Consider the following 144,179-nt stretch of genomic DNA (forward strand, 5'->3'; position numbering starts at 1 on the left):
CCCGGCACTTTGGGAGGCCGAGGCGGGCAGATCACGAGGTCAGGAGATCGAGACCATCCCGGCTAACACGGTGAAACTCCGTCTCTGAAAAAAGTACAAAAAATTAGCCGGGCGTGGTGGCGGGCGCCTGTAGTCCTAGCTACTGATGAGGCTGAGGCAGGAGAATGGCGTGAACCCAGGAGGCGGAGCTTGCAGTGAGCCGATATCGCGCCGCTGCACTCCAGCCTGGGCAACAGTGCAAGACTCTGTCTAAAAAAAATAAAAAAATTAAAAAAATTAAAAATTAAAATTAAAATATCAATAAATTTTTTTTCACTGCCACTCCAGACTCAACTAGCATGTAAGCTACATGCGTCCAAGGACTTTGTTTTGTTCCTTCTGTATACACAGCATGTAAAATAGTGCCTAACACATAGGCACTTGAAAATAAAGTAAGCACTGCATATTTATATATTAATGTTTTCAACAATAATGTAACTATTGACATGTCCCAAAGCAGGGGACACATCTTTACCTCTGTTCTGTCCAACCTTCCCTCTCTACAGTTCTTTCTTTGACTTCGCTCCCTAGAAGCATGAACTGCGGTGAGCACTTTCTCCCTGCCTTTGCTCGTACTGTCTTCTACCCCTGAAATTGCACCCCCAACCCTTTGGCCTTAGGATACCGGTACAATTCCTTTTTCCAGACGTTCATGAGTCACTTCCAAATGCTTTCTCTGTCAATCTGATGATTATGTGTCTTGGGGTTGATCTTGTCATGGAGTGTCTTACTGGGGTTGTCTGGATTTCCTGAATTTAAATGTTGCCCTGTCTCGTTAGGTTGGTGAACTTCTCCTGGATGATGTCCTGAAGTATGTTTTCTCCAAAGGCATAAGCTCCTTGAAATTCAGGTAGCAAGTCCAAGACTTCACCCTGGTCTTATTCCACAGCCCTATAGGGTGAATAGAAGCAGGCATGAGATACCCGGCTCACACGTGGAGAAAATGAAGTACACTCCATCATTTCTGAGCAGGAGCAATAGCTCAGAGCCCCCCAGAACTCCTCTTCAGACCTCCTATTTAATAGTACCTTGGGGAGGGGGCTGCTTCTCTGTGGCTTCAGCAAATCTTACTATAAAGCCTTGTGCCCCTCCGAAGGTAACCATGGATACTATTGAGCTGGCACAAAAGCCTTCAGTTAATGGAGACTACAAGTGGTTTTCAGGGGCTGAAGGAATTTTCAGGGGAGGGCCAAAACCTGGAAACACTTGCAAAGGGAAGACTTTTGCCTCAGGCCCCTTGACTGGGTGTGTTTCAGTTAAGGTGGGCACTTATGTTCAGAGGAGCCCTGGAGCAGTGACAGGGCTCTAATCTGGGACTAGGATAGTAACTATTTGTGAGGTGAGAATCAAAGGGAATCCCAGGCGCTTTTTTTCTTGGGAACCAGGGACCCTGCTGTGAAATCTGGAGCGGGGTTGTTGGGGGGTTGAGGGACCGACCAAAGCGATGCCAGCAGCAACCCAGTCTCCTGAGTGACCCAGGCCAGGGTCTGCAAACAACCGGGTGTCCTGGCCCCAGTCAGGGGTAGCTTCCAGCAGCGCCAAGTCCCTATCCTCATCTCTGCCTTCAGGGGTGTTTTTCTCCTTTCAGCCCAGGGCTACAGGCAGGCAGGAGAAATTCACGCCCGGAATATATCGAGAAGGCGCCTTATTTCCTCTGAGCCCTTGCTGAGTGTCGAGAGGGTGCTCACGTCGCTCCTCCGACCCCAAGAGTCCACAGTGTTCCCTCACACCCCTCTATTTTGAGACGAGGCCCATGCGGTGAGCGGGAACCCCTCTGTTCCCCGGACCCGCGCGGAGCTGGGCCCTAACTTTGCAGTTCCCGCCGCAGCGGCACGCCCCCACGAGGTGGGAGCGGGAAGCCCAGCCGCACCGAGGCTCAACTCCGCCAGGTGCAGAGTGGGTGCGGGTCAGGGCCGATGAGAGAGTGTGTGGCCAAGCCTGCTGCTTTCCTGAACCGAAATTCTCCGGGGAGGGAGAGAAGAGGAGGGTGCGGGAGATGGACTTGGAGGCGAGAGGTGGCGGCAGTTTCCAGGAGCTTTGACGTAGACTTGGAGAGGCGCCGAGCACTCCCACTGCTTAAGTAGAGGCACGGTAGCCTCCAGGACGCGGAAGCTGGGGACAGCCGCTCGCTCGGGAGCAGCCTGAGCGTTTTCTCTCCGCGCACTCGAGGGAACTCTCTCCACGCGTTCGAGGAAACCTGGAAGGGGCCAGGCGGGTGAGTGCGGAGGGAAGCCCTTGTGCCATCTGGGAGTAGAGCCGCCGAGTCAGGAGGTGAGTGGGGCCCAAAGGACAGAGCGGGTCCCAGGCAGCTCCGCCCTGCGGAGGGTGAGGCTGTGGAATCAAGTGCGGGGCCGAGACTCAGCGCGGGGCTCGTAGCGGAGTGCACGGAGGACTCCAGGTTCAAGGAACTCAGAGAAACATCTTTTCAGGGTCTGGGAAGCCTCTCCTAAAATTTAGAAGGGGACCTAAAGGAGCCAATTTGAGCGCCGTGGCGCCAGCAGACAGGGAGTCCTGGATAACGCCAACTTCAGTACGTTGGACAGAGTCCTGCCCTCTGAAAACTTAGACTTGTCCTTTAGGAAAACCACCCTTCAAGGTACCTCGATATTTTAGTTTGGAAAGGGACACAACAAATATGATTTCAAGTAGAGATAATGCATATATGATGTGAAAGATAGAGGAAATAGTTTTTGAATACTCTTGTATCTCTAACATGCTTCTTCAATATAGGAACATGCATGTTCAAAGACACTTTCTGAAATATTTATTGAACAGTACCTACACATGTCCTACTGCTGTTCAGAAGAGACAGACTATCCATCTTATGGTGTTATCATTAAATGTTCCAATATAAGAGTATTCCCATAAGCTGTATTTTGCTTGCTTTCATGATACTAATGTCTAAAGGTTTGGAAATATAGTACAAACCTGAAAGTAAGCAGCATGTGCCCTTCTTATTTTTTCTTTATGTTAGAGCTGTTTAAACGTGATATACATTTTGTATAGTCTGTGAGGGAATGGATACACTTTTTCTGGCAAAACGTGAACTTTTAGATTACTATTATTTTAAGAGCATCATTTATCATTGCACTTGTCTGAAGTGGTAGCAAAAGAAAAATTTCAAAGTGGTCTGTGGATGCCCCAATTTTATGGCAAGACATTGGAAGCCAGAAAAGTTGAATGAGAGTCACATTTTTAAAAAAATCCTTGGGATTCATACCAATAATAGAGAAATTATAAAACATAAAACATTATCTTTATGAAGGTTATATCAGAATTGCAGAACATTTTAGGTATTTGTAAAATGCTTATTGATTCTACTCTAATTGGTTGAATATGTGTCTCTTTGTTTCCACATATATTCATCCATACTTTTAGCACATTGTCTTGTGTTAATTTCACTATAACATTTGACAATTCTAATGTATTTTTAAAAAAATTAAAAGTCACTGTGAACAGGAATGCATCTAAAGATTAAATATATATAAATTCTTAATTATATGTAAGTCCTAGATTAGGAGAGCCAGGCTTCACTAAGATATTATGGAATAGTTAAAGCCATGCAGCAAAATTTTAAATGTTCACTTAGTATTCTTTTAGATTACATTCTTCTGTACTAGGGAAAAACAGATTAGCAGATTAATTTATTCATCTTGTAAAGGAACACATCTTAGGAGTGAATATTTCTTGGCCTATCTTGGATTTATGCTCACTCCCTGGCCTGGCACTGAGTCATTTTAGATAGAATGGAGCTTGTGATATGGGAGCCTGGCTAAGATTTCCCTACTTTGCGACAATGATGTGTTTCCTTTGCCGGAATTAAGGTTCTTAAGGGCATACTTATTTTCTTTACTGAGTGGAGCATAAGCGGGGACTGATATGAAATATTTCCATCCTGTGCGGTTTTAGGGCCATGGCTGATCCTGGGAACAGAGGAGGGATCCACCACCCCTTGAGCTTCACCTGCTCCCTGCTCATTGTGGGAATGTGCTGTGTATCTCCTTTCTTCTGCCATAGCCAGACAGACCTGCTGGCTCTTAACCAAGCTGATCCTCAGTGCTGGGAATCCTCCTCAGTGCTTCTCCTGGAAATGCGGAAGCCTCGCATTTCCAACACTGTTTCGGGCTTCTGGGATTTTATGATCTACCTGAAGTCATCTGAGAACTTGAAGCATGGAGCACTGTTTTGGGATCTGGCTCAACTCTTCTGGGACATCTATGTGGACTGTGTGCTCTCTAGGAACCACGGCTTAGGAAGGAGGCAATTGGCTGGAGAGGAAGAGAAAATCTCAGCAGCACAGCCACAGCACACAAGGAGTAAACAAGGTGGTCAACCCCAGCTCCCGTGTCTTTTGAAAGGGTCAATCAAGTATGAATGTGCTGAATTGTGAGGAAGAGGGAAATGGCATTAGGGGAATCCAATGTCATATATATTCCTCTCAAGAGGTGAACCCCAAGAGCACACAACTGATAGGAAGATAGATAGTACTTCTTTTTGCACTGCATAGTAGCTGTTTATATCAACATATTGTCCTTTTCCTCATACTTCCTGTGAACAGCAGCAAGGAAGAGTCAGAAAGAAAAGACAAAAAGCACGATTCCCAAAATACAACAAAAAAGTATAAACAGATCCCCCAAGATCAACATTATTTTTTACTATTAGCCTGAACACTAGCAGTCATAACCTGGTGTTTACTTGCTGTGGAATTGAGAAGACTTGAATATAAGCTTAGGAAACATTTGCAGCACATAAACTCTTGCCCTTCTTAAACTGAAAATAAACATTGCTTTCATGTAAATAGAGAGGCTCTTTGAGAGGCATTCGGTTGAAGAAATAAAGAGTAAAAAAGTCAGCTGGCATGTAGATTCACTTCATGTTGCTTTTTGAATGACTCTCAAATAAGTAATTAACTTGCAGCAATCTGAGTAATTAATTTTTAGTAAGTTGGAACTTGCTACAAATTTAGAGTTTTTCATTGAAGTAAATACTATATTCAAATAGTCTCGTCTGAGGGCACAGAAAAAAAGGTCCCTTATAGAATTAGAATGAGGTTGAGTAAGCGTCTTTGAGTAAGCAGAGAGATGCCTGAACCCTATACATATTATTTTTATCCTTTTTTGATGTCATTTCAACCAATGAGCATTGAAACCTTGTATCAAGGGCTGTTTGAGTGGCCATAACTCTTTAGAATTATATAAACAACTAGAAAATAGGGGCAAAACTAATTTTTACATTTGTACATTTTAGTGTTAGAATTGTTACATATTCCTGTAATCTCCATATTAAAATAGCAATTAACAATGGTAGTTCTAGTGCTACCATTTCCCAAGGTGTTTTAGAGCTTTTATATATCTAGTTTGTTTTAACCTTAGTAATTAAAAATCCTCATGATTTGCTGATCCAAAAAACCCAGATAACTCACGGCTATTATTGACAGATAAGTTTATTATTTTGGTGTTATTGTAACTCAAACCAATTTCATTTTTAGAGGAAATATTATTTCAGCAGCCTTGCTACTAAAGTAGAAATACCAAATGAATATTTTTAAATGTTGATCACCCATATTTTAAAAATATTTTGAACAGAGGCTGCCCAGGCATCAGCACCAGTAAGGACTGTATATTTTTAAATTCTGTACTGCTGAGGATGATCTGTAGGGCCTTTTCTTCCATATTTTAAAAATCATATTAACTGTCTTACTCAAATCACCAGCAATATTTTTTCTATCTTGCACTCACTTTGAATAACTCAAAGAAATGTCTACTACATAAATGAAAATATTATTGGTATTTGGCTGAACATGAAAATGTAACATATATATGTGTGTGTGTATGTATATATATACACACATATATATACACACGAAAAAATAAGTGTATATATATACACTTATTTTATAAAGCTGTTCTCCAAAATGTTATATATGTGTGTGTGTGTGTGTGTGTATACACACACACACAGTAAGTATATATATATATATACACACACACACATTTATTTTATAAAGATTTTCTCCAAGACAGCTTCAGATTTGGAAGCCACTTCCTTCGTCTTGCTACAGAGTTGTTAGTGATTCAGCTGGTCTGCAAACTTTAGGGAGTTGGTATGCAAGTAGCCAAATAGTAGGAGTGAGCGTTTCACTTTATTGAGGTTATTTTAACGTTTGACACAAACAATTTTTTGCAGACCAAGAAACAAGACTTTCCATTTGGTTTGTATAATCACAGTCAAAGAGGGTCTTGGGTCAAGGAAATACCACGTCCAAAAGTTAAATAGTTACAGGAACATTGAGATTTCATCTCAAGAGGTTTGCTTAAATCTCTAGTGGTTCAACTGGGCTCTGAATGTACCTGCATGGATCCTCCAGTATGTTTTTCTTTTGTCCCTGGGGGATAATATGTTGTTAGGTTGGGACAGGAGAGAAGGTGAAGCAGTGCTTGTCTCTGTAGTTCTCAAGGAAATCACATCATCAGGGCAGAAGACAAGAAGAACTAAAATAAGTGTCTACGTAATATGCAAAAAGGTTCTTGTTATTTTGATATCTTCAAATCAAATAGTTTAAATGCACTTGATAAATCTTACTATGAATCACACTTTGTTAAAAACATAAAACTCCTATATAATTTTGCATGTTAATATATCATATTTGTTAATACTGAGTCAACAAATATGAAAACAAAAAATATCAAATAACTGTGTAACCATGAGCAAGTTAACTAATTTAGCCCTCAGTTCTTTCAACTGAAAAAGAAGTGTATGGAAAGTAGATGACACACAAAGTCCCATCTTTTCTGTTCCAATGTACTGTGATTATATAAAAAAGAAACATACGAAAGGCACTTATTTAACTGTGAGAAGAACCTGGAAGAGCTTCACCCCAAGGACAGTTGATGGAGCTGGATGATGACCTGAACACTATGGCTGTTTGTAACAGTGATGAGCAGGAACAGACGAGGTTCAGAAATAAAAGGGCTAGAGATGTCATTATGAGAAAAACCTCTAAAGATCATTGTTATTTAGTCTAGAAAGACATGGGCTAATAGCTGAAGGTTGAGGTATCCAAGAGAAGGTATGAAGAGGATGTACCCAGAGTTAAGTTAACCACTAAATTTTGATGGGTTATGTCATGGGAGAAAGAGAGAAAGGGTGAGTGAGAGAGAGAGAGAGAGAGAGAGAGAGAGAGAGAGAGTTAGGGAAAGAGCATATTGATGACTCCTAAATAGAACATAACAGAATTGAGGGTAACTCGTGGGTTAGTAAAGGCTTCAATGCAAATGAAGAAATTTTGTGTCAAAAATGGTGGCTCCTCCTTCAACAAACCTTGCTATGCCACTGGGAGGCACAAAAAGCCCCTTTCCTGAGCCTGGCAGTTTGTATGTTCTAGAAAAATAGTGAGTTTGTTTTCCTCTGTGATCAGAAAATTAAAATTTAGATTTGTAATCTGTTGGTGTTTGCAGCTGGTGTCTCACTAGCTGGCAAATGCTCATAGTGCTTATATTTTAAACACTAACTACAAGAGAAAACAATTGTTCAGAAACATAAATAGACTCTCAAATGCTTGATTTTCTACTTCACCCACTCCAAGAAATTTTCTAAGCCACATACTCAGCAATTACCCACCTAGAAATCTACTGTGAAGAAACATTTAGAGCTGCAGCCAATGATGCAATCCAAGGCTATTCATTGCAATATTATTTATAGTAACAGGAAACCTGGAAATAATCTAAATGTCCCAAGATAGAGTAGTGGTTAAATAAGTTATAGTATAAAGTGTGCACACACAAAACTATGGTTATCTCTAGGAGGTTATACTATGGGTGGTTTATATTTTTTTCTTCATATTTATATTTAAAAATATATAATGACTTCACTTTTTTCAAATCAGGCAAATATTTTAATGCCTATTAATTGACAAAAATGTATTTATTATAATGTATTTGTTTTAGATTATATACCTAAACTACATAGGACACAAGACTTTGCACAAACACACATTGACATATATTCCTCTGAAATCAGTTTATAGAGAAGTTTTATATTGGAGTGGCAGAAACATCAAACCTGCCTTTTAAAAATAATTTATTGATATTTAATTAACCTGAAACTATTTTGGTGATCTTATGAAGTTCCACTTTTCTACTTTCAGGTACATATTCTCAGCAACTAAGGACCTCCTTACTAAAGAAGAAAGAGTTGATTGAAGATTTGATAAGCATGCATGTGCGTAGAAGTGGGTCTAGTGTTATTGGAAAAGTGAACCTGGAAATAAAGAGGAAATAAATTGAACTCGGAGCTAATTCATGCTTTGGAATTAAATATACAAATATATAACATTTTCCTTAACTATTGATTATTTATTTATTTTAAATGGTGGGAATGCCCAGAGATAAATATGAACCCAAATTCTCTCAGTATGCTTATTTAAAGCTGCTTTCTATTATTTATTTCTTTATTTATTTTAGGCTGCAAGCATGTTTCTTCAAATGGTGACATTACTGCCAGTCTATCCCACAGTCTAAAGGAGTTAAATGACTTCCAGAGATGACTTGGGGATTCTTTGTATCCATTTAATAGTTCAGTTTGGGATGCTTGACATGTTAATAAACTAGTGTGCCATACATTTAACTTGAATACACTGCATGGCTCCCAATACTTTAACCACTGGATTGCTTATGCATAGGCACATAAGGGTTGATATTTATTAATTACTAGCTACTGACAATCTATGATACCTGAATCTTGTTTGAAAGCATATTTTCGAATACTGAATGAAGCAAAAAGTAAAGCAAAACAAAAAACTGGCAAATAAAGCATTCCTCTAATGAAAACAAAATTAATAAAAGTTCTGGACCCCAGGTAATGTTATTGGAGTCTCTTTATTTCAATATTTAATGTTACCACAAATGACATCCAAACTCTAATAATGTTTAAGTGTAAATAGGTACAAACTATTTCCCAATAAGCACATTTGTTACTTGATTAAATATTATACCTCTATAAGTGTTTACACTTTGCATTGAAAAGCAAAATAAAAAGAACAGCATAAGAGAAGAACCCATAGATAATTATTTCCCTGATAAAATGACCAGGCCTGAACAAGGTTTAAAGCAGAGAAGCCCAATTAGCAAATGTATGTGAGTTCGAGACACAATGCTATTTTTATCTCTAATTATTCCCAACTCTCCAATCATTCTATTATAACCAATATATAGGATTGACAGCCAGTTTGAATTTCAGATATGTTAGCAGTTCCCTTGCTTTTTTCAGGTCCAAAGGAAGCCTCAGTAAATGTCTTCATTGAATGATTAGGGCCTCCTTAAACTAGAAATTGCATCTAAAGCATTATTATCAGAAAACACAGTTTCATTTGAGGATTAGCTGAGTCTTGACAACAGGAAAAAGGAGCTTGGGGAAAGAGGTGGGGGAGAAGGCCCAGCCTCAGCTTTTGGCTCACTGGGAAAATTAGTATTTTATTAAAAAGCTGCCACCATTTGACTACCTTTTCTACATATGGGCTCGTGATTTTGCATTGATGATGCTTTTCCTAATGTTTTTCATCATATCCTTCGGAACTATCACGTAAATTCATTATCTCTTATAAATCATCAAAGAGACACTACACTCGGAGAATGAACTTGCAGAAGAGCCTGCCCTTTGTTCTTCCCTCACCTTGGTACTCTATGACAGGGATTGGCAACCTTTTTCTGAGAGTCTGATAGTAAATATTATAGGCTTTCCGGGCCATCCAGTCTCCACTGTAATTAATCAATTCTGCCTCGGCAAACAAAAGCAGTTATCACAATACATAAATGAATGAATATGGTTATGTTCCGGTAAAACTCTCTTTATGGACACTGAAATCGGAATCCATACACTTTTCAGGTGCCACAAAATATTTTTCTTTGGACTTTTTCAATGTTTTAAAAAGATGTAATAACCACACTTAGCTCATAGCCTGTTCAAAACAGGGAGAGAACAGAATTTGGCCCAGGGACTACAGCTTGCTGATGAAGCTTATCAAAGGTGTAAGGAACAAGCTGGGATGAAGTGAAAAGAAGAGTAACTCTGCTAAGTGACAAAACTAAAACCAAAAGTTTATGATAGACTGAAAAGCAGATTAAAAACTGTTAGGATGAGATGGAACAGGGATAACCTAGTCCCAATCCCATCCAATGGGACATTATTTCACTCTGTAAACAGTTTCAGGAATTACAGATCATATAAAAATCCACAGCCTCTCTGCATGTAACATGGCCTGCATCTCACGATAGTAGACAAAAACATTGAAATCACCGCAATATTTACTGAAAGGAAGTACAGAGTAGTAGTTAGAGTATAGGCTCAGAAGCTGAGTTCAAATCACAGCTTCATCAAGAAGTGGCCAGATCAACTTCGGACAAGTTACTAAACCTCTTTGTGCCTCAGTTTCCTCATAAAATGAGAAACCTACTACCTAGGTTTCGTGTGAGGATTAAATGAGCCAGCACATAGAAAGTGCTTAAAAACTAAGTGCTCTAACAGTCAAAAAAGGTTAGCTGTTACTTTGTAAGTTAAGCATCTATAACCTAATCCAACATAATAAGAGAAAGGAGGCACACAGATGCTTTGGTGAAACTTGTTGGATGTGGAGATTTTAGAGAAAAACATTCATATATTAAATTTTTTATATTGAGATACTTGATTCATATACAGTTATAAGAAATAATACAGAGACATCTATATGATCTTCATCTAGTTTCCCCAGTGGGAACATCTGCATAACTATGGTACAATATTACAAGTAGGAAACTGATAGTGGTATAATCCAAATTTATTCAGATGTTACCAGTTTTTTTTTATTATTATACTTTATGTTCTAGGGTACATGTGCACAACGTGCAGGTTTGTTACATATGTATACATCTGCCAAGTTGGTGTGCTGCACCCATTAACTCATCATTTACATTAGGTATATCGCCTAATGCTATCCCTCCCCCCTCCCCCCTCCCCCCACCCCACAACAGGCCCCAGTGGGTGATGTTCCCCTTCCTGTGTCCAAGTGATCTCATTGTTCAATTCCCACCTACAAGTGAGAACATGTGGTGTTTGGTTTTCTGTTCTTGCAATAGTTTGCTGAGAATGATGGTTGACAGCTGCATCCATGTCCCTACAAAGGACACAAAGTCATCCTTTTTTATGGCGGCATAGTATTCCATGGTGTATATGTGCCACATTTTCTTAATCCAGTCTGTCACTGATGGACATTTGGGTTAGTTTCAAGTCTTTGCTATTGTGAATAGTGCTGCAATAAACATACGTGTGCATGTGTCTTTATAGCAGCATGATTTATAATCCTTTGGGTATATACCCAGTAATGGGATGGCTGGGTCAAATGGTATTTCTAGTTCTAGATCCTTGAGGAATCACCACACTGTCTTCCACAATGGTTGAACTAGTTTACAGTCCCACCAACAGTGTAAAAGCGTTCCTATTTCTCCACATCTTCTCCAGCACCTGTTGTTTCCTGACTTTTTAATGATTGTCATTCTAACTGGTGTGAGATGGTATCTCATTGTGGTTTTGAGTTGCATTTCTCTGATGGTGAGTGATGATGAGCATTTTTTCATGTGTCTGTTGGCTGCATAAATGTCTTCTTTTGAGAAGTGTCTGTTCATATCCTTTGTCCACTTTTTGATGGGGTTGTTTTTTTCTTGTAAATTTGTTTGAGTTATTTGAAGGTTCTGGATATTAGCCCTTTGTCAGATGAGTAGATTGCAAAAATTTTCTCCCATTGTGTAGGTTTCCTGTTCACTCTGATGGTAGTTTCTTTTGCTGTACAGAAGCTCTTTAGTTTAATTAGATCCCATTTGTCAATTTTGGCTTTTGTTGCTGTTACTTTTGGTGTTTTAGACATGAAGTCCTTGCCCATGCCTATGTCCTGAATGGTATTGCCTAGGTTTTCTTCTAGGGTTTTTATGGTTTTAGGTCTAAATGTTACCAGTTTTACATGCACTCAGTTGTGTGTGTGTGTGTGTGTGTGTGTGTGTGTGTGTGTGTGTGTGTGTATCTATTTGCTAAGCCTATTCTCTAGCTGAAACATCAAGATAGAAAATTAGGCCATCGATTCAGTAATTTACATGATACTTGAGGAAGACTGTTGCATGCATCCATGTAGGTCACACATTTGAATGTTACTCCGGAGGTATTCACAGTAAGAATGGCCCTTCATGCAGAGATCTGACTGCCATTTACTCCTTCCTTCTTCATCCTCTACTCGCCCCCCTAACCCCCAGCCTTTACTCTGAACTGCAGAACTAAGATACGTAAGTAGGGAGGGAGATCAAAAAACAAAACTTGCTTTCTTCATAGTTCACACCAAACTATTAAAAGAAAGGTAGAAGTCTTAATTCTTTTAATACAGTTGTGCAACTGCATTTTGTCATCACACCGAGAAGCCTTTGAGCCTGGACTCCATTTCACTTCAAATTGGGCAAGGTGATTTGATCAACAAGGGCAGAGAAGGCCCTGCACACTTGCTGAGCTCCACTGTACAGGTCCATGTTTACTGAAGACTCTGGGCCTGAAATCAACAAACAGAAGAGTCTTTTAGAGGAACATACCTGCAGGTTCTCATGAAGATCTTGATAAAGCTCTCACACGGAGAAGAAACAGAATCCATTTTTCCCTCAGTTCTTGAGGACAATGCCCTTAAGTTAGCTAGCAAATAAGATGGCTATTATTTACCATGATCATTACTACGAATTCAGCCAGGAATAAGTTCTTAAGAAGCACTTTCCCACAGCTCCTTGCACAAATTGGAGTTGCCAGAAAGCCCACTATTGAGCAGTGGCTCCAAAACTCTGGTGTATATAAAAATCACCTGGAGAGTGTTAAAACAGATTGCTGGATCTCACCTACAGAGTTCAGATTCTGTTCAGGTGGGACGGAGCCTGAGCATTTATATTTATTGTTAAGTTCCCAGGTAATATTGATGCGGCTAGTCCGGACACCACATTTTGAGAAGCAGTGCTCTATAGTTACCTGATTGATTAATGGTTTGAGTGGCCCCTGTGATCCGTCATAATAGAGATTGTGGTGTAGAAAGATCTATGATTTGGCAGGTATCAACTAAAATTTTGATATGCATAATCTTTAACTTAAAGAGTTCTGTTTTTAGGAATTGATCTTACAAACATATTTACACTTGCGCATAAAGATACATGTTATAAGGATACACATCAAAGTATTTTTGTGATAAAAATTGGAAGCAACTTAATTATACACCAATAAATAAATTACAGTGCATTTGTACCCTGGTATATTATGCAGCGTTTTAAAAAATGACATGCTCAATGTCTAAGAAGAAAGCAAAAGCATAATACGATCTAACTTATGTTGAAAAAGTAGAGACATACATATGTGCATAGAAAACAGTTTGAAGGAAACTCACTAAACTGTTAATAGTGGTTACCTCTGAAAAACAGGTGGGAGAGAGGGAAGAGCATGATAAGGAATTCATTTTTTAAAAAATCTGTGCACTTTGCATTTTAATTTACAATAAACATGCAATATTACATTATTTGTGTAATTAACAAAAATAAGCTCACAGGAAATGAAAACATGGGAAGATTTATTTCATTAGTTGTTTACTTTTTAGCTACATAATTATATTGTGGGTCCATCTGTGCTGTTTTTTATTGAACATAAGGCTAGAAGGTTCATGCATTTTTTTATCCCACTTATCCTCCAATACCACTCCAGAGTTTGTCCAGAGGCAAACTTATTTTAAGACATTGTTTCTCGGGCCACAGTGATAAAAACTTAAAATACAGCAATAAATAAATAGGAAAGCCATAATCAATCTCACATACTGTCATTTTTCTTATTGTTATTCGTTGTTTTCTTTTTCAGCTCTAGTCCCTCGAAATACTAAAAATAGCCAAAGATATGCACCTAACACCTAGCATGTTGCTTGGCATATACTTGAAATTAAATAAATGTAAGGACTGAATTAATATAGCATATAGGTAGAGACCCAGTGAGATGCTAGATGGAATACTTGTGAAATTGGCTGTCCAGAGAAAATCACAATGACAAAATAATTCACTTAAATGTAATTAGAAGTCTATCTAGTCTTCGAGTAAATCAGGGATGTGAGAGTAGACTACAAGAATGATAGATGTAGAAATGAAAAAGTATTAGGTTTTCAGTCTATGTTCACTCTTCTGGGCAACTGAAATACTGAGCCCATATCTTATTTACGATAATTAATTAAGCAAGCCAATATGTATTGAATAGCTACTCTGTACTAAGACCTTTCCTTTGAGCTCCAGACTCTGTTGATTGCCTCGTGATGTCTTCATTTGGACGTCTCTCAGGCAATTCACAATATGTTCAAAACAGAACTCTTGATTTGCCAACCGCATAACAGTTTTCCCAGTTTTCCCCATTGCAGTAAGTGTATCACCACTCATTCAGGGCAACACCGTCATCTCTTGGCTAGACTACAGTAGGCTTTTACCTGGTCTCTTTGCTTACCCCTTGCCTTTCTCTAAGTCACTCTCCACACAATGCCAGAACTTTTTAAAAATAGAAACATACCCCACTTCAAAATAAATGCCCAGTGCCAAGCACAGTGCTCGGCACATAACAAATGCTTGATTAATTGTTGTTGAATGAATGAGTTAGTGACTGAATGGTGAACCAACTAGACTTTTTTTCTGCCTTCATGGAGCTTAAATGCTGGAAATCTATCTTTTCCCATTAATTACTTCTGTGTATATCTGTCTATCTATCTATCTATCTATCTATCTATCTATCTATCTATGAAGCAATGAATATAGTTAATCCTCGAACAACTTGAACTGTGTGAGTCCATTAATTTGTGGATTTTCTTCCACCTCTGCCACACCTGAGAAAGCAAGAGCAACCTCTCCTCTAACTCCTTCTTTTCAGCCTACTCAACGTGAAGATAATGAATAGTAAATATATTTTCTCTTCCTTATGATTTCATTAATAACATTTTCTTTTCTCTAGCTTACTTTATTGTCAGAATGCAATATCCGATACAAATAACATACAAAATACTTGTCAATCAACTGTTTACTTTACTGGTAAGGCTTCTTCTGTTCAACAGTAGGCTATTAGTAGGTAAGTTTTAGAGGAGTCAAAAGTTACATGCTGATTTTTGGCAGCATGGAGGACCAGTGCCCCTAACTTTTACTTGTTCAAGGGTCAACTGTGTATCCATTACTATTCCAGTAAACACTTCTAGGATTCCCAGGCAACATTTGAGATTACCTTATAAACAAATGAGATACAAATAATGTGCTCTCCTGAGCTTGGTCATTTCCTTAGAATTTGCTAAATTTGAAGCTTTAATTTCTGATTACTTAATACTTTTGAGTGATGGCTCTAGATGCGGAAGAAAGGAACAGGAACAAACCTCCTGCTCCCCACCCTTAACCATGCTCTTGTACATATAAGATCATGGCATATGCAAATAAAGACTGTTTTACTTGTTCCTTTCTGATTGGGATGCCTTTTCTTTCTTTTTCTTGTCTAATTACTCTGGCTAGGACTTCCAGTACTATGTTGAATACATGCAGTAAAAATAGGCATCCTTGCTTTGTTCCTGATCTTAAAGAAAAAAACTTCAGCTTTTCATCTTTAAGAAAAAGGAATATGATGTTAGCTGTGGGCTTTTTATATTTGGTCTTTATTATGTTGAGGTAGTTTCCTTCTATTCTTAGTTTGTTGAGAGTTTCTCATGAGAGTATATTGAATTCTGTAAAATGCTTTTTTCCTGTATCTATTGTGATGATTGTGTGAATTTTTTTGTTTTTTTTTTTTTTTGAGACAGAATCTTGCTCTGTTGCCTAGGCTGGAGTGCAATGGTGTGATCCTAGCTCACTGTAACTTTGAACTCCTGAGCTCAAGTGATTCTCTTGTCTCAGTCTCTTGAGTAGCTAGAATTATAGGCATGTTTCAACATGCCCAACTAAATTTTCTTTTTCTTTGAGATAGGGTCTTGCTCTGTCACCCAGGCTGCAGTGCAGTGGTGCAATCACAGCTCACTGCAGCCTTGATCTTCCAGGCTCAAGCCATCCTCCTGCTTCAGCCTCTCGAGTTAGCTGGGACTGCAGGCATGTACCAATACATCCAGCTAATTAAACAAATGTGGTGTTTTTTTTGTAGAGATGGGGTCTTGACAAGTTGCTCAGGCTGATCTCAAACTCCTGGCTTCAATTGGTCTCCCCACTTCAGCCTCCAAAAGCACTAGGATTATAGGTACGAGCCTCTACACCTGGCCATTGATTTCTTCTTTGACCCATTGATTGTTCAAGAATGTGTTGTGTAGTTTCAACATCTGTATACATTTTTAAGTTTTCTTCTACTATTAATTTCTAGTTTTATTTCACTGTGGTTGGAAAAGATATTTGGTATGATTTCAATCTTCTTAAATTTGATAAGACTTGTTTTATGGATTAACATATGATCTATCCCAGAAAATGTTCCATGTTTGCTGGAGAAGAATGTATATTCTGCACTATTAGGTGAAATAGTCTTTATATGCCTCTCAGGTCTATTTGGTTTACTGTGTTGTTCAAGTCTACTATTTCCTTGTTGATTTTCTGTCTGGAGGTTCTCTTTATTATTGAAAGTGGGTTATTGAAGTCCCCTACTATTATTATATCACTGTCTATTTCTCCCTTCTGTTATGTCAATGATTGCTTACATATTTAGGTGCTCTGATGTTTGGTGTATATATTATTATAATTATTGTATCTTCTGGGTAAATTGACCCTTTTATCATTTTATAATGACTCCTTTGTCACTTGTGTGAGTTTTTGACCTAAAGTCTATATTGTCTCATACAACTATAGCCATCCCGGCCATTTTTTGAATACCATTTACATAAAATATCTTTTCCCATACCTTCATTTTCGGCCTTTGTGTCCTTAAATCTGAAGTGAGTCTTTTGTAGACAGCATATAGTTGGGTCGTTTTCTTCAATCCATTCAGCAACTGTATGTATATCTTTTGATTGGAGGCTTTAATCCATTTATATTTAATAATTATTGATAGGGGAGGACAATTTTGCCATTTTTAGAGTTGCTTTTTGTCTGTCTTTTAGTTGTATTGCCCCTCTTCTCCTAGTTTGCTGTCTTCATTTTTTTAATATTATTTAATTCATTTTTTTCTTTTGTGCGTCTTTGACAGCTATTATATTTGCACTTACTATGAGGCTTATATAAAACATCTTACAGTAATAACAGCCTATTTTGGCTGATAATAACTTCACTTCAATTACATTCAAAAAGTTTTCACTTTTAGTCCCCATACACTTTTCTAAATAGTCTTTTTTTTTTTTTTTTTTTTTTTTTTTTTTGGGGATGGAGTTTCACTCTTATTGCCCAGGCTGGAGTGCAATGGCATGATCTTGGCTCACTGCAACCTCCGCCTCCTGGGTTCAAGGGATTCTCCTGCGTCAGCCTCCTGAGTAGCTGGGATTACAGGCGCGCACCACGATGCCTGGCTAATTTTGTATTTTTAGTAGAGACAGGGTTTCTACATGTTGGTCAAGCTGGTCTTGAACTCCCAATCTCAGGTGATCTGCCCACCTAGGCCTCCCAAAGTGCTGAGATTACAGGCGTGAGCCACCTCACCCAGCCATCCTCATACACTTTTCTTTTTGGTTGGTTTGTTTTTGTTTTGTTCACTGTTTTGTTGTTGTTTTTTTCATTTTAGAGATGGGATCTTGTTGTCTTGCCCAGAATGGAGTGCAGTGGTGTGATTAGCTCATTGTAACCTCAAACACCAAGGCTCAAGTGATCCTCCCTCCTCAGCCTCCTAAGTAGATATGACTATAGGCGTGCATCACCACACACACATCTTTACAACAATTTTTTTATAAAGATGTGGTCTCACTACGTTTCTCAGGCTGGTCTTGAACTACTAGCTTCAAGCAATTCCCTGACTCAGCCTCTTAAAGTGCTGGGATTACAGATATGAGCCACCACATCCAGCCCCCATTTTGTTATTGACATCACAATTTACATATTTTTGTATTGTATATTAATTAACATATTTTAATGTTATTTTTAATACTTGAGTCTTTTAACTTTTATATTAAAATTATTTAAATACCACTGCTTTCATATTATAGTATTCTGTATTTGCCTGTATATATTTACCTTTACTAATTAGTTTTTGGATATAGTATTTTTGATTGATAGTCTATTTCTTCTTTCAGCACTTTGAATATATTATCCCATATCTGTGAGGTTTCTGAAGTAAAAACTGTTATAATCTTGTAAGGGTTTCTTTCTACATGGTAAGTCACTTTTCTCTTGCCACTTTCAAAATTCTCTTTTGTGTTTGACTTTTGATAATTTGATTATAATGTGTCTCAGTGTTGAAGTCTTTCAGTTCATCTAATTCAAGGTCTGTTAGGATTCTTGGATCTGGATATCCATTTTCTTTCCCAAATTTGAGAAGTTTTTGCCCTTGTTTATTTGAATAAGCTTTCTGACCCTTTCTTTCTCCTCTGCTTCTACAACTCCCATATTACAAATATTGGTCAGCTTAATAGCATTCTATATGTCCCTTAAACCTTCATCACTCTTTCTTCTTTTTTCCCCTCTCATCGGATAATTTCAAATGGTCTGTCTTTGGGTTTGCTGATTTTTCTGCTTGATCTAGTCTGCTGTTGAACACTTCTACTGAAATTTTTAGTTCAGTTATTATATTCTGCAGCTCCAAGACTATTGTTTGGTTCTTTTAAAATTTTCTCTCTTTGTTGAAATTACAATTTCATTTATGTATTATTCTCCTGAGCTCATTGAGCATTTTTATGATGGTTATTTTGAATTCTCTGTCAGGTAATTCAAATATTACTATTTCATAAGGGTCCATTTTGGAGCTCTGTCTTACTTCTTTGTTAAACTATGTTTCTCTGTTACTTCTTATTCTTTACTCTTTATGTTGGTATCTGTGCAATAGAAAAAATAACTATCTCTCTTAGTCTTCAAGACTGGCCTCATACAGAAGAAGACCCTCAGCAATCAGCCTGGTCAGAGATTCTCGGGGGCTCTTCAAATCTTCATATAGTCCCAGCTGCCTTTTGTTTTTAAGCATCTCTCAGGCATCTAGAATATGATGGGTCTTGTCAGTAATCTGAGACAGGTTAGACAGAAGCCCAGTCCCTTGGACATGCCCCAGAAGAGTTAGAAAGTTGGATGAATGGTCCAATTGTTTCCACCCCAAAGTGAGAAGCTGGGATATGGGATTTATTTTCCTGCTTGCTTTGCATTGAGCCTTTTGGAAAAACTATGGTAAGTGTTTTCATGCTAGTCCAAGATACCATCTTTGTTCTCAAACCATGCCCTCCTAATATCACCACTCTCCACCTCTGTCTTCACTTCTCATCACTGAAACCTAGAGTGGCAAATGAATAGTAAAAAGGGATGGAAAAAGAAGCTAGAAAAATAACTTAGTAGATACATGCAGGAAATTTTACTATCAAATGGAAAAAAAAAAAGTTTAACAATACAGTAAAACAAGAGGACTGTCTTTTTTTTTTTTTTTTTTTTTTTGCCACAACAGAGGCAAGGAACAGCAGACAGTTTTCCAAATTTATTTTTTACTGCAATTTTTAGGCAAATTATTCACTACTAATTTTCAATCCAAGTTTGGAATTTAAAGAGGTTTGTGGAACTTCTACACAACTTTCTCTTTTTCATGAAGCTCTCATAGTCTCGCTCTTTTTTTATTTTATTTTTTTTGAGACGGCGTCTCACTCTGTCGCCCAGGCTGGAGTGCAGTGGCATGATCTCGGCTCACTACAAGCTCCGCCTCCTGGGTTCACGCCATTCTCCTGCTTCAGCCTCCTGAGCAGGCTCCAGCCACCACGCCCGACTAATTTTTTTGTATTTTTTTAGTAGAGAGGGGTTTCACCTTGTCAGCCAGGATGGTCTCCATCTCCTGACCTCGTGATCCACCTGCCTTGGCCTCCCAAAGTGTTGGGATTACAGGCGTGAGCCACCGCGCCTGGCCCAACAATTCTCAAAAAACAAACAAACAAACAAACAAAAACCTGGATCAGTAGCATGATTAGAAACTTCTTGTCATTATCTGATGCATCCATGATAGAGATAGAGGCAAATGAAAATACTTTGATTTTGCTTGTTTCACTTTCCACATCTTCATCCATGTGGTTATCATAGTTCTGGCTCTGATTAAGTTTGGTATACTTCTGGTAAGTATGCATAGATTATGTTTAAATTATAAAGTGTATTTTAATAATACACATTGCCAATGACTAAGTGAATTTTGAAATTAGGGTCATATTCAATATCAAAACGAATAATGATATAAACATAATTAGAAATAATTGGGTGAGGGGTGATATATAATGCAAAACAGTAGCCATGAAGATTAATATAGTTTCTCATGTTTAAATGCCTCAAGGAAATAAGACTAATATAAAAGAAGTGAAAGTGAAATTTTAAATCTCAACAATTAGTATTTGTTGCATTACTATTCAAGAAATTTTATTTTTTTCTGTACTTGCAAAGTATAGAATACTATAATAAAAAGAGATATGTACCATTCTGCTCATATCATAAGCACATTTGTATAAGAAAGCATACTTCCTGCAGAAACATCTCAATGGTTCTATTGAGATTGTGAGTGAAAGCATTAAGGAAATATTTTGAGACTTTTAAAAATATTTTCTACAAGATTTGATAATGCTAATTGCATATTTATACATTATTGCATCAACTGAATTTAGAAGTATACTTCATCTTTTTGTAATTTTCCTTTTAATGATATAATGACACGTGTGTGTGTATATATATATATCTCTTAATAAGGTCACTTGGAATATGAATTAATCTTTTAGCTTTAAGTATTAAACTGCACAAGTATTGGGAAACTGCCTTCCAAATATGTGTAGCAGACCTAGCCTACGAACAATCTAAAATGTGCAATACACACCAACATGGCACATGTATACATATGTAACAAACCTGCACGTTGTGCACATGCACCCTAGAACTTAGAGTATAATAAAAAATAAAATAAAATAAAATGTGCAATACAGCCACTACATCTGTGAGTGCTGACCCAACACATTGTAGAAATTATCAGCTTTCTCCAGCTCATTTAGAGAAACAAAAATAAAAAATAAAAACAACATTAATACGCTAAAGACTAAAAAAGTTTTCTATAAAGTGCAAACTTTTGGTGAAATTTTTCTAAAACGAGTCAAGTGGATATTGACTTTACTTTGAATACTCGTCGTGACCCCAAAAATGTTTAGATGGAAATGCAGTGGGTGGAATTTTGCGTCAGCTTAAGAATCAGGCACAAGGAGTTCCCATCCCTTGCCTTTTGAACATACTTCTGGCATCTTTCTGAACTTGTTTTTGTTAATACAAAGATTATAACTCCAATTCAATTTACTGTAGAGCATTTTAGAATCACCAAATAATTAGTTCATTGACTTGGTTCTACCAAGTTCTATGTAAAGCTGACATTATTATGTACTCAGTTTATAGCCCTCCAACAGCCACGGGCTGAAATGTGCCCCGCTCCTACCCCAAATTTATATATTGAAGCCCTGACTAACCCCCAGTGCCTCAGAATGTGACTATATTTGGAGATAGGGTCTTTAAAGAGATAATTAAGTTAAAATGAGGTTGCTAGGATGGGCCCTAATCCAATATAACTGGTGTTTTTATAAAAAGAAAAAATTTGGACATAGACATAGACATACATAGAAGGAAGGCCATATAAAGGCATGGGGGAAGACAGCCATCTGCAAGCTCAGGAGAGAAGTCTCAGAAGAAACCAACACTGCTGACACCCTGATCTTGGACTTCTGGCCTCCAGGACTGTGAGAAAATATATTTTGGTTGTTCGTTTAAGCCACTGAATCTGTGTTACTGTGTTATAGCAGCCCCAGCAAACTAATACACCAACTCAGAAATATTTTCAGAAGGCCTCCTCTGACGCATAAACACATGAGTATTTTATTCTTCATTTTATCACAAGTCTGTAGATGATCCGCACTCCAACATAAGACACCTTAGGCTTTCTTAGAAAGAAATTTATATATAGTTGACCCTTGAACAACACAGGTTTGAACTGTATGGGTTCAAATCCACTTATATGTGAATTTTCTTCTGCCTCTGCCACTCCTGGGACAGCAAGACCAACTCCTCCTCCTCCCTTTTCTCCTCCTCAGCCTACTCAACATGAAAATAATGAGGATGAAGACCTTTATAAAGATCTACTTCCACTTAAATATGTTTATCTTTCTATGATTTTGAAAACATTTTCTTTTTTCTAGCTTTATTATAACTGTATATAATACATATGACATATAACATGTGTGTTAACCATTTATGTTCATTGGTAAGGCTTCCAGTCAACAGTAGGCTATTAATAAAGTTTTGGGGAGTAAAAGTTACGTGCAAATTTTCAACTGTGCAGGCGGCCAGCCCCTAATCCCTGCATTGTTCAAGAATCAACGGGGTGTGTGTGTGTACAAATACTTCCTGACTTATGATGGATTGACTTACCATTTTTTTAATTTTATGATGGTGCAAAAGTGATATGTGTTTAGTAGGAAATAATACTTCGAGGTTTGAATTTTGATCATTTCCCAGGCTAGCAATACATGCTATCTTGTGAAGTCGGGCAGCAGCAGTGAGCCACAGCTCCCACTCAGCCACGTAATCACAAGAGTAAATGACCAGTAGTGTACTCCACAGTGTATTATATTTAATGACTTAAATGATATATTCAACACTTTATTATAAAGTAGGCTTTGTGTTTAATGATTTTGTCCAAGTGTAGGCGAATGTACGTGTTCTGAGCACATTTAAGGTAGGCTAGATTAAGCTAGAATGTTTGGTAGGTTAGGTATACTGTATGCATTTTCTACCTAACAATATTTTCAACTTACATTGGGTTTATCAAGATGTAATCCCGTTGTAAACTGAGAAGGATCTCTCTCTATATATGTAAAGATAACAAAATACCCTAATGAGAAATAAGACAACGGCATTCCAAAACAGAAGCAATAATTATAGTAAAGAAGGATCTTTTTTAAAGCCTTCAAAATTTAGCAATGAATCATAGCTTATGAAGAAGATAATAATGATGATACTACTTATAATATAGAAATCATAATCAATTCTCTTCTAGAAAGAGAGTTACAATATTATCCCTATTTTTAAATGGTGACATTGGCTTCCCAGGTATATATGATTTAGGGATACTGATAATAATAACAATATTTTATAATAACAAAATAATAAGCATTTACTGAATGCTCACTATATGCCAGGTTTTATACTAAAGTCTTATATGGTTTATCACTTTTAATACTCACAACAGCCCCATGAATTAGGTAATCCTGAAAATCAAGTTCAGAGATGCTACTGATAACCAATAGATTCAGAGCGCTGCTACATACTAGATGAACTGGAGCTGTTGGGCTGTTATAAAATCAAGTTTTTAAAAAGGCAGCTTGAATCCTTGGCCATCACGATGTCTATGGATTGTGTAAACCTTACCTGATGGCATTTCTAGATTGAAGGCATCCATAAGTTTTGACAATAGTTCTTGCAGTTCCTCTTCCTCCAGCTCATCCTTTCTCTCCTTGATGTTACCTGCCGCTTTCTTTTCCATGGTTGCCAGAGCAGGACTGCTCCTTTCAGCAGGAATCATTTTGGGGGTGTCCTGCTTCAGTCCCTCCTGACAACTGGGTAGGGCGCTAATGACTTTCCTTAGCATCTTTTGCGTTTGGCTTTGTGCCCTGGTGCTGTGCAAAGTGGTCTCTGGTGATTCTGAATTTCGCAGAACATGCTCTGCATTTGTGTGACTTCTGTGACTTCTGTCAACCTCATCAGGGTTAGGAAGAGGTTCCCATCTTGAAGCATCTTCAGTGGCATTCTTGATCTGCAAATAATCCCCTCCCTTTGGAACCTTTTCAGTTGAAGAATGGCCAACCTTGGTCCCCACACTTTGAAAGGAAGAAGATGAAGGACGGGGTGGCTGCAACCTTACCTGGGGAAACAAAACTTTATTTATGAAGAAATTAACGTTTATCTTACTTTTTCATAAATGCGTTACATTTCAACATTCCAACAGAACATTCTAATGCAAGACTTTTCTTTCTCCTTTGTAAATATATTATCATTACTATTAATTTTAATTTATTCTGCTAATTCTATGTCAACGTAAAACTCTCTACAAGAGTTGGAACAGCTCAGGTTCTAAAATAACAGAGGGAATAATTACAAGAAGTTTAGGAAAATCCTGGGTTCTAAAAAGCCCAGGTTCTAAAAATACCATAAGGAATTTCTGAAAACATAAGCGTATGTTGAATTGACAGATAAAAATTATTACAATAAAGCATTTTATAATAGTCTTTCTGGTAGGTGTGTTGTGAGGGGCTTCAGAGTAAGCCACAGGGAGAAAATTCAGGGACGTGCTCCACTTGAAGCACAGTTCTCAATGTGTGGCCCACAGACCCTAGGAGATCCCCAAGACCCTTCTAGGGTTTGTGATGTCAAAATTATGTTCATAAGGATACTTAGATGTTATTTGTTTATTGTATTGACATGTGCACTGATGATGCAAAAATCAGTAAGTTAAGCTGTTGGTGCTTTAGTGTGAATCAAGGCAGCGTCACCAAACAGTGCTAATAATCAAGATATTCTTCACCCTCATACACTAGCAGTGGAAAAAAAAAAAAAAAAAAAAAGCCAGTTCTGCTTAAGAACGCCTTTGATGGAATAGAAAAATTCTTAGTTTTAAAAATACTAACACATGCCTTTTAAATATTGTGTGTGACGAAGTGGGAAGTGTGCATAAGACACTTCTGCTGTGTACTGAAATACAAAAGGATTGCCTCTTGTGTCAAAGAAAGACTGACAGACTATGGTTATTCAGACTTGGGTATTTGTCAAACAGTTTCTCAAAAATGAACAAAGCGAGAATGTCTCTGCAAGGAAAACAATTAACAGTATTTGCTGTCAGTTATAACAATTAAGGCCGGGCACAGTGGCTCACGTCTGTAATCCCAGCACTTTGGGAGGTGGAGGTGTGAGGATTGCTTGAGGCCAGGAGTTCAAGACCAGTCTGGACAACATAGTGAGACCCCCTGTCTACAAAAATAAATAAATAAAAATTAGCTGGGTGTGCTGGCATGAGCCTGAGATCCTGGCTAGCCACAAGGTTGAGGCGGAAGGATTGCTTGAGCCCCAGGAGTTCGAGGCTGCAGTGAGCTATGATCCTGCCACTGCACTCCAGCCTGGATGACAGAGCAAGACCCTGTCTAAAATGTATATTTACATACATAATAAACAGGCTTTCAAACAAAAATTAGAATTTTGGAAAACTTGCATCCTACCACTATGAGCTTTATAGCTTTCCAATTCTTGCGCAATTTTTTAGTGAGATTGGTAGTGACATTAATGAACGTGAATTGTTTAGATCCTGTATAATAAAATGGATGAGAATTAGGACATTCAGCATAGCTCAGTGAACCAATATTTTCCAAATGATCAGTGTATAATGTTACACAATCATGCATGCTAGGAGACCCACTCAAAGACCGTGTAAGAACACTGGATTTTAATGAAACAATGTGACATAAATATAGTTTTAGATTAAAGTCTCCTTTAAAAAGCTGTCATAAATCATGTCTTGGTGTAGTATTAAAGAGAAGTATGCCTCGGTATCTGAAAGGCTATTAATATAGTTCTCTCTTTTTCAACTGCAAATCTGGGTGAGGCCTGATTTCTTCAGATACTTCAACTGAAACACATTGCAGCAGATTGATTGCTGAAGTGGTTACAAAATTTCAGCTGTCTTTTATTAAGCCAGATATTTAAAGAGATTTGTGGAAAATATAAAGCAGTGCCACTCTTCTAAGGTTTTTAGAAAAACATATTGTTTAAAAATGTTATCTGTATATTTAATGGGTTTATCATTTTTATGTTTTCGTTAGTGAATACATTTTAACTTCTCAGTTTTAATTTGCATTAATTTTATTACCTATTTAATTTATTTAACAACTCAGTTTTGATTTTCAGTAATTTTATTATGTATTTTATTATTAATTTAATTTTCATTAATTCATTTTCATTTTGTTTCTGTGGTTATATCTATAACAATCGATATCAATACAAACAGATATAACCACAGAACCAAAATCCTCTCCAGATTCTCAAATATTTCTAAGAATGTACAGGGATCCTGAGATCAAAAGGTTAAAAAACCTATGCTATAAAGAATCACTTTGCCCCAAAGTCTATTGTTTATAAATATTACAGATCCTGTTGTCTTTCAATGGCACTACCTTCATGGAGGGATAGGATATAGCCTGGATGAGGAAGTGGGAGGTCAGGGTACAGGGAGAAGAGGCTGATCAAAGTAAGGTGGGAAGCTCCTCCTTTGGCTGAAGGACTCAAGGTTAGACTTCAGGCGGTCCAGATGGCCAGTATCTCTCACATTTTATACCTGTAGGTCCCGTCTTATCTGCTGGAGCTTGCTCCATAGACTATCCTGGTTGGTTTTGAGTTTGTAAATCTTTGTTTCAAATCGGCAACTTCTTTCTTCCTGGGAGGTGTATATAGCTTGCAACTTGTCTTTGTATTGGTTTAACTGTTTTTTAAGGAGCCTGAAAAGAGAACAGATTTGAGTGGTTTGGAAGGGCAAGAGGCCAGCACACTAATTAGAGCCCTGGTAAGATGTATTCCAGTCCTTTTTGTGGGAAAAGATGTTGGAAAACCCTGTGTCTCAACTATGTGTGTTTTTTGTTTGTTTGTTGGTTGGTTGGTTTGTTTCTTGAGGTAGCGCCTCACTCTGTCACCCAGGCTGGAGAATGCAGTGGCGCGATCTTGGTTCACTGCAACCTCTGCCTCTTGGGTTCAAGTGATTCTCCTGCCTCAGCCTCCTGAGTAGCTGGGATTACAGGCACCTGCCACCATGCCCGGCTATTGGGAAACCCTGTGCCTCAACTGTTATCTCACATTGATCAATATTGTTGACACTGTTTGTTCACCATGTGCAGCTGCCTTTGTGTGTATTATGGATATGATTCCACTAAGCATTCCACTGGCTTTAGAAGTATTTCAGAAAACTCACCAGGCATATTATAGATTCCTTTGACAGCTTGCCTCTACTGGCTACTTAAATAGGAATATTGACTTTATACATTATCCTTTTGTCTAGAAAGACTCCATTCAGAATGATAGTACACCTGTCATGGCTAAACACCCAACACTTCACCAGGAACACAGGGGAGGAATAATATTGCAATTCATGGATTATAGGTCTGCTTTGGCTTCTCTTTTTGTCTAGTTGTTCATTGGTTTAAGAACGAACTAAGAAGCTGGGTGTGCTCACTCGTGTGTGTGTGTGTGTGTGTGTGTGTGTGTGTGTTATCTTAGTGCTTTAGGAGGCCAAGTTGGGGTATCCCTTGAGGCCAGGAAATTGAGACCAGCCTGGGCAACATAGCATAGCAAGACCTCATCTACACACACACACACACACACACACACACACACACACACAAATTAGCTGAGTGTGGTGGCACCTGTAGTCACAGCTACTTGGAAAGCTGAGGCAGGGGGATCACTTGAGCCCAGGAGTTAGAGGTTACAGTGAGCTATAATTACACCACTGCTCTCCAGCCTGGCTGATAGAGTGAGATGCTGTCTCTAAAAAAATGTGAACCAAGTCGTCAGGGTAATCAGGGCAATTCTTTAAAACAAAAGGCAGGCTATGTTGCTCTTCTGCTCAGAACCCACCAGGGGCTCCCTCTTCATTTAAAGTAAACAGAAGTCCTTACAGAGGTGGACAAGCCCCACAAAGATGGCACAGACGCCCCCTTCCCTCTCTGAACTCATCTCTTGCTTTCCGGCTTATTCACTCCCCTGTGGCCATATGGAGCTCCTGGCTCCTTTTTGAACACCCCAGGCCTGTTCCCCACTTAGAGTCTGCTCTTCCACTCCCTCTGCCTGGACGCTCTTTCTTCTCCAGGTCATTGCTCAGTTCCCTCCCCCACCTTCTTCAAGTCTTTGTTCACAAGGCGCCTTTTCAGTGAGGCATTCTCTGACTGCCCTATTTGAATACACAAACGACAACCCCAACCTCTCCTCCAGCATGGCCAAACTCTTCCCTTCTTTATTTGTCTCTGTGGCATTCTGCCATGTCTAATTACTACAAAGCCTGAAGAGTCCAGCCTTCAAACTTCTAGGCAGCCATACACTGTGACATACTACAGGCTTTTAAATTATTTATTACTTATTATTTTACTTATATATTACCTACTCTACTCCCTATTTAATTGCTTATTGTCTTTTTATTCTGGCAACTTTGCATATGTGTGTGTGTGTGTGTGTGTGTGTGTGTGTGTGTGTGTTGCCATGTCTTCTGCACCAGGCCTAAAATAGTTCCTGTCATATAGTAGGTTTACAACTAAAATTGTCTAAATAAAGTAGTTTTATTTGATCACTGCTGTTAGCATATTTGTGGAATTTGTGGAAATTGGCTGTCTGGTATGAAATGCAACATGTCTCAGTGTTAGAACCTGCAAAATTCCTAATTGCATAGAGCTTGGGGAGGTCTTAAAATTTAGTTTGGGCTCCCATGCAAAGCAGGCATCTCTGAAAGATAGCCCTCTAACTTCCAGACAGTCATACTCAGGTGAAACAGGAGTCTGACTCTAAAATCCTTGCTCATAATTGGAGTTTCAGGTATATCTTTATGTGGGTTTCTCAGAAAGGAGTCAGCCCAGGGGTTTTACACAGCCAGCAACAAAGAAACATTCTCAGACAGCCTGTCTAGATGGTGTTCTCTGGACCCAAAGTGTTGTGCTTATTATGACCACTAATGATGTCAGGCTCTCTCTTTTCCTGATGTCCACCACCCGTGTCCGCTTCCTCCTCTCTGGCCCATCCACCAGGCCTGGACAACTAGAAGACACGCATCCCTATCCTTCCACAATCCAGGTGGAAGAAGGTGGGACTCTGCCAGAAATCCAGTGCTTTTCTCCTTCTGCATCTTTTTAAAGAAGAGATGCTTACGGGTTGTTTCTAGTAAATACAATTCACATGGTGCCAATATCTTCAGCAACTGGGAGCCCAGGACTTTCCAGGCAATTATCTACTCATAACAAACAGTTCAGGTTATCTAAGAAATAATTCCTTTCAAACAATTTGAAATCTGCCTTTCTATACTTTTTATGTGTATTTCTGCTTTCTGGTGGGGGCTAAGCAGCTTGAATCTCCCATGTATTAACTGTTCAAATGGAACACAAATACTCCCTGGGCAAGCTAATCATGCCCAAAGCAGTGAAATGTTACTTACTTTGTCCATTACTGATGTGGTTTGGCTGTGTCCCCACCCAAATTTCATCTTGAATTGTAATCCCCATAATCCCCACGTGTCAAGGGCAGGACCAGGTGGAGGTAATTAAATCATGGGAGCAGTCTCCCCCATGCTGTTCTCATGATAGTGAGTGAGTCTCACGAGATCTCATGGTTTTATAAGCATCTGGCATTTCCCTCACTTGCACTCACTCTGTTCTGCCACCCTGTAAAGAAGGTGCTTGCTTCCCCTTTGCCTTCCACCATGATTGTAAGTTTCCTGAGGCCTCTCCAGCAATGCGGAACAGTGAGTCAATTAAACCTCTTTGCTTTATAAATTACCCAGTCTCAGGTATTTCTTCATAGCAGTGTAAGATCGGACTAGTAAATTTACCTAGCACAGTGTAGATTAATAATAGAAAACTAGTAATTTAATAGTACTCTTTCTGTTCATGTGTCTGAGACTGTTGCTTTTAAAATAATCAGTGACATAATTGGCTATCACTAAACTTGCAGTTAACTATCATATATATCACAGGTCTTTTTCACACTACTTGTGCATATGGGCCTGCAATTGTGGGATTTTCCTTTAATCCCGTAAAATTTGGTCTTTATTAACTGCCTCACTGTTCCAGTCTATTAAATCTCAGTGATCCAAGACTGTAATTCAGTTTATTACCTAGGGGTTTTGGTATCATGTCACATACGCATTTGAGAATTGAGCTCTCTACAGTTTCATCCAAATTATTGATAAAAATGATGGTATAGGCAGGAACAAAGAGCTTCGTGTCATATTTCATTCAATAATCAGCCTTACACTTTGGTATACTTTGTAGTGATAAATACTTTGGTAGGATACAAATGGTGTAGATAGTAGACATGGATTATATCAAAGGGAATATTTAGTTTAAAATAATTCATTTTAAATAATCATTTGAAGAACTAAGTTAAACTAAACTTTAAAATTTGCCTTTATTTCTACATTTTCAATTTTAATATAGCCTTTCCATTGCTTTACTACTTTAAAAATGTTTTCTAATTTCTTTTTCTTATTCCATGAAAAATATTAAAACTACTTTTAAGATTTAAATTATTTTGATACTTTAAAAGTGTTTATTGAACTCCTTTTCATGAGTTATCACAGAATTTAGAAAATGTTTTATATATTCTGTACATTTAGATTAGGAAGTATATTTCATCATACATACATACATAGAATTGCTAGTTTGTTGGACGTCTACTGGATATTAAGTATTGTGCCTGAAAACAAAGTTTTTCCCTCAGGGGAAGCTTCTTACTGGGGAACCAGGAATTCTATCTTCTAAAGGAATAACAGCAGGAGCTAAGAGCTCAAGAAATGATTAGTTCCTTAAGACACAATCAGAAGATGATAAACAGTTTCCATTCAGCCTAATAACCCTAGTAGAATGTTAGATGCTGTTGGATAACAAGAACTAATTTCTTTAGAAGTAGGTAAAACACATACATAACACAAGATACACACAAGAATCAATACTTCACTAAAAGTGCTTAACCAAATTCTAAGGAATAAAATCAGGCAATCAAAAGTCAGAACTTAGCCTGGTGATTTTTATTATGCTTAACTGCTCAAATAGAGTCAAAGCTCCCTTTTACTTTCATATTGGAATCACAGGATTTCTTGACTTAAAAGTTTCTCTCAAATTAAAAAAAAAAAAGGTAAAATTTTTGTAGAAAATTTTTCTATAAAAGCAAAGGAAATGCTGTGGATTTCTCTCTGCGATCGGTATTTGCACATATTCATGTGGCTCCTACCTTCTTTCCCTGTGGAGAGCATTAATAGATTCATGAGTCCTCGGCAGTTCATTCCTAGTGCTGACCATGGTCTAGAGAAGGAAGAAATAAGAAAATAAGTTTTTGGTTTGAATTTAACCCACATTCCTAAAAATCCAGTATAAGAACATGATAATGATTTTTTTCAAAGAAATTCAATCTATTTCAAAAAGTGGCTGCTGTTTGGGTTTACATTCATGTATGATGATGCCGATGTTTATACTCTCAAAGTACAGCTGCATATCTAATTTCACAAAAGAAATTAAAACAGTTTTATGTTTTAGAGATAACATCACATTAGTCCTTTGTTCAAGTTAAGTTGCTACCCTGAATGTCTTCTTCCCCAAAGGCATCTACAAGAAGCAGTTGGGTCACTTTCTTTCCCTTAGCTTTCGAAGTCTCTTACTTCTATCACCTACCTTTAACTCGCACTGTCTTGTCTTTCCTTTGCTTGCTATCTGCGTGTGCACTACAGTCATCATTTCTTTTCAAATCCACCAAGTGTTTTGAATGAATAATGGTCAACTTGGCTGTCACTTAGGATTTCCCCACCAAACCTTGTCTCTTACATCACACTCTGCGCCCTGCAACCCCAGGGCAAGTACTGACCTGACCCAGTCTGGCCCAGGCTCCTGGGGCACCATGTTCCAGCCCTTGGCTCCCACATGTCTGGATGAAAGATTGGATTTCATTACACTCCATTTATAAACAGCTGTGGCTACAATCTGCAGCCTTCTCCCATCCCTGCAAATGATCTGAAGAGGGGCTGGCCATTTTAGGAACATTGTTCCACAGGCACAGCCTGAAAGAGCAAAAGGGCAGTAGCAGGAAGAAGAAACTGAGCTATATACAGACTTAAAGTCACATTCTTTGGTTGGTGTGTGCCCTTTGCAGTCCCTTTGAGTGAAATGTGTCATTGCCTCTTCATTCAAATACTTAAACAGGCCGGGCGCGGTGGCTCACGCCTTAATCCCAGCACTTTGGGAGGCCGAGGCGGGCGGATCACGAGGTCAGGAGATCGAAACCATCCGGGCTAACACAGTGAAACCCCGTCTCTACTAAAAATACAAAAAATTAGCCGGGCGTGATGCCGCGCGCCTGTAGTCCCAGCTATTTGGGAGGCTGAGGCAGGATAATGGCGTGAACCCGGGAGGTGGAGCTTGCAGTGAGCCGAGACCGTGCCACTGCACTCCAGCCTGGGCAACAGAGCGAGACTCTGTCTCGGAAAAAAAAAAAACAAACAAATACTTAAACAGTTTCCACATGCATAGCATAGTCTTTGAATCAGTGAACTTTATATTACATTTAAAATAATTACAATTTAAATAACAATTGCAGAATATCATGGCTTTGTAAAATGACTATACTCTCATAAGCCATTTTTTACCTCTATTCATTCTCTATATATGGTGGAGATAGAGTAGGAAAGGTGTATACATATGCTATAAACTTATTTATGTGTTCTAACACTTAGGGAGAACAATGAAATACCTTAAAATTCTCAAATAAAATAATTCAGTGATTTAATGTGTATTATTAATATGAAGAAAATCTTTAAAAGAATTTCTTGCACCAATATTATATGGTACATATTTTCTGCAATTGAGAAGCATTTCAGGTTAGTGCAAATGGTGGTATATCCATGGAATAGATACTATGGTTTATTTAGTTATTCTCAATGAAAGCATAAGCTGTTTCCAATATTTCAAAATTTTCAAAATGAAAAGCCATGCTGCAGTAAACATAGCTGTATGTGCCTCCTTGTGCACATGTGCAAGATTCTTGGGTTTTAAGTTTAATAGACACTATCCATTTGCCCCTTTGGGCAGGTGTGTGTGCACACACACATACACACAAACACACTTGAAAATGAATAGAAAAAGATCTGCAAAGTTATACTTCAAACAGATTATCTCTGGGGAATTAGGGACAGGACCTGGATTGAGAATTATGGTTGAAAGGGACCTTAGATGTATCTATAATATTTTAACATCTTATACATTAAACAGATTCATGTCTTATTTCTATGAAGTGCATTTTTAAATAAAAATATGTTATATACCTAAGATAGGATGTAGCAACTTTAAAAATGAAGGTGAGAGAGAAGTAAAAGAAAAGTGAAATAAAGGAGCAAAATCGCTTCCCTCTGAACAAATGGATGTTACAGTGAGGAAAAGCCTGCATTGTGAAAATGGTTTTCCTTCCTCTTTTGTTTGAAGCAGGAAATACAGCAGCTCCTTATTTGTCCTCATATGTCGGTCCAGCTCTCTGTCATGCACTCTAGCATGATGGCTGTGTCTTGGCAGGTGTCCCATGAGGGGTGTCTCCAGGTGTCCCAGTCTACATGAGCTGATGAGTAACATGCAGACAGGCCCAAGCAAACATCACACACAGGTGGCTGCAGAGGCCACTTGTCACTGGACGGTCACAAGACTTACTCTCCACCCACACTTGACTACAGTATGGAAACTCTAGTTTTTCTCTGATGACTATTACAGATGACCGTATTCTGAAGACCTTTCTTGAGCTCAGACTGTACTGATGATGATTGCAGGAAAGTTTACAAGTGGAGTTACACATGTGAGGGCAAATAAACAGCTGACTGAAAACATGCTAAAGTATTTGCAGAATGTACCCTTAAAAAAAGATAGCATTTCTAATCCCTTTGACGAAAAAACTTCACTGGGATATTTTAAGTTCTCTCCCTCATCTTATTTTTCTTTTTTAAAAAAACTTGCATTTTGAGTTCAGGGGTACATGTGCAGGATGTGCAGGTTTGTTACATAGGTAAATGTGTGTCATGGGGGTTGTTGTACAGATTATTTCATCACCCAGGTATTAAGCTTAGTATCCACCAGTTATTTTTCCTGATCCTCTCCCTCCTCCCACCCTCCACCCTCCAGTAGGCCTCAGTGTGTGTCGTTCCCCTCTCTGTGACCATGTGTTCTCATCATTTAGCTCCCAAGCTCCCACTTATAAGTGAGAATATTTCTTTCTTATCTCTTCCCTTTTAAAATTTCTGAACATTTTACTTACACATGCATGCATTGGTTCCTCTATTTTTTATTTTTGAGACAGAGTCTCGCTCTGTCACCAGGCTGGAGTACAGTGGCACGGTCTTGGCTCACTGCAACCTCCGCCTCCCGGGTTCAAGTGATTCTCCTGCCTCAGCCTCCCGAGTAGCTGGGACTATAGGCGCACACCACCATACCCAGCTAATTTTTGTATTTTTAATAGAGACGGGGTTTCACCATGTTGGCCAGGCTGGTCTCGAACTCCCGACCTTGTGATCTGCCCGCCTTGGCCTCCCAAAGTGCTGGGCTTACAGGCGTGAGCCACCACGCCTGGCCAGTTCTCTGATTTTTTTTTAAATAACCTAAGATCTTATGATACTGAGTTGGCAAGTTAAGGCCCCATGGGCAGAAGGAAGCCTTATCTGTAAGTTACAATCAGAAGTCTTGGGCAGAGACTTCATATCTATGGACACTGGAGTAGTTCAAATATGTCAGGGTTGAAAGGAACCTGTCTTACGAATGGTCCCCTCAAAGCTGAACTTTGTCCACTAACATGGTAAACAACACAGTTCATTGGTTGCATATCAGAGGTGGCACATATTGTTGTGATTAGAATTGCCTATTCTTTTGGGACAACAGATTAAAGAAAATTCATGTTGCTCAGCCATATGTAAATAAGAATAGGTTTTGTGTCTTCTTAAGGACATCACTATTGAGTCTTCTAATACATGCCACAAAGGAGCAATATAATTTATATTATAATTGTGTACACCAGCACACTACTGTTGCAGTTAATTTATAGTTCTTACATGGATAGACAACTTACAATAGACTTTTATCCTTACAAACATCCAAATTATCTGGTCTACTCTACTCTTCAAGAAAAATTATGCAATTGGGCATATTAAATAGACCAAAGGCTGACCAGTAGTTGTGTATTTTGAGGATATTATAGATTTTCTTAGCGGATATTTAGAAACAAAAATGATCCTTAGGGAAAAAAGTGACTTGATTTCTGGGAGTAAAAGTTGAGCACATTTGAGTTGAATTAAAATAGATATTTGAAGATTTGAAAAATAAAATGATATACTTAAAATATTTTTCTTAACTAATTATTTTGAAAATCTTGATAAAGTAGATAATTCCTTCAAGAAAATTAAATTATCAAAGTTGACTGAAGAAAGCATGAAGAGACTATTAGTTTTGAACAAATAAAAAATTTATGAAACTATTATAAAGCCTCCAGTGCCCAGGGCTTTACTCTTGAATATTAGCAATTGTTAAAGAAATAAACAGTTCCTATGTTAGATAAATTATTTCAAACACAATAAAAGATGAAATATGACTCAGTTGTTTAATGTAGCCATAAAAAATGCTCAAAACTGATGCAGATAAGATGGAGTGGGGAGATATTCTGATTCATAAATGTTGCAATTCTAAATAGAAAACAAAATTTAAAGGACATTTAAAGAATAATCTACAAACAAGTATAGATTTTAGTTGCAGCAATGCCAGAAATGTTTACTATCATGTACTCTGTTAATACAATACTTCCAATAAGAAAAAAATGTTTGAAAATTTCAGTTGGTGCTGAAAACAGATTTTAAATAAGTAGATCAAAACATTTCCCCCAAAAAAGTTTTAAAAATGAGGACAAGAAAAAACACTTTCTCCACGTTAAAAACCATCTCAAGCCAACAACTAAAACTGTAATATCTAATGGAGAAGCACTAGAGAAATGCTCGAACTAAATCTACTCTCATTACAAATAGTTGACCCATTATCTCTTGAATTATCTAATTGCCCCATTATCTCTTGAATTATCTATCATTGCTCTGAAAGATGTGGACTTTTTCAGGAATAAAGACCTGAAATATGGCCGGGCGCGGTGGCTCAAGCCTGTAATCCCAGCACTTTGGGAGGCCGAGACGGGCGGATCACGAGGTCAGGAGATCGAGACCATCCTGGCTAACACGGTGAAACCCTGTCTCTACTAAAAAATACAAAAAAACTAGCCGGGTGAGGTGGCGGGCGCCTGTAGTCCCAGCTACTCAGGAGGCTGAGGCAGGAGAATGGCGTGAACCCGGGAGGCGGAGCTTGCAGTGAGCTGAGATCCGGCCACAGCACTCCAGCCTGGGTGACAGAGCGAGACTCCGTCTCAAAAAAAAAAAAAAAAAAAGACCTGAAATAGAAACGAGAGGTTTTAATGTTGGAGGGGAAAAGACATATATATTTTTAAAAATATATATATAATTATATTTGATATGTTGATACTTAAATATATTTAAATATATATATTTTCAAATTGTGTGATTGTCTACCTGGAAGCATGATGTTCAAAATAAACCAATATTTGAGTTTCTAAAAGAGTTCATTCACAAAAATTTCTCTTTGCAGAATCATAGCTTTCCAAAATATCATCATCAATAATTAAGAAAAAAATACAGTGGGAAAAGCCCCTACTCACAACATTATGACAATATGACAGGAAATCAGCTATATATAACCTTTTACTGAGAGACAGCAAAAAACTTGATAAAATATGTCTGGGGTTTTTTTAGGTGTTTGATGTCGAGCTTGAATGCTTTCTTAATTGATGGCTGCTTTTTGGTCAACTATGGAGATTGAATTTTTTACTCTACAAGGTTTTTTCCTAGTGTCTAAAGAGCTGTCCCTCTTTAGACTAACAATTAAATTTCCAAGGGGATTAGGTGATTCTGTAGGTAAATATCACAAAGATAAAAGATGTTTCCTTATCAACATACAGGTTTAATGCAAAGCTAATCAAAATACTAATAGGATTAATTTGGGGCACCTTACAAATGATTTCAGGATTCTTTTAGAAGAATAATTGTGTTATACAACCCCATCAAAAAGTGGGCAAAGGATATGAACAGACACTTCTCAAAAGAAGACATTTATATGGCAAAAAAATATTTATATATGAAAAATAGCTCATCATCACTGGTCATTAGAGAAATGCAAATCAAAACCACAATGAGATACCATCTCAAGCCGGTTAGAAAGATGATTGGTAAAAAGTCTGGAAACAACAGAAGCTGGTAAGGTTGTGGAGAAATAGGAACGCTTTTACACTTGGTGGGAGTGTAAATTAGTTCAACCATTGTGAAAGGCAATGTGGCAATTCCTCAAGGATCAAGAACCAGAAATATCATTTGACCCAGCAATCCCATTACTGGGTATAAACCCAAAGGATTATAAATCATTCTAATATAAAGACACATGCACACGTATGTTTAATGCAGCACTATTCACAATAGCAAAGACTTGGAACCAACCCAAATGCCCATCACTGACAGACTGGATAAAGAAAATGTGGCATATATACACTATGTAATATTATGCAGTCATAAAAAAGAATGAGTTCATCTCCTTTGCAGGGACATGGATGAAGCTGGAAACCATCATCCTCAGCAAACTAACACAGGAACAGAAAACCAAACACTGCATGTTCTCACTCATAAGTGGGAGTTGAACAATGAGAACACATGGACACAGGGAGGGGAACAACACACACTGGGGCCTTTCCGGGGGTTGGGGGCAAGGGGAGGGAGAGCATTAGGACGGATAGTTAATGCATGCGGGGCTTAAAACCTAGATGACGGGTTGATAGGTGCAGCAAAGCACCATGGCACATGTATATCTGTACGTTCAGCACATGTATCCCAGAACTTAAAATTTTTAAAAAGGAATAATTGTGTTATAGCTAATATGTAAAAATATAAAAATAAAAAGGGAGAAAATGGTTAATGGGTATAAAGCTTCAGTTATGCAAGATAAGTTCTGGAGGTCTACTAAACAGCAGTGCCTATAACAACATTGTATATTGTATACTTAAAATTTGCTCAGAGATTAGCTCTCGTAGTGTTCTTACCACACGTACAAATTAATTATAATAATGATAAAGGGAGGAAACTTTAGGAGGTGAGTTGTTTATGACCTTGATGGTGGTGGTTTCACAGCTGCATATTTATCCCCAAACTCATCAAGTAGTATACATTAAATATGGACAGCTTTCTTTTTCTTAAAAAAAAAGAAAAACTGATTAAATGGTATTTATGTATTTACTTATTAAGATAGGGACTTGCTCTGTCACCCAGGCTGGAGTGCAATGGTGTGATCTAGGCTCACTGCAGCCTCTGCCTCCCAGGTTCAAGCGATTCTCCTGCCTCAACCTCCCGAGTAGCTGGGATTACAGGAGTGTGCCACCACGCCTGGCTAACCTTTTGTATTTTTAGTAAATATGGGGTTTCACCACATTGGCCAAACCAGTCTTGAACTCCTGAGCTCAAGTGATCTGCCCGCTTCAGCCTCCCAAAGTGCTGGGATTACAGGTGTGAGTCACTGCACCAGAGCATGTACAGCTTTTTGCATGTCAATTGTATCTCAGTAAATTGGTTAACAAAATGAAATAAAAAGGGAAAACTTGCTTTATGTTAATGGCTATCAGAAAGCTAGAATAATTCAAATAATGCTGTTTTTATGTAAAAATAAAGTGAAAAGCAATTGAGCTGAATAGATAGCATTAAAACACATTCTAAAATGATAAACATTTTGGTATATACTACAGGAACCATCACAGAAATTAAAAAGGAAAGGATTTATTCAAGTAAAAAGGAATAGGGGACTCTCTTATCTTACCTTTTATTATGCATCAGCATAAAAACCAGATAGATTTAAAAGCTATGTGTCAAGATAATCAAATCACGTTAAAATAAAATACAGCTAGAGTCCTTTGATTTCTTAATGGATAAATTTTTGCCAGCACAAAACTGTGTAAGAAATTAAAAAGAAAAAGAAAGAGACTGATAATGTTTTTAGGCTGAGCATGGTGGCTCACACCTTTAATCCCAGCACTTTGGGACGCTGAGGCGGGTGAATCATGTAAGGTCAAGAGTTCAAGACCAGCCTGGCCAACACGGTGAAACCCTGTCTCTACTAAAAATACAAAAATTAGCTGGGTGTGGTTGTGAGTGCCTGGAATCCCAGCTACTCGGGAGGCTGAGGCAGGATAATCACTTGAACGCGGGAAGCAGAGGTTGCAGTGAGCCGAGATAGTGCCCCTGTGCTCCAGCCTGGGTGACAGAGTGAAACTCCATCTCAAGAGAAAAAAAAAAAAAAAAGACTAATGCTTTTATAAGAATTGAAAGTTTATATGTAGGAAGTCATATTATCAATAAGACTAAAAGGAAATAACTAGGAAGAAAGATTTCTCCAGTCAAAATATAAAAAGTTTAAATACATTGGTAAATCAAGCTGATTCATCAGTAAAAATGGCAGCAGGCGCTGACAGAGGAAAAAAGACAATTGCCTCGTACACTATGTGGGGAAAAGCTTCTTTTCACTGTGAGTCAGAGAAATGCAAATTAAAGCAAATTAAATATATTCTGGTGATAAAAATTATCAAAAATTAAAACAAGGTAATAGTCAATATTAGCAAGGATCTCGTGAGAAAAGTGCTACGTTCACTGGAACCCTAACTTGGTATTCCTTTCTAAAAGGCAATTTTGCAATAAGCATGAAGAGCCTTAAAAATGTTCACACTTTTCATTCTTGTGATTCACTTTAGAAATGTATCCTAAGGAAATAATTGGAGATCTGTGTACAAAGAACAATGTATAAGAATTTTAATAGTGAAGTTTTAAATTATAGCAAAAATTAGAAATAATCCAAATATCAACAACAGTGGAGTTAAATCATATTATACTTATTTAAATAAAAATTATATAACCATTAAGATGTTTTTTGAAGAATTATAATGACAATGGAAAATGCTCATAATCTAACTATAGAGAACTATATAATGAATTTACAGTATAGTCTAAACTAATTTAAAAATGTTTATAGGAAAGGAAGTATACCAATATATTGCAAGTGGGGTAATAATGGATTATTTGCCATTTTAATTTTGTTCTTTGTTCTCTTTTGACTTTTTGAAACTTTCTATTATAAATGTATAGCACTTTGTGATTTGAGATAAAAAGTTACTCGGTGAAAGAAGGTTTTAGATATTTCCTTGGTCATATGAACATCTTCAAAGAATCCCTAAACTAGGGAATGGTTCACTGAACCTCGCTACAAAATGGTCCAGAATATTTGTGCTTTAGCAGCAGTTCCTTTCCGTTTTGGACTCACCTGGTAGCATGGGTTGCTGTCCTCAGTTTGTTGACCCCAAGACATTCTTTCAGGTACAGGTGTAGGCTTGGAGGCACCTGTGGCTGCTGTTTCCATTGGTCTAGTTGGCCTTACATCCGTTGTTCCTTTAGAACTCTTGTACTGAATGGAGCCCCTATTACCAAGTTTTATAAGAAAGTTGTAGCAACTTTTAATTATCAGGCATGACATTGAGGAAAGCCTTTTTAGAAAATGTAAGTCACATATTGAAGGTTTTACTCACCCACCCCCACAATAGCAATAAAGTAGGCCAGCTTTTCTTTCTGTGTTCTTTTCCAGACAATTTTGTTGACAGAGAGTCAAGTAGCCAATAATAGAAATAAAAATTCAATTTTCCCTTCTCCTTGACAATCTAGACATGAGAATGCAAAGAATTCAGGGGTGACGGCAGAAAATCCCCTGGGTCATCTTGTTCAGGTCAGACATTAGGGGCTATAAATGTAGGTATGTGTTTATCATGTCAAATCGAAAGAACATATAATACATCAGACTAGTTTAAGGTCAGGTATATTCTATGTTATATAATTCCATTTGGTTTCATTCCTTTATTCAAAAATTATTTTTAAACATCTTCTCAAGTTATGGCAGATATAAAACAAAAAAGCAGAGAACTCCTAATCCCAGATAATTCACATCTAAAGAACAGATAAATATACAATCATTTTAAGCGTAACATTATACTTTCTACAAGACACAATGAGAACATAGGGAAAGACATGACTATTCTGTGATATACTTAATTATACCGGGGTGTGCATTTTGGGGTAGAAGAATAGGATGACCCACAATTTCTTTGTAACAAACCTTCTGAATGACACACTCTATTCCTACCCCATCTGAGATTGCTTTAATATCTTGGTATTGTTCTGCTCTGTCTTCATTTGCTCATGATGCTGTAACAAATAGACTGGGTGGTGTAAGCAACTGGCATTTATTTTCTCACAGTTCTAGAGTCTGAAAGTCTGAGATCAGAGTGCCAGCATGGTCGGTCATACACTGCTGTTAGTCAGTTTTCACACTGCTATGAAGAAATACCCAAGATGGGGTAATTTATAAAGAAAAAGAAGTTTGATGGACTCACAGTTCCACATGGCTGGGGAGGCCTCATAATCATGGCAGAAGACAACAGAGGAGCAAAAGCACGTCTTACATAGCAGCAGGCAAGAGTTTGTGTAGGGGAACTGCCCTTTATAAAACCATCAGATCTTACGAGACTTACTCACTCTTATGAGAACAGCATGGGAAAAACCTGTCCCCATGAGTCAATTACCTCCCACCAGGTCCCTCCCACAACACCTGGGGATTATGGGAGCTACAATTCAAGATGGGATTTGGGTGGGGAGACAGCCAAACAATATCATATACACACCATTTTCTGTACTCAGATATTTACAAACATCAATATGCATTTTTTTAAAATTATTTTTTATTATTATACTTTAAGTTCTAGGGTACATGTGCATAACGTGCAGGTTTGTTACATATGTATACTTGTGCCATGTTGCTGTGCTGCACCCATCAACTCGTCAGCACCCATCAACTCGTCATTTACATCAGGTATAACTTTCTTAAAAAACAAGGAAATCATTCCACACACATTATTCTGCTACTTGCTTTTTTCTCTGATGCATGATGGTGAATTCCTTCTAGTATAGTAGATAGCAGCTAAAACTTGTTCTTTTAAGTGGATTCATCACGTTCTGCAGAATGTTCGTAATCATACATATTCCACCACTTTTCTACGAAGGGACACTTAGGTTGTTTCTGGCTTATTGTCCTGTACTCCAAGGGCCAAATCTTGTGTATATTTTATTATCTAGTAAATACACTATTCTAAAGTCAATCCTTCTACATGTGTATCCTGCCCCCTCTTTGCTGAATGACATTGCTCCAATAATTCTCCCCTGTTGTACCAGTTCATCAGTTTTTCTCTCTATGAATTAATTCCCTCGAACATGCTATTACTTTCCTGGATTACTGGATAACAAAAATGTGGTATATATACATGAAGGAATACTGTTCAGCGATAAAAAGGAATGAAATCATGTCTTTTGCAACAACATATATGGAACTGGAGGCCATTAACTGAAAAACTCACACAGAAAGTCAAATATGACACGTTCTCATAAGTGGTAGCTAAATGTGCACACATGAACATAGAGTGTGGAATTACAGACAATGGAGACTCAGAAGAATGAGGGGATGGAAAGGGAGTAGATGATGATAAATTACTTAATGGGTATAATGTATGTTTTTCAGGTAATGAACACCTTAAAAGCCCTAACTTTACCACTCTACTATATAGCCATGTAATAAAATTACACTCGTACTCCGTAATTTATACAAAAAAGCTATGCTGTTACTTTGCCATCATAACAACATGCTACCTTAACCTCAGTGGCCCTATCACCTACATTATCTCTTTGCTCCCACCACAGCAAAAAATCCTGGAATTTTCTTATTTGGTATCTTGAGTTCCTCAGCTCCCCTTTCTTTCTGCCTCCAGTCAGACTTTTTCTACTACCACTGTCCTGTGATGCTGTTTTTGGGGGTCATTAATGATCTCCTCACTGCTAATTCAAAGGTCAATTCTTTTTTTAAAGAAAAAAAAAATTTAAGTTCCAGGATGTAAGTGCAGAATGTGTGGGTTTGTTACATAGGTATATGTGTGCCATGGTGGTTTGCTGCACCTATCAGCCTGTCATCTAGGTTTTAAGCCCTGTATACATAACCTATTCGTCCTAATGCTCTCCTTTCCCTCACTCCCCACCCCCACAACTGGCCCCACTGTGTGTTGTTCCCCTGTCCGTGTCCATGTGTTCTCATTGTTCAACTCCCACCTATGAACGAGAACATGTGGCATTTGGTTTTCTCTTCCTGTGTTAGTTTGCTGAGGATGATGGCTTCCTGCTTTATCCATGTCCCTGCAAAGGATATGATCTCATTCCTTTTTATAGATTCATAGTATTCTATGGTGTATATGTATGACATTTTCTTTATCCAGTCTATCTTTCATGGGCATTTGGGTTGGTTCCATGTCTTTGCTATTGCGAATAGTGCTGCAATAAAAATACGTGTGCTTGTGTCTTTATAGTAGAATGATTTATATTCCTTTGGGTGTATACACAGTAATGGGATTGCTGGGTCAAATGGTATTTCAGGTTCTAGATCCTTGAGGAATCGCCACACTGTCTTCCACAATGGTTTAACTAACTTACATTCCTACCAACAGTGTAAAAGTGTTCTGTTTCTCCACAGCCTCAGCAGCATCTACTGTTTCTTGACTTTTTAATCATCGCCACTCTGATTGGCATGAGATGGTATCTCATTGTGGTTTTGATTTGCATTTCTCTAATGATCAGTCAAGTTCAGCTTTTTTTCATATGTTTGTTGGCTGCATAAATGTCTTCTTTTGAGAAATATCTGTTCATATCCTTTGCCCACTTTTTGATGAGGCTTTTCTTTTTCTTGTAAGTTTGTTTAAATTTCTTGTAGATTCTGGATATTAGACCTTTGTCAGATGGGTAGGTTGCAAAAAATTTCTCCCATTCTGTAGGTTGCCTGTTCACTCTGAGGATAATTTCTTTTGCTGTGCAGAAGCTCTTTAGTTTAATAAGATCCCATTTGTCGATTTTGGCTCTTGTTACAATTGCTTTTGGCATTTTTGTCATGAAGCCTTTGCCCATACCTATGTCCTGAGTGGTATTGCCTGGGTTTTCTTCTAGGGCTTTTTATGGTTCTGGGTTTTACATTTAAGTCTTTAAATGTATGACTCAGGTTTTACATTTAAGTCCTTAATCCATCTTGGGTTAATTTTTGTATAAGGTGTAAGGAAGGGATCTAGTTTCAATTTTCTGCATATGGCTAGCCAGTTCTCCCAGCACCATTTATTAAATAGGGAATCCTTTCCCCATTGCTTATTTTTGGCAGTTTGCGGAGGATCAGGTGGTTGTGGATGTGTGGTGTTATTTCTAAGGTCTCTGTACTGTTCCATTGGTCTATATGTCTGTTTTGGTACAAGTACCATGCTGTTTTGGTTACTGTAGTCTTGTAATATAGTTTGAAGTCAGGTCACATGATGCCTCCAACTTTGTTCTTTTTGCTTAGGACTATCTTGGGTATATAGGTTCTTTTTTGGTTCCATATGAAATTTAAAGTAGTTTTTTTCTAATTCTGTGAAGAATGTCAATGGTAGTTTGAGGTAAATAGCTTTGAATCTATAAATTACTTTGGGCAGTATGGCTATTTTCATGATATTGGTTCTTCCTATTCATGAGGATGGAATATTTTGCCATTTGTGTCCTGTCTTATTTCCTTGAGCAGTGGTTTGTAGTTCTCCTTGAAGAGGTCCTTCACATCTCTTATTAGCTGTATTCCTAGGTATTTTATTCTCTTTGTAAAAATTGTGAATAGGAGTTCATTCATGATTTGGCTCTCTGCTTGTCTATTGTTAGTGTATAGGAATACTTGTGATTTTTGCACACTGATTTTGCATCATGAGACTTTGCTGAGGTTGCTTATCAGCTTAAGGAGTTTTGGGGCTGAGATGATGGGGTTTTCTAAATACAGAATCATGTCATCTGCAATCAGGGACAATTTGACTTCCTCTCTTCCTATCTGAATACCCTTTATTTCTTTCTCTTGCCTGATTGCCCTGGCCAGAACTTCTAATACTATGTTGAACAGGAGTGGTAAGAGGGGGCATCCTTGTCTTGTGCCAGTTTTCAAAGGGAATGCTTCCAGCTTTTGCCCGTTCAGTATGATATTGTCTGTGGGTTTGTCACAAATAGCTCCTATTATTTTGAGATACATTCCATCAATACCTAGTTTATTGAGAGTTTTTTAACATGAAGCGATGTTCAATTTTATTGAAGGCCTTTTCTGCATCTGTTGAGATGATCATGTGGTTTTTGTCAGTGGTTCTGTTTATGTGATGGATTATGTTTATTGCTTTGTGTATGTTGAACCATCCTTGCATCCCAGGGATGAAGTCAACTTGATTGTGGTAGATAAGCTTTTCGATGTGCTGCTGGATTCAGTTTGCCAGTATTTTATTGAGGATTTTTGCATTGATATTCATCAGGGATATTGGCCTGAATTTTTCTTTCTTTTTTTTTTTTTTTTTTTTTTTTGTCCTGTCTCTGCCAGGTTTTGGTATCAGGATGATGCTGGCCTCATAAAATGAGTTAAGGAGGAGTCCCTGCTTTTCAATAGTTTGGAATAGTTTCCGAAGGAATGGTACCAGCTCCTCTTTGTACCTCTGGTAGAATTCGGCTGTGAATCTGTCTAGTCCTGGACTTTTTTTGGTTGGTAAGCTATTAATTACTGCCTCAATTTAAGAACTTGTTATTGGTCTATTTAGGGATTTGACTTCTTCCTGGTTTAGTCTTGGGAAGGGTATGTGTGTCTAGTAATTTTTCCATTTTTTTCTAGATTTTCTAGTTTATTTGCCTAGAGGTGTTTACAGTATTCTCTGATGGTAGATAGTATTTCTGTGGGATCAGTAGTGTATCCCCTTTCTCATTTTTTATTGTATCTATTTGATTATTCTTTCTTTTCTTTGTTATTAGTCTAGCCAGTGGTCTATCTATTTTGTTAATTTTTTTCAAATTAATCCAGCTCCTGGATTCGCTGACTTTTCAAGGGAAAAGGTCAATCTTATTTGACCTAGCAGCAGCATTTGACACTAGAACACCATGCCTTCATCCTTGAACACTTTCTTCATCTGTCTTCCAGGATTCCTCACTTTCTTGGTTTTCTTCCCTCTCCATTCTTTACTCTTTCTCAGTCTCTCTTGCTGGTTTTTCTTCTTCTCTGCAGCTTTGTAAAGGGAGCGTCACAGGGCTCAGTCCTTGATCCTCTTCTCTTTCTCTTCTACGTTCTCTCTTTGGTGATCTCATATAATCTCATTACTTTAAAAATCATTAACATGCCAACAACCTCCAAATTGGTATCTCCAGTACAGACCCTTTTTTCCAAGTTCCAGATATGAATAGTCAGCTGCTTGGTCAATATCTCCCCAGGGACATCTCAGAGACTTCTCAATCTTAGTGTGTCCCAAACTGGACTCCTGATTTCCCCCACAAACCTTCTCCACCTGTGGCCTCCCCATCTTGGTTGATGGCAATCTTATTCTTCTACTTACTATAGAATGACCATGACAATATAATTTAGTGCAAATGCAAGAATAGACACATAGATCTAAGGATGAGAATATAAGTTCTATTAATCCAAGTATACAAGAGAAGCTAATACATGAGAAAGCTGGCATTTTAATTAAGTGGGAAAAAGATCACATAATTGGCTAAAAGTTCACATAATTCCTCACCCCAGGAAAAAAAGTAAAGCTAGACCCTTGCTAAAATAAATTCCAAACAGATTGAAATTTTAAATTAAAATTTGTAATAGAAATATTGGAAAAAATTTAGGAAAATGTTTATAGAACCTTGCTTGGCCCTCTTTAGTCTATTCTCAACACAGCAGCCAGACTGAGAGTTTTGAAACCTCAGTTAGATTCTCTACTCACAATCCTCCAATGTTTCCCCAGAGTAAAAGCCCAGGTCCTTACATTGGCCTTCCATCTGCCCCTACTTTCTCACCTCTTCTTTTTTCTTTTTCTTTTTTCTTTTTCTTTTTGAGATGGAGTCTTGCTCTGTCACCCAGGCTGGAGTGCAGTGGCTCTATCTTGGCTCACCACAACCTCCATCTCCCAGGTTCAAGTGATTCTCCTGCCTCAGTCTCCCAAGTAGCTGGGATTACTGGTACATGCCACCATGCCTGGCTAATTTTTGTATTTTCAGCAGAGACGGGGTTTTACCATGTTGGCCATGCTGGTATCCAATTCCTGGCCCCATGTGATTTGTCCACCTTGGCCTCCTGAAGTGCTGGGATTACAGGCATGAGCCACCACACCCTACCTTATTTCTTCTCTTATACTCTCCTTCCTCATCCCACTCAACCATGCTAGCCCCCTTGCTGTTCTTTGGATCCATTAAAGTTAATGGCAAAAATCACAATTACTTTTGCACCAACCTAATACCAAGCATGCTCCCACTTGATGCTGGCTGTCTCCTCAGTTTGCAGTGTGCTTTTCTCAGATGTCTGCATGACTTACTCCCTCACTTCCTTCAAAACTTTGATCAAATATCACCTCTCACTGAGGCCCACTATAACCACCATATTTAAATTTGCTACCAACTCTCTAAGTCTTTATTTTTCTTATCTGCTTCTCCTTTTTTTAAACTTTAATACTTAAATATTTTAACGTATGATATAATTCCCTTATATACCATTTTCTTTTTTTTTTTTTTTTTTTTTTTATATACCATTATCGTTTGTTTGGTCCTCACTAGGATGCAAGCTCCAAGACAGCAGAAATCCTTCTCTCTTTTTCTTCACTGATGTAGCCCAAGTGCCTAGAACAGCGTTCAATAAATTTATTGAATAAATATTTTTCAGTGTATTTTCTGAAAATTCTGTAGCCATTTGTGCTTCTACCAGATTTCAAGAGCATCTATGTTCTTCCCTCCTCACCAGCAAAGGATGTTGCCATTCATTTTAATCTTTGTCTTTTCAATAAGTAAAACGATGATATGTCATTGTTGCAGTTTTCTTTTTTCTGTTTCAGATAGGGTCTTTCTCTGTCACCCAGGCTGGAGTGCAGTGGCACTATCATGGCTCACTGCAGCATTGGCCCCCTGGACTCAAGCGATCCTCCTACCTCAGCCTCCCAAGTAGCTGAGGCTGCAGGTGCACACCACCACACCCAACTAATTTTAAAATTATTTGTAGAGATGGGGTCTCCCTATGTTGCCCATGCTGGTATCAAATTCCTGGCCTCAAGTGATCCTCCTTAACTTTGGGAGGCAGAATTTTCAGCCTCCCAAAGTTCTGGGATCACAGGCATGAGCCTGGCCTATTTACCTTTTTTCTAACCAATAGAGAGGTTGAGCATCTTTTTGGGTGTCTAAGGGCCATTTGGAACTCTTCTTCTGTGATTGCCTATTTATGTATTTTGTGTATTTTCCTCTTCACTCACCTCTTCTTCCCCATTTTCTTTTTCTTCTTCTTGAGTTTTTAGTTTTTTTCTTAGAAAGTATGGCCTCTTTATTTTCTGCTACTCCGTTTGAACACATCATCAAATACAGATAGTTATTAATGTCATATGAGCATAAAAGAAGATTTATAAACCAGAAATGTATTTTCTGAGAAGCAACTTGCAAATGACTCAGATAAGTTTTATCAGTTTAACTGGTGAAGTCCTGAGATAAAGCAGTGCCTAAATCAGGTTTGTTTACCCTCAGCATTGAAGGCATGTAATGCAGGGAGCATTACAGATCACCCAATGCTGTTACAGGACAATGGAAGGCCTGGGAGGCCTTCAGTCTGAGCCTGCCTTGCCCAGGCCTGCCCAGAAGGGCGACTATGAAGGAAGGGCAATTACTGTGCAAAGTAGCATGGCTTATTTATTTATTTATTTATTTATTTATTATTTTTGAGACATTTTCACCCAGGCTGGAGTGAGTTCAGCAGTGCAATCGCGGCTTACTGTAGCCTCGACTTACCGGGCTCAAGCAATCCTCCCATCTCAGTTACCTGAATAGCAGGAACCACAGGCATGCACCACCATGCCCAGATAATTTTTAATTTTTTCAGTAGAGACGTATCTCCCTATGTTGCCCAGGCTGGTCTCGAATTCCTGGGGTCAAGCAATCCTCCCATTTCTGCCCCCCAAAGTACTGAGATTATCGGCATGAGCCACTTAGCCTGGTCGCATAGCTTATTTTTGAGATCCTGTTAATTGTGGACCAACAAAACAATGATAGGGTTTGAAGGAAGAAATGTTTTGCAACAGACTCATCATTGACTTTGAACCACAAAGGGAGACTGAGGAAACACTGGCTTCAAGTCGAAAAACCCTGGATCAAAACAGGTCCTTCAGGTGGGTGAGGGGCAGGCCAAGTTCATCAAGTCAAGGACATTTTCCTGGCACCACCCTGAGGAGAGGGGCCTTCACCAACCCATCCTGGGCACGGGGCTCCTGCCATTCAGAGCCCTCCCAATAACAAAAGGAGCACACACTCATTTTTTCCCCTTACATAACTTTGCATTTCAATATATTCCCAGAAGACGGCAGCATGAGTTCTTATGACGTTCTTGAGGGTTCAGAAACACGCCAGCACCAGCCAAATCCCCTTACTCCTATAAGAGCAAGGGACACTTTTTTCTCAGTTCCCTAAAAATTTTGAAGTTATAGTGAAAAATGTTATAAAAAGAACTACAGAAATGGAGTGGGTAAAAAAAACCAAACAAACAAACAAAAAAAAACTACACATTTCCAGTGGATGCCACTTTGCATTCTTCCTTGGAGGGCACCTACAAACCTCATAAGCAATGCCATCTGGCCACAGACCCTTTGCTGTGGGGAGTGCTCAGCTACTTTCATTATTAGTGAGTCAGAGAGAAGTTTCCTTTTGTCCCCATGATCTTACTTTCCAGCACAGCTCCAACGGCTGTCGCAACAAGTTTTCTGTGCATTTTTGGTACAAACACGGGGAGGTCATAGGAAACGTTTTCTGTGAAATGATCTTGCAAATAGCATTAAGAAATTCTGTTGAATTTCAAATAAAAATCTGATTAAAGGTGCCTGTTGGAAGTAGACGCCTCGAGGAAATGAGGAAGAAAAATAATTGTAATTTAAGGAGTCCTTTTCATTTCTGATACAGAATAATCACAAAAACAAGTATATACTGCTGGCTTTTGTTCCCCCATAAAAGATAACCATTGGGATATCCGCAAGGCCACTCCTGTTTTCTGAGCTTCCCTCCTCCTGGGCTGAATCCTGCAGAGCTGCAATGGGAAGTCCTCCGTGACCAGGTGGTCAGCATGAAGATGCATGTCAATGGTGGCCTCACATTCCACTTTGAAGTTGGTCTTCAGCATAGGGCAGTAAACAACCTGGAGAAGATCATGTATATAGGGACAGAGAGGCCCCTACAAATGTCCCCATGGTCATCTGAATATACGGAATCTCTGTGGCATCATGGGCATAGCTTTTTGCACACCCACAGGTCTCCACCTGCAACAGCTGCAGCCCCAGGCCTTTCTACCACCAGCTCTCCTGTAAGCAGCTGCATGATGACACAGTTCATTGAGTTGAGGTGTTCTCGAATGAGAAATCTGGAGAGCAAGGCTCTCTCTTTGATATTCTGTAAGGTTGCAGGTATAATCTGTGAAGTCCATAGGACTTGGAGTCAACTTCCCCTCCTGAGGAGCAGAGTGGATGGTAAATTCACTGGCCTTTGTCAAGTCCTTGGTCAACAGAAACTACCTTATGTCACAGCACAGTGTATACTGAACGTCTAATAATAAGTCTCATACAGAACTTTGTTACCCTTCACATATAGAAGGGTAAAATAAATGCAAAATAAATTTGTTTTGCCATTGAGAAATTTCCCTGGCTTCATCCTTTCTATGGCACTGTTGATAATCTGGATAGGTTTAATGGAATTATAAAAAGCTTCAAACACACCCCACACTTTTGGCACTGAGCTGGGGGATTGCAATTCTTTCCGTTGTCAAAGACATTACTCAACATGGGACTGAATCCTTACAAGATATGACCACCACCCTGGAGAGTATTTCTCCAGGATGAGAAACTATTTGCTCTTCCATCTTAATGGCCAGGGAGGTCCCTGTTTTGAATTCTCCACAGCAGCCAACACTTCTGGCCTCACATCAAGCTTTTCTTATCAATTTTCAGGGACCCTTTTTATAGCATCATTTGTCTTATTACCGAAAATATTTTTCTAAGTCTAGGGCTTATTTTTAATTTTGTTTATAGTATCATTTACCATAGCAAAATGTTTAAAATTGCATGCTATCATATACATCTGTTTATTCCTTCATAATTTTTTGTTTTTCTCTCTTCCTTAGGAGATGTTCTGTTTTTCTCTAATATTTATTTTAAATTCTTTTTACATTTAAATTTCAATCAATTTGGAATTTATTTAAGTATATGGGGCAAAATAAGGGCCAATTTTCCTTTCAGATGGATAGCCAATTATGCATTATTTTTCCATGAATTGAAATATCACCTTTATCACATATTAGGTTCCCATATATGTTTACATCAGTTATTATATTTTGTATTCTCATCCTTAGACCTACATGTTCAGTCCCGTTTTATACTATATTATTTGGTCAAAGTAGTTTTGTAGTAAGTGTTAATATCTGTTGTATTAACATCTGTTCTTCAGATATTAACATCCCTTCTCAGTATTCTTCAGTCTCATAATTTTACTATTCTTGTACAACTATTCTTCCAACATACCTTCAAAATTATTTTATCCTATTTAGAAAACATTGTGATTCTATCTGGAAATGCATTTAATTTAAATACAGTAGATTCTCATTATTCACAGTAGTTACACTTTATAAGGCCACCATGAACACTGAATTAGGAAATACTGAACCCATTGCTCCTAGAGGAAATATAGAGTTAGGTTCCTACAAGCCTCTGGCCACAATATTTTTGTCAACCAATCAATGCACAACCTTGTTTTATGTGTTTCTGTATAAAGACACTTTTAAAATACATATTGTTGATTCATTAGCATTAAATTCATGGTGAGCAGCAATATAAATCATACCTGAATGAGCTTATGTAACACGTGTATTTTTTTCATCAAGGCACATCGCAGTCTTGCTGTACTTAGGAATACTAGACAGCAATTTAGTACCATGCTTTGGGGCCATTTGCAAAAGTAAAATTGCCAACAAAAAGCACAGATACGCAAAAATCATGACACAAAATAGACACAAAAAGGACACTTGCTTATAGTATGAGGGCTGAAACAGTGACACAGAGCACTATCCGGTTTGACCTCAGCTGGGAACATGTGCATCAGGCAACTCAAAAATTTTTTGCCACTCTGCTCATGTCTGCAAATACTGCAAAAGCACCATGAGTGTTAATTTTAGGGTTACAAATAAATTTTTGCAAATAGGCAAATTTGTAAGTATTGAAGCAAATAACGAAAATCAACTATTAATTTTTGGAGCAGGTACATTCTTATGCTAGTCTTCTCATTTAGGAATTTGGTATTTTTTCCTTTTGGTCAGGACTTGTTTTCTGTACTCAATAAAATATTATACTTTTATTTGGGTCTTGTATCTTTTTTGTTACACTTTTTGTAGTTTCTTTTAAATATAATTTTTACATGTATTTTGAATGAGATTTTTATAAAATTTCTAGCTGGTTATTGCTCGTACAGTGAAGAATTTTGTATATATTTATTTTATTTTTCTGCCATCATTTGAAGTCTCTTAATTCTAGTAATTTTTGCTAGAGTTACTTGGGGTTTCTTGGTAATTCACAATTAAATTAGCTACAAAGAGAAGTACTTCTGTTATTTTTCAGCATTTTAAGTTTCTTTTTAACTATATTTTCAAGAACTTCCTGAAATATTTAATAAGACTGATGATATTTGGCATCTAACTTTTAATTCTGGTTTTGTAAATGAAAGTATTCTCAGTGCAAACTAGCATATGTAAAGTAAATAAAACTACATCAAAAGGGAGAAGGCTTATTACCATGCAGATTATTTGCTGAATCATTGAATGAATTCAATATTATCATTTGGCAATAACCATTAATCTCTTAGAAGATGGTCAGTGCTAGTGTGCCAACATAATAGATATCAAAGATGTGTTTTTTACTATTATTACATTGTGATTTAGTAATATTCCACATTCTTTTCTCCCAGATCAGCCACAAATCAGAATTTCTGAACTCATCAAAGTCTAGGGTACACTGAAAATTATTACATAAGAATGTTATTTTGGGGAACAACTCTATTGTACTTGGGGTGGACAGAGTACAACACATTGACATTTAGAGAACCTTGGCTTTGTACAGCCCTTGCAATTCCCTTTCCTCATCTCACCTCTGGAAATACTACTCTGGGAGTAGAGAGGAGAGGTTATCCCAGTTAACAGGCAAAGAAACTGAGCCATAGAAAAGTGAAGTGACTTCCTCATGGCCACACATATGGTTAGTTGAGGGCAAGGCTTCTGTCTCTGTTCCAGATTCAGTCAAACTTTATTACCTTGTTCCAACACTCCTTGACTCTTTCCCACTACATTCTAAAAGAGCTCATGGTTCACCTTATCTATCCATCCATCAATCCCTCCATCATGCACCATACATTTTATTATTCATTCAGTCGGTCTGTTATTCAACAAATATTTATTGCACATTTATCATATTCAGACATTATAGATTCTGGCAATTATAGAGGGGAGGAGTGGACATTCCTCCCCTCATAGAGCTTACATTATAGAGAAGGGCACAGCAATAAATAATAAATAAGTAAGATAGAGGATGTCAGAGGGTGATGAAGTGCTCTGAAGAAAAATAAAGCCAGCAAGGATAACTGGGAGTGCCAGAGTGAGGACAGGGATTGAATGGTAAATGGTTGTCAGGAAAGGCCTGCAGGATGAGCCTGCATTTGAGCAAAGACCTCGGTAGGTCTTTGGGAGGTGAGCAGCCAAGCCATACAGGGAGGTGATTTAGGGGTGCCAATCCCCTGAGGTGGCAGCATGCCTGGTGTATTCATGGAGCAGCAAGGAGAGCTGTGAGGCTGAAGCAGAACAAGTCAGGGAGAGGTGCAGAGGAGGACCACGAGCTGGTGGGGAACAGCGTTTATAGGACCAGGCTAAAGGCCACTGGAAGGACTGTGGCTTTCTTGGAAGAGGGAAAGCCACAAAAAAGTTTGTGCAGAGGAGTGACATGACCTGGTCAAAATTTGAAAAGTGTCATCCTGCCTATGGCACTAGGAGTAGACCATGGGGAGACCGAGGAGGAAGCAGGGGAACCAGTTAGGAGGTCATGTGACAATGCAGGAGAAAGGGACCACTGAGGTGGTGGCAGTGGAAATAGCAAGACTCACTCAGAGTTCAAATCTATTTTGAAGGTACAACCAACAAGATTTGCTGATGGATTGAATGGTTTGCGTGACTTTATGAGCCAGGTGGTGGAGATGCGAGAGGGAGTGAAATCAGGTTCCTTGATGGAGCTTTTAGCAAAATGAGAAGGCAGACAGTAATCAGATAGTTAGATAAATAAATGTGTAGTTACAAACTATGACAAATCCTTTAAAATGAAGGTGTAAGTCTTAAGGGTGGGATAGATCTGGCTTAGTCATATGTGGGGTAGAATCAGGGCTGGAACACAGAGACTGTGGAGGAGGAATGAAGCTGGAGAGATTAGCATGGTGGACCAAAAGGACCAAGACTAAGTCACGTTACAACTTTTCATTTTCAGCCTAAAAACAATGGGGAAATGATGGAGGAATCTGATTTAAGGAAGGCATGAGGGTTTGGAGGGGATGAGTGGGTGAGACGTGCTGTCGTGTTTGTCAAAAATGTGTAAAAGACCCCATCTCTACTAAAAAATACAAAAAAACTAGCCGGGCGAGGTGGCGGGCGCCTGTAGTCCCAGCTACTTGGGAGGCTGAGGCAGGGGAATGGCGTAAACCCGGGAGGCGGAGCTTGCAGTGAGCTGAGATCTGGCCACTGCACTCCAGCCTGGGAGACAGAGCGAGACTCCGTCTCAAAAAAAAAAAAAAAAAAAAAAATGTGTAAAAGATCAGTCTGGCTTCAGTAGCCAAAAGAAATGCAAATAAGAGTATGGAGACTGAGCACAGTGGCTCACACCTGTAATCCTAGCACTTTGGGAGGCCAAGATGGGCAGATCACTTGAGGTCAAGAGATCAAGACCAGCCGGGCCAATATGGTGAAACCCCGTCTCTACTAAAAATACAAAAATTAGTTGGGTGTGGTGGCGTGCACCTGTAATCACAGCTGCTCAGGAGGCTGAGGTAGGAGAATCGCTTGAACCCAGGAGGGAGAGGTTGCAGTGAGCTGAGATGGTGCCATCGCACTCCAGCCTGAGCATTGCAGCTAGACTCCATCTCAAAAAAAAAAAAAGAAAGGAAAAAAAAAAGAGTATGGATCTTTGTGATGTGACTATGGGAATATAGAAATTTAGGCAAGATCTCAAGTATCCAATATATCCAGATGATTAACATTTTATCATTACTTTCCTAGTGAAAGGTGAAAATAGCTGGCTTTAAGAATAAAGATAAACTGCAACCCGATATCTTTGCTTTTATTTTCAAATTTAAATTATATATACAATATTAAAGATATACATCAAGATGATATCCAAATTCTCTAACTTTAATCATATATTGATAACAACCTGATAGGTAAATGTGACATAGGAATAATAGATAGCCTCTTAGTTCTACTTTGAAATTAAAGGCCCTTTTTAGAGGAAAAAAATATCTGAAGTCCATCCCTCACCCTGCCTCCTGCCTTGTCTAGGACCTTCAGCATTAGACAGATTGCTGACTGGTTACCACAACATCCATGGCCCTGGTCGGCTGCTCTGCGGGACCGGCCGATCCTCGCAGCCACTCACCTGGCCTGTGCATGGTGAGGCACACCCTTTGGATTCACCTGGTCCAGCAGCCGCTGCCTTCTCGCCGCTTCTTTCTTCCTACAGCGCCCCTGAAGAAGGTTGTTTCTGAGGGTCCTGAAGAGAAGTTTTGTATTCTGCATCGCTGACATCTGCTGAAAGAGCCAGCATTTTTAAAAAGTGTCACATCAGTCTATGCATGGTCTTCTTTCCTTACTTGGGTGGACTGGCCACCTTGAAAGTTTTTGGAATTATTTCTCTTAAGTCCTCAGAAAAATAATCTTACCTCCTTCTTGTCCCTGAATTTCTTCACATTCTCATAGAAATAGCATGTCTCCAAATTACATACCCCAACCCCCTCAATAAGTCCTCTTCCTTAGAGTAACCCCGCCATTTGGCATTCTACACCTAGAGGAGGGCATCAAAGAGGACTAAGTCTGCGGTTGCTCACATTTAGGGTTGTGGATGCCTTTGAGAATTGGATAATAACTCGTGGGTTTATCTCCAGTGAAATACTCACACATTCCATTCTGTCTACAATTTCAGTGGACTCACAGGCCACCCGAAATCCATTTATTCACCCCAAGTTAACCTCTACCAAAAGGAAGCAAAGAAGGGATGAGATGTCTCATTTTTAAGGGTTTCAGCACTTGAAACTTAAAGCATAATAACAAAGTGGCCACATGGTGTCACTCTAACATCAACAAATCCAAGACTTTTAGCACTAGAAGATAGATCCTAGGCCAGTGAACCTGAGGACCTGGGTAAGGAAACGCTCACTGGAAATTATTTGACAAGATTCAGGCACTTGACCTTTGTGGGCCATTCATGTAAAGGAGAGAAGGAGGGAAAACTATCCTTGGCAAAGTTAATTAATCAACATCCTTCGCTATTGTGGTATTTGAGGGGGTTGCCATCTGTGTGAAGAAACTTACTCAGTGGAATTTAGTAATGAAAAGAAAATGTTCTTTCTGGGAAAAAATAGAATGCTTTTTGCTTAAAATGTACTATGCTATTTCTCTTCTTACCCAGAACTGAATTCACTTGCTAGGTATTTATAATTTTAGAAAATTTGAAAGGCAGCTGTGAAGTTTTAGCTCTATACTTTTTCAGTCAACAATGAGATAATAATCTTTCTTTTTTCCTAAAGAAATATTTGAAATTTAGGGTTCAGGAAAAGACACGTTAAAAAAGAAAAATTCTCCAAAAATATGTTAGTAACTAGAAGTCTTGCTGCATCATTTTTGCCACATCAGAGCCCATCTCTTTTCCATCTGTACTCATTTCCAGTGCTTCTCCCTCTAACTCTTGACTGACATTTTCTAGTCCAGAGTATCTGATCAATTACTTCAGACTGAATTCTGGACTTTTCTTGTGCCCAAAAACTTGCATTGAGATGTACAATGTGAAGAAAGCATACTTATATTGAGAGATATTCAAGGTGGAGTTTGCCACTTGCTTAGTCTTAAATATTGTAATGTATGACAGGAGCAGAATCTGTGGTTTCACTGGAGGGAAAGATTTTTTCACAGCTATAGCTTATACTGAATTGATTAATGGTTTGGTATGTGACATTAAATGTTACCTGAACACAGTGCTCAATGACAGGATGAGACTTCTGATGGGACTTGCTGTGAAGACCAGATAAGAAACACATCTGGCAGATGTCGAAGTTGAGACACTTCAGACAGCGGTATCTGCCAATTAAAATAGAAACACAGCTTACATCACTGGTAGATGAGAAAAAAAAAATCCAGGTGGAGAATGAGCACCCCAAAATATACAGAAGATGTCTGAACTACCAGATCAGTGTAAAGTTTCTCCCAAACTATAGGATTATTAAATGACTCTAATGCATTTATTTACTCAAATAAATCTTCATTTTAAAGTATTTTCAAATGGCATTATATTAATGCCGCATACGCTATGGTATAGAGGTCTGATTTATTTCTCAAAATACGAAGTGCCTTCTACATGCAGGGTGCTGTGCACTACAACCTTTAGGATAAACCCTTAAATCTGCAGCCATGGTTTGTGCAGCTGCACAATGCACTCAAATACTTTGAACTTAATAGCTAAGTTTAAAAAATAGATTTCAATAAAATCAAATTTTGGCTTTCCTTAAACTTTTGCAGGATATGATAATATTGGGCCTGTATTCCTGCATGGTGTTGGGGAAAATTAAGCCATAGATAACAGATTTAAAAATAAGCACTTATCATTTTATAGGAGTCTGTCTATAGGAAAGATATAAGTGGAGGAGGGGAATTCCTCACCACACCCAAGTTTCTGGACCCATCAACATTGGAGATTTTTTCTTGATGAGAAATGACAACCTTAAATGCCTTTGTGGTCAGAAGGAGAGGAGAGAGTTTTGACACACTCTGGTTAGGAGGGGTGTCCCATAATACTCAGGAAACTATTGTGGTGTTAGTGGGGAGCTAGTGAGACCTAGCAATCATCAGTTAGTAACTTTTAAGGATATTTGAGTGGGACCATGTTGTTTGTCTATAAAGTAACAGGAAGCTATACATTTTTCCCCTGATATGTAAATTCTCTTCTCTAACTGCAGTGTGTGTGGTATAAAGCTCTGTCCTCGTATGGTGACAGTTGGTGAGAACCAGGTGACAGCCACTCCTTTTAGACTGGACATACAGTTCTGAGCTAGCCATAGTCCCTACCTGTCCTATTTCCTTCATGTACACCACTTGCCTTGCCTTTGAAGCATCTGGGTTTTCAACCCCTATCTTAAAAGTTACAAAAAAGAAATATGACAAGATTCCAGTGCTCTTAAATTTCATATCTTGCGGCAAAACTTTCACATGGAAGGTTGAAACTTCCAGAATTAGGCAATGTGTGATTAAGTGCCCAATGAGAGGCATGGAGAAGAGGGCTATAGCAGGGAGGCAGAGGGAGAGCCCTGTGGGCTGGTGTGGTCTGGAAAGTGAGACTCATGCTGTACATGGAAGGCTAGGCTGGAGATTAAAGCAAAGGAAATCCCAAGTAGAAAGAAGAGGAGGAATAAGGCAATGAAGACTGGGATGAGTAAGAAGGGTTTAGAGGGCATTGAAGCTATCAGACCTGCTAATTGCCCTGAATAACAGCAGAAAAAACCTTGGAAAGCTTCTGAGGCCAGATGGCAGAAGGTTTGATGGTCTGATCAAAGTCGTTTAGAGGCAGAGCAAGAGAATGTAAATACCTTGAGATCACCCCTCAGCTACCTGTGTTCACTGCTGTACTTCCAACCCTGAGTCCCATGGCAGGATATTAATAAATAGTGTGGGATGATATAATAGCAGCTAGCATTTTTGTGCGCGTTCTATGTGCAGGCAGTGTACATGTGTTGACCCAGTTAATTCCCATGGAAATTCTTTCAGGTATTCTCACAATTACTCTCATTTTGCAGATGAGGAAATGGAATTAAAGAGAGTTTAAGTAACTTGCACAAAGTTACACAACTACTTAGTAAGTAGTAGAAGATTTTGAGTCCCAGGTTACTATCTGAATTGATGGCCTGCCATTTTAACCGCTAGAATAGACCACCACTCCTCAAGGCAGGAGCCCTAAGTTTGAATTCACATACCATCATTACTACTTATAGCAGTTCTAATAGTTGAATTGGAAACTTAAGTTCCCTTAAGTTTAGGAGAATGCCTGGTACATGGTAGGTTTTTCAATGAACGTTAGTTGAATGAAGTTGGATAAATGACTTAGTTTCTTCAACTAAGGAAAAATGGAGCTAGCAAACCCTATCCTCCTGGACTTGCAAAATTTTTAGAAAACTTTAAAAGTTGTTTAACATACATTAATGGGAAGACATTCACTTTTTCAATGAAGTGTACAACATAATAAACTATTGTTATAAGGATTATTTGATGAGCCATCCATGCTGGCTGCTTTATCAAGCATTAACTAGATGGCTATGACTGGCTTATCTAGGATAATAAGCTGATCTATCCTTAAATTTGTTCCTCTGTGCTCTGCAACTACCTACAGGTGTATGAGAATGGTTATTGTCGGGGTAATGAGATTGGCCCGTTGTTGATGTTTTTACCAATATAGAATCCAGGTTTTCCCCCAATTTCATTTCAACCTTCCATGGCTATCACAGAGCAAAAATGTCACATGTCCTTCTGGAATTTAAATCTTGGATGAGGGCCACTCTATGGTCTTTGCACCTTCTTTTTCTTTAGAAGGCCAAATCTTTGTCCTCTTTCTGCTACCTGCACATCTGCAAGTGCTTCTCCTCTAACATGACTTTCTTCATCTCCCAAAAAACCGAAGCTACTAGTTGAGTTTTTTGAGATCCCAAAACACAAGTTTAAAGCTAAGATTATAATATATCCAGCCAATTTTTAATAGAATCAGAAGTTTAGAGCTAAAGAAGTCTCAGACATAATTTGTTCTACCCTGCTGAATTTTACTAAAACCAAAACAAAACAAAAAACAAAAAACCCAAAACTGAGGTCCATAGAGGTTAAATACCTTGCCCAGGTCTCCCAGCTTTTTGTATATAGGACATTTGTTTATTGCCTTGGGTGTATAAGAGGAAAGATGGTTTACATGGAGGCATTTTAAAGAAATTCTGTTCTCATTCTCAATAGATATTTGAAGTACATCTTGGCCTCTGCCTTTGCCAGTTTTAGGGGCGACTTAAGTAAGTCACTCAAATTCTTTGAGACTCAAATTTTATCATCTATAGAATACAAATAGTATCTGCTTTATGTTACATATAATAATTTTGAAAAATATGTCGATGTAAAAGTTGTGTTTTATATAATTGCAAAGTTAATCTTGTACTTGACCTAGGGCAGGACTGGCAGAAACTCCTTAACTAATACTTGCTTATTGGTTAAATGATTATAATATATTCATAACATGGTAAATCATATTCGGATTTCCCCATTGTCCAATATAAATAATTTATTTTTCATTGTAGTATGAAGATTTCCTTGTTCCTGCTTGCTTGGTTTCCAACAGTCCTATTCATTTATATGTTTTATTGTCTAAAGTTCAGTTTCTTGCAGAATTTTCATGAATGAAGTTTTACTGTGTCCTGCAAATTCTCTGCAAACCCAATTCATTTTCTCAGCAAAATTAAAACCAGATCTCCAGTTTTTTGGTGTACCAAGCAGACCTAGTTTATCTCCATGGGGAGCATATTTCAGTTCTGGGTTAGCTAGGGTCAAGAAGCATGGGAAAGGAAGAGGAACAAAGTGAGCAGGAGCTGAGGCCTGAGGCCTCTTGTCCCCTTCTCCTTCCGAGCACCCTCAGTTTTGCCTTGTATTTAGCTGCCTGATGTCCCAGAGCTCTAGTCTTCCCACATTCCCAGCCCCTGTTCACTCATTGTGAATAATGGCATCTTCCATGCCTGGCCTACACCTGGTGGTTTCTTTCTCTTCTCCCAAGCTTTAATGATAACCAGTTTAACTTCCCTATGGTTTTATTTATGGGAGACCTATAACACTCTTTCTCTAGGATGGGGTTTTGACTGTTCTCCTCAAAGCTATGGAAATATTTGCATCCAGCTCCAAATCTAGCTTTCTAATCTGCTTTTAGCTCCAGGTGGAGAGAAGATCAGGCCTGAGCTGCTCTCATGAATGCTGATCATCTGTGTGAGCATGAGGCTCATTTGCAGTTGTCTGCACAGGGAGGCAGCAGAGCATCATGACTGCAAAGCAGGGACTCTGGATTTAGGCTGCCAGCCTCTGTAGCTTGCTAATCATGTAGGTTATTTAACTTCTCTGCAAATTGGGGATAATAATACAACCCTTTGTATTGGCTTACAACACATTTTAAATGAAATGGCCCATGTGAACTGCTCAGCTTGTCATTTGTCTAACAGTTAACAAAAGTAGTGTTGTTAGGATGATGATGACGATGGATGGCTCAATACTTAAAAGGTTTCTTTGGAACAAAAGACAGGCCAGGTGCAGTGGCTCACACTTGAAACCCAATGCTTTGGGAGGCTGAGGCAGGAGGATCACTTAAGATCAGGAGTCGGAGACCAGCATGGGTAACACAATAAGATCCCATCTCTACAAAAAATAGAAAATTAGCTGGGCATGGTGGCATGTGCCTGTACTCCCAGCTACCCAGGAGGCTGAGCTGCAAGGATGACTTGGGCTTAGGAGTTTGAAGCTGCAGTGAGCTATGATAGTGCCCGTGCACTCCAGCCTGCGTGACAGAGACCCTGTCTCTAAAACAAAACAAAACAAAGACAAAATGTGTTCCCCTTAGAGGAAGAAAAATGTCTATTAGTCACATTATGCATCAGTGGAAGAATTTAATATTTCATCCATTATAGAAGATAAAAGACAATTTATTATCAACCAGGATGCTTCCTGCCAGGAAATCATTGAGCCAAAAAAGGCATGTGAATTTCAGATGTGTAAGGAGGACCCCAAAAAGAATCTGCAGGGATGCAGCTCCAACTGCAGAACCGTATGGAGAATGATAATCCGAGAAATGCTGCTGATGGCTGTACCTGAGTCCCGCGATTGGGAAAGTCCTGCAGATGGTACACCGAGCAGGGTGAGTGACTCTTTCAGCAGCTGATAACCGGTGGCAGGTCGGGAGCCACAGGAGGATGGGAGGCTCAGATTGGACCCAAGACAGGAATTTCTCTTCTTTGATTGCTGGGCTCAACACCTGAAAAACAGTAGCACCCTAAGATGTGTTTCTAGGCACGACTTGATGTTTTCATTTTCTTTTCTGACTCCAATTCTGTCAGCTCTGCTGAAGAAGTTTATCATAGGAAAAGCTGGAGGCAAGACTACCTCCTAAATTCAGTTATCTGAGATGCTGTTTGGAGTAATAATAGGTCTGTAATGTAAATCAGTCAGCAAACTATCCCAATGCCCCATGTCTGTCCCCAACTCCAGGGACATTTGCAAGGCACTCACCCCTTGGAAACAGCTGCGGGTGGCACTTTCCACAGGGCACAGAGCACGACTCTCTCCCACGACAGTTGGGATCTGCAAGAGACAACCTCATCTTAGCTGTTAGAAAGTGGAGAAATATGTCGTCTCCAGGAGCAGCAGGGCTGAGAGCTGGTGCCCACAGCCATGCAGTCACAGGTATTTGGTATCTGAGACCAGGTGAACTGTCTCAATCCAAGAGAACAAAGCAATGCATAGGTTTTGTGCAACGTTTGGGTTAAGACAATGAATAAGCAAGTGGGAAGGAGAGGAGGGAGGAGGGTAAGGGAAAGAAGTCTGCCAATGGGGTGATAAACTGCTTCCTTCTGTTTTATTTTCTCGTTATTCCAAATTATTTTAACCTTTCTTTGCCTTTGTTCACCAATAAATGAAGTTAACAATAATACTGTCTTAAAGTTTAGAGTTTTAAAATATATATACTTTTTTTTTTTACTTTAAGTTCTGGGATACATGTGCAGAGTGTGCAGGTTTGTGACATAGATATACATGTGCCATGGTGGTTTGCTGCACCTGTCAACCCGTCATCTAGGTTTTAAGCCCCGCATGCGTTAGGTATTTGTCCGAATGCTCTCCCTTCCCTTTGCCCCACCCCTTGACAGGCCCCAGTGTATGATGTTTCCCTCCCTGTCTCCATGTGTTCTAATTGTTCAACTACCACTTATGAGTGAGAACATGCAGTGTTTGGTTTTCTGTTCCTGTGTTAGTTTGCTGAGAATGGTGGTTTCCAGCTTCATCCATGTCCCTGCAAAGGACATGAACTCATTGGTTTTTATGGCTGCATAGTATTCCATGGTGTATATGTGCCACATTTTCTTTATCCAGTCTATCAGTGATGGGCATTCGGGTTGGTTCCGAGTCTTTGCTATTGTATATATACATATTTTTAAGACTAGTCAAGTGCAGTAGAGAGCAGCAGGAAAGAGCAGATCAAGAAGTTCAATCTGTAACTGACTGTAAACAATCTACTGAGATAACTCACTACCTTGGAAAAGCCTAGAGTGGCTTTGAGAAAAACCTTTCCAAACACTTTCATATCATATCATTTTAAGAAATGCCCATTTCTGAGGTAGGGTGGCAATCACTACCTATGTTGAAAGCAAGGGATGAAAGGAAAGGAAATCAGTTTGTCAAAGAGACACCTGCACTCCCATGTTCACTGTAGCACTCTTCATAATAGCCACATTTCTGGAACCATTTCAGTGTCCATTGACAGATGAATGGAATAAAAAATGTGGTCTGTAATATACAGCGGAATAGTACTCAGCCTTAGGAAAGAAGGGAATTGTGTCATTTGCGACAACATGAATGAACCTAGAGGACAATATGCGAAATGAAATAAGCCAGGCACAGAAAGACAAATACTGCATAATCACACATGTGGAATCTAAAAACATTGAATTCATAGAAACAGAAGAATAGTGAATATGCCAGGGGCTGAGGACAGGGATAAATGAGAAGATGTTGATTAAAGCGTAAAAACTTTCAGTTATAAGATGAATAAATTCTGGGGATCTAATTGCAGCATGGCTACTAGTGATAGTACAGTATTGTTTACTTGAAAATTGAGGCCTGGTGCGGTGGCTCATGCCTGTAATCCCAGCACTTTGGGAGGTTGAGGTGGGTGGATCACAAACAAGGTCAGGAGTTCGAGACCAGTCTGGCCAATATGGTGAAACCTCGTCTCTACTAAAAATACAAAAAAATTAGCTGGGCATGGTGGCACATCCTGTAATCCCAGCTACTTGGGAGGCTGAGGCAGGAGAATTGCTTGAATCCGGGAGGCAGAGGTTGCAGTGAGCCGAGATCACACCACTACACTCCAGCCTGGGTGACAGAGTGAGACTCTACCTCAAAAAAAAAAAAAAAGAAAAAAAAAAAGAAAATTGATGCAAGAGTAGGTTTGAAGTGTCCTCAAACAACCCACCCCCACAAGATGGTAATGATGGTGGTGACAGATGGGTTAATTAATTTGATTGTGATAATCATTATGCAATGTATATCTATCTCAAAACATCATGTTGTACACCTTGAATATATACAGTTTCTGATTATCAATTAAATCGTTTTCAAGAAATAAAGCAAAGAGTAATTGAGATTTGATATTCTGCTGAAGGTCAAAAAAGCAAGTTAGCAGCAGAATTGGGGTCTCACTCCAGGACTCTTACTCTTTCTTGAGGAGTTTCCATGAAGCTTTGTCACAGCCCGACCTTACATATATTTCAACGGCTCAATCTGTGCCACCACACTCAGTGGTTTCCACCTTTCAGCCACAGTCACCATAAGGCGTTCAATTAAGGCACTAAGAACCTTTTATGACTGCCAAGATGGCCAGGGACTTGGCTCTGACATCATCTATATGCACAGATACATGTACCTGTCACCTCCATTTATTCCCATTTGGTCACGGGTCCTAATTTCACATCTGATGTCTTCTACAGCACAGGCTGTCAGCAGGCATTGCCCGCAAGCTCAGAAGTAATCTCAGAGACCCTCCTGCTGAGTCCATCAACTCGAATAAACGTTCTTCTAATCAGGAAAGTGGCACTCAGAACCTCTTTGCTGACAATTAGCCAGGCAGAAGTCAACAAACATTTGCGTAATAGTGACAAGATGGCTTGTACTTTAAATTGATAATAATCCTGTCGCCAGTTGAATGTAAGTAACTACTCCCTGTGTTATTTAGCCTTTGTCTGAAAGCATAACTCATTACCCATCTTTCGGCTTGGAGTGCTGATGAACTAACCGAAACACTTATTTAGACTGTGTTGCTGATTCAACATTCACCCTCCTCTGATGTCCTTGAGCTCTGGGAAAGGAGTTTTACTTCATTTGTAAAATAAGGTGGGTGGATAACATAGGATGACTCTCACCAGCTCTGTGATTCTAACACAAGTACAAAGAAAATTCACTTCTGTAGTGGGTTTTCAACCTACATTTTTGCCTATAAAGATGTGCATAAAGATTTTGTGGATGAATGGCCCAAGTGGCTAATTTCTTGCAGGTGCTCTAGGAAGAATTAAACCTGGCTAGATGGCACACCGGCATAGGCAGACACTACTTGAAGTGATAATTACGATGCTTAGGGGAGGATTTGAATCATGTGGTGGGGCCTGGAATTTTCTCTGGGAATCCATTTCTGAGTCTGTAATAGCAGTCAATGGGATGATAATTTCTGTGCAACTCTCTCCCTTCCTAAGACCTTTTCAAGAGCATACTAATGCCTGGGGTGTGGGTAGGGGTGGAGTGCTGCGCGAGCTTCTAGTTCAGCAGCTCGTTGACCTCAATTGAGCGTGAGACAAGGGCAGATTTTTAGAGCCTGTTGGACCAAGTAGTCAGGCGAGCACAAAGAATTCTCTAGAAGGAAAATGTCCCTCAGTCCATCCCCTTTCATCACATCCACTTCTAAGCACCTATCTAGTCTCACCAGTCTGATTGCATAAATCAGGCCCCCATCAACTCAAGTCTTGTGATATGGGATGGGTGGAAGTGAGCCTGCAACTTATGATGGCTCCCTGAGAAATGCCTTAGAATCAGCAGAACATTTGGTGGTGGGATCTATGTGACTGCTGCAACTACCAGGACAGCCTGGAAGTATCTATGCCTGATATTCTAACCTTACAAATTTAAAAAAAAAAAACATTGCTCCATTTAAGAAATAAATATCTTAAATGATGTTTGGAATTTAAGTTAAATATTAATTATTGTGATCATCATGAACACAAAATTTTAATATTAAAACCAAACCAAAGCAAAGATAATTTTGAATAGGTTTTTCCAATCCATACTCCCTGTTCTAGAGATTTTTATTATCTTTCTCCTTATCCCTCCCTGCTCCTATCATGGCTATCCTCAGTTCAGAATCCTTGGTCCCTACCGAGGAAAAAAATGACAGAAAGTTCCTAAGTTGTTACAGTCCAAAACATCCAGTGTGGGGATTTTGTAGGAGCTGGAAGAATGGAGATATCCTTCAAAACAAGGGAAAGGTACAGCAGGACAACGGCACCTACACGCAAGACAATCCAGAGCCTGTTTAATCCTTTTGCAGAAGTTCTTGCTTGGTTACACCAATTTACTTCATTTCAACATTTAAAAAACATCTTTGAGGAGGTTAAATTCCCTTGCCTAGTAAGAATAAAAACCAAATCAAATTTACACATTTCTAAAGCACAAGAAATGATGGAAATAATTTTGAGTACTTGACGTGGCACTCCATCTACGCATTCTTTAAGCATTTTTTGGATGTCTTTTAGTATCAGGCACTGTTCAAGGCACTGGAGATATAAAAATGAAGAAGTAGTCCAGTGGGGAAGCATCTACCACAATTTGACAAGTGCTGCAACAAAATTATGCATAGGAAGTCAAAGAAGCTTTGAGTAGGGAGGTGACAAATAATTGAGTGATATTGAAAGACAAGTAGTGTCTGTTGGGTGAAAGGATAGGCAATGGCCTTGTGGGTAGATAGAAATGCAGAAGTCGGGCATGGAGAATTTAGTGCATGTCAGGCACAGGTTTTAATACGTAGGAGTGAAAAAGGTATAGGAGCGTAAGGAAAAATTAAACACTTTGGAATAAGCAAAAGAGACTATTGGATATGTTTTCAGTGGTGATTCTCTGTACCTATAGAGAGATACATCACTGTCTTTGCGAGGCTCTTTTACAACTCTATAGAGAGTAAAGTTAACTTGTAGCAAACTTACAGCAATGCAAATAATTCTTATCTATAGACCCCATTAGCTTTAGCCTCATGAGTATGAGTATAATTCATAACCTTCTACTCATAACCTTATGAGTATAAGTTAAGTTATACTCAAGTAACAGCAATGGCTATGGAGGAGAGAGCGTGCATGGAGATATATATAAAGATAGACTTGACACTGGAGACATCAGATTCTTTAATAATAAGTGTGGCTAGTTAACTGAAACAAATGTGCAGTTCTTAAGTATTAGGGATTTACCTGCTGTAGATCTGTTAGTAGTTTTCTCAAAACCCTTCGCGTCATGCGTGGCCCAGAATCATAACCTCCCCTGCTATTTTCCGCGTAGAGCTGAAAAAGAGCTAGACATGTAGGAGGAAAAATCTTTAAATTGAATACTTGCAATGTATCTTTGAAGAGTACTTGCTTTGAAGTAGCAGTCTCTTTGTGGCTATGAAAGGAAAGAGAAGGGAAAGTTATGTTCTTGATTATTGGCTCACTATTTTGAAGGCCTCCAAAACTGTGTGTGTGTGTGTGTGTGTGTGTGTGTGTGTGTGTGTGTGTGTGTGTTTTGTTTTTGAGACGGAGTTTCAATCCTGTTGCCTAGGTTAGAGTGCAATGGCACGATCTCAGCTCACCGCAACCTCCGCCTCCCGGGTTCAAGTGATTCTCTTGCCTCAGCCTCCAGAGTAGCTGGGATTACAGGCGTGCGCCACCACGCCCGGCTAATTTTTTGTATTTTTAGTAGAGACAGGGTTTCTCCATGTTGGTCAGGCTGGTCTCGAACTCCCAACCTCGGGTGATCGCCTGCCTCGACTTCCCAAAGTGCTGGGATTACAGGCACAAGCCACCGTGCCCAGTCACTATCGATTTTGTAATAGCCATAATTTGATAACTAATGGAAATCCATTCACATTTCAACCTCTTGATCATTCAGTGAATCTAGGATGAAGATCATGAGGTTGGTAAACAGAAACGTGAGAATCCTCCCAGGCTTCAAACCAACAATGATTACGGGTGTCTAGGTAATCCCTAAAGAAATAAATATCAAGAACAACTAAGTAATTAGGAAGTGTAAATTTTGAAAAATTCCAAATTCCTCAAATGGTAAATATTTTTCTTCAATAAACACACAAGTCATGCTGAGTACATGCTGAAGAAGAAGGCCTTGTGGTGGGGATACAGAATACCAGGTTGGGGATTTGGGGTTCACTGCACTTTAGGACACCCGTCCTCCGCATGTTACCTCGGTATTTTGTAAGAGGGCTGTCTCCTGAGAGGGTTATTAGGGCAGCGGCCGCAGGCATAAGCTGGAGAAAACCTGTTCCTGTGCTGCACGGTGACAAAACAGAGACAAGAATGGGGGGCCAGGGTTACCTTTGGTGTCATGGATGATAAAAACTATAACTATTAATAGGCATTTTTGACATGGTGCTCTAAGTTCTAGCTTTTTGTGGCCTCTTATCCTATACCTAGAATTTAGCAGAACAGAGCATGGAATTAACGTATTTCGCCAGTCATTTATTTGTTCCTGCATTCACTCCAAAATATGTATTGGATGCCTCCTCTGTGCTAAGCACCGTACCAGGCACCAGGGATGCAGGGATAAACCCTGTCTTCATGGAGCAGGTAGTATCACTTCCTCAGGCCTCAGTTGCCTGGAAACCAAGCAACAGAGACAAGGAAGGACCAAAAGGCAGGCAAAGGAGCAAATATTTATGCAAAAAAAAAAAAAAAAAATCTAGTTCACAGGCCCTCACTCAGAGCCTAATCATCCTTGCCCATTTGCTATCTAGTTTACAAACCTACTAAACAATTAATCAAAGGCAGGGGAATTGTTAGAGACACACACAGATAATAGAAATGACAGTCAAAAGCTTAATGTTTAAGGAAGCTGAAATGAAAAAATAACTTGAGAATGTGTATGTATATTGTTTTGGCAGTTAAAAAAATTAAAAAAAAAAAAAAAAAAGCTAGAAAAGGAAATAACCGTAAGGAATTTGCCCAGTGGTTAAAAAGGTGCTTGCTTCTGGGAGGCAGGCTGATGGGTAATAATGTATTTCTTCTTCTTTACTTTTTTCCTCTATTTTCCAAATGTTTTGAATTCACTATGATTTTTGAAAAGTTTATTCTAAAGGATGAAGTCTACTGAGTCAAGGATACATAAGGTAAACCAAATTGAGGAGGGGGCAGAGGAATTGAAACCTTACACTCACAAAACACACTCACCCCTACCACACACTAGCAGAACTATTGACTTCAGAGTATATGTAATCAGCCCTTTGACATGGTCTACACTGGTTTATAAGTTACTCATCCATGCGCAGTATTTTCATCCTTATTCTAGCTAAATAAAAAATTGATAATAGTTTACAAAGAAATGAGCAAAGAAGCTAGCAGTAACAAGAATCAAGTGTCGCTTCTCACATGTATGTATAGAAGTGTAAACGCTCTAGCAAAAGGTGTGTATGCTTCTCTAGAGTAGGAATGAATTTGTATGAAGGAAAGAATAATGTGGAATTCTCCCCCTCTTGTTGCTATCCATGAGTCATTTATATTCATAAAGCCGATGGGCATTTACTCCTTTGTTCTACTCCTGAGGAATAAATTAGTGAAAAACAAAGAAGGCTTCTTATATACCAAACCTCAAGCAAATATCAGCCAGCACCAAATGGTAAATGACCACTGGCAGCTAAACATTGCCTTTGAGGTCACAGCGCGACGTCCACACCCTTACCTGTTGCACATTGTCGTGAGAAGGCTCAGAGTGAGTTCGGGAGCTCTGGGATGCACCTGCCCTGGGTTTTCCTCCCTGGCCTTCTGAAACAGCTCTTGGAGTGCCTGAGAAAGCTGCTGCACAGAAAGGGAGCGCTTGCGAGCTTCCCAGAAACTTGGATGCAGTAGGACCTGCTGAATCAGGGAGCTGTCAATCAAGTCCACTGTAGGAAGCAAATGAAGAATTGAGCCTTATTTTCTGATGGGAACAAAAGGCTTCAAATGAAGTAAATGTCATTTAGTGTTTTATAATTAAGAACTTCTTATGGTTGTTATTTTCTTTTAAGGGGAATGAAATACGACTACTATTTGGACATATATTCCTTGTGCATAATTCAGGCGTTACTATTCTACCAATTGATTTGATTTTGGAAAAGTGCTAAAAAAAGATTTTAGTAAAGCATAGTTGTAACATTATTACAGTACGGTTTCAAGGATGTTGTTTTATAGAAAGAAGTTAAAAAGGGAAGTGAGAAACGAAAAATACGCTTTCCAAGAAAGTTATGACACTGTGATGAAAAGTTGGGGAAAACATTTTTATACTCTTCATTAAGTGGATTGAATAAATTTACCTTTCCTGTTCAAATATAGTTTTTCTTGTCTGCAGCCCAGCTTCAGAAGCAATATGGTGTGTTAAAAAGCAATTGCCATAGTTAAATAAAAAACAGTGATCTTTATAAAAGAGCAGTTACTCTTCTATAAAAATCTTTAGGCTAAAGAGTCTGAGAATTCCGCAACTCAGTAATATCACTTTTAACAATCTTGGTTCCATCAGTATTATTATCTAGAGAAGGCACTTAATAAAACTAGAGCAGCTTACCAAAAATAATGGTTTATTTCTTACACTGAATATTTTTTAACCACCTTCTCCTAAAATTTTTACAAGGCAATGAATAGAAACAAGAATGTAATAGAGCTAACCCCATAGCTTCTTGCAGAGAGAGGATGACAGATAAAATTAATAAACAGCCACTTGCGCCATCTGAGAGGTGGGGATGTCAACAGCGCCAAGAGCTCCTGGCACTTAAAACGCTTCAGCCTGTGAAACCATAAAACCCTGGGTTTCTCTCTACTTCGTAAATCAACCTCAGATAAGAAATCTAGCAAGTATAATAAAAATTTTTATTTGTTCTCTGATATTGCTTTTAAGGGGAGAGTCTAAGGAACAGAGGAGCAAGTTTCAGAATGTGACTTAAATAAAAACTCCGCTGCAGGTGCTGAAGGCTGTAAACTCTTTTATCATTAAAACCTGTCTCCTGAGCCAGGCATTCTGAACACAGGCCGATTTCAACTCCTGCTGAGAGTTCTGTATTACACCAAACCAGATAATAGTGGTGTCCATTAATCTCACCACAAGATTTATACAGCGATGTGCTCCAGATCTTCCTATTTGGAGCTCATGTTATGCTTTATCTTGGTGTTTGGGATTTTCTGTTTTTAAATTTTTGTTTGGATATCTTTTTACTAGGTAACATTTTTCAACCACTGATTTTGTGTATTGTTAATATTTCCCATGAGTATTATTTATATTCACTGTTTCTGATGCCAGAGATAACAAAATGTTGAAAACTGTGCATCCTCAAATTACACTGTGGTACATACTCAGGCATTCATGATGGGGACACGTGAACAATTGCTGCTAACTTTCTCTGAGAGAGAAATTCTCCAGGAAAATAGCATAATTGGGGGTAAATTTTTAGCCTTTTATTGGTTCCTGGAATAATAAATAATAGTTATGAGTTTCTTTATCTAGAGCAGTAATCTACATAAAACTGTTTTTAAAACCAAAAATTTCTTCTTCAAAGGAACCTGATACAGAAACATGGTATGAGGCCAGGCACGGTAGCTGATGTCTATAATTCCAGCACTTTGGGAGGCCAACATGGGCAGATCAGTTGAGCTCAGGAGTTCAAGACCAGAGACAGATGACTACTAAAAATACAAAAAATTAGCAGGGTGTGGTAGCGCATGCCTGTGGTCCCAGCTACTTGGGAGGTTGAGGTGGGAGGATGGCTTGAGCCTGGAAGGCAGAGGTTGCAGTGAACTGAGATCTCGCCACTGCACTCCAGCCTGGGTGACAGAGTGAGACCCCCCCAACTTACACACACACACACACAGATACACACACACAAGGAAACACAGTATAGAAAATAGAGAAGGATGGAGCTGTTTCTGTTGAGGATGTGGTCTCCAGATCTTCCCACCTTGCTTGCAACTCCTCTTCCCACCTGGCTAACTCTTTTGTGCCCCACGCCACATTCACATGTACTTTGTGAAGCCCAATTTGAAAACCACTGCCCTATGTAACGTTTTAGGCAGGAGGAAAAATATTTTAAAATGTCAGCCTTCAGTAGAAATGTCACATATATAACGTAACTTAGGTCTGATATGATAAATTTCAGAAAACATTTTACATGAAGTGATTTTTCTTTCATGCAGTGAGAAATCAATAACTTTAGATAGGCTGAATGCCTGGGATTTTTCATAGCTTGGACCCAGTTTATTTTCCACCTTGGACAATTTTCACAGGATACATGTTTTTACTACATTTTACCTTATTTTGCCTAGATAACAGTATGAGAAAAGAAAAGAAAACCATACATTCAAACAGATATAAATTTAATGCAAAAGGGACAGTTCTCAGGGAATTCTCGAGATAATTTTAAAATTCACGGTCCATGGGTTATTTATTCATTTGTACCTACTTTTGCATGTTCATATACAGATTACAGGTACAACCTGAAAACGCAAATCTTATGTGGTAGATGGAATTTTACATTTTTATGCTTAAATCTAAAAGTACAGATTTGAAACTACCTTTTTTTTGTAATTTTATTTTGTGTCCATATTGGTATCCTGAAAAGGAAACCAAAAACATTTTCTAGAAGAAGCCAAGTGGAGAAAATATTTAAAAAATTAAAAATCCTCATCCACATTCATTTTCTATCGCTCATCAGCAAAACTACACATGGGTTGCAAGCACGTGATGTTTTCCCATCCCTCCACCTTCTCTGTTGCGAATGGGCTGAATGCACAAATCCAGACTTCCGGAATCCAGCAGTCCATGGCATGGGGGAAGTGTTTGTTTTCTCTATGAATTTTACATCACATATCAAGCTCAGATTATTTCAAATATTTCAGGAGAGCCTATACTTACACTGGCACAGAGTTTGCACTGATCGTAATTTGAAGGCTGTTCTGTAAATGGAATTCTCAATACTATTAAGAGCATCTGTAAAGAAAACATAAAATATTATGAATAAAGTACTGTCTCATTATATAAATCCCACATCCTGGAAGGAAATCCTAGAGATCAGATAAGCTTACTTTATTTTGCAGGTGAGGAAATTAAGGTTTAGAGCTCTTTTTTCTTTCTGTAAACAAATAATAATAGACTTACATTATTCTACGGCTATAGGTGAACCTAGTTTACCTTCTCAGTCCACCAAAAAGTGGGGAATATTCCATCAATCTGTCCACTTTTTATATAAAAAGTCAATGGCCTTTGAAACAAACAGGATAAAAAAACTACATGTAAAATATAAATTTAAGTTTGCAAATAGATTCTAGTTATACGTGGACACATGTATTTATGCATAAATGAAAAAGACCCCAAAGCTATCCATCTACTCATGCATTTAGCCAATATTTATTGAGCCCTTACTATATGGCCCTGGCATGATTCTAGGCCCTTGAAATAGAGCATTCAACTAGACAGATAAAGATGGCCATCTTTGTGGAGCTTAACTTCTAGTACCATCCACCAAACTGTTAACAGTGGACATCTCTGAGTGCTTGAATTGTTAGTGTTCATGGTTATTTTCTCTCTACTCAGTATTACCTAAATTTTCTATAAAAAGTATATGCTATTTTTATAATAAGAAAAGAATTATTAATATACCTTCGTTTGAGAGTTACCGCCACCAATAGCAGTACAACAAGAGCGAGCATTCCTGAGCCCTTCTAGGCACTGAGTGTGTGTTTGCCCATTTCACAGTGTAAAGGAGGGGAGAGAGCTCTGGAGCCAGCTATACTTAGTTCTGTTCCTTCGTTTTTCTTAAAATGAGTTACTTTGGGTCTTCAGTTTCTTCATCAGATGAATGGGAATTACAGTACATTCCTCAAAGGGTATTTGCACATTTTAAATAAGAAAATATAGGCAATATACTTCCTAAATTGTTTCTGTTACCTTTCTTAAGGACCCACAATTTTAAATTTTTTCCAATGCTCCAAATTTGATTGTTATTTAATTTAAGAGATAACAACATTACAACAGAGCTTTCTGTTGCTTGACTGAAATGATCAGTCTTCATATCTAGAAAAAATAACTATAGAGATCTCCCTATTTAGTCATATTATCTTTAATGTTATTCAATAAAGCTATATAAGATCATACACATTAATAGCTTAGTTTGTTTTAGGCAGTTAAAATGGCCTGTTCTAACTGATTATTGTGGTATAAACCAGTGGACCTTAAAGTACAGTTCCTGGACCAGCAGCAGCAGCAGCAGCAGCAGCATCGCCTGGGAACTTGGGAGAAAAACAATTTCTAACAAAAATCTACGAAGTCTCTGACACCAGAATCTAGGGGAGAGAATCTAGGGGACAACCTGAGTCTTAGCAGGCCCTGGGGGTAAATCTGATGCAAACGAAAGTTTGAAAACTACTGGTATACCAGTAAGTTTGAAACTTACTGGTATAAAGGGAATTTATTGCTTCTGCTTTTTATGACTAGTTTGATTATTGAAGGTCTTTGTGACAGCGGTTTCAGTGGAGTCATGGGGGTCAAAATCCAATTGCAGAGGATTGAGCACTGAGTGTAAGGTGAGGAGAAAACATACAACCAGACAACTTTTTCAAGATCTTATAATGTGAAGGGAAGACAAGAGAGCCACAGCTAGAACAACACATCAAATCGAAATTGGTTTTCAAAGGCAGGAGAAATTCCAGAATGTACGTATAGGTCAGGGAGGAGGAGCCAGGAGAGACAGAGTGGGGTTGAGGACTCAGGAAGTAGGGAATCCGGGTAGTATACGACGTAGCAAAGTCCTTCTCAGAGGGCACGTGTTCCCCTAGTCACCCAGCATCCATTTTTCTTTCTCCAGGTGAACCACCTCCCCTAATCTGAGTCCATGAAATTCCAGTAGTGTCAACTGCAACTCTCCCACTTCCACAGGGGCACGTGGCCCAGGTCCAGCCCATTGGTGAGAGCATCATCGCACTCCCCAGAGGTGGGTACACACCAAAGTCAGGCGAGGAATGTTCCAATGAATCTGGGTTCAAGGACTCTTGGTTCCAGTTACCAGGGAAGCAGACTTTTTTTTTTTCTGGACTGGAATTTGGAATTGTAGATTGGAGCAGCAATCACTCTCTTGTCAGGTTGTGTAAAAATGTGAAAGTTAGCCTTTAGGAAGTGGGTCTGGTGTTGGCTTACCTGGGCTCCTCGTTCATTTTCCATGTTGCACTGTAGCACAGCTTGCCTTGTTTTCTCATTTTCATTGAGAATGAAATCAACACACAAGGGCGAGCAGAGATGAACTTAGAGATGGAGAAAAATTGCTTCCTGGTGACAGTGTCCCAGCCCAGGAAAGCTAGTCCTTCCTTTGGTTATTTAATTTACTTTCATTTGTTTTAATTAACAAATAAATATTGTATATATTAATCATGCACAGCATGTTTCAAAATATGTATATCTTGTGGAATGGCTACATCAAGCTAATTAACATATATATTATGTCACATATTTATTTTTTGTGGTAAGACTATTTAAAATCTATTCTCTTAGCAATTTTCAACAATATAATACATTGTTATTAACTATAGTCACCATGCTGCACAGTAGATCTCTTGATTGGGTTATTAACTTTATAAGGTAACAGCCTCTTTGAGGTAAGTTTAATGCCACAATCGCTGAAGTATTGCTAACTGCTCCCATCGCTGCAGTAGAGAGAGGGCGGAAAACGCACAGGTGAAGGAATTAGCTTTGGTAAGAAGCCATCTCTCATTCCCTGAAAGGACTTATAAAAGGAGATGATGGGCTGGGGAAATGGCCATGTCTGAGAGCTTCTGTTTCCTTTGTAAAGTTGGGGGCATGTTCACACACTTAAGAGTTAGGAGGAGGTGGTGGGGTAGAAAACTTGAGGAATAGTGAAGATTTGCACGGTTATAGTGAAGGGTGAAAGAGGAAATCAGTCAAAAACTTTGGAAAGAACTGCCAAGCAGCTGTGCATCTCCAGTATTTCCGGTGATAACCAATTCCAATTAGAGTTTACACCCAGAAACGCTCATTCTGAGGCAAGGATTTCACACACAAGCAAGCTCTGAGGCCAAGACTTACTTGTATAATTATGATGCCCAGAGGAAGAAGTCCTGAGGAAAATGAAACTACTTTCAAGTGTAATGTCAGCTTATTAACATAAAACTCAGGCAATAAGGTGTTAGCAGGGTGTGCTGGGGAGTTTTGTGACTGGAAACACAGCCTAGAAATAAACCGAAAGAGAGAGAGAGAGACAGAGAGAGAGAGAGACAGACAGGCAAAGAAAGAGAGTAAGACAGAAGACAGACACAGTGGGTCTCCAGCCTTGGAACAGGCCCTGAGCAAAAATGAAACAAGGAACTGCTTGGTGTATTTCTTTGATTCAAACATATGTGGCAAGGTAATTTGTGGTGACATTCATTTTTGTCTTGTTCTTGCAGCAAGGGGAGAATTTAAAGAATGGAAAGGCAATGTTTCTGTGTTCATCCTGTAAGTCTAAGCTGTTTTCACTCCTCTGGGAGATCTAACAATGTCTCTGTGTTTAAGGGCCACTCTTTTTCTTTTTTTTTTTTTTTTTTTTGAGATGGAGTCTCTCTTTGTCGCCCAGGATGGAGTGCAGTGGCACGATCTCAGCTTGCTGCAAGCTCCGCCTCCTGGGTTCATGCCATTCTCGTGCCTCAGCCTCCTGAGTAGTTGGGACTACAGGTGTACACTGCCACGCCCAGCTAATTTTTTTTTTTTTTTTTTTTTGTATTTTTAGTAGAGATGGGGTTTCACCGTGTTCGCCAGGATGGTCTCAATCTCCTGACCTCGTGATCTGCCAGCCTCCGCCTCCCAAAGTGCTGGGATTACAGGCATGAGCCACCACATAAGGGCCACTCTTAAAGTCACCTCCACTCAGGCCTTCATATGAAAAGATGGACAGGCCCATGAAAGAATTAATCTGGAATTTTCCTGGAGGTGGAAGAGAGCCTGATGCCTAGACAAGAAGTTGGGAAATGTCTGACTAAGATTGGGTTTAGGAGGTGTCTCCAGGGCTGCCCTTCCTAGCAGACCCCTGAGTGGAGGGATGGCTGCATGGTGTAGCCAGGGAGGCCAGCCACAGGCGTGACGAGGACTTCTGTGTCCAGTCTTGACATGGAGTCCCATGTCTTCAAGTGGAATACAAAGCCAAAGGCAGAGAGCATCACAAGTGGTGGTCACAGTGGACTTCAATCAGGGCCTTGACCAAGGTTCAAGGTAGCAGCCTTAGAGCTTTCTGTTTGTCTCCCAGGGATAGTTCCCTCCCAAACTTAACTCAGCCTAAATTTCATATCAAGGTACAGTGACTTGATTTTGATTTAGGAAATGATGTGTCTTGCCCTTGAGTGTTGTGGGGTAAAGTCCTGGCTGTTACACGTAAGATACTGAGTGCCAGGCGCTGTGCGGAGCCACAAAGGGGATTACAGTGCTGAACCAGGCCAGAGCCGTCCCAAAGTAGTGAGAGCATGCCACAGGCCTCTCTCTGAACGTATATTGATCCAACAGTCAGCGTATGATCATGAATTAAAGACCCCTACCTCAGGTGAAGCGGGCTGTGCCTAAACATTGTCGCCCAAACAAGAGAGGTGGTTTAAAATCCCTCTACATGTTTTCCTTTCTTTTTCAAGAGGTGCAAACATATTAAAAAAAAAAAAAAATTTTTTTTGCTCTAAATCTTTTGTTATTCACCATTTCCTTAGGCTTTAAAAATGCTTAGTTTTCAAATAAGACAACAATGTTAGAGAATGGGAGATGTCAGAAACTCCTCTGTCCTATGTCTGCAGAAAAAAAACAAATTGAGAGTAGGCATAATAGGGTGGAAATAATTTACAACAGTGTAATACCCAACATTTCTTTCCTCTGGAAACTGGCCAGTGTTTATGCCCTGGTTCCTCTCAGATGCACCAAGCCGATACAGAGAATCAGCAGACAAGGGGCTCTGCAAGTTCCCAGATGCTGCTCTCGGTGGAGGAGCGACTCTGTAGCTGCTCTACCATCTGGCCATCACTCTCCTGTCAAGTTATGCTTTGCAGCATCATCTGATGAAGTTATGCAGCATAACACAGCAAGCTGTGATACAGTGCAACATGGAAAATGAATGAGGAGGCCAGGTAAGCCAACACCAGACCCACTTCCTAAAGGCTAACTTACATTTTTTTTTGATAATGCAAAAAGCAAAAACAAAAAAAAAAAACTAAAGAAAGGAAGAAATTACCAAATGTATCATGCCCAAAGCTATGAACAAAGTAGTTTTAGATGCTTAAAGAAATAGTAACACAAGCTACATTTCTTGTTCATGGAAGCAATATGATTGGGAAATATCTTTTGACCGGGATTCTTGTTTTTGCTTAGCTCCATCAGTATATTTATTTTCCACAGATACTAAGGTGGATGTAATACAATTCTTTCAAATGTCCATCATCTACTTTGATGATCCAAAATACATGCTTTAGACCAGTGGTCCTCAGAGTGTGGTCCCAAGTCAGCAGCATCAGGTCATCTGGGAAACTGTTAGAAATGCACATTCCTGGACTCTTCCCCAGACTCACAGAATCACAAACTTTGCAGCATATTAACAAACCTTTCAGGTGATTCTGATGCATGCTAACTTTGAGACACACTGCCTTAGAAAAAGAAAATTGAGAGTTGAATGGATTACCTATTGCTTTGTGTAAAGCGTATTAATATGAGAGCCCAAATTTGGAAAACCCAAAGGTATTGGAATTATTTATAATGTTGTTTTAGATAAACAACTAGGGATCATACAGAATTTCATATAAAACAAGTAAGATAACAATGTAGATTTTGGTTAGGGGAGTAAGGCTGCAAATAGATCTAGCAATAGAAATGCCACAGATCAGTTCTTGGCGTTCAGCGAAGTTAGAAGAAAGGGGAACTAGTTTCTCCATATCCACTTATAAAATTTTCATATAGTGACAACCGTGAGGCCTTTCTCCCAACTTGAACCACACAGTACTGTGAACTTACCCATGACATTAAAATATATATGATAAGTTCATTTTAATAGTAAACTATGAATATACATAAAACTAAGGCAATAGTTTGTGTGTATTTGAACAGCAATTCAAATGTAATTATGTTGACATCAAGTCTTTTGTTAGATTATTTTTGGTGCTTTCGAGACAATAGACCAAATATTCTTCAGTACATGGTGTATTTCTGTTTAGAAGAAAGAGAAAACCACTTTAATCAAATAACAGTTTCTTTTCAGCCAGAAATTTGCCAAATGTTTACTCTTCTTCAAATCAGAGGTCTGAAAATATAACATCTGTGCCTAATTTTTCTGTTTACAAACTATGCCCATAAACTTGACAATAATACTCACCTTGTTTATCTGGATCCATTTCACAAATTTCCTGGAATGACAGATGGCAGGTGGGTCCCTGTAACTAGAAATGAACCAGTATTTTAAGCAGAAGGTTTTGCAGCAGAGGAATGAGGCCAGGGGAACAAAAAGGCAACTAAACAAATCATTTTACCTGTGGAAAGTGACTGCAAGGTGTTCAAGGAGACTGAAATATCTTGGGAGGAAAAAACAAGGAGAAACATAGAAGTAGAGGCTCTCGATACTGGCCACGCTTCTCGGAAAACTGAGAACAGCTCCTGAAACTAATACCATGATGACTTAGAGCCTTTGAGGCATTATAATTTTAAGAGTGGACTGTATTCTTACTTTAAGATGATATCAATTTACTTGAACTTTAAGAACAAAATTTGAAACTCTCAATTCTTAAATTTCTAATAACACTATGCTAAATAATTCTACATATTAAATTTCTAACAAAAGCTATCAATTTGTCACATATATGCATATATACATACATTATGTATATGTATACATAGGATTCTGTTAATAATTTTTAAAAGAGTGGTCAATTAGCTACCTTTGTTAATTGTTTCATGTTGCAACTATTGTTCAAACAACACACACACGAAAGATTTGTGGAAAATGTGTATTTTGAAAAAACTAGGCAAGGATTTCAAAATTTTTTTTGTACCAAAATAAACTCACACTATCATGTTGAAGCATGTCTGAACAGGATTTAGTCTGAAGCACTAAGAAGGATAAGGTTACCAGTTTGAAAGTAGCTCTTAGAGCAACATGAATTCTAAAATGGAAGCAAGAACAAACATCAAATTTATGGTGAAGCTTGGGTGGTGAAATAGTGAAATAATTGATGCTTTACAAAAAGTTTATGGGGACAATGCCGTATGGGGACAATGCCCCAAATAAATCAGTAGTTTACACCATGGAATACTATGCAGCCATATAAAGGAACAAGATCATGTCCTTTGCAGGGACATGGGTGGAGCTGGAAGCCATTATCCTCAGCATACTAATACAGGAACAGAAAACCAAAGACTGCATGTTTTCACTTATAAGTGGGAGCTGAACAATGAGAACACATGGACACAGGGAGGGGAACAACACACACTGGGGCCTGTTGGAGGTACAGGAAGAGGGAGAGCATCAGGATAAATAGCTAATGCATATAGGGCTTAATACCCAAGTGTTGGGCTGATAGGTGCAGCAAATCACCATGGCACACATTTACCTGTGTACCAAACCTGCACACCCTACACATGTATCCCAGTACTTAAAATAAAATTAAATTAAAAAAAAAGAAAAGACAAAAGAAATCAGTAGTTCACCGAGAGATAACTCATTTTGAGAAGGGATGAGATGATGTGGAAGATGAAACCCACAGCAGCAGACCATCCACATCAATTTGCAAGAAAAGAATGAAGTTTTTCTTTAAAGAAAAGTGAATGCTGTAATTTAAGAGGACAAACAACAGAAGAAACAATAGCCAACTCCATAGATAGCTTAACTGATTGAGCTTACACAATTCTAACTGAAAAATTGAAGTTGCGCTAGCTTTCTACTAGACGGGTGCCAAAACCATTGCACATAGATCAGCTGCAGACAAAAGCAGAGTCAGTGGAAATTTTAAACATGTGGGACCAAGATTCTGGAGGCTTTCTTTGAAGAATTGTAACAAGAGATGAAACATGGCTTTGCCAGTATAATCCTGAAGACATAGTACAATCAAAGCAATGGCTACCAAGAAATGGAAGTGGTCCAGTCAAAGCAAAAGCAGACCTATCAAGAAAAAAGGTTCTGGCAACAGTTTTTGGGATGTTCCAGGTATTTTGCTTGTTGAAGGGCCAAAAGAATAATAACATCTGCTTATTATGAGAGCGTTTTGAGAAAGTTAGCCAAATCTTTAGCAGAAAAACACCCAGGACAGCATCACCAGCGAGTCCTCCATGACACTGCTTCTGCTTATTCTTCTCATCACATAAGGACAATTTTGCAAGTGATTTGAAGAGAAATCATTAGGGATCCACCTTACAATTCTGATTTGGCTCCTTCTCTCTTCTTTTTGTTTCCTAATCTTAAAAAATCTTTAAAGGGCACCTAGTTTTCTTCAGTTAACAATGTCAAAAGGACTGCACTGACATGGTTAAATTCTCAGTACCCTCGATTCTTTAAGGATGGACTAAATGGCTGGTATTATCACTTACAAAAGTGTCTTGAACTTGCTAAGGCTTATGCTGAGAAATACATTTGTTTTTATTTTTATCTTTTAATTCCTTTTTTCCATGAATTTTTGAAGTCTCTGTGTGTGTCTAATATATATTTTATATATATATATATTCATTTTCAACAAAAAGAATGAGTTATGGTATAAGAAAAGGCTTATTAGTTCTCAGAAAAAGATGTAACATGGGTACATAACTACCTGTGTTATCATGGGTAGTTTAAAACTGTTTTTAGAAGTTATACGATAATTAAATTTAAATAATACTTTACCCCCCTTCTAATGAATGAATGGATTAGAGCACAAGTTATTTGGGCAGATAAATAACATTTTACAAAAAGCAAAATTAAAGAAAAATCTGATTACTTTCATTCTTTAAAAATATAACAGCGGCCAGGAACAGTGGCTCTCACACCTGTAATCCCAGTACTTTGGGAGGCTGAGGGAGGCAGATCACCTGAGGTTAGGAGTTTAAGACCAGCCTGGCCAACATGGTGAAACCCCATCTCTACTAAAAATGCAAACATTAGCCGGGCGTGGTGGTGGGCGCCTGTAATCCCATTTGCTCAGGAGGCTGAGGCAGGAGAATTGCTTGAAGCCGGGAGGCTTGAAGCCGGGAGGCAGAGGTTGCAGTGAGCCGAGATGTACCACTGCACTCCAGCCTGAGTGACAGAGCAAGACTCTGTCTCAATAATAATAATAATAATAATAGCAATAGTGTAACCTAAGACTTCCCAAAACCTAGCAAGTTTCCATATATATTCAAATACGATTTTTTAGAAAAGTTGTAGCATGAGAAATCAGTTTGGAACTCTTCTTGGTGTAGAAATTCCTGAAGTTCCCGGGTAGGCCTAGAAGCATCCAGCCTCCCGGCCAGTCAACAGAACAGCTGAAGATATGATCTATCTGCCTCCACACCAGGTCCTTACCTTTCTTAGTTTCCCCAGAGAAGCCTTCTAGTCGAACCTCCATAAAAATGACTCGGCAGTTCTGGAAGACAGAAGCTGAGTGAAATCAGGTTTCCAGATATAGCATTCCCATGCAGAGTTGATTCTTCTTCTGGCTGTCTAGCAATTGTATGCAAAACAGTAATCTTTGAGGCTGCACTATTTTTAAGGGCTCACAGAAGCACATTCATTAACAATAAAGATCCTGAATAATTTAAGGCTACTCCCACATCTCTTATTTCAAAGGGCCATTTTCATATCAGTTTCATGTGTAGGAGAGGCAGGTAAAACTTCTGACTGCTGTTGAGAGGAGGGTATAGCACAGTCAGCAGCAAGCAGTCAGAAGGGCTCCATGTCCCACATAACCGCCACCTTCCAAACCAACTCAGATAGGAGTGACCTAGGAGTGGAACTGAAGTCATTTTATTCTTTTATAAACACAGAGATGTGGTTACACATTTTTAAAAGGCATTGAATATAATTCAGGTCTTGAAAAGGATAATAATAATTTGTTATGAATGTACATTTCCTCTTAAGTTTAAGTATAATCTGAAAATGTCTTATTTCTAAAGAAGTTTAGACTAAAAATGAATTTGTTCTAATCCTATTAGGATTTTTAAAAGGTGATGTCACCTGAACCAAATGTGTTACAACTTCACCATTAATGACTTCAAGCCGTTGAAAAGGTAGGGAGTTGATATAGTTTGTCTGTGTCCCCACCCAAATCTCACCTTGAATTGTAATAATCCTCATGTGTCAAGGGCAGGGCTGGGTGGAGATAATTGAATCATGGGGGCTGTTTCCCCTATACTGTTCTCACGGTAGTGAATAAGTCTCATGTGATCTGATGGTTTTATAAATGGAAGTTGCCCTGCACAAGCTCTCTTGCCTGCCGCCATGTAAGATATGCCTTTCCTCTTCCATTGCTTTCCACCATGATTGTGAGGCCTCTCCAGCTGTGTGGAACTGTGAGTTCATTAAATGTCTTTCCTTTATAAATTACCCAGTCTGGGGTATGAGAATGAACTAATATAGGAATCAATTTTAACATGTCTTTCAAAAATGTTTGAACTCCAAGCATAGATATTTTACTTCATGAGAAGCACCTGGAGAGCTGAAATATCTGAGTGTTCAGGTCCCAACAGATACACTTAAAACAACACTGATAAGTGGGCATAGACTCACTCTAGAATGTCCCGTAATAAAATCAGCTTCGAAAAGTTAGAATGACATCCCATGATAGCTAATTTATTATTTTCTTTTTGAAACATATTAGTATCACATTATTGGTTTCTTAAAAACTGAAACTTGAGACATTTAAAAAAATAAAAATTGATAAGTTAGGGGGCAAGAATGGAATCAAGTGAAGGAGAAAATAATCTATCATGGGTCTTTGTCTAGATAAATGGCTGATTTTCTGGGAACAGATAAGACAAAAATCTAGGAAGAAAGTAAATCTATTGCACACGAAATCTGTATCTGTTTGAGTACTGCAGACTCAAAGCTGAAATTGTATTTAGAAGTTTTATATTACATTATATCTGCATTGTGACACATCATAGTGTCTGAGATAGCAGCAATAGAAGGAGGTTTGAACATTTTTCTGAGTGCTGACATTTTTAGATTTCATCAGACATCTCTGGCATTGACTAATTCTGTGGAACAAGGATCTCGGTGCCAAAAAAAAAATTTGTCTGAAGTTTCAGTCAAAATAACATAACTAAATAGACAAATGTTTAAGTACCTAAGAATGAACCAGGGTATGTTGGAAAGTAATCTAAGCAAATGGGCAATTGATAGTCCTAAGCTCTTAGCATGGCTGGATTTCAGACAGGCTTAGAGAAAAGATCTGAGGACTGTTTTGGTTTCACTTACTTCTGTCAACTGGAACTTTGTAGTTACTGTTGCAGCCCCCTGGCTCAAGTTCATATAGTCATATTAAGACTTTTCCTTTTCTTTCCGTAAAATGTTTTGGATTATAAATCAAAACCAGTTTTTTCTTCCTATAAATGTTTTGGGTTATAAATCAAATTTATGATCTTATAATATCATAAATAACGGATGAGGTGGCGTTTTTTGCTAGCAAGGAAGTAGTTTCTGTAAATCATAATTGGTAACTGACTCTGTCTTTACCTTGAGAAAGCAGGTAGGAAGAAGGTGCAATCTTCCCACAAAATCGCAATTTGCCCTGGTTGGGACATAAATGTTTCACACCAGCCAGAACCTGGGCAGCCACTCCTTGTGTATAGGCACTCTTTCTGTTCACTCTCTCTCTGATGGCTCCTTATACATACATTTGAAGACTATAACGCCCAAGAGAGAAAGAGGATTTACATGTATTTACATACATGATGAATAATCTCAGAGAAAAAAATAAGTTACTAAAGTTGACGCAAGAAAAAAATAGAAAACCTATACCAAGGAAGATAGAACAAATGATCTTAAAATATTACATTCTGAGCCCAGATCATTTTATGGGTAAAGCCTTCGAAGCTTTATAAAACAAAGGATTTTTATACTTTGGAAATGTTTAGAAGACCGACAAGGTTACCAAATTTATTTTATAAAGCCAACAAAACACTGAATGCCAAAAATGACAAAGCAATCATATGTTTCTCTCTATCCCACACATACTCTCACATAAAAACATATGGGCCAGTGTAATTTAAAAATATCAATGAGAAAATCCTAAATAAAGAACCTAGAAACCATATATTAAAAGAATAGTTTACCATAACTGAGTAGGTTTTATTCTAGAGCTACTAAGATGTTTGACATATGGAATTGATAACATAGCTATTAATAGGCCCAGTAAGCGAAATCAAATGATAATTTCAGTAGATGTTACAAAGACATTTGGTATTATTATTAACTATTTAAATGAACAAAAATGGTGTATGCTTATTATGTCTATGATATTTTTATTTATTTATTTAGAGACAGGGTCTTGTGCTGTTGCCCAGACTGGAGTGCAGTGGCATGATTATAGCTCATTGCAGCCTCGAACTCTTGGGCTCAAGGGATCCTCTTGCCTCAGTCTCCCAAGTAGCTAGGACTACAGGTGCATGCTACATGTCTGGCTACTTTTTTATGTTTTATTTTTGTGGAGGCAGGGTCTTCCTATGTTGCCCAGGCTGGTCTTGAACTCCTGGGCTCAAACAATCCTCAATCCTCCACCTCCCAAGTTGCTGGGATTACAGGTGTGAGCCACTGTGCCAAGGGGATATTCTGAAATATATATACATTGTGGGATGACTAAATTTATCTAATTAGCATGTATTACCTCACATACTCACTTTTGGGGTGAGAACACTTAAAATCTACCCTCTTAGCAATGTCCAAGAACACAATACATTGTTATAAACTATAGTTGTCATACAGTAGATCTCTCCAAGTTATTCCTCCTGTCTTACAGAAATTTTTGTATCCTTTGACCAACATCTTCCCAACCACCCTCCTCTCTCAGCCCCTGGTAACCATCAATCTAGTAGCTACTTTTATGAGTTCAGCTTTTTTAAGATTCCACATATAAGTGAGATCATGCAAATATTTGTCTTTTTGTGCCTGGCTTATTTCACTTAATGTAATGTCCTCTAGGTTCATCCATGTTGTTGCAAATGACAGATTTTTTTTTTTTCTTTTTGAAGACTCACTAGTATTCCATTGTGTATACATACCACATTTCCTTTATCTATTCACCCTTTGATGGACACTGAGGTTTACTCCAATCTTGGCTATTGTGAATAGTGCTGCAGGAAACATGAAGGACAGATATCTCTGATATAATGATTCATTTCCTTTGGATATATACCCAGTAGTGGGATTGCTGGTTCATATAATTTTATTTTTAATGTTTTGAGGAACCTCCATATTATTTTCCATAATGGCTATATTAATGTACATTCTCACCAGCAGCACGAAAGGGTTCCCTTTTCTCCACCTCCTCGCTAACACTTGTTACTCTTTGTCTTTTTGATTATAGCCATTCTAGCAGGTCTGAGGTGATATCTCATTGTGGTATTAATTTGCATATCCCTGGGGATTCATGATAGTGAACATTTTTTTCATAAACCTGCTGGCCATTTGTTGTCTTCTTCTGAGAAATATTGATTTAGGTCTTTCGCCCATCTTAAAATCAGATTATTTGTTTTCTTGCTATTTAGTTGTTTGCATGTCTTATGTATTTTGAATATTCACCCCTTATTAGAGACATGGTTTGCAAATACTTTCTCCCATTCTGTAGGTTGTCTCTTTATTCTCTTGATTGTTTCCTTTGCTATGCAGAAGCATTTTGGTTGAGGTAATCTCATTTGCCTATTTTTGCTTTTGTTGTCTGTGCTTTTGGGTCTGATCCAAAAAGCCATTGCCTAGACTGATGTCATAGAGATTTCCCTTTACCTTTTTCCCATTGTTTTACATCTTCTGTTTCTTATTTCATGACTTTTGCCACAGTTTGCAGAACAGGTGAAACACATAAAAATTACAAAAACAATCCAGTTGGAAAATATAAAAGAAAGATTTAACTCATAATCTGAGAGAAATTTAAAAATATTTAGGTAGAAAGCTAGCAGAGGCTATGATTTCATGGCTGAGACTCTTAAAACTATAGATCAAATTCATCAATGACTTCCATATTGCTAAGTCCAAAGTACATCTTTCTACCTTTATCTTACTAAACTTTATTTTGCAATTTCAAAATATAAAAAAGGTGGAAGAATAGTTTAAAAAAAAAAAAACCCTCTCATATGCCCTTCCTCCAGAATCACTAATTGTTACTGTAAAAATGTTTGTACAAATACACACATATCATGATTTTATTCTGAACCATTTAAGAGTAAGTTGCAGACATTTTGGCTTTTTACCCTTAAATACTTCAGTCTGTACTTTTTTAAGATGATTCCCTTACATAGCTACTATATAATTTTTTAAATCAAGAAATTTAAAATTGATATAATGCTATTATCTAACAGACAGTATTTAAATTTTGCAAATAGTGTCCTTTATAGCATTTTATTTCCTGATCCAAGATCCAATCCAACATCATACATTGCCTTTAGTTGTCGTAGTTCTTTAGTACCCTATACTTTGGAACACTTCCTCAGCCTTTTCTTGTTTATTGTGACATTGACATTTTTTAATAGTATAGGTCAATTATTCTGTAGAAAATTTCTCCAGTTGAGTTTGTATGTTGTTTCCCCAGGATTATTTTTCAATTTATACATTTCTGGGGAGCAAGGATCCCAGAAGAAACTCTTTGTCCTTCTTAGTGTATCACATGAGGAGGTTCACTGCTATGGGGATGCTACTGTTTGTCTAATTACCGTGTGACATTACATGTGTATATTTAATTAAGGTGGTGTCCCTGAAAGCTGATGTCTGTGTCCTTCCTTTGAACACATCACATCCAATCTTTTTTTTTTTTCATTTTTTTAGCATTTTCTCATTTTCTAGTTCAATAAGATATTGCAGATTTATCACATATGTTCCCTGCCCCAATGCTAGAACCAACAATTTCTTCTAAAAGGGTTGGTTTCTTTTAGTAGGGAATGGTTTTAGAACTCAAAATTTAGGTGCTAAATGTGTTCATTGTATGGGGATGCCACTGTTTTCTAGGACTTTTCATAAGTTCATCATGATACCTTCAATTCCAGTCTAGCAATCCAATACCACAGTGTTCTTCCTTCCCTTTCCCTTTCCCTTTCCCTTTCCTATATTTGTTTTACCCTTCCCCATATTTGTTTTACTCTTCCCCAATCTTGATTATCCTGGCTTCCAAAAACATTGATATATTTGTTCATTTGCTCAATGTTTAGCTTATCTTTTAAAACTTTCCCTTTCCAAACATTGTCTCTTTGCCTCTGTTTTATCACTCTACAGGTTCTCTTCCAGCTGAAGTTTGTCTTGAGTCTTCTTTGTTGGCCTCTCCTTGTAGATCTGGCCCTTAAATATGGGAGTGCCTCCAGAATGGGTTTTGGTCTCCCTTCCTTACCCTTCCCTTCCTACACATGTCACATTGTGCCTAGGTCCCTTACCACCTTTAAGCTGGTGATTCACAAATTAATGACTCTAGGCCTGCCCTCTTCTCTGAACTGCAGACTCATCGATAACTTAGTACTTCCACTTAGATATTAAGTGGAATATCTTAATATCAGGGCTTGACATGCCCCTGATTTTCTATTCTACCCACAAATCTGTTCCCCTCTCTATTTACATTTTAGGAAATGGCACCATTATCCAGCTGGTTGTTCAAACTGAAACCAGTTAATCTTTGATTTCTCCTTTTTATTTACTCTCCTCACTATATTCATTCCAACTTAAAATCCCATGAATGCGGCTGGGCACAGTCACTGACACCTGTAATCCCAGCACTTTGGGAGGGTGAGGCGGGTGGATCGCTTGAGATCAGGAGTTTGAGGCAATATGGTGAAAGCCTATCTCTACTAAAAATACAAAAATTAGGCAGGTGTGGCGGTGTGCACTTGTAGTCTCCACTACTCCTTCTTGGGAGGCTGAGGTGGGAGGATGGTTTGAGCCTGTGAAGCGGAGGTTGCAGTGAGCCTAGACCATGCCACTGCACTCCAGCCTGCACAACAGTGGTGACATTCTGTCTCAAAAAAAGAAATCCTATGAGTGAGATATATCCCTCCAGAATATATCTCAATTTTTCTGCTTCTCATCCTTATTACCATCTTCCTAGTCTAAGCCACTAGCATCTCTTGCATGAACTCTCATAATAGCCTCCTAAATGGTATCCTACCATCTATTCTTACATCCCTCTAAATTTTTCTTCAGAATGTACTTGCTAGTGCCTTGAAAATCCAAATTACCTACCAAGATTTTGTGAAAACTTCCAAGACCTGCCTTTTTGTACAAATATATCCCATACCTCTCTTGCACTTCTACTGGCTAGCTTCTTTCTGCTTTTAAAAAGTAACCCATCTCCTCTTTTACCCCCTACACTGGGCCTTTGCACTTGCTGCTGCCCCTGGTGGGAAAGCTTCCTCCAGCTCATCTCACGACTGCCTCACATTCATCTCCAGGCTCCACTGAGCTCTTCCATGACAACCCTATCTGGAATAGCTTTAACACATCACTCTGTTTTAGTTATTGCTCCCAGCACAGCCTGTGATCATCTCGCTTCATTATATGTTTATTGGCTTAATATTTGCCTTATTCACTAGAAAGCAAACTCTTCAAAAGCAAGAACAAGAGCTATTTTGTCTTATTTGTCCCTGTATATTCAGTGCCTGCCTCCCACACTACATGACTCATCATAAGCACCCAAGAAATGTGTTGAATAAATGAATCAGGAGAGGCTGGTTAGCACTGTGCAGGGTAAGTGCCTTGCCTGTGATCTCTACCAGTAGACACTGGATATGGCTCCCTTGTGAAGATACAAGCTAATTAGCATCTAACACCATCAGATACCCAAATCATGTAAATACTTCTTGTTCTGACTCTGAGCCTTCTGATTATAATTTGTGTTTCCATGTAGCTTGTGCAGGAAGTTAATGGACTTTTAGAGCTGTGGACATCTGGTAACTTTGGTACTTCTATTTTAAGTCTAAGATTGGTAAGCTGGCATTCTTGTTCTATCATTAGTATTGTTGGCTTGGTTATCTGAGGGACGTTAATGGTAGCTGCAAACTATACTTCTAATCCTGCAAAGGTGAAGAATAGACGATGGTGGCGAATTTTACCAAGGTGATATCAGCCTGATAGACAGCCCATTCATGCTGGCAGGGAAGTGCACCCAGGCTGCCGACATCCAGAGTGGGAGGGAATGGACATCCAAAAGGGTGGGCTAAGGACTGGCACCCAGTTGGTGGAATAGGTGCCCAGGGCCCTACAGAGGGCATGGTCAGGGGAGGCACACATGGAGGGCACTCAGGAATGGGGCAAGGTGGAACTCCAGGGGTCGGCCAGTGCATGGTACTCAGGGGTGGGTGCCCAGGGGATTAAGAAAAAAAAAAAATGAGTATTGTTGGAATTTAGAAGAGAGGGATCCAAAGTATGTATTGATCAAAACTGTGTGCTAGGCATTATTCTAGGTGCTTAGAAAACACCACAAAGCAGATAAGTATTACTACTATAGAGCTTTCTTTTTAGTGTGTTAGAAGGACAACGGGCAAAAAGTGTAATACATGAACTAACAATAATAATGTGAGATTGTAAGCGCTGTGGAATACAACAAAAAGTAGAGCAGGATAAGGGGGGCTGAGATTCCTGAGAGTGGCAGATGGCAGTGTTAAACAGCATGGTATGTATAGGCGTTACTAAAAAGGTGAAATTTGAGCAAAGGCTTGTAGGAAGTGAAGCGTTGGTCACATATCATTTAACAAAAGAGTGTTCCATGTAGAGGAAATGGCTAGTGCAAGGCTCTGAGGTGGGAGTGTACCTGGAAGATATAAGGTACAACCAAGAGGCTTATGTGGTGACAGCAGAGTGGTATAAGCATGAAAAATAGTAGTAGGAGAGGAGATCAGAGACATGAAAAGGTGGGGGTGGGAACAGATCATGTGGCCTTCTAGGCCATCATAAGGACTTTGACTTTTATTCTGTAGTGGAGAGCCTCTATGAGCTCCTAAATGTAGTTGAGCTACAATCTGATTCACATTTTTTTTTAATAAAGTATCTGTTTAATGGTAAAAGTTAAAAATCATCCGATTCATCTATCCTTTCTGTAGAGATAACCTTACCAAAGGGGTTATACTATGTATAGTGTATTATAGAAAGCTGTTACTCTGTTGGAAACTATTTGGATGAATATCACCAATTTTTGTGATTTTCTTTTTTTCCATGGTTGATACAATCCCTTTTTGATTGATAATTCCTTTTTTTAGATGTACCAACATTTTAAATTTATAGTCAAGGTTAGCTATTAACTGAAGCCTGGGATTCATTCTGTTGCTTTAAGATGACTGGTCATTTCACCCTCAAAATATAATTCATTACTATCCTATTCTTGGACGTGAAAAGAAAATTCTTTTTTCCTTTTTGTATATCTCTCTTGCAATCCATTTTGTATGTGATGACTGCAGTTTAATTCCCAAAGGATAATCTTCTTTTCCTAATATATTTTTTATTTTACTTTAAGTTCTGGGATACAAGCAAAGAATATGCAGGTTTGTTACACAGGTATACATATGCCATGGTGGTTTGCTGAACCTATCAACCCATCATTTAGGCTTTAAGTCCTGCATGCATTTCCTGGGATGTGAGACTAGTTCAACATATGCAAATCAGTAAATGTAATCCATCATGTAAACAGAACCAATGACAAAAGCCACATGATTATGTCAATAGATGCAGAAAAGGCCTTCAATAAAATTCAACATCATTCATGTTAAAAACTCTCAATAAACTAGGTATTGATAAAACATATCTCAAAATAATAAGAGCTATTTATGACAAACCCATAGCCAATATCATACTGAATGGGCAAAAGCTGGAAACACTCCCTTTGGAAACCGGCACAAGACAAGATGCCCTCTCTCACCACTCCTGTTCAACACAGTATTGGAAGTTCTGGCCAGGGCAATCAGGCAAGAGAAAGAAATAAAGAGTATTCAAATAGGAAGAGAAGAAGTCAAACTGTCTCTGTTTGCAGATGACATGATCCTATATCTAGAAAACCCCATCGTCTCAGACCCCAAACTCCTTAAGCTGGTAAGCAACTTCAGCAAAGTCTCAGGATTCAAAATCAATGTGCAAAAAACCCAAACATTCTTATATACCAACAATAGACAAGCAGAGAGCCAAACCATGAATGAACTCCCATTCACAATTGCTACAAAGAGAATAAAATACCTACGAATACAGCTGAAAAGGGACATGAAGGACTCTTCAGGGAGAACTACAAACTACTGCTCAAGGAAATAAGAGAGGACACAAACAAATGGAAAAACATTCCATGTTCATGAATAGGAAGAATAAATGTGAAAATGGCCATACAGCCCAAAGTAATTTATAGATTCAATGCCATTTCCATCAAACGACCATTGACTTTCTTCACAGAATTAGAAAAAAATTACTTTACGTTTCATATGGAACCAAAGAAGAGCCTATATAGCCAAGACAATCCTAAGCAAAAAGAACAAAGCTGGAGGCATCACGCTACCTTACTTAAAATTATACTACAAGGCTACAGTAACCAAAACAGCATGGTACTGGTACCAAAACAGAGATATAGACCAATGGAACAGAACAGAGAACTCAGAAATAACACCAGACATCTACAACCATCTGATCTTCATCAAACCTGAAAAAAACAAGCAATGGGGAAAGGATCCCCTATTTAATAAATGGTGCTGGGAAAACTGACTAGCCATATAAAGAAAACTGAAACTGGACCCCTTCCTTACACCTGATTTACATTTTAAAAGAGGGTATCACTTTGGCTACCATTTCAGTCCATTTGTGTTTCCATAAAGGAATACCCGAGGCAGGATAATTTATAAAGAAAATAAGTTTATTTGGCTCATAGTTCTTCTGGCTGTACAAGAAGCATGGTGGCAACATCTGTTTCTGATGAGGGCCTCATGAAACTTCTATTCATGGCAAAAGGTGAAGGGAAGTTGGCCTACACAGATTGCACGGTGAGAGAGGAAGCAAGAGAATGAAGAGGGAAGTCCAGGATGCTTGTCAACAATCAACTGTCGTGGAAACTAACAGAGTGAGACTCATTCATTGTGAGGATGGCACAAAGCAATTCATGAGGGATCCACTCTCATGACCCAATACCTCCTGTTAGAATCTATATTGGGGATAAAATTTCAACATGACATTTAGAAATTTCAAACAAATATACAAACCACAGTAGCTACTATCCTAAGAATAGTCTGTAAGACGCCAAGGATAAAGAAGGGAGGCTACTTAGGAGGCTCTACAATAATCCAGAAAATAGTAGAGGCTTTGACCCAGAGAGTAATGGTAAAATTTGGCTTCTGGTAAATCCAGAAAACCATTTTGAAGGTAGAGCTATCAGGACTTCCTGTGATTGAGCATGGAGTGTAAAAGAAAAAGAAGGTAAGGATGACTCCAGGAATTTTGGTTTGAGTGAATGGAAAGACGAAATTCCTGTTTATTGAGATTTTGTTGGAGGAGCAGGTAGGAGATATGGGAATTAAGAGATAAGTTTGAAACATGCTAATTCACGCGTCTCAGCCGTTTAAGTGCAAATTGCAAGTAGGATAGGGGAATCTTCAGTTTGGAAGAGATGACTGGCCTGGAGATATAAATTAGGGGATTACTTGCATATAGATGGACTGGGTGGAGTCATGAGTAGCTATAGACGGCAATCAAGGACAGATCCCTCGTGTACTCCAATATTATAAGGGTGTAAGAGGATAAATCAGCACAGAGACTAAAAAATAGTAAAGCACTTCATGGGGATGAAGTAGGAAGGAAACCATGAAAGTCTCATGCCCTAAAAGGCAGGTGAAGTAAGTATATCAGAGAAAAGGAAATGATTGGCTATGTTGTTATGGACTGAATGTTTGCTCCCCCTACCCAAATTAATACTTTGAAAACTAATCCCCAATGTGATGCTGTCTTAGTTAGCTTTGTGTTGCTATAAAGGAATACCTGAGATAGTTTATAAAGAAAAGAGGTTTATTTGGCTCATAATTCTGCTGGCTGGAAGGTTCAAGATTGGACATCTGGCGAGGGCCCCAGGCAGCTTCTACTCATGGTGGAAGGCAAAAGGGGGCTGGCATATACAGAGATCACATGGTGAGAGAGGAAGCAAGAGAAGTGGGGAGGTGCCAGGCAGTTTTCAACAATCAGCTCTCGCAGGAACTAAGAGCAAGAGAACTCACTCACCCCAAGGGAGGGCATTAATCTACTCATGAGAGATCCACCCTCATGACCCAGATACTTACTAGGCTCCACATCCAACATTAGGACGAAATTTTAACATAAGGTTAAGTTGGGATGAATGTCCAAACCACAGCAGGCTTTAGGAGGTGGGGCCTTTGGGAGGTGATTAGGTCATTAGGGTAGTAACCTCATGAATAGGATTAGTGTCCTTCTAAAAAAAGCATCTGAGAGCTGCCTAGCCCCTTCCACCATGTGGAGATACAGTGAAAAGGCACCATCTACGAACCAAGAAATGTGTTCTTACCTAACACTGAATCTGTTGCCACCTTGATCTTGGACTTCCCAGTTTCTAGAATAGTGATAAATAAATCTCTGTTGTTTCTAAGCTACTGCTCAACGGTACTTTGTTATAGTAGCACGAAGGGCCTAAGACGTATGTCAAATGCTACTGATAGGTCAAGTCAGCATGAGGACTGAGGGCTCATCATGGGATTTTGCAAACATGGTGGTAATTTTGGGGACTGTAGATGAAAACGTAATTTTGGTGGCATTGCTTAAGTATGACTTATGTGTGTTGCTCTTGAGCAAGACACGCTAGGGTTTGTGGCTGCTTTCCCAGAGATGGGTAGCCCACCTACAAAGGAGGAGGCTGCCAGGACTCTGCAAAACCTTTGCTATGGCCTCTCTGTATAGAAATCATGCTTCTTTGTACCAATAAACTGAGAGACTTGTGATTAGATGTCTCTGTGGGCTCCCTTTTTCTGCCCAGAAGAAATTAATATGAGGGGCAGAACAGCTGCTCACTGTTGGGAGAGTCACCAGTTTGCTTCCAGAAACTCAGCTGCAAGCTTGGGTAACCTTTCTGTGTCCTCTGCAGACTGAGTAAGCTTTCAGCTCTGGGCCAGGACTGTTTTAGAGTTAAAGATGTTAGTTTTAAGGCCAGCAAAGGAGCAAATGGAAGTTACACACTATTTCCCAGTTGCATCTGGTAGGGTGTAGATGGAGGAATAGCTCTTTATCCTATTTCTGTCTCTTGGAGTCTCATAATGTTCATCTCCCTGAAATAAAAAGAAATAAGTAATGGTTTGGCCAAGAGAGGAAAGGCCACCTCACTGTGTAAGATCTATCGAGGCTTCAGTGAGATGAAGTTTGAAGACATAGTGTAGGGCAGTAGTTGTCAAAGTATGGTCCCTAGATCAGTAGCATCAGCCTCACCTGAGAACTTGTTAGAACTAAGACTTACTGAGTCACAAAGTCTGGAGATGGTCCCCAGCAATCTTTTTTGTTTGTTGGGTTTTTTTTGTTTTTTTTTTTTTTGAGAGCGTCTTGCTCTGTCACCCCAGCTAGAGTGCAGTGGCACGATCTTGGCTCACTGCAGCCTCTGCTTCCCCTTCCTGGGTTCAAGTGATTCTCTGGCCTCAGCCTCTGGAGTAGCTGGGACCACAGGCAGGTGCCACCATGCCTGGCTAATTTTTGTATTTTTAGTGGAGATGAGATTTCACCATGTTGGCCAGGCTGGTGTCGAACTCCTGACTTCAAGTGATCTGCCCACCTTGGCCTCCCAAGTAGCTGGGATTACAGGTGTGAGCCACCATGCCCGGCCCCCAGCAATCTGTTTTAACAAGTGATTCTGATTCATGCTAATGTCAAAAATCATGGTCTAGAATTGAAGTAAGTTGATGGCATTTACTGACTGGAATAGGGGAAGATAGAACAAATATAACAGTCAGTATAGATTTTAAGCCTGGCTGAGTCAGAAAAGTCAGTTTGTCTAGGGGCTGAGTGTGGTTGTTCATGCTTGCAGTCCCAGCTACTCAGGAGGCTGAAGCGGGAGGATCACTTGAGTCCAGGAGTTCAAGACCAGCCTGGGTAACATAGCCAGACCCCATCTACAAAAATAAATTAGCTAGGTGTGGTGGCATGTTCCTGTAGTCCCAGATACTTGAGAGGCTGAGGTGGGAAGGTGGCTTGAGCCCAGGAATTCTAGGTTGCACTGAGCCACAGTTGTGACGCTTCACTCCAGGCTGGGTGCAGAGCGAGAATTTGTCTCTAAAAAACAAATGATCTAAATATATTCCTTATTATTTCACTTAAAACGAATAGTTGAAAGGTATTTCTCTATTAAGTTAAATAGCTGTTAGCTATAAGCATATATAGCCACATATGTAAGTATGCAGCCATTGTCTATAAGTAATAGAACCCATCATTAAGATGGACTTAAAACCTAGTGTTATTTATTGTTTGTTAGACAGAAGTTCTGGAGTTGATCCAGGGTTGGTTCAGAGGCTCTTTGAAGTCATCAAGGCCTCAGGATTAGGCGCCAGGCTTTTTCTGTCTTTCTTTACTGCTACCCTCCTATGCTGGTGATGTCTCTTCTCATGGCTACAAAATGGTTGCTGAAGCTGTGAGCATTATATCTCAGTAGGACAGCATTTAAGCAGGAAGGAAGTAGGTGGGAGCCAAAGTGCTTTCTCTTTGCATACCATTTATTCTCTCTCTCTCATGCAGGCCTCCAGAACACTTATCTATCAGTGTCCAAAACTGGGCCATATGCCTACCCCTAGACCAATCACTGGCAAATGGGACTAAATTAGATCTCACCATTTATTGGGCCCATCAGCCATCCCAACAAAATCAGACTTCTGTTGGTCACAAGAATGAAGCCGGGCTGTAAGGAGGGCAACTAATAGTGCTTGCTATAGCTACAAAGATTTATAGATGCTTAACTCATATTTCAGTGACCAATTAATTACTTTATACACATAATGCCTTTCTCCAAACAATACTCTAATTTTTCTACAGAATATTCCTCCCTCATGGCTTTACCATGATAGCTTTAACAACATAGAGAAACTACTTACAATAACCTCACATTAAAGTTACTTTTAACGGGAAAATCAGACTTGAGATTTCCCAAGTTGGTCTATTATATATAACAGGCTACCATGAGAACTAGTGCATCAGTCAAAAAAAAAACACACACAAAAAAAAACCACACAAAAAAACAAAAACAACTCCCTGTGCCCCATGTATTAGTCCATTTTCATGTTCCTGATAAAGACATACCCGAGGCTGGGCAATTTACAAAAGAAAGAGGTTTAATTGAACTCACAGTTCCACAGGGTGGGGAGGCCTCTCAATCATAGTGGACAGCAAGGAGGAACAAGTCACATCTTATGTGGATGGCGGCAGGCAAAGAAAGAGGTTGTGCAGGCAAACTCTCATTTTTAAAGCCATCAGATCTTGTGAGACTTATTCACTATCATGAGAACAGCATGAAAGATCCGCCCCCATGATTCCATTATCTCCCACCGGATCCCTCCCACAACACATGGGAATTATGGGAGCTACAAGATGAAATTTGGGTGGAGACACAGAGTCAAACCAGATCACCCTGAAAAATATTTTTGAAGTGGCATCATTATTATTTCTAAATAAATAGCAAACACTTAACACTTTCTTCCCAGTATAATTCCATATATTAATTTGGGACAAATGTGTGGTAGTAGATATGGTGATTAAAATCAATCCATTCTACTCTCCTATAGGAGTCTATTCTAGAGCATTCTTGTCATCCTATGGTGGTCCAAACATATGGCAGTTCATATTCATGCTGGAAGTACAGACTTCTGGGGATGGGGATGAGTATGTCCCAAAAAGGGACAGAACTCTGTCTAGATCTCCTCTAGCCCTCTCCTAGATGTCCACCAATTGGAGAAGAAGCTCATTATCTCATTGTTCACAACTTGGCACTCATGGGAAGAAAATCACTAAGAGGCAGGCCACTACATTGAAAGATGATGTATTCGTGGTTGTGTTCTTTGTTCCAGCCTTTCTATCTGGTTATGGGTAACAAGTGAGTCACATGACTGATTCAAGGGATATGGAGCAGGAAGTTTAGCTTACGCTTCTTGGTCTGAATCACGGTTTCCAATCTTGCTTAGTTTTCTCATAAGAAGCCCTGCATGTTGAGGGGCAAAATCGTCATGTGCTCAGCTCTGTGAGAAGCGCCATTTGATTTTCCATCCAGGTATTGTTCTCTGTGGTCACATTCCTTGGGTTGAGGACCCCACAAAGTCAGGCAATGGTATTGGTAGGATTAGGGCACAAAATCAATGTCCTTAACACAGATATTAAGCTTTCTTCACAATAACATCACATGAAGTGCTGACTTTGGAAACAAGCAAAAGTCAGTAATGGGTTTGAAACTACCCATTGCATTATAATGGTGCAGAAGCAATGCAGAAGATGCATCTGCAATTTCCCTGAATTTTCAGAATATGATTCATATCTTAAGAGTTATTAAGCATACAGAGAAAGCACAGATATCAGCAGCTTTTCACATGACTCCTGGGCTTTCGAAAGTTCCTAATTGGCATTTGTAAAGGGTCTTATTAGCTGGAAAATATCTGAACATACTGGTTTGGCTATTACTGCTTTAATAAAAGACTGTAATTTTTACTTAAACCATGCAATTATATAGTAAAAATATTATGCTTTTCTTTCAAAATTCATTTTATTCAGGCCATATCTGTTGTCAAGGAGCAGAAACCTATTCAATCTGAGCTTTAAAAAAGTGTGATTTATTATACAGACACTTAAACAAAGCACAGCCAGGGAAAAATGGTACAGAGGCAGGTCTTATGAAGGTGGTGAACCCAACTAGCTCTGAAGAGCTCACAGGCACATAGTTCACTGCCATCAACCTGACCCAGTCACCAACTTACTCATTGGTCTCAGTTCAATTTTTTTTTTTGAGAGAGAGAGAAAATATGATTGGTTATCCTTGAGTGAGGTACATCTGTTTGGCTTAATTAGTTGAGACCAAGGTGGTGAGGACATTTGAGCAAACATGGTCACTTAGGTGCAGGTCTTAGGTATGGCTGGTGGAAGGAAGCAGGTTCTCTCAGAAGATGTATGGGCAGATGCAATGACTGACAACTCTATTTTAATGTAGTATAAAAGATAGCATTTGACACCAAAATATTTCTGAGAAAATGCAATTATTATTAAACAAACATGAGTGGATACAAGTAACACAAAATAACTGAACTCTGACTTTTATGTTGTCACAGTGATTTAATTGCCTTGCATGGTATTATCTAAGACTGACATAAATCTTTCAAATTATTCTTCCTTCAATATAGACATTTATGTAAATTCTTTCTATATTTATTATGCTACCAAGTAATTATGTATTTCATCCAATTTGATCTGTTAGGATTCCACAGTTTTGCCTTCAAAGCCTGTAAAAGGAAAAGAAATGAAAATATATAACTATTTCCAAAACATGTTAGTAGCATATGTTTTTATTAGCTTTTTTGTTTGCTGGATTCCTGTATTCATGATTCAGTAGCTGAGAAAGTGCATGCGTGAGAGTGATTCTATGGGGAAATAAAGCCACGAGATCATAGCTAGGTATTTTCATATAGCAAAACTAACTGTGGCCTCTTCCCTGGCCACAAGCTATTTTATGTGCTCTCTCCTGGCACCTTGCTTTTCATTCCAAATCGTGTATGCAGCTATGTTGTCAGCTCCATTTCTGCTCTTGGCTTTGCTGCTCCTCTATGCACCAATTCTAATTCTCCCGATTAGCCCCATTCTTAAGTCCATCATACCATATATTTCAGAATGAAAGTGCATGAGATTTTGTTCATTTTATTGGACATTTAAATAAAAGGGTGGGGGCTTGGGTGAATATCCTGACTGGTCAACCACAAAGAAACCTACATCAGCTTTGTTTTCAACTCAGTTATATACTTGGGAACTCTGGACATGCAGATTCCTTGTGTCAATTTCCTTACTGATTCATCTTGAGGGAAGGATTAGGTTCTCAAAGGTTTGGTTGCAAAAGTGGGAAGCAGGCCAGGCAGGTGGCTCATGCCTGTAATTCTAGCACTTTAGAAGGCCAAAGTGGATGGTCACTTGGGTCCAGGAGTTTGAGACCAGCCTGGGCAACACTGTGATACCCTAGATCTACAAAAAAAAAAAAATTTAAAAATTAGTTGGGTGTGGTGGTGCATGCCTGTGGTCCCAATTACCTGAGGGGCTGAGTTGAGAGGATCACAAGTCTAGGAGGCTGAGGTTGCAGTGAGCTGTGACTGTACCACTGCACTTCAGCCTGGGCAACAGAGCAGACCCTGTCTTTTAAAAAAAAAAAGTGGGAAGCTAGGATCCAGGAGAGTAAGCAACCAAGGCTGGGTCCCTGGGGAATGTGGGAAGTGGGGAGGGTTTGACAAGAATAGTATTGCAAGGAAACTTGATCCTCTACTACCCAGTTCCACTTGTAGAACAAGAAAATATTAGTTAATGTTTTGTCTACCACCTACCATTTAGGAACTCAAGACTCTGTGGCTTTTCAAAGGTGGTTTGAGGAATCTGATTTAGAAAATATGCTGCTGCAAATAGAGTTAAAAGAATAGTTTTTACTATGTAAAGCGCAATAATTTTTGCAGTTATTTTCATTTTCTTCTATCTTGTTCCTTCCACTCTGAAGTTTCTCTGAATGCATTGCTCTCCTAGGAGTTACAAGATGCCAGACCACTATTATATAAAGTCTCAACCATGATGATGACTTATCCATGTTCTGAGTGGACAATATGAACAAGCAGATGTTCAGTCAACTGCTCAGGATAGCATCTTTCTACCAACATCCCTATGAAGCCTCCTTCCCTGGACCCCATAAACCACTAGGCAACTTCTCAATGATTGCTAGCTTCCTTCTAAATAGACAGTTTCAGGTGAAGTTGTAAAAATGGAAACAGACTAAATTATTATTTTTTGGATATACGGTTTGTATAGGCAGCTTTAGAAAAAATACAGTCCTCTACATAAATATGTGCAAGCACTCACATTATATGTATACACTTGACCCTTGAACAATCTGGAGATTAAGGACACCATTCCTCTGTGTCATCAATTATCTACATACAACTTTTGACTCCCCCCAAAACTTAACTAATAGCCCACTGTTGACCAGAAGTCTTGCCGATAACAAAACAGTTGATTAACATATATTTTGTATGTTGTATGTATCATATACTGCATTCTAACAATAAAAGCTAGAGAAAAGAAAATGTTATTAAGAAAATCATAAGGAAGAGAAAATATATTTACTATTCATTAAGTGGAAATAGATCATGATAAGGTTCTTTATCCTCATTTTCTTTATGTTGACAAGGCTGGGGAGGAGTAGGAGGAAAGAGGAGGCGTTGGTCTTGCTGTCTTAGGGATGGCAGAGGTGGAAGAAAATCTGCGTAATAAGTGGACCTGCACAGTTCAAACTCATGCTGTTCATGGGTCAACAGCATATATATGTGTGTGTATTTATGTAATACATTATAAATTATATATATATGATGAGATATATATATATACACATAATGAGATAAAAATTCCCAGATTTTCCCTGTTAAGGAGAATTCTAACTTGGCCTTCTCAGTCTCTTCCTCTCACCTGTCTTCTGAGAAAGATGCTGTCTTGCCATATTGGTTATTTTGGGCTTCATAATAAAGAATTGAGAAGAAAAGGGAAAGGTGAGAAGCAACAGACACAAGGGACTGGAGCTGAAGTTAGAGTATTTTGGGAGAGTTTGAGGTGAATATGACAAGGAAGCAGTTTGAGTGATTAAAAAAAAAAAGTTGACATTTTTGTGCCCATTTCAAAGTGTCTGTGAAGCATATGAAGTTATTTAAGACTTGCTTTGGTTGCTAGGCCATAACATTATTCCCTAACAACTGGACAATATGAGTCATGATTATTAGCAATATAGACACTGTTTATAACCCCACTGACTTACCGTCTGACATAACTGGATTTTTTTCTTCATGAGGGACTAGATCTTTATGTTCTGAAATCAAAATTAAATTAAACATGCTGGATTTAGAATATAACCAACAACCTGACTAGGTCATGAGATGTTCTAAGTCAATGTTTTTCAAACTTCAGTGACTATGACCCACAATAAAAGACATATTTTACATTATAGTCCAGTGTGCACATTTGTGTACATATTAATGAAACAAAATTACATGAAATAATACTTATCCTTTTCTAATTGTGATGGTTAATACTGAGTGCCAACTTGATTGGATTGAAGGATGCAAAGTATTGATCCTAGGTGTGTCTGTGAGGGTGTTGCCAAAGGAGATTAACATTTGAGTCAGTGGGCTGGGGAAGACAGACCCACCCTTAATCTGGTGGGCACAATCTAATCACCTGTCAGCAAATATAAAGCAGGAAGAAAAATGTGAAAAGGTGAGAACTGCCCAGCCTCCCAGCCTTCATTTTTCTCCCATGCTGGATGCTTCCTGCCCTCAAACATTGGACTCCAAGTTTTTCAGTTTTGAGATGTGGACTGGCTCTCCTTGCTCCTCAAGCTTGCAGACAGCCTATTGTGGGACCTTGTGATCATGTAAGTTAATACTTAACAAAGTCCCCTTTATTTATACATATGTATCCTATTAGTTCTGTCCCTCTAGGGAACCTTGACTATATAGATTTTGGTACCAGGAGTGGTTCTAGAGAAACAGAATATTAAGGATGGAGTTCTTTTGTTGGTTTTTGGGTTTCTGGAGTTGGCTGGTTAGTATGATTAGACCCCCAAATGCTAAGGACTCTACTTCTAATAGTATGGAGAACACTGATAGTCCTTGGCATGAACTGTTTAATGAGTTACACAAAATAAATGCATTTGACACTCCTGATTCACTGCTCATGAGAGGCAGGGAGTTTAATGACTCTATACATAATACCTTTGACCATATGTGGTGAACAAGGGAACATAATGAAGCTGGTTAGTTGCTCCTAAGTTCAGTAGACAAAGTGATGAAAGAAAATGATGAACTCAGAGATTCTGTCTCCTGGCTACAGAAGCAGATACTGAGCCTCAAATCTGCAAAGATTGCCCTAAGTGAGTCTTATCTCCTGTAGAGAAATAGCTGAAATTGTGGAAAAACAGACACAAGCTCTTATCATGTGAGTGGCTGAAAGGTGCAGTGAAAGGTGCATGCACAGCCTTGCCAATTGTCTCCTGTTAAAGTGAGGGCATTAATTGGAAAAGAATGGGACCCTGCAACTTGGGAAGGAGACATGTGGGAGAACCCTGATGAAGCTGGGGATACTGAGTTTGTAAACTCTGATGAACTTTTTTGCCAGAAGGAACAGCTTCCCCATACCAGTAGCGGCAACATCCCCTCCCCGACCCATGCTGTCATCAGTCTTTCCACCTTTGTCTGAGGAGATAAACCCTGTGTACTTCCTGAGGCAAGAGTGATGGCCTCCCCTGAGGCAGTTGCCAGGCAAGATAATGTTGATTCTCTTCAGGAGCCACCCCTAACACCCTTGTTTGTTTCTAGACCTATAACTAAAGTCTCAGTGGGCCTCTAGAGGTGAGATTGAGAGTATGACCCATGGAGAAGTGTGCTACACTCAAAAAGAGCTGCTTGATGTCTCTAATTTTTTTTTTTTTTTCTGAGACAGAGTCTTGCTTGGTCACCCAGGCTGGAGTGCAGCAAGCTCTGCCTTCTGGGTTCACGCCATTCTCCTGTCTCAGCCTCCTGAGTAGCTGGGACTACAGGTGCCTGCCACCAAGCTCAGTTAATTTTTTTTTTTTTTGTATTTTTAGTAGAGACAGGGTTTCACCATGTTAGCCAGGATGGTCTCGATCTCCTGACCTTGTGATCCGCCTGCCTCGGCCTCCCAAAGTGCTGGGATTACAGGCGTGAGCCACTGCACCCAGTTGATGTCTCTAATTTATATAAACAGAAATCTGGAGAACAGGCATGGGAATGGATATTAAGGGTATGGGATAATAGTGGAAGGAACATAGAGTTGGATCAGGCTGAATTTATTGACTTGGGACCACTAAGTAGGGACTCTGCATTTAATGTTGCAGCTCAGGAAGTTAAAAAAGGTTCTAGTAGTTTATTTGCTTGGTTAGCTGAAATATGGATTAAAAGATGGCCCACTGTGAGTGAGATGGAAATGCCTGATCTCCCTTGGTTTAATGGAAGGGATCCAAAGGCTTAGGGAGATTGGCATGGTGGAGTGGATTAGTCACTTTAGACCTACTCATCCCAGCTGGGAGGGTACAGAAGATATACCCTTGACCAATGCCTTGTGAAATAGATTTGTGAGGGTAGCACCTGCATCTTTGAAGAGCCCCGTAATTGCTCTACTCTGTATGTCAGATCTAACAGTGGGAACCATAGTCACTCAACTACAAAACTTAAATACATTGGGAATAACTGGATCCCAAGGTGGCAGGGGCCAAGTTGTGGCACTTAACTAACCGTCAAAGGCAAGGTGGGGCCGGGTGCGGTGGCTCACACCTGTAATCTCAGCACTTTGGGAGTCCGAGGTGGGTGGATCACAAGGTCAGGAGATTGTGACCAGCCTGGCTAACATGATGAAACCCTGTCTCTACTAAAAACACAAAACATTAGCTGGGCATGGTGGCAGGCACCTGTAGTCCCAGCTACTTGGTAGGCTGAGGCAGGAGAATGGCGTGAACCTGGGAGGCGGAGCTTGCAGTGAGCTGAAATCATGCCACTGCATTCCAGCCTGGGCAACAGAGCCAGACTCCATCTCAAAAGAAAAAAAAAAAAAAAAGCTAAGGTGGGTATAACTGCCATAATGGACAGCAGAGACAAAGCAGCAATCAGAATAGTCTGACTTGTGTAGAGCTCTGGCATTGGCTAATTAATCATGGTGTTCCTAGAAGTGAAATTGACAGGAAGCCTACTGCATTCCTACTTAATTTATATATGGAGAAAACTTCTAGGCTGAATAGATAAAAGACTCATTTGAATTATAAAACAGAGAATCATGGCCCCTCAATCAATTTCCAGATTTGAGCCAGTTTACAGACCCTGAACCCTTTGAATGAAGGGGAGACCGAGCCCCCTTGAGGGAGGACCCCACTACATTACTGACAATTTATGCAGTGAATCTTTCTCCCATCTTTCCCCAAAGAGACCTCTGACCATTTACCAGAGTAACTGTGCAATAGGGAAAGGGACATAATCAGACATTTCAAGGACTACTGGACACTGGCTCTGAGCTGACATTGATTCCAGGGGATCCAAAACATAATTGTGGTCTTCCAGTTAAAGTAGGGGCTTATGGAAGTCAGGTAATTCATGGAATTTCAGCTCAGGTCTGACTTACAGAGGGTCCAGTGGGTCCCTGGACTCATCCTGTGGTCATTTCCCCAGTGCCGGAATGCATAATTGGCATAGACATACTTAGCAGCTGGCAGAAACCCCACATTGGCTCCCTGACTGGTAGGGTGAGGGCTATTATGATGGAAAAGGCCAAATGGAAGCCATCAGGGCTGCCTCTACCTAGAAAAATAGTATATCAAAAACAATAACATATCTCTAGAGGGATCGCAGAGATTAGTGCCACTATCAAGGACTTGAAAGATGCAGGGGTGGTCATTCCCACCACATCCGCGTTCAACTCTACCATTTGGCCTGTGCAGAAGACAGACGGATCTTGGAGAATGACGGTAGATTATCGTAAGCTTAACTAAGTGGTAACTCCAGTTGCAGCTTCCTGTACCAGATGCTCATTGCTTGAGCAAATTAACACATCTCCTGGTATCTGGTATGCAGCCATTGACTCAAAAAATGCCTTTTTCTCCATTCCTGTCCATAAGGCCCACCAGAAGCAATTTGCCTTCAGTTGACAAGGCCAGCAATGTACCTTTACTGTCCTACCTCAGGGGTATATCAACTCCCAGGCTTTGTGTCATAATCTTATTCGGAGCGACCTTGATCACTTTTCACTTCCACAAGATATCGCACTGGTTCATTACACTGATGACATTATGCTGACTAGATCCATTGAGTAAGAAGTAGCAAACACACTGGACTTATTGGTGAGACATTTACATGCCGGAAGATAAGAAATAAATTTGACTAAAATTCAGGGACCTTCTACTTCAGTAAAATTTCTAGGGGTCCAGTGGTGTGGGGTCTATGGAGATACTCCTTCTAAGGTGAAGGATAAGTTGCTGCATTTGTCCCCTCCTACAAACAAGAAAGAGGCATAATGCCTAGTGGTCCTATTTGGATTTTGGAGGCAACACATTCCTCATTTGGGTGTGTTACTTCCACTCATTTATTGAGTGACCTGAAAGGCTGGCTGCCAGTTTTGAGTGGGGTCCAGAACAGGAGACGGCTCTGCAACAGATCCAGGCTGCTGTGCAAGCTGCTCTGCCACTTGGGCCATATGACCCAGCAGATCCAATGGTGCTTGAGATGTCAGTGATAGATAGGGATGCTGTCTGGAGCCTTTGGCAGGCCCCCATAGGTGAATCACAGTAGAGGCCTCTAGGATTTTGGAGAAAGGCTCTGCCATCTTCTGCAGATAACTATTGTCCCTTTGAGAGACAGCTCTTGGCCTGTTGCTGGGCTTTGGTGGAAACTGAACATTTGACTATGGGTCATCAAGTCACCATGTGACCTGAACTGCCTGTCGTGAACTGGGTGCTTTCTGACCCATCTAGCAATAAAGTGGGTCATGCTCAGCAGCATTCCATCATCAAATGGAAGTGGTATATATGTGATTGGGCTCAAGTATGTCCTGGAGGCATAAGTATGTTCCACGAGGAAGTGGCTCAAATGCCCATGGTCTCCACTCCTGCCACCCTGCCTTCTCTTCCCCAGCCTGCACTGATGGCCTCATGGGGAGTTCCCTATGATCAGGTGACAGAGGAAGAGAAGACTAGGGCCTGGTTCACAGACGGTTCTGCACGAGATGCAGGCACCACCCGAAAGTGGACAGCTGCAGCACTACAGCCCCTTTCCAGGACATCCCTGAAGGACAGCGGTGAAGGGAAATCCCCCCAGTGGGCAGAACTTCGAGCAGTGTAACATGCACTTTGCATGGAAGGAAAAATAGCTAGATGTGCAATTATATACTGATTCATGGGCTGTAGCCAGTGGTTTAGCTGGATGGTCAGGGACTTGGAAAAAGCATGACTGGAAAATTGGTGACAAAGAAATTTGGGAAGAGGTATGTGGATGGACCTCTCTGAATGGTCAAAAACTGAAGATATTTGCATCCTATGTGAGTGCTCACCAACGGGTGACCTCAGCAGAGGAGTATTTTGATAATCAAGTGGATAGGATGACCTGTTCTGTAGACACCACTGAGCCTTCTTCCCCAGCCACTTCTGTCATTGCCCGATGGGCCCATGAACAAAGCGGCCATGGTGGCAGGGATGGAGGTTACGCATGGGCTCAGCAACATGGACTTCCACTCACCAAGGCTGATGTGGCTACAGCCACTGCTGAGTGCCCCATTTGCCAGCAGCAGAGACCAACACTGAGCCCTCGATATGGCACCATTCCTCGGGGTGATCAGCCAGCTACCTGGTGGCAGGTTGATTATACTGGACCTCTTCCTTCATGGAAAGGGCAGAGGTTTGTCCTCACTGGAATAGATGCTTACACCAAATATAGGTTTGCCTATCCTACACACAATGCTTCTGCCATGACTACCATCCATGGACTAATGGAAAGCCTTATCCACTGGCATGGTATTCCACACAGCATTGCCTCTGACCAAGGCACTCACTTTACAGCTAAAGAAGTGGGGCAGTGTGTTCAGGCTCATGCAATTCGCTGGCCTTACCATGTTCTCCATCATCCTGAAGCAGCTGGATTGATAGAACGGTGGAATGGCCTTTTGAAGTCACAGTTACAATGCCAACTAGGTGACAATACTTTGCAGGGCTGGGGCAAAGTTCTCCAGAAGGCCGTGTATGATCTGAATCAGCATCCAATATATGATACTGTTTCTCCCATAGCCAGGAATCACAGGTCTAGGAATCAAGGGGTGGAAGTGGAAATGGCACCACTCACCATCACCTCTAGTGATCCATTAGCAACATTTTTGCTTCCTGTTCCTGCGACATTATGTTCTGCTGGCCTAGAGGTCTTAGTTCCAGAGGGAAGAACACTGTCACCAGGAGATACAACCATTCCATTAAACTGGAAGTTAAGATTGCCACCTGGACACTTTGGGCTCCTCCTACCTTTCAGTCAACAGGCTAAGAAAGGAGTTACAGTGTTAGCTGGGGTGACTGACCCAGACTATCAAGATGAAATCAGTTTACTATTCCATAATGGAGGTAAGGAAGAGTATGCATGGAATACAGGAGATTCATTAGGGCCTATCTTAGTATTACTATGCCCTGTGATTAAGGCCAGTGGGAAACTACAATAGCCCAATCCAGGCAGGACTACAAATGGTCCAGACCCCTCAGGAATGAAGGCTTGGGTCGCTCCACCAGGGAAAAAACTACGACCTGCTGAGGTGCTTGCTGAAGGCAAAGAGAATATAGAATGTGTAGTAGAAGATAGTCATTAATACCAGCTACAACCATGTGACCAGCTGCAGAAATGAGGACTGTAAATGTCATGAGTGTTTCCTCCTTTTGTTAAAAACATGTTTGTGCATGTATACACTTAGAAAATATCTTCATTTTATTTCCTTTTGTTTTATCATGTGAAATAAGATTTATTGACTTCATATTACCACTTTAAGTATTGTTAACTTTATGTAACAGTATTTGGGTTGGAAATTAGTGCGTTTCCAGTTGTATGAAGGATAGTTGTATTATGTTAGGCATAATTATGACCTTATTATTGTCTTTATTTGAAGATTATGTATGATCTCAGGAGATGTGTATGGGTTTAAGTTGACAAGGGGTGAATTTGTGATGGTTGATACTGAGTGTCAACTTGACGGGATTGAAGGATGCGAAGTATTGATCCTGGGTGCGTCTGTGAGGGTGTTGCCAAAGGAGATTAACATTTGAGTCAGTGGGCTAGGGAAGACAGACCCACCCTTAATCTGGTGGGCACAATCTAATCAGCTGCCAGTAAATATAAAGCAGGAAGAAAAATGTGAAAAGGTGAGAACTGCCCAGCCTCGCAGCCTACATCTCTCTCCCATGCTGGATGCTTCCTGCCCTCAAACATTGGACTCCAAGTTCTTCAGTTTTGAGACTCGGTCTGGCTCTCCTTGCTCCTCAAGCTTGCAGACAGCCTAATGTGGGACCTTTTGATCATGTAAGTTATTACTTAATAAACTCCCCTTTATATATATATAATATATAAATATATAATATATAATAAATTATAAATTATATATTTATAAATATACAATGTATAATTATATATTATAAAATATAAAAAATATAATATATAATTATATATTATATATATTTATATATCCTATTAGTTCTACCTCTCTAGGGAACCCTGACTAATACACTAATCTAGTCCTACTTACCCTTTTCTTGTTTTTTCTACTTGCCTTTTTCTTTCTATTCTATTCTAGTTCATTGGGGGAAAAAATCTGGTCTCCTTACTGTTTTCTTATCAATTTCATTCTATTTCAGTGAGAAAAATGCTAGTGATTAAATTGATTTCATTAATCACTGTATGTTTTTTACAATCCACCTAAGCATATGGAAATGTTTCTCAAAATGTGGAAAACACTGTAATTGGTTATATTTGATTCTATGCTTATTCAACAAATGGTCTGCAAAACAACCTTAAATCAACCCCATTTTCTCTCTTTTATCATAACTAAAGTTCTTTAATCTGCATAAGCTTATGATTTGTTCAGGTAGAGGTCTAAGAACCTAAAACTGTAATTAGCAACTTAAACTGTTCTGATGCGAGTAGTCTCAGGAATACACACTCTACAATTTGGCTTCTCTTCCTCCACCCTGGAAAGCTGCCATCTCCTTCGTGACAGATCTTACAGTTTTCCTCAGTTCTGACAAGGGCCTTGGTGCCCTGAGATCTTAAGTGGTGCTTAACACCAATTGGGCCAATGCAATAATAGTGCTGCCACTCAGATATCTAGAGAGACACTGTCTAGGTGGGACTGAGTTCACCACGCTTGTCAGGACAGTGATTTGGGCTGTTGATAATCCCCTACAGGGCTCATGTTACAGCTGGATTAATTCTCTAAGCCTGACCCCATCTATTTTGTGCTTTGTCCTGAGGACTAAGCTCTGATATTTTTTATCTTGCCCAAATTCCTTTCTTTTCTTTTCTCTTTTTTTTTTTTTTTGCCACAGAGTTTTGCTCTTGTTGCCCAGGCTGGAGTGCAATGGTGTGATCTCGGCTCACTGAAACCTCCGCTTCCCAGGTTCAAGTGATTCTCCTGCCTCAGCCTCCCGGGTAGCTGGGATTACAGGCACGTGCCACCACACCCAGCTAATTTTTTTGTATTTTTAATAGAGACGGGATTTCTCCATGTTGATCAGGTTGGTCTCAAACTTCCGACCTCAGGTGATCTGTCTGCCTTGGCCTCCCAGAAGTGCTGGAATTATAGGCGTGAGCCACTGTGCCTGGCCACCTAAATTCCTTTCTAAGTCATGCCCTATAAACCATAAATTCTCATCAGATATTTAACCCTGTATATCATGACTTACTTTCCAATCTGACTCTGCCATGACAAGGAAGACAATCAAAATGTTTTACCCCAAAATATATTTCCTTGCCAGACCTTGAAATTGCCCTGCAAAATCTCTTGCGGGAAAATCCACATTCTATAGAGAATCTCCTCTCCCCTTTGTTTTCCTTCCTTTCTCCTCAGATTCAGGAGATAATCAACTAAGAGCCAGGCACCCTTTAAAGTCTCATAAGAAACAATTTATAACCTGCCCTCTCTAAGTCTGCTATCTGAGAGCTTCCTCTGCACAATAAAACTCGATCTCCACAATCCTTTATCTTAACCTAAACATTCCTTTCTACCAATCCCAGGTCTTTAGACAAACTCAACCAATTGTCTGCCAGAAAATATTTAAATTTACCTATAGCCTGGAGGCACCCCACCTACATCTTTGACTTGTCCCGCCTTTCTGAATGAAACCAATGTATTTCTTAAATGTATTTGATTGATGTCTCATGCCTTCCTAAAATATATAAAACTGAGCTGTACCCTGACTACCTTGGACATATGTCCTCAGGATCTCCTGAGGACTATCATGGGCCATGGTCACTCATATTCGGCTCGGAATAAATCTTTTAAAATATCTTACAGAGTTTGACTCTTTTCATCAACAGTGCCATCATCCAGCATTCATCAGTCATATTGCTAACTAACCACTCAGCCAAACAACAGATGGCCCCTACCTACCTTTCCAGCCTCATCCATCCTATATGCATCTGGAAGACATTGTATTCGGAAGACATGCACATTGTTGTACAGAAGATCTCCAGATATTTTTCATATTCTGTGACTGAACTAGCTCAGTTTCTGAAGAAACGCCCATTTTTAGATCTTTAGCCATCTTAGGTCCCAACTAGATTTCAAGATACAATTACATTTTCTCCTCTCTACAGGCTTTCTCCTTTTCATGTGAGTTTTTAGACTACTTATTCTGTACTTTCCTTCCTTTTGACCTGTCTTCCCTTGTTTTATTAAGCCATTTAATTCACTGTGTGTCTTGGCATTTACCTTTTCATATTCTCATGGCTTCTTTCCCCAGTGAGTGGGGCCATCACTTCCTTATTGTGCCCCCAGTGTCTCTCACAGTGACCAGCAGATAGAAGGTGCACAGTGACTATCTGGTAATTTTCTCCAAAGACTTAAACAGATTTTAAATATAATCCTATATTTTGACTATAAGATGACTTAAGTCCCACTTTATGGTTGGTGGGTGATCAAATTTCTTTCTTTGCAATGTACTATTAACCCTTGAATAAAAAGGGCAGTTTAAAAAATTGAGTGTAAGCGTACCTACCATCTGAGACCTGTTCTTTCTGGCTGTCATCTGTGATGGGTAAGGAGATCCTTTTATCTTTTTTACGTAGTTCAGTTTCTAAAATCAGGAAACTTATTATTGCATTAATTGAAGAGATTAAACAAGCCTCACAAAAGAATAATCTCATTGATATGTTAGTAAGCAGAGATCTCCACACTGTGAGAGTCTCTGATTTTGGAATATCTGGAAGAGTGTTTCTCTGCAGGGGCAAGAGCCAAAGGTGACAGAGTTAAGATCAAACACACACACACACACACACACACACACCCCTTGACCTTTGTTAATAAAAACACAGCATAAAATCAAGTCTTTTTTTTGTCTGTCACAAAACTCTATAATGCAAGTATATATGGGACCGTTAGGACTAACTACAAGTCAATGGAGTCAATTTTAGAATGACTGTTTTGTGGCCCACTCCCATAAAAGGAATTTGAAGCTCTATTCTGCCTAGTATAGGAAGCCACACAGAGGGCCTCTACATTCTGAGATTAAAAGAATTTGAGTTAAAATCAGTGGCCAATTGGACTTCTACATATCCCTCTGTGCCTGCACCTCCACCTTCCTGCCTCCTCTGGGCTTTGGTTTGGCCCACTCCTGGTGACTTGGCCATCAGCCAGAACCTCCTCTGAATTCCCAAACCCCACCCTCTCTCTGTCCTTCCTCCCCAACTTCCTGTACTTTCACCTTACTCAACCCTCTATGGTCTGGACCAATGGCACCCACTCTGTCCCCTGCAGTTGATTTTGATGAGTTAGTCCATTCTGAAAGGCAGCAACTGTTTCAATTGGTTGGGATCTGTAACCATACTGGTTGTTAAATAGTTTCAATATCCCCTTCATTTGGATTCTTTTATTTCTGTTTATTACTTCCTTCCTTATCCAATCTAGACCCCCATAGTCTATCACTTCATCTGCTTTCTTGCAATGGCCTTCGATTTCTTTGCCTCACCTCCTTCGTTCCCAAATGCTAAGTGAACTGGACTCATTTTCCACTCTCATGTTCAATGTGGATAACCAAAGTCACCGTAGCACCTATTTTAGGCACCAGTAAAGCACGTGCACAAATGTGAGAAAAATAAAAACTTTTTGGAAATAATTTGCTACTCCTAATAAAGTCAACATGGAAGAACTCAAAATTTTGTTGGAATACGTTGTGGGGTTACTTTTACTCTAACTGCATTTATTCTAAGCAGGGGGTAGCAGTATACTCTAATATTTTGGGGTTTACTACAATCATGCATCTAGGTTTCTGCTCCTGCATCCAGGCAGCTGAGCATCTTTGCAAGGAATCACACAATCATACATTGCAGGCACTACAAATTAATGGTCCCTAACTTCCACTGAGCTCTTAACTCTGAAAAAAATTACATTTTTTTCTGCTTTGTGTCTCTCCCTTCCTCTTAACAGTTGCAGTCATGTGTCAGTTAATAATGGTAGATACATTCTGAGAAATGCATCAGTAGGCAATTTTGTTATTGCATGAACATGAGAGAATGTACTTACACAAACCTAGATAGTATAGGCTACTATACACCTAGGCTACAAACCTGTACTGCATGTTACTGTACTGAATACTGTAGGCAATTGTAACCATAATAGTATTTGTGTATTTAAAAATATCTAATACAGAAAAGGTATAGGAAAAGAAAACAGCATAAAAGATTAAAAAATGGTACAACTGTATAGGGCACTTACCATGAATGAAGCTTGTGGGACTGGAAGTCGCTCTGGGTGAGTCAGTGAGTGATGGTGAGTGAATGTGAAGGCCTAGGACATTATTGTAGACTACTGCAGACTGATAAATACCATGCACTTAGGCTACACTGAAATTTTTTTTTCTTTCTTTGATAATAACTTAACCTTAGCTTACTGTATTTTTAAGCTTTTATGTTTTTAAAAACCAACTCTTTTGTATTAGCACTCTGCTTAAAACACAAACACCTTGTACAACTATACAAAAATATTTTTTCTTTATATCCTTTTTCTTTAGATCCTTTATGTCCTTTTATAAGCTTTTTTCTATTTTTAAAAATTACTTTTTTCTTTTCAAATTTTTTTGTTAAAAAAGACACAAACACATACATTATTAGCCTAGGCCTACACAGCGTCAGGATCATTAGGAGGTCACTAGGCAGAAGGAATTGCTCAACTCCATTACATTATGAGACCATGCCACGGTTTGCCCCAGTTACTACCAGACTGAACAAAGGAGGACGAACATAGAAATGAAGACAAAGAAAAAGGATTTGTTTTAAAGAAAAAGAAGGGGTCAGGAGAAGAAGGGGGCTTCTTGCTTCTAGTGAGCAAAGGCAGCCCTGAGCGTCTACAGCCCTTCGTATTTATTGGGTAGAAAGAGGAGGGAGGAGCTAATGGTTGGTCAGCTGCTTGACTGATCACAGGTTCCCATTATTATAGCTAACAAGCTTCAGATGTGCCTAATCACAAGAAACACTGCACTTGGGGTGCGATAGCCCTCAGCATTCCTTCTGGGCGGCAGACGCAGTTCATCAGTTTGCTAACATTCTGCATTTATGCGAACAGTTTGCTGTTTACTCATATAGCCTTCACTGAGTTGATCACGACCCTCACTCTTTTGGCCCACAACAGGACCACTATGGTATCATGCCATCTGCCATTGACCAAAATGTCGTTATGCACACATGCCTGTATTTCAAACCTTCATGTCCTTCCTTAGAAGCCCAGCCTTTCCCTGAGTCTTTGGCCTTCAGGACCTGGTCCCGCTGCCTGTTTGGTTCCGCATTCCTCCATTCCACACACTGACTTGCATCTGCATCCATCACCTCCCCTTCCTCTGGCCTTAGCAGCAGAGACACTTTCAGTTTGCAGCTGACCCTGTGCTCTGGCACTTGAGTTCTACTTGAGCAGAGAACCCTTCTGCTCACTCCCCCTCTATCTTCACCCTCTCCTCTCTAATAGTAGTTAAACTTTAACATCCAACGATCCAGATATCCATCCATCTCTTTGTATTTTTGGATATGTATATCATGCACATGGAACAAAATCCAAGAGGCACAAGAGACCCTGAACTGCAGAAGTCTTCCCTCCCCCACCACTCAGGTCCTCCTCCAGGAGGTCATGATAGTTATCAGTTTCTTCTCATTACTATCAGTTGCTGACAACTCTGTGTCCCCATGTCCAGCCCAGAGCTCTCTCCTGGGCTCCAGAGATACGTGTCTGTTATCCACCAGAACTTTCACTTAGATGCCTCTTGAAAGTCTGCTCCTTCTCCTGTATTCATTACATTAATTGCATCTTCCCAGTCATTTTCCTGACTCAGAGCACATAGTAAGTGACAAGGACAGGAGAGGCAACCAGCTTGGGGACTCCAGCTGCCCCAGATTCTGCCCCCAGGACTGAGGAGATCAAGAGTTCTACACATTCAATTCATTTGTGGCCCACTGTTTGGGAAGTTCTGCCTCAGATAACACCATCACCATGTGTTGAGATGTTGAAAACATCAGGGGCATTCTTGACTCTCTTGAGCGCTCTCTTATCCTCAATCTCAGATTGGTCAAGTTCTGTCAATTGTATCTCTTGCAAATATAGCTCTTTCCCTACATCCCCACAGTCACTGCTTGCTTAAGGTCCTCATCATTTCTCTACCTGCAACAGAACTGGTCTTCCTGCTTCTTGTCTCTCCCCCTCCAATTCATTCTTCCCATTGCAGACAGTGATCATTTTAAGTTAGAAGCTGCTCCTGTCTCTCTTCTGCCTAAAGTCCTTCACTGGTTTTAACAAGGCCTCTACTTACCTACTGGCCTCCTGACATTCCTGAAACTCTATTTTCCAGATAAAGCAAATTGGCAGTTCTTCAAAAGTTCTTTCTTTCTTCTTTATCTTTGAATGCGTTGCTTTCTCTGAATTGAACAACTCTCCCATTTACCCCTACCATGCCCCCAACTGTTGGCCTTCCTTCCTCTCATAACTCGGTTTCGATGTTACCTCCTCCCAAAAGCCCTTCTATCAGGTCAGAGCCCTGATGGGGCCCTTCCCACTGCTGTCATGGTGCATAGCACATTCCTCTGGCCCACAGCACTGAGCATGCCAGCTCCAGAGTGACACTCTGGCCCCTAAGGCTAAGGTCCTTCCTTTCTACTCTAGTCTCATTTCTGCCCTCTCCATTCCACAAAATCAGTCTCATCAAAGTCACGAATGACCTTGGTCATACAACCATTGGGTATTTTTCAGGTCTCATTTTATCTAACACACCAGTAGCATCTGACAGTGTAGACCAGTCCTTGTTCTTGAAACACCCTCTGCCTTCAGGTCTTTTACATCATCAGATTTCAGGGGCTTATCCTGACTCTCTGACCACCCCTTTCTCATGGTCTTCTGTCAGTTAACCATGACAGGCTAAGTTCCTCCAGGCTTTCTTCTCTTACCTTCTCTCTAGACAATCTCCATCATACAGATAGCTTCATTTCTATTTATGAGTCAACAACTCCCCATTTGGCAACTGTAGTCCAGATCTTTCTGAGCTCCAAGAAGTATGCAGTTTTCCATGTGACATTTCCATTTTAGATATCACACAGGTATTTCAGAATCAAAATGTAAGAAATGAAACTCATGCTTTTTCTACTCTGGCACCATGCTTCTTCCTCTTCCATCCACAGGCATGCATGCACACACACACCTCCCACATTCTCATATTTTCTCTCTCTCTCGTTCTTTTACCATTTTCCCCTTATCAACAGTAAATCTGCCCAGTTGCTCAGTACCATTTTCCCCTTATCAATAGTAAATCTGCCCAGTTGCCAGTTGGGATTCACCAGAGCCAATCAGATTCATCAGCAAGTCTTGATAATTCTACCTTCTAAATATCTCTGAAATTTCTACTGCCTCTGGTCTTGGCTGTATGCACTATCCCCCAATACCAGTCTTGCTTTATTCCAGGATGTTTTTCAAACTAATCCCACATATGACCAGGTTCTCTCCATCTAGAAATCTTCTGTAGCTCTCACATCTCCTCATGGCTGTATCTCTCAGCTCCATCTCTTCTGGCTTTGGCCACATAAGCTTTTCCACAGTTTTTCCAAACAAGTTGATATATACTTTCCTGCTTCAGGTCCTTCCCTTCTATCCACAGGCATGAGCTCTGACAGCATGGCAGCCAGCAGTTACTCCTCCAATGCACTACAACTGCAGTCATCTATATAATGTGTGGCCAGCCCCTTGATGGACTGCAGGTTCCGAGAGGGCAAGATCAGGTCTATCTCATTCACCTCTGTATTTCTAGCTCCTAGCACTAGCTTATAGTTGGTACTGCACACACATTAGCAGAAGGAAGGAATGTTGGGCTCCAAGACACTTGACTAAAGCCCTTTGCATAAATAAATTGCTTTATTTCTAGATGTATATAACCATACCTAAGATGAGATCATCTTTAAGGCAAAGAAAAGATGTCAGCCCTCCCTTATTTCTTATGAGTGGAGAAAATACCAATAAGAAATATAAGCTTATTGAAATTTGTTGGCTTTTAATAAAGTTATCTAAAAATAAATCTGGTGTTGTAGGTTGAATTGTGTTTCCAAAAAGATATGTTGAAGTTGGCCAGGCGTGGTGGCTCATGCCTGTAATCCCAGTACTTTGGGGGGCCGAGGTGGGTGGATCATGAGGTCAGGAGTTCAAGACCAGCCTGGCCAATATAGAGAAACCCCGTCTCTACTAAAAATACAAAAATTAGCCAGGCATGGTGGTGTGCACCTGTAGTTCCAGCTACTCAGGAGGCTAAGACAGGAGCATCGCTTGAACCCGGGAGGCATGAGTTGTGGTGAGCTGAGATGGCACCACTGCAGCCTGGGCAACAGAGTGAGACTCTGTCTCAAAAAAAAAAAAAAAAAAAAGATATGTTGACATCCTAATGCCTGGTACCTGTGAATGTGATCTTATGGGAAATAGAGTTTTGGCGGACATAATCAATTTAAGATGGGATCATACTGGTTTAGGGTGGGTCCTGAATGCAATGACTGGTATCCTTATAAAGAGAGAGAGAGAGATTTGGAAACATAGCCATATACAGAGGAAAGACAGACATGTGAAGAGAGAAGCAGAGGTTGGAGTGATGCAGCAACAAGCCAAGAATGCAAGCACTGCAACCCAAAGCTAGAAAAAGCAAGAAAGAATTCTTTCTGGAGCCTTCAGAGAGAGTGTGGCCCTGCCAATACCTCACATCAGGTCTTCTAGTCTCCCGAGCTGTGAACAAGTAAATTTCTGTTGTTTTTAAGCCATCCAATTTGTGGTAATTTGTTATGGTAGTCCTAGGAAATTAATAAATATGATACCTACAACATTTATAAGATCATAGTGTTCTTAAGTTGTGTTTTCTTTAACATTCTTATGAGATGTTTTATTTCAAAGGACACATTGAACTTAACAGTTTATTTTGTCATGAATTTAGTTTAGAAATGATAAAATACAAATGGGAGTTATTCATATTAACAGTGATTCAGTTATAATAATTATGTTAATACTCTTTTAATAGCAGTCCAATAAAACGTCACATCTAAGAGCCTACCTGATTGGTATGGCTGAAAATGTATCTTGTCTCCAAGTGCAACAAGTTTCTCCTGTTGAAAAATTTTATAATCACAGAATTAAATGACCACAATTCCTAACTTAATTATTCTTTTTTTTTTTTTTTAGATGGAGTTTTGCTCTTGTTGCCCAGGCTAGAGTGCAGTGGTGTAATCTTGGCTCACTGCAACCTCTGCCTTCTGGGTTCAAGTGATTCTCCTGCCTCAGCCTCCCAAGTAGCTGGGATTACAGGCCTGCACCACCATGCCCGCCTAATTTTTGTATTTTTAATAGAGACAAGGTTTCTCCATGTTGGTCAGGCTGGTCTCAAACTCCCGACCTCAGGTGATCCACCCACCTTGGCCTCCCAAAGTATTACAGGTATGAGCCACTGCATCTGGCAACTTAACTATTCTTTAATAGAAAAACACTTTGATTCTTCATTTTTAAATAATGAACAAATATTTCTAACATACCAGAAATTGTATAACCAAATGAGTAATGTTCTTTCACTGATGTTTTTCAAACTTTTATTATCTCATTACTTTTAGGAATTAAAAAAAATTTGAATCCATAGAAAAACCAATATATGCCTTGGCCTAGGGGAATCAGTTTAAGATCATTATCAAGGTCAGTCCCCTTGCATCTATTCTGACATTACCTGAATTAGATCACTTGTCATTCTGGTCATTATTTGTTCACTTATTTCAGTATCTTTGAGATCCGTAAGAACCACCCAAGTTCCATTCTCAAATTTCACAGGCATAGAAAAGACGATCCCTTTAGGAATACCAAACTGGCCTGCAGTGAGCAAACACAAAGCAGAGCAAACACAAAGCAAAGCAACACGGCAGAACTTAGAAACGTGCACCTTTTCTGTTAAGCACTGTAGAAAAGGACAAACATAATACAGGCTTTTTAATGATAATGATGGAATTAAATTTCTGGGAGTTCTTCTCCAAGGAGGACAGAAACACTCCCTCTAGAAGGATTGACTAAGCAACTATCTAAGTTCTAACAATTCTGCCATCTGTATTTCTCTCTCATCCAGAGGCTAATGCAGTCTTTCTCTTTTGAACCCTGTCTGTATTCTTTTTGTCTGTCTGCATGGCTTTTCTGTGGACCCCTATGCAGCCCATGAGCCTAAGTCATTTGTCCATCTGGCCTTCCACTCTTCTCGCCTGCTATGGCACTCACACAGCCAGAGTATGAGGAACTGGGAAGGGAAAGGAGGGGAGGCAGGAAATTTGGTTATTCCTTTGCAGCCTCCAGTTTGCCATATGTTTTGGTGTGTGTTTGCGTCATGTGGGATGATTTCCTTTACATGTTTCTACATCTTAAGCAGAAGCCATCCTTCATTTAATAACACATTTAATTTCTTTAAGATATACAGAAATACTTATATTTGGATGTGCTCTAAATAAAAAGATTGACCGTATGTATTACTAACTGAGCACCATTCAGACAAAACTGTCCCCGTTTCTGGTGCCTCAATCACATAAGAAAATTATTTCTGCCATTCTAAACAACAAAAATGTCACCAGGGCAAAAAACAAACAAACAAACAAAAACAAAAAAGCAACAACAACAACAAAAAACATTGAGGACATTCAAGAAACCGAGATCTAAAAGACTTTTCCTTAGAGGGCTTCCCAGGTCCTCAAGTAATGCTGTATTTTGTTTAATGTGTGAAGAGCTAGCCTTATGGGCATACAAGGTCTGAGGGTTTACCTGTTTGGTATGGTTTCACAGAGACAGACAATCATCTACCCCTCTCCCCCAAGTACTGCATTGTTTATTTCTGAATATAATTCCTACAGAGATTAATTAAACTTTCTTTCTACAAATAAAGGTAAGGTTTTAAATGCCTGTTTCCCTAAGGAGATAATTTGCTGATCTGAATTCACACTATGGCAATGTTCATGCACCTTAACTTCAGTTGAACAAGATTCACTGAGTGTCTGGATATAAAATACTTCTCCTGTGAAGAGGCAAAGAGGTGGCCCAGAAAAAGCCTTTGCCCTCAGAGTGCCACAATGAAGGGGACATATGCAACTAATCACACTATCAAAAATAGGCAGACTATAATATTCCCTGTGACGGGGGAACAAGATGCTATGTGGGGATACAGAGGAGAGACAGAGATTCATTCTGACATGAGGGATTTGGGGAGATTTCCTTAACCTGCACTGGTGTCACTGAAACAATAGGGAAGATCGTGGTTCTACTTATAACGTAAAGAATACAAGAGATGGAACCAGTTGGGAAGGAAGACAGTACATACAGTTTGGTATATGTTGGATGGAAGTGACAACATGACATCCAGGTGACAATGTTTCAGAAGCTAGAGGCAGAGAGGCCCGAGTCTGCAGCTCTGGGAGTGGACAAGCTTGCTAAGGGAGAAAGTAGAACCCAAAGGGAAGAGATGCTTAAGATAGACCTTACAGATGACAGAACAGCAGCTATTCTCTTTCCTGTTGTGTAAAAATGGTAGAAGTCAGCCAGGCGTGGTGGCTCACGCCTGTGATCCCAGCACTTTGGGAAACCGAAGCAGGCAGATCACAAGGTCAGGAGATTGAGACCATTCTGGCCAACATGGTGAAACCCCGTCTCTACTAAAAATACAAAAATTAGCTGGGTCTAGTGGCTTGCGCCTGTGGTCCCAGCTACCCAGGAGGCTGGGGCAGGAGAATCACTTGAACCCGGAAGGCGGGGGTTGCAGTGAGCTGAGATGGCGCCATTGCACTCCAGCCTGAGTGTCACAGCAAGACTCCATGTCAAGCAAACAAACAAAAATGTAGAAGTCTTCTGCATAGTTTTTAGCAGATTAAAACATTAGGGCTGTAAAAGTTTATATGCAGTATTTGTGGATGGAGAGCAACCTTTCCACATCCCCAGTGTTGCCTGGTACCCTGAGATCTGGGTCCTAAAGTGTCCCTCTCTATCCTGCCTTTGTGTCTGTGCTCCTATGGCTCCCTGTGCCCAGTGTTCTTTCCACACTTGTCTTCCAGGTCAACACTCCTCATACTTTAGGCTTACTGGAGTGTCGCCTTCTTTATGAAGCCTGTACTGGTTCCCCCTGCTTCCTGCCTAGAATAGAACTTGCTTTCCCCTTATCTCATGCTAGGAAAACCTAACAACAGATTTTGTTTATGTATCTGGCTCTTGTTTATTCCACCGTAGGTTTCCTGAAGGCAGAGGCCACATCTTAACTCCTATGTGTATTTCCAATGCATTCATACAAAATATTGTTGACTTTCTGAATGAATAATTGAATGAATGAATTATTATGAAATTGTAAAAGTCCAGGCAGCTTATGGACCACGTTAAGAGCTAGATGGGTGGGGACACAGAATTAGGAGCACAAGGCATAGACATAGGTTTTAAGATTTTACAAGACACGAAAAACCCAGATTTACCTTCACTCAATATTCCTAAAGATACAATCTCCCCAGGCGGTGAGCCATGATACCAGTATTTCAATGTAGTGGCTATACTGTGTGCAGCCAAAATGCCTCCAAATTGTCTTCCTGTGGCGGTCAAGTTTTTAAGAGTTGCCACAAATTCTCTTTTTATCCACTCACTGTAAGGAGAGAAAGAAACAATTTTACAATGGAGAGAGGAATTAAAGTGAAAAAGAGTATTCCCTGGCTCAATGGAACTAAGTATCAGAAACCTAATACACAGTCAAAATAGAAATATGACTTTATTTCTAGTGTCTTTCCTCAGGTGTCTTCAATCCCCATAAAAAAGTCAATTGAAAAATAGTGAAAGGTAGTAGAAAGGAGTCCCAAGATGTCAAACTAAAAATATGATACTATAAACATGGAACACAGAAATGTGGCTAAAAATGGCAAGAACCATTATTTTCATTACAAAGAATTGATCCTGTGTAGACACTACCTTGGAACCAGTAGTACCCTACACATTAAACAAAATAATTTCATAAAACATTGAATTACAGGGTGAGTATCCCTTAGCCTAAATGCTTGGGACCACAGTGTTTCAGATTTTGGAATATTTGCAAACACACAATGAAATATCATGGGAATGGAACTCAAGTCTAAACACAAAGTTCATTTATGTTTCACATATACCTTATACACATGGCCTGAAGGTAACTTTATACAACGTATTTAATAATTTTGTGCACAAAGCAAAGATTGTGTAAATTAAACCACCAGAAAGCAAAGGTGCCGAGTGTAGAATTTTCCACTAGTGGCATCATGTTGGTGCTCGAAAAGTTTTAGTTTTTGGTGCATTTCAGATCAGATTTCTGATTTTTGGATTGGGGTGCTCAAGCTGGATTCACATTGAGAATTAGGAAAACAATTATATTTTTATGATATGAAGTCTAAACTCAGAGAATAGTCCAGCTGGTCAGTCTCTGCTAACCCTGCACGATACAGCTGTATGCAACACTGGTCCTGCTCAGGCAGCAAATGTAGAGGAATCATGCTTCAAAATAGCGAACTTCAGACACATCCTCCCTAGGCAGGGGTGAAGTTCCTATGGTCTGAGGAAGAAAAGGAAAGCAACGGGCAGTGGAAAGAAAATGCTACCACTGGGAAAGTGCTGCAAAGTTTAGAAAAAATGCTTCAGAGGTGCTCCTTCCTGCTTCTCCTCTGCCTCATCATAATTGCTAGGGCTTATCATGCAGACACAGCTCTAAGTCCTTTATTGGGAGTAATCCATTTCATCTTCCCCAAGACCCTATAGGGAGGGCCCTTATTATGTTACCATTTCCACTTTGCAGATGAAAACTGAGTCAGAGAGAGGCTAAGCAGCTTCTCTAAAGTCACACGGCTACTAAGTGGCTAAGTAAGAATCGCAGCCTGGGTGGCTTGGTCCTGGGACCGTGTGCCTCACAACCTCTTGCTTCGGCCTCCTGCCACACAATGCCCAGCCTGGCCTGTGCCTGCTCATCATCTTAATTCCTTGCTTGAAAACATTTCAATTAATTTCAACCTGGATAGATAGCTCTGTCTTTACACTTAGTAAGATTCCCTTATACATGCTTGCTTTAGAGATAACCTTACTTGAATATATGAGCTACTGAAGGATCTGAAATATAATAATTCGTAATTTCAAAATCAAATCAATTACCTAGTTGATATTCTGTGGAATTTTCTGTTTCTGTGGTAGACAGCATGAACAAATACGAGTGTGAACAATGCAAGTTATTTTTGTACAAAGATTTATAAGATGATTTAAAAGATTACAAACATTAAACATTTATTTTAACACTGTCAGTATGCTTCACTTAAAAATACACCATACCTGTCAAAAATCAAGTTTAAAAGAGGGCGTGAATAATGAAGAGGTCCCCAAATGGCACTCTCATATCTGTACACCCTTGTTTTTCTCAGATCAACGTAATTATTTCCACTGATATTACCCCAAATGATCACATCTTTAATGTCTGTGAAGAACGGAAAGTTAAAAAAAATGTATATTAATATAAAAATTACTTGAACCCTATTTTTTGTTTGTGTGCATGTTTGTTTTAGGATTTGTTCTTTTGTTATAAAATGAATCTAAGTTTATGATTCCTAAAATTGTGCAAAATGTGTGGATCACCTCCCTAATTATCATAGTTTGGCAGTACCTAATAATGTTCTGTGAATGGTATGGTGTATAATTAAATTAAAGAAATAATGAAATGTTCCCTGAAAGAAACTGCTACTGAAAATGATTTCACTGGTGTTTGTCCTGACTTTGCTTGCCACTGAGAGAGAGAGAGGTGGAGAGAGAGTGAGTGAGAGGTCAAGAGAGGTGAGGGAGAAAGGACTTTTTAATATGCTTTGATTTTTGACAAGGAGTTCTTGCTTCTAGACTAGAATAGAAATTAGGACAAATCACTTAACTCTGATGGGTTTCATCTCTGGCAAAATGAGGATATTGTAAGAGGACCCTGGGCAACATCTTAGTCAACAAATAGTTATGAATTCTATTCTATGTGTGAGGCACGTCTAAGGTACTAGGTTTAGAAGAAAACAAATCGGCTCAAATCCTTGCAACATTCTAGAGGTGGTGGAAATTGGATGAGAAAACAACTGTTATACAAAGTGATACATGCTAAGAAGTAAAATAAGACCACAGTGGTTAGAGAGAAATAGGCATTAGCATTCAATATGATTTTATCATTGTGAACTGTCTAGGAAGGTTGTATGAAAACTGCAAATAAATAATTTTATTTATTTACTTATTTAACTTATTTATTTGCCTAAAAACTTAATCACTTTTAAGTCCACACCACTTCTTACTGTGGAAATTAACTTCTTCCCTGTTCTCCTGTATAAGATTGCTTTTGTCTTCAACTAACAGAACATCCTACTGACTTGTCTTAACTAGAAGGACTACTTTTCTCAGGTAAGTCATGGTAGGCAGTGACATGTGCTGGTTCAGCAGCTCAGAGATGTGATTCTCTTGGCCTTCCCCTCATGGTCATAAAATGGCTGTAGCAGCTCCAACTATCACCCTGTCTCACACAGTTGTGTTCAGGTATCACCCTCACACAGTTGCGTTCAAGGGCAGGCAATAGGGAAAAGGATAGGGTAGAAGCTTCCTCTTTGGCCTTTTCTCTTTTCAAAAAGTGAAATATTCTTCCCAGGGGACCCCAAATAGACTATATCACTCAACCATTCCTAGTTGCAATGAAGCTAAGGGGTGACTGTTTGAGCCTCTATAGTAGAGAGAGGCTAGCAGGAGAAGAGGGTGGGAAACAGAGTTTGGGTAGCCCACCCCCACTGTCTACCTTCATCCTGGGAGAGTCCCGCCCCCATCAGAATGACTCATGCAGTAGGAATAGCTAGTTCTCCCTCCACCACCCAACTCTCAGAGAAGTTAGTGATGGCTCCCGGGTCCCTATGTAGGAGCTCATAGGATCCCACATAGGATTCCCCACATGGGGAAAATAATTCTTCGGCCAGGTAAGCATATGGTAGGCTTCCTTCCTACAGCCTAAAGAAGCCTTTTAATCTTGCTGAGTTTCATTTTTCTTACCAGTTTTGAGGACCTTGATAGCTCTAAACACCCTAAATTACGCTACAGAAAATGATAGTGGACATCTGCTTTCTTCCCTCTCAGCATGAATTCCCCCTCCTCCTTCTTCTTCTTCTTTTTTTTTTTTCATTAAGAGCATCCTGATTTTTCTTTAAATAACTACTCCTTCTCCAATGTCAGTCCCTATCTATGTGTCGGGTGGGACTGTCCTCACGCCTTAGGTCCACCTATAGGCATTAGATGCAGATTCCACCCACCCCCCATCCACCCCTGGCCGTGATGGTTGATTTAGAGATGGGCAAGCGGTCCAAGTCTGGATGATAAGTTTGTACTCCTTTGTGCACAAACAACTAGGAAAGAAAACCCTCATTCTCCTGGGGTATGTAAACTACAAGCATGTGAGTCTGGGATGCCAATGACCACTCTGCCACCTTTTAGGGCCGAACTGCGAAGGAGACCAACACGGAGAGCACAGCAGAGTGATAGGCCAGCAGAGAGAGCACAGGTATGTCCTGGCACCACTGTTTGAGCTCCAACATCCAGCTATGTCTGAAATAAGAACTACCTCCTGTGCTTTTCAGTTATGTGGGGAAAAAAGTTCTCTATTTGACTTCAATCACTTTTTGTATTTTTTTGAGTCAAGGGCTTGCTCTGTTGCCCAGGCTCATTGCAGCCTCATGGCTTACTTGTAGCCTCAAACTGCTGGGCTCAAGTGATCCTCCCACTTCAGCCTCCCAAGTAGCTGGAATTACAGGTGTAAGCCATGGTACCTGATGACTTCAGTCACTTCGAGTTGACTTTTTTGGCAACAGAAGGAGTCCTGACGAGCCAATACATACGGTCTGATAAATAGTGCGATTTATGAACTGAACTTAGGGGTTATCATGAATCTTGCTTTTCTGAAAAGGTTTGCCACCCTCTTGGAATCTCAAATAATCCCTGAATAATTTCCTTGGTGGCTTTTCTCTTTCATGATGTTTTGCTGAACTTTGGTCATTGCTGGCTGTCTCCTTGCTGCCTCACTGACAATTCTACTTGGACTACTGTCCCTCTAATGCCTTTTTCCTTTTGCCAACTTTCCTCCATTTTTCTTTTTTCTGCTTCTCACATGCTTATTGGATTTGAGTAGAGTGGAGCTTAGAGTCATGGCACCAGCAGACCCACAAGACAGCAGCTTTCTGGCTGAAAGCCCCTAACCCCCGGAACCCCCTAACCCACACATACACCTTGTTTTAGATTCTTCTTGATACTTTTCAGTAGTGTATCATAGACTTTCTGTGATAAGTCACTGTCTACACATGTAATTATAAGGTTGATGACAGAGATAATATAGAAAAAAGTTTTCGTTTCCTTTTGAATAATTTTAGCATCAATTTGGTTGAGTGTTTTAGTGATTGTGGGGATAAAATACTAAAGATATGTATGCAAGAATACCAGAAATTATTATTTACAGAGTTTCATTGATACAAAAAAGAAAATACAGCTCTGGCTATAATGTTAGGGGTTCACTGAAGCCTTTTTTGTCCTGACTGGGAACATTCTAGGCTCACATTTCATTGTCTTTCCAATTTTGCTTGAGAGAATGCCTAGCATCTCCTTCCCTTCTCAATGGACACTGTTGTACCTGCTCCATCTAAGGGCAAAAGTAGCTAAAATATGTCCAAAATTATCTCCCTTTTCAAATGCAACGATCAATTTTCTGATTTAGTCTCATCTTCTCATCTTCATATGATTCTGATATTTACCAGTTCAAAGATTAATAGGAGCAGAAACTGATCAGATATCGTAATCCTATTAATAAGCTTAACATCCTTGGAAATGTTTATTATGTGCCATACACTCTTCTAAGCACTTTAGGAATACATCTCACCGAATCCTCACATCAATTCTAGGAGATAGGCACTGTTAATGTCCTCATTTTACTGATGAGGAAACCGACACACCGAAAAGACTAAATGACGGCTCAAGGTCATACGGGTGGGAAGTGGGGCAGAGCCACTTACACATAGCTTTGATTTTCTTTTAAACACTGGTTACCTTAATTGACTATTATTATGGGAAAAAATGGAATACGATGTGTCAAATTATCACCTGCATAATATAAATTGTATTGTATTAAACATTTATTGATTTTTATAATGATGGGAAAAGCCAGTAAAAAAACAAAAAAACAAAAAAACAACATTTGCACAGTAGTCAAATCACGCAATAACTTCTTTATGCCTGTTTTATACTTCCTATTCCAGATACTCAGAATGTTCCTAGAGGGGACAGTGTTCTTCCTAGCTGCTTTGAAATGTTGCTTCAAAATAAAAACAAAAACATAAAGAGACGTTCACTCACATGAAGGAGTTGTCTTCAGTTTTCTGGCCAGTATGGCTTTCGCTTCACCTTCCACCCCCAGTGCCACGGCAATAATGTTGTGTGCGATGCGTGGGGCATATCTCATGAGTAAAACTGTCTTCAGGTTCACAAAGGTTTTCCCTCCCACGATGACTCTGACGGACTCATGAGCATTTTTCTCTATCAGGTACCCGTAGAGCCTGCACAGAGGCACCCTGCTTCGGAGGCAGTCCTCCAGAGTGAACACCTCCTTGTCGGTGCTATCGTCCAGCACCACAATGATGTGGGCCTGGCAGAAGGCCTCCTCCACCTTCGTGCAGATGGAGACACTGCGCAGGACGGGTGATGCCAGATCCTGGGTCTCCATCACAAGGCTTTTGAGATATTCTTCTGCCTGCTTGTTGTCAAATAGAGTTATGCTAATTTCTGTATGCATCCCAAACACTTCGCCACTCGTCAATATGGGAATTAGGTTGTAGCAGGCAGGAGCAGAGGCACTGATAAAAATGCAAAGCTGGACTGTGAATAGTTACATCCTTTGTCCCTTTTAAGCCTTTATTCTTAATAGATATTTCTGCATGTGCATCAATAGGGTGGTTTAATATTTAAATAAGCATACACACAGCTGCATTGACATTTTAAGGCTAGAAGCCAAAAGTAGTAGAACAAAAACTTCTCACTACCAATCCCTTGCTCTGACCATCTGAAATCAGTCCCCAAATAATAAATACACCTGTTCATTAGTTTTTTCAAAGAAAACAGAATTCCCCCTATACAGAAATCAAAAGAAAAAAACTGTATTATATTGCTGTAATTACATGTTTATATTTCCTCCTAAAAAGATAACGATAAAAGTTTCAGTTAGCCATAGCTCTTTTTAAAAAAATACAACCTCATCTACACAATAATGACATTTTTTTTTTTTTTTTTTTTTTTTTTGGAAAGGGCTACCTTTTCCAAATTCTTACACAGAAAAATCCTTACAAAGATGGCTGGGATCAACACAGGCTATGTAAGGTGTATCTGTAGCCACAATTCTGCAGTTGTCTACAGCTGTGACTATCAACTGTGAACTGTAATGCCCACCACGGGAAGTTCAGAAACGTATCTGGGCATTTCTGGTATTCACAGTGGGTTTCGGGAGGTGTACAACAGGGGTTTCAACAGTATCTGTACCGATTTAATCCTTTGAAACATCTAAAGAAGATGTGATAGTTATTAAATCTGGGTGATAGGATCATGGATGTTTATTACATCATTCTCAATTCCTTTCTGTATTTAAAATATTTCATAATAACAATTTTAAAGATGAGTGTATATATTAGGATACATACGTACGTATGAGCAGGAAAGTGCAAAAGACAAACTGAGGGGTGAGGAAAGGAGAGGGGGTGGGAGACAGAGAGCAAGAGAGACAGAGTGACAGTGCAGAGAAAGAAAGAGAGTGTGACAACAAGGACTGCATGTACCCAGACTGGGAGCAAAGAGGAGCACACATGAGAAGGAGAAAAGCAAAAGGGAGCAAGGTGAGGGGAGTGGGGTTACAGAGAGGGAGTGGGTGCATAGAGAAAAGCCAAACAAAGCTCTAGCAAGTGGGAAAGAGGGAGAGAGCAACAGTCAGAAAGGGTGAGCTTCTGCAAAGCAGCCATGCTATAGAGTTGTTTTTAGACCAAGTATATGCGTGTGTGTGTGTCTGTAAAACCTAAAACTCATTTATGAGTTATATGGAGAATACAAACACACACACACATACACACACACACACAGAGGCATATGTATATGTGTATACATATAAGTATACATACACATTCAGCTATTCTTCCATCATGAAATTAATCCCACCTCATTGTCCTTTCTAAATATAAAAAGTCAATCTCGTGAATCCTGGGATTTGACTGTCCTACCTAGTGATCCAGACCTGCAAGGGGTTGATGCAAGTTTTCAGGCCTTCTTCCTCCTGCTCTTTTTGTATATGTGCCCCCAGGTTCTCTTGAGCAATTACCATCATCAACTCAGTCGTCATGCTAGAGGTGACATCATAGTAAAGCTAAATATTGGGAGAGAAAAAGTCAACATGAGAGAATAGATAACTAGTTGAAATTGGCTATAATGGAAAGTTTTTGTTTAAAGTCAAAATACAATAAAAAGAGACATGAGAGAATGTCTCAGAAAGCAAGATAATTGAAAAATAAAATAATGTAAGAGAATTATCATTGTTAGAACAGATAAGTCAAGTTAACTTATATACCTGGGCATGCTCCAGGAACTCATTATATCCTCCCAAAAGCAAACCCTTTCCTCCACGATCCAACAGCTCTCTCCATATGATAGGGGAATTCTTGTGACTCCACTTATTCTTTTCACACACATCTTTTAGCCAATCCTGTTGAATGATATTCCAAGTGAAGTCATATATTAACTCTGCCTGGGAATTCAATTTAATACTTTAGAATTCAAACATTAAAATACCAGGTTGTTTTTAATGTCACTACATATATATATAAAATATAATTTAGATATCTTTAAAGACTAAAATGTAAATATAGAAAATAGTGATGATGTTAGTAGCAGATTAATTAGATAAGAAAGCATATTCTTCAAATTAATTGACTAAATAAAGGTACTGAAAGTTGCTCTTTTTGCTGAGGAGATCTGGAATGCAAGTGTTTAGCTTAAAGAGAGGTTACATGTTCCAACTCAACTGATTTTTTAAAAAATTCAACTAGTTTTGCCCTTATTCTTCTACACATGCAATATTTCCAGTCTTAGGGGCATATAACATTTGATACTGTTTTTCAAATCTGTGAGTGTGGTTTATGTAGTTCAGACTAAATTAACAAGCTAAAAGTTATTTGGATATTTCCGATAATATTTATCAGAAAAAGTTTAAATTATCATTATCTGGTTTGTATAGGCTAGGCCTTCCAATGACAAGATCTGAGTAGAGTCAAACAGCAACATTTTTATCAGCTAAGTACATGGCAGCAGTCTTAAAAACCATGTCATTGGAGGCATGGGTAATGAGGCCACCTTACCAATAAAATCCTGGAAACTAATTTCCTTGCTGATATTGAAGATATGCCTGCCTTTATCTCACTTAAAGCAAACAGTGCTGCTATGAGGATTCCAGCATGGCCCCTCTAGCCACAGCATAGCCAGACCAATGAAGTACTGGGGCCTATGAAGGAAAGAAACATTACCCCAAAAAACCTTCCGCACCCTGCAGAGCATGTTAATGTCCCAGCAGGAGCTGCGAGTGTGTGTAAAGGACTGGACCCTTACAGTGCTGAATCAAGAGTGGAACATGAAGTTAGACAAGGGAGAATTCATTAGTATGAATCACTTTTCTGCAGTTCAAGAGTGTATACCCTGGCAAGGACCTCAGAAGACAGGAACAACATGTTGCCAGACTGGCTCTTAGAAACTTGGAGAAGGGGCCGGGCGCGGTGGCTCAAGCCTGTAATCCCAGTACTTTGGGAGGCCGAGACGGGCGGATCACGAGGTCAGGAGATCGAGACCATCCTGGCTAACACAGTGAAACCCCGTCTCTACTAAAAAATACAAAAAACTAGCCGGGCGAGGTGGCGGGCGCCTGTAGTCCCAGCTACTCGGGAGGCTGAGGCAGGAGAATGGCGTAGACCCGGGAGGCGGAGCTTGCAGTGAGCTGAGATCCGGCCACTGCACTCCAGCCTGGGCGACAGAGCGAGACTCCGTCTCCAAAAAAAAAAAAAAAAAAAAAAAAAAAAAAAAAAAAAAAAAAAAAAAAAAAAAGAAACTTGGAGAAGGTAATTAAATAAAATAGAAATGCCAGACTTCATGGAAGACAGTAGAAGAATGGATCAAAAGACTAGTGATGCCGGGTGCAGTGGCTCACGCCTGTAATCCCAGCACTTTGGGAGGCTGAGGCAGAGGGAACATCTGAGGTCAGGAGTTCGAGACAAGCCTGGTCAACATGGTGAAACTCCATCTCTACTAAAAATATAAAAATTAGCTGGGCGTGGTGGTGGGTGCCTGTAATCCCAGCTACTCAGGAGGCTGAGGCAGGAGAATTGCTTGAACCTGGGAGGCGGAGGTTGCAGAGAGCTGAGATTGCACCACTGCACTCTAGCCTGGGTGACAAGAGCGAAACTCCATCTCAAAAAAAATAAATTAATTAAAAAAAAAAAAAAAGACTAGTGAACATGGTATTATGGAAGGCTAGAAAGCCCACCATTCAACCATGTTCTCTGGAAGGGACTGCAGGATACAACATGCACCTAAGTGATAAGGAATGCACTGGTAAGAGGGGTCCCAGTGTCACTGAGAAGCCCAGTGTGGCTGTCCGTTCTAAGCCAAGGCTGTTTTTTTTTTTTTTAAACTTCTATTTTAAGTTCAGGGGTACAAGTGCAGGTTTGTTACATAGGTAAATTTGTGTCATGGGGTTTGTTGTACAAATTATTTCATCACCCAGGTATTCAGCCTAGTGCCGATTAGTTATTTTTCCTGATCCTCTCCCTCCTCCCACTCTCTACCTTCCGATTGGCCTTAGTGTGTGTTTTTTCTCTCCCTGTGTCCAGATGTTCTCCTCATTTAACCCCCACTTATAAGTGAGAATATGTGGTATTTGGTTTTCTGTTCCTGTATTACTTTGCTAAGGATAATGATAATGACCATCCATGTCCCCGCAAAGGACATGATCTCATTCCTTTTTATGGCTGTGTAGTATTTCATGATGTATATGTACCACATTTTCTTTCTCCAGTCTATCATTGATAGGCATTGAGGTTGATTGCATGTCTTTGCTATTGTGAATAGTGTTGCAATGAACATATGTCTGCATGTGTCTTTATAAAAGAATGATTTATATTCTGGGGGGTATATACACAGTAATGGGATTTCTGGGTTGATTGTTATTTCTATCTTTCTATGCTTCCACCAATAGTGTATAAGTGTTCCTTTTTCTCCACAACTTCACCAGCATCTGTTATTTTTTGACTTTTAAATAACAGTCATTCTGACTGGTATGAGATGGAATCTCATTGTGGTTTTGATTTGCATTCCTCTAATAACCTGTAATGTTGAGCATTTTTTCATATGATTGTGGCCAAAGCTGTTAAAGGACATGCTGCTACACACCTGAACTCCCTGGCAATTGAGATGATAAAATCCTGAAATAATAGAGGCCAGTGGGCAGTGCCAACCAGAGAACATTTATTGTGACAGAAGCACTGAACAACCCAGCAGACGAGATAACTTAGCTGAAGACCAGACCAGCAGAGAGTGAGGGAAATCTACAATGGATGGTAGAGAAGAGAGGGAGAGAAAAGAGGTGATGACTGTCGGTTTGTCCCTGAAATTATGAGCAGTGGAGACTATAGTTCATTTGACTAACCCTTCTCTTGTAAAGTTTCCCCAGGGAAAGATGGCAACCAGAATCCAAGGAGCTGTTCCAAGACGGTGTGAACTGATTATAGGGAGCATGTGGCTCCAAAAGGCACAACAGGTAGACTGTAGCCAGTGCTGTCATGTACACTCCAGGTTCCCCCTTCACAAATGAGGCACTCACTCTCTCAGGCACCCGGCGTATTAGAGGCTGGTAACTTAAAGTCTGACTCCTTTCTCTCTCTAGGAATTGACTTCAGCCAAAGAAAATTGCCTTGCCTAAGGTTAGGTTCCTTCTCAGGGGCAGCTGATATCCAATGGCTGGTTGAGGAGGGAGCACAAAAGCTCAACTACCTTGCCTCAGTTTGGAATACCTCTGAAAGGCCATAAAGAGTTCACTGTGGGATCCGCTGAGCCCTCTGTTGCAGCTATGTCGAAGTTCAACTTGTTCCTTTACCCAATCCTGCCGCCCTCATTCCGTTTCAGGATGCTGTTCCCAAGACCACTTCCCAGTAAAGACCCTTCACCAAAATCTACATCTCAAAGTCTGTTTCTGGGGAAACAGAGTCCCAAAGAAGGGTATCCCAAAGAAGGGTATCCCAAAGAAGTAATTGGAAATCAATACCAGGGAGAATGAAAAGTTAGCAAGTGCAGTGTAAGCTACCTGGATTCTTCAGGGGGTGCGGCCAAACTCATCCACTTATTGATTAGAGTCTCATTTGTACTACTAGGTATTAGGGAAAAACATAAACATTATTTTGAGACCGGTAAGTAGGGACTTGTTTTACTAGTATTCAAATATCACTTGTACATGAACAGTCATTACTAGAAGCCAATCTAATACACTAGCTAATATTTAATCAAATTGAAACACATTTTGTGCACGAGTGAGTTCAACAAACTATAAAAGCTTCTTACCTCCCAAACCTCAGGACGTTGTGTGATTTTATGTATCCGAAAATCAGGAAGATTCTTTTGTAAATAGTCTGCCAGAAGTTCTGTTTTAGCATAATATGGACAATCTGCTCTACCTAAAAGAGTTCAAATTAGCAATGTTTTCTTTCATCATGCATAAATTATTATGTAGTTCTAAGTATTTGCTATGTAATTACAGAATTAGTCATAGTTATGATATAATTTAGTAACATAAAGTTGTAGTATAAACTGAAACTGCTATGACATAAACTTCTGATGTTTATTAGATTAATACAAATAAAATAAACTTCATAGGAGGTCAGAATCTTAAGTAATAAAATGTGGAAAGAAAAAAAAACCCTACTGAATATTTATTCTCTTCTAGTAATATGCTGGACCTCACTTCCTCTAGGAGGCTGCTAACTACTACTAATTCAGCGTGAATTAGTGCTGATAATGAACTACTCACTAATGGCCACCAAAAGGTAAAGTTTGAAGTAAGGAGTGGTGGTAAAATCACTTTTGGATTTGATGCGTGTCAGGAAGTTGTGGGGATGGGAAAGATGAATCTGGGATAACTTCTATTTTCTGGCTTGGGCAGATGATACTGACCTTAACTAGAGAGAAATCATGAATGAGAAATTTAACTTTAGTCAAGTGCAGTTGGAGGTATTTGTAGTATGTCTAAGTGGATATGATCAGCAAGTAGCTATATATATATATATATATATGTGTGTGTGTGTGTGTGTATATATATATATGTATATATATGTAGGTGCAGGTGCCATGTAAGGGTTTCAGACACACAGTTTGTAGCCATCAACACCCAGGAAGTTAAAGCCACTACACCAGATGGAATTGGGCATCTGATAGAGCAGGAGGGATGGGGCAAAATGCAGAGCCCTCTCTGTAGCATTCTTCCTCAGTAACTCCTAGTCACCAGTTTCTTGGCCTCATGGAAACTCCTAAGTTATCAACCTGTCTGAAGTGACACCTGTCTATCAGCCGCCCTGTCCAGTTCAAATCTATGGTTCATTTCTTCAAACCACTTTCTGGTCGATGTCTTAAATTATCTCTCCCCACTATCCTTTTGGGAAATGAGCCTGATAAAAGCCCCTCATCTTGGATGAACTCAATTACTTGCCTTTTCTGTAGCTGGGTCCTACCTGCTAGGCACCACTACAGAAACATGGTAGAACCAAGCACAGGGCACCTTTAAAATTCATCGTCACCAGCTTTAATTGGCCATCAACCCTGTGTGGAGATCCCTTTGTTTCCCTTATCAGCATTCTCTTCTGTTCTCTACAATTACTATTCCAAACTTTTTCCTCTTCCTGCAAATCTTTTCCTTCTCCCCAACATTCTTCTGTATTATCAGAACACAACAAACAACTTTGCTTTCTACTTTACAAAACCCAATCCAAACAAAACAAAACGGCATTAGTTTGGAAAACCTCCAACCTCCTCCATCACATCTACATGCCTGTCTGCTTTTGGACTCATCCTTTCCTCCTTTCTTCATTTCAATGGAAGAGGAGTTCCATCTCCTGTCTAATCTAATCCCACCACTTATGCTCTGAATCCCACCCTCATCTGCCTTCTCAGGAGCCTTGCTTAATTATCCTCTCTTTCTAGAGTCTTGTATCTGTTTCCAATAGTCCCTTTCCGTCATATTTAAATATACTCATTATGTTCCTCCTGTCCTAAGAGACAAAAAACTCATCTCCCCCTCTAGCTATTGCCTTTCATATGTCCTTTTTGATCAAACTATCTTGAAAGAGTTCTCTATACTTGCCATCCTCAGTTCTTCACTTCTATTTATTTCTCATCCACTGCAATGTAGCACACCCCACAATTCTCTTGAAGGTCACCAAGGACTTCCATGCCACTAAATCCAACAGATACTTTCTGATCCTTTTCTTGTTAACCCTTGGCAGCATCTCCCACTACTGCCCCCTTCCAACCTTTTGAAACAACTGCTATGGTGGGGGCATTCTTCAGGTTCTCCTACTTCTCTGGTTACTCCTTTCTATCCTTTGTAGTTTTCCATTCCTTTATCAACCCATTAAAAGGTATCATTCTGAGAAGCATCTTATCTTTATGTCTTATATATTCTTTTTGGCCAATCTGCTTCATTCCCTTGGCTTCAAGTAGCAATCTATATTTCCAGCTCAGATCTATCTCCTTATCTAGATGCCTACACCCTCCTGTATTTTCCCATCTCCTTCAAAATGTCTCATACACACTCAGATGGTCTATGATGTATTTTTTCACCATTCCCGTACTAAATTTACTTAGTCGCTTATATTTTTTATGTTCATTTCCCTAATTATCTAAGAGTAGTAAGAGTATCTAGAGTATTAAGCCTACTCTTCCACTTTTTTGTTTTTTTCAGTGACTCCTAATCTCTGCAGTTATTCAAACATCTGCTTGGGAACAATGTTTAACTCATTTTTCTCCCTTATCTGCTCTCCTCCACTCAATCAGACATCCAGTTCTATAGATTCTGCCTCCCTAATATCTCTCCAATCCATTCACTTCTCTCCATCTCCATTGTTTGCCACTCTAGGTGAGGTCACCATCAACTCCCTCCTGGATTATAGCACTATTCTCCTAACTGGTCTCTTGGCATCCAGTCTTTTTCCCCCACACTACAGTCATAACATTCAGATAAAATTCAAATTTGATTAGGACCTCCTCCCCTTCCAAAAACATTTCATGTACTCTGAATAAAGTCTAAACTACTGAATGTGACTCAAAAGAATCTACATTATCTAACTCTAGCCTCACCTTATGACATTCTCTTCCTTGTACTATTTGCTTCAGTCCTAATAAACTTATTTCAATTTTATGCTTATTTTATATTCTCAATTATCACCAAACCAGTTCTCCTTGCTGTAACCCCACTCCCAGTTACCATGCCTAAATTGCTCCCCTCCTTTCTACCTCTTCTCTGTTAGGTAATTCATTATCATCTTTCAGGTATCTGCTTAAAATCTCTCCCTCTGGGAAGCCCTTACCTGATTAAGTAAGGTCCCCTGCTATCGTTCCTATAGAACCCTGCCCTGCCAATGTCATACATGCAACATTCTCTGTAAGTGTGTTTTCCACTGACTTCCCACCATACGGTTAGTCAGTGTTCAAAAACATTCTTCTGGGCCAGGTGCGGTGGCGTGTGCCTGTAATCTTGGCACTTTGGGAGGTCAAGGCGGGCAAATCGCTTGAGTGTAGGAGTTCAAGATCAGCGTGGGCAACATGACAAAATGTCTACAAAAATACAAAAATTAGCTGGGCATGCTGGTGCATGCCTGTAGTCCCAGCTACTTGGGAGGCTGAGGTGGGAGGATCACTTGAGCCCAGGAGGTCAAAGCTGCAGTGAGCCATGATTGTGCCATTGCAGTCCAGCCTGGGTGACAAAGTGAGACCCTGTATCAAACAAAACAAAACAAAACAAAACAAAACAAAAAAAACAAAAAAAAAAAACTTCTGCGGATGGTAGATGTCAATTGTGTTCAATGTATCAAAGAGATCAAATAAGTCAAAGACCAAACAGCTTCTATAAAACTCAGTGGTGACTTTGGTGACAGAGTTTCTGCCAGGAAGCAGAAGTAGAAGCCTTCTTCCAAGATTGACTGGAAGGCATAACTGGAGATGGAAGAGCACTCTACTCTTTTAAGAAACTTTAGGAAGAGAGGAGGCAGGTACCACGGATTGCTGTAATAAAAGCCTTCTCAGTTGAGTCCTTGCTGTCAACCAGCACTTTCAATCATTCTCTCCATTGCTGCCAAGACAGGCTTCCTAAAATGCTAACTCATTAAGACTACTCTCCTGCTTAAAATTTTTCTATAATTCCTCATTGCTTTCAGGATATAGTTCAAACACCTTTGCTTGATGTACACGAAATGCAAGGACCTGGCTCCCGCTCCTGTTGTAGCCCCTGGTCCTGTCACGCCCCACATATCCAGATCTTCTGTTAGGCCAGGAGGCTTCCAGCCTCTCTGCTTTTATCTGGAATAGCCTCCTCAGCTCACACCTTCACAACTCAGCTCCTACGTTCCCCAGCCAGTTCCTTGTGTCCACCTCTCCCTCATCCCCCAAACCCAGATTAGGAGTCTACTCTCCCAGAGGCCTGTGCAGGTCTCCTTCATTGCATTAATCACACCGTATCAAAAGTACATGTTCTGTGCCCCATGAGATTGAAAGCCCCTCGAAGGCAGGGATATGTTTCCCTGCATTGCATCCCCAGTGTCCCACAGTGCTTGGCGCACCGTGACGGGCCAGTAAATAACTTTAAATAAATCCACAGCAACGCATGGAGCTGTACGTATAGAGGCTGCCACGCCAAGTGGCCATGGGAGGTGAGCTGTTGTCGGCGTTTTGAGCAATCTGCGGGGGGACGAGGGGATTACTCACCCGCAATGACGAATTTGGCCATGGTCGAGAGAGACTCGGAGGCAGGGACCGCGGCTTCGCGGTTTCCTGGCAACCACGCAGCCAAGGGCAAGGCGCAGGCGCACTACGAAGTCTGGAGCCCAGCAGAAGTTAGGTGTTTATAAAGTTAGGACTTGAATGAGTTACCTTGCAATACACGATCAAACATCGCCCTTATAAGCTCTGTGGTATCGCCGATCCCCCTAGTCATTCTCTTCTGTAAGCTTTCTTCTAAGTATGTCCTTCAGCTACAGCCGCGAACGTATGCTTTTTGACCTTTGAGGGAATCCGTAAGATCTCGTGAGACGCGCACCTTCTCGGGGACGCTGTCATGGCCGCTCCTGTACGTAGCCACGGGGTTGTACTCTAAGGTGAGTGGAGGTCGAGCATGGGCTGAGCGGCTGCTTGTATCACATCCTAGACTTTTTACTTCGCGGAGAAAGATCTCAGGAGTTGTCCCGAAATTAAGTTTAAAGGAGGTGGGTTAATGCTGGGCGGCCCAGCTGCGGAAGGAAAGGCTCTTGAAGTTGGTTCTGGGGTCTGGTGAGGCTGGCTGGTTTTACAAGATCTTGGTCCTGAGCGCAGGCCACATGCAGACATCGCTTTCGTTTTCTGCTTCTTCTACTGAGCCGTTCTACCTGCCCAAGTCCCTATCCTTGATAATCTGGGTTCGGCCGTTGCTAAATCGTCATGTTGAAAATGATCTATCGGCCGGTCGCGGTGACTCACGCCTGTAATCCCAGCACTTTGGGAGGCCGAGGCGGGTGGATCACCTGAGGTCAGGAGTTCAGGACCAGCCTGACCAACATGGTGAAACTCCGTCTCTACAAAAAATACAAAAATTAGCCGGACGTGGTGGCACACGCCTGTAATCCCAGCTTACTTGGGAGGCTGCGACAGGAGAATTGCTTGAACCTGGGAGGTGCAGGTTGCAGTGAGCCAAGATCGCGCCACTGCACTCCAGCCTGGGCAACAGAGCAAGACTCTGTCTCAAAAAAAAAAAAAAGAAAAGAAAGAAAAAGAAAAAAGAAAATGATCTATCAATGTTGATACCGTAATTTTCACTGAGGACATTTCCATAACAATGCCACAAAAATCTCTCCTATAGAGAAAGCTTTATGGAACGCTTTTACACCAGAAAAATCTCATTAATACAATGACTACTTCCAAAGTGAGCTGGCTTCTTTGAAACTGGACACATTGTGGTAGATTGGAGGGAGCCCATTTTGATAAAAATACTTTTACCGTTTTATGTAAATCTTTAATGGCCCCATAGGTTCCCCATTTTCTCTTCTGTTAAATGCATTTCATATCTTTAAGTAAAAGTTTTGTTTTAATTTTTATTCTTTTAATTACTTCTTCCCCTACAGGAAAAACCACAGCACGTGTTCTTTTTCACTAGTAGAAGCGACATTGGTTTCATATTGACAACATTAAAGCCGTTTGGAAGTGTTTCAGTGGAGAGCAAAATGAATAACAAAGCAGGCTCCTTTTTATGGAACCTTAGACAATTCAGTACATTAGTTCCAACAAGCAGAACTATGAGGCTATATCCTTTGGGACTTTGCAAAACAAAAATAGTTCATTCAAACTGGAACATTTTAAATAACTTTCATAACAGAATGCGATCAACTGATATCTTTAGATATCTCTTTCAGGATGCATTCATTTTAAAATCAGATGTTGGCTTTCAAACAAGGGGCATAAGCACTGTAACCGCCCTTAGAATTGACAGACTGCTTTATGCTAAAAGACTGTTTTTTGACTCAAAGCATTCTCTTGTCTCTGTTGATAAATTTAATGGTGAATTGAAGAAAGTAAACCTTCATCATGAAGTCTCCAGTGAAGATGTTCTTACCAAGGAAACAAAACCAAACCGTATCAGCAGTAGAAAACTGTCTGAGGAATGTAATTCGCTGAGTGATGTGTTAGATGCATTTACAAAAGCGCCTACCTTTCCTAGTAGCAACTATTTCACAGCAATGTGGACAATTGCCAAAAGACTGACTGATGACCAGAAGCGCTTTGAAAAACGACTGATGTTTAGCCACCCTGCATTTAATCAGCTCTGTGAACATATGATGAGAGAAGCCAAGATCATACAGTATAAGTACCTACTGTTCAGTCTTTACTCCATAGTGAAGCTTGGAATCCCTCAGAACACTCTTTTGGTACAGACTTTGCTGAGGGTGACCCAGGTAAAATAAAAAGGAGATTTCATGCATTTACTTGGTTTAGAATATTTTGAAAGAATGAAGGGAAATAGATATGTAGCCTTCTTAAAAGAGACTATCGAATGGTAGTTTCCTTTATATTTATTTCTGCACATATATTATATGATTTAGAGGCCTTAAGTTAGCTAGTTATTTTCTTCCTTTTGCTATGGAAATTTATGAAAGCCTTCCCCATTTACCATCCCCAGGGTTGAGTAGTGGTGAAGAAACTAAAATGAGGAGAGATGCAAGATATACAAAGAAAGCCTGGGTAGTTGAAGAAGGAGAGAAGGGAAGGGGAAAGAAGAGAATTTAGTCCATGGTAGAATTGGGATTCAGGCCCAGTAGATGATGCCCAGACTGATGAGCAGAATGATAGTGAAGAGGATGGTGTTTCAAGTAGAGAGGATTGCATGCCCTACGATTCCCAGAGGAAAAGTTTGGCGAATTTGAAGAGCTGAAAGTAGTTTGGTGTAGCTGAAGCACAGAATGATGGAGTTGTATGTTTGTGGGGGTGGGAACAAGTTTTGTACATGGTGATCAAAGGCGAGGAGTGAGGGGCAAGCGGCTTGGGGCAGAACAAGAGGCTAGAAAAATAGGAACCAAATCATAAAGAGCCTCTTACGGCTAGCTAAGGAGTATGCATTCATCCTGTAGGCAATGGGAGTCCGTTGAAGAATTTTAAGCAATGGGTTGACGTGCTCAAATTTGTATTTTAGATCACTGAGTGAGTGGAAAATGGATTGGAAGAAGGTTGAAATTGGATGGAGGGAGCCATTTTTAGTCTAAAGCAGGAATGCCAGTGTCCTGTTTAATGTCACTGAAATGGTGCCAAATGTAAGGAAGGAAGGATTAGCTTGTTAATCATTTATGTTTTAAGAGTACACTGCTGACTTATAAAGTCAATGTTAATGAAGTAATTTTTTAGCCAGGTGTGGTGGCTCATGCCTGTAATCCCAGCACTTTGGGAGGCCAAGGCAGGAGGATCTCTTGAGCCCAGGAGTCTGAGACCAACCTGGGCAACATAGGGAGACTCCATCTCTACAAAAAATATAAAAATTAGCTGGGTGTGATGTACTCACCTGTGGTCCCAGCTACTTTGGAGGCTGAGGTGGGAGTATCGCTTGAGCCTGGGAGGTTGAAGTTGCCATGAGCCATGATTGGGTGACAGAACCAGACCCTGTCTGAAAATAATAATAATAATTTTTTAAAAGACAGGAATTTCTTGGGGATAATCTGGCATATATCCTATCTTGCTATAGAATTCAAGAATTGGGTTCATAGCTATGGGAAAGTTTTTAACTTTTTACATTACTGTGATTTCCATATGTCCTCAAGGACTAACTAATTTTTATTTAGTATGTATGTGTGTGTATTTGTTTAGACCACAGAATATCCCTGTTTATTTGTAGGCTGTATATTAGTTCCTATGTAGTTATTTAAAAGTGACTATAATAAATCACCTTACCTGGTCAGTGATACTCTTACTAGATTTTGGACAGATATTCGCATCGGGATGACATCTTTGTTGGTGAGGTATGAGTAGCAGGTTTTTGTAGTCAAAACATCTGTATGGATGATGGGGTCTCACTGACCTGTTGGAATAATGTAAAGACATTTTAGAGGTGAAAGGACAGTGTGCCATCAGTGAATTTGCCCTTCAAACACATAGACAAGTGGTCTTTTCTTTCATAGTAGATATTGATGGAATGCTGTAAAATTGTTAAGGAAACCCTTTCATAGGAAAGAAACCTTTTTTTTTCTTCTAACGATAACCATTTCTTATTACCTGGTTCTGACTTAAGACTTTGTGATTTGTTGGTTATGTAATGTTAGCAAAAGAACATCTCTCTCTTCAGGCTAAGTTTCCTCAGATGTGATCTTTTGTGAGGTGTATAGACTAGTTGTGATTAAACTGTACAGTACTACTAGTTAAGCTGTGTTGTTACTATTCACTTTCCAAATTATGCCCACTATTATTTCTGGAATCAAACTTAGTACCCTAAGTAAAGAGACCTGAAAGAAGAATCCGTGGGGTATAAGCTTCCCTTGAGACTCGGATAGCGGTGGTAGAATGTGGCAGGAGATATGAATTAGAAGATTCACAACTAAAGTTTCAGCTTGATACCCAGGAAAGGATCTAGGGAAATTGTAAGAGCACAACCATTTAAGGATCTTTAGAGACGAGCTAGTTACCTGCTGTACCTCAGTAGTTCTTATATTCCTGCACTTTAACTGTTTTTGCCTTTGTGATGACCTTGAGTTACAAGAAGAGGTAACAATAATGTTTAATAAAAGTTGTTTCAGAAGTAGTGGAATATAATAAATATCAAATGTGTTTTCAGTGATAATGGTGAAGGTAAAAAAGTGTTGATGCATAAAAGGATGTGTATCAGTTAGCTGGAAAATTCAGTAAGTATGACTTTTTATTTCTCAAAGATGCTGTTTATTGTGGACTGACTGTAAGAATTGTTGGTTTGATACTCAATCCTTTTATTCAGTACATCAGTTCAGGGTTTTTGCTTGGGTGAGATAGTTTACTATGGGCTCATCACCTGTAGTGTTTTTGAAATTATATTTCAATAGGAACGTATCAATGAGTATGATGAGATATGCCTTTCAGTTTTATCAAGTGTTT

The 144,179-nt window shown here is 39.5% G+C and overlaps 5 protein-coding genes across 45 annotated transcripts in view; 3 read left to right on the forward strand and 2 right to left on the reverse strand.

Annotated features, from left to right (window-relative positions):
• Positions 1–1,930: 1,930 nt before the first annotated feature.
• Positions 1,931–8,894, forward strand: FAM237A (family with sequence similarity 237 member A). The gene is made up of 3 exons (XM_015432650.4): positions 1,931–2,310; positions 3,949–4,364; positions 8,186–8,894. Exons 2-3 carry the CDS (start codon positions 3,953–3,955, stop codon positions 8,317–8,319), a joined length of 546 nt encoding a protein of 181 aa, XP_015288136.1. The 5' UTR covers positions 1,931–2,310; positions 3,949–3,952; the 3' UTR covers positions 8,320–8,894.
• Positions 8,895–11,549: 2,655 nt separating this feature from the next.
• DYTN (dystrotelin) lies at positions 11,550–79,971 on the reverse strand. The gene is made up of 12 exons (XM_005574063.5): positions 79,953–79,971; positions 73,487–73,561; positions 70,292–70,493; positions 68,801–68,886; positions 67,816–67,916; positions 62,825–62,896; positions 62,407–62,570; positions 57,505–57,616; positions 55,923–56,071; positions 26,563–26,722; positions 23,610–24,102; positions 11,550–12,598 (listed from the first exon to the last, which is right to left on the reverse strand). The coding sequence occupies exons 1-12, from the start codon at positions 79,969–79,971 to the stop codon at positions 12,495–12,497; spliced, it is 1,737 nt and encodes a 578-aa protein (XP_005574120.3). The 3' UTR covers positions 11,550–12,494.
• Positions 79,972–99,502: 19,531 nt separating this feature from the next.
• MDH1B (malate dehydrogenase 1B) lies at positions 99,503–139,584 on the reverse strand. 40 transcript variants are annotated; one of them, XM_015432653.4, is made up of 13 exons: positions 139,476–139,584; positions 134,901–135,013; positions 130,870–131,004; positions 130,526–130,668; positions 128,622–129,118; positions 124,554–124,695; positions 122,693–122,856; positions 119,935–120,074; positions 119,275–119,326; positions 112,720–112,797; positions 102,739–102,789; positions 101,270–101,338; positions 99,503–100,186 (listed from the first exon to the last, which is right to left on the reverse strand). In XM_015432653.4, exons 1-13 carry the CDS (start codon positions 139,537–139,539, stop codon positions 100,158–100,160), a joined length of 1,677 nt encoding a protein of 558 aa, XP_015288139.3. In that variant the 5' UTR covers positions 139,540–139,584; the 3' UTR covers positions 99,503–100,157. The 40 variants fall into 40 exon arrangements, 34 of the variants coding, with proteins under 34 accessions (XP_015288139.3, XP_065381996.1, XP_073865989.1 ...); XM_065525924.2 differs by having other exon boundaries at positions 130,870–131,046; XM_074009888.1 differs by lacking the exon at positions 139,476–139,584 and adding an exon at positions 139,311–139,389 and having other exon boundaries at positions 128,622–129,018.
• LOC135966475 (uncharacterized) lies at positions 105,563–109,903 on the forward strand. The gene has a single exon (XM_074009890.1). The coding sequence runs from the start codon at positions 108,078–108,080 to the stop codon at positions 109,176–109,178; it is 1,101 nt and encodes a 366-aa protein (XP_073865991.1). The 5' UTR covers positions 105,563–108,077; the 3' UTR covers positions 109,179–109,903.
• Positions 139,585–139,630: 46 nt separating the features above from the next.
• FASTKD2 (FAST kinase domains 2) overlaps positions 139,631–144,179 on the forward strand; it is a 23,953-nt gene continuing 19,404 nt past the window's right edge. The window contains exons 1-3 of one of the 2 annotated variants that reach the window (XM_005574064.5): positions 139,631–139,699; positions 140,699–141,526; positions 144,128–144,179. The exon at positions 144,128–144,179 is cut by the window's right edge and continues 52 nt beyond it. In XM_005574064.5, the coding sequence (XP_005574121.1) occupies positions 140,798–141,526; positions 144,128–144,179 (781 nt within the window). In that variant the 5' untranslated portion in view covers positions 139,631–139,699; positions 140,699–140,797. Of the gene's footprint in view, positions 139,808–140,698; positions 141,527–144,127 lie in introns of both variants that reach the window. The other variant, XM_005574065.5, reaches the window with a different exon arrangement.

Source organism: Macaca fascicularis, chromosome 12 (genome assembly GCF_037993035.2).
Source record: "Macaca fascicularis isolate 582-1 chromosome 12, T2T-MFA8v1.1".
Classification (NCBI taxonomy): Eukaryota; Metazoa; Chordata; class Mammalia; order Primates; family Cercopithecidae; genus Macaca; species Macaca fascicularis.

Excerpts from the sequence above, each read along its gene's own strand:
- FAM237A (XM_015432650.4), top strand. The coding sequence starts at position 3,953 with ATGGCTGATCCTGGGAACAGAGGAGGGATCCACCACCCCTTGAGCTTC. Across the intron at positions 4,365-8,185 it reads GCACACAAGGAGTAAACAAG|GTACATATTCTCAGCAACTA; the intron begins GTGGTCAACCCC and ends TTCTACTTTCAG.
- DYTN (XM_005574063.5), bottom strand. Across the intron at positions 70,494-73,486 it reads AGTGCAAACTCTGTGCCAGT|TGGACTTGATTGACAGCTCC; the intron begins GTAAGTATAGGC and ends TGCTTCCTACAG. Across the intron at positions 62,571-62,824 it reads CCCGCAGCTGTTTCCAAGGG|GTGTTGAGCCCAGCAATCAA; the intron begins GTGAGTGCCTTG and ends ACTGTTTTTCAG.
- LOC135966475 (XM_074009890.1), top strand. The coding sequence starts at position 108,078 with ATGACCTGTTCTGTAGACACCACTGAGCCTTCTTCCCCAGCCACTTCT.
- MDH1B (XM_065525924.2), bottom strand. The coding sequence starts at position 139,539 with ATGACTAGGGGGATCGGCGATACCACAGAGCTTATAAGGGCGATGTTT. Across the intron at positions 129,119-130,525 it reads TTGCAGGTCTGGATCACTAG|TGCCTCTGCTCCTGCCTGCT; the intron begins GTAGGACAGTCA and ends CATTTTTATCAG. Across the intron at positions 119,327-119,934 it reads TGACAAGTGATCTAATTCAG|GAGAAACTTGTTGCACTTGG; the intron begins GTAATGTCAGAA and ends ATTTTTCAACAG.